The sequence below is a fragment of the Thermobia domestica genome, chromosome 12 (genome assembly GCF_964235325.1).
Source record: "Thermobia domestica chromosome 12, izTheDome1.hap1.1, whole genome shotgun sequence".
Classification (NCBI taxonomy): Eukaryota; Metazoa; Arthropoda; class Insecta; order Zygentoma; family Lepismatidae; genus Thermobia; species Thermobia domestica.
In genome coordinates this window covers 191,779,783-191,919,625 of record NC_137465.1, presented here as the reverse complement: position 1 = coordinate 191,919,625, position 139,843 = coordinate 191,779,783, and the positions used below count along the sequence as shown (strand labels likewise).

The 139,843-nt window shown below is 36.8% G+C and overlaps 1 protein-coding gene across 1 annotated transcript; it reads left to right on the top strand.

The window, feature by feature from the left end:
• The first annotated feature begins 23,789 nt into the window (after positions 1–23,789).
• On the top strand, positions 23,790–80,686 carry LOC145666214 (uncharacterized). The gene is made up of 2 exons (XM_081733279.1): positions 23,790–25,301; positions 80,486–80,686. Exons 1-2 carry the CDS (start codon positions 23,790–23,792, stop codon positions 80,684–80,686), a joined length of 1,713 nt encoding a protein of 570 aa, XP_081589405.1.
• The last annotated feature ends 59,157 nt before the right edge of the window (positions 80,687–139,843 follow it).

The window sequence follows — 139,843 nt, the reverse complement described above, 5'->3', positions numbered from 1 at the left end:
CTCAACGCGTGGGTGTATGAGGGTGTGAGCGTTAGTTCGCATTTTTGCCACGGCTCAAGTCATTTTGGCAGCACAATAGTAAAAAGTAGATGTATTGCGAAAGTTTGTGGCTAAAGTAAATGTATGTTAGGGTAATTTCATTAGTGATAGCTTATAACGGGGAGGATGTAGTGGCAAGTGAGAAGTCTTCAGCCATAAATTACCTAGGATCGTAAGATAAATAAATTTGGCACTGACTCCTCAGCCTCAGTAGAATAGTTTCTCTTTTAATGTTTTCTTCGAACTGGATCAGACATTGATTTCCTATGTCTTCTGCCATCTACATTAGTTCCTCGGCTTTTGATTAAACTTTTAAATCTGCGCTTACTAGCTCTTCATTCTAGTTGGTGCCTCCTTTCCCGATCAATTCACCTTTAAATCCCTGTTTCATTTCTTCCGTAGCCAGTATGGTAAATGGTACTTATTTACAAGGAAGATCTACAATAATATAGGCATAGTCACAACAATTATATTTTAAAAAAGTAAATGTAACAGTTAACATTTGCCACATCCCCTTTTAGATGTCGAAGCGACATACAGAAATACCTACATTATGTGGTAATTGGTTTCGGTAATTTGACTTCACTCTGAAAAAAAAACTTTGTTCGAGGCGGCCCCGCGTAACGTAGTCGCTAACGCTCTCGCTTTAGGTGCGAGCGGTCGCGGATTCGATTCCCGGTGGGGGCATTCGGTCGAAAAAGTGTAAAACGCTTTTTCAGGCCAGCCACCCTGGGTTTTTCTCATTCATACTAGGCAAATGCCTAACTTACAGGTCCCAGGCAGCTTCCTTCCTTCCCCCATCCTGTCTTCCTCCCCTTCCCCCGGATTGTGTGCTCGCCGAGGGACGTCATCCCTCAAAACGTGACGGGCTAAATGGCCTTAGATACCGACAGCCCAGAAATCTAAATCCTAAATTCCTAAAACTTTGTTCGAGATTAATTTAAAATAAGTTTTTAACGAAGTTTTGTTGCAATTCTGAACTAAATGTAAAATTGGAGCTGTCCGCTTCTTGCACCGAGGTCTTGAATTATAAATAAATAAATAAATAAATAAATAAATAAATAAATAAAATAATCCAGAATTTCTTCCACAAAATTTTGCCTGTAGGATCGAAATCTATATGAGAATGGGCTGCTCTGGAACAGAGGCGTCATTTAGGAGGGCAGAAGGAGGCAATTGCCCCCCCCCCAAGAGTTTGAGGAATCAATTGTCTATTAATATACTAGTATTAAACGTCAAAAGTCTTATGTCGGTGGTGCTCTTGCCCCCGTCAAGCGAAGTCTGAAATGACGCCCCTGCTCTGGAATAGATATTTGTTAAAGAATTTTCCTTAAACATGAGCAACATACAGTATAATATAATACTAATTTATTTATTTATTTATTTATTTATTTATTTATTTATTTTTAGCTCCGGGCAGATGATTAATCAATTCTGGGGGATAAGAGCAGGGTGATCATTACTCTTCACTCAGTTTGAGCAACACACTTTTTAATAAAATGAATACTAATAAAAGAATGTGAAACTCATGTCGGTTGATAATCTTGCCTCATCCTTTGACAAAATCTGAAAATTATACTACTGGATAAGGAGACAAAGCCAAGGGCGCCCATGTTGTGGTTTCCAAAGGTTTCCAAGTATAAGCGATATTTCAAATATAGTTTCAAATTTTGCTGTAACAAATGTAAAAATGCTATTGGGTTTTTGATATTCCTAAGTATAATTTCATCTTAGGGGGCCAGCGCCCCACCTTGCCCCCCTGATGGGCGCCCTTGGACAAAGCCCTCTTCTTCCTCGAAAGTATGCTTGGAAGAAACATTGACCGAATGTACAGTGACATTCTGTTAATGTCAACCTCCAACCAAGGTAAGATAATTGAGTTTTAGAGTCACTTGAAATTGGACCAATCACATTACAGAAATACAAAATTTTTATGTCAAGATTTAGTGCTCAAATCAATAGAATTAGTACTTGAATTGTTATAGAGATATATTCATTACTAAGGTGATTGGATCAACTTGACGCTATCTAAAAAGTGATTTCAAATACAAAATTAAACTGCATAGAAATTTAGTGCTTTATTAGTGCTCTTCATTCCACATGATCCCATAATTTCTGCTTAATAAATAATGGTATACGAGATATATTTATGTTTAAAATATGTGTGAAATTGGCCCAACCATTTTGAGAAAGAAATAAAATTTTCACGTCAGGAGTTAGCGCCTAATTAGTGCTTTCTATCCCGCGTGGTTTCATAAATATACTTCGTAAGACCCATACTTATTGAACATTAATTTTATAAATTTGAGCACTTATGAACACTAATTAAGCACTAAATCTTGACATATATATATATTGTGTTTATATATTGTCATTATATAATGTCATTATATATTGTATTTATATATTCATATATATATATATATATATATATATATATATATATATATATATATATATATATTGTATTTCTGTAATGTGGTTGGACCAACTTTACGTGACTGAGTTTTCGAGCCTGCCTTGAGTTAACGATATATATATATATATATATATATATATATATATATATATATATATATATATATATATATATTTATTTACTCTGTGATATGTAGGGGAAACTATGTTTCTGTTTTCTTTGAAATCAAGTGGTATTTTTACATGATTTTACTGGTTTCTTTTTCACGTCTGGTTAAATATCTCTTAGTTTCTCAAAATAAGCTTGCAATATGAAAGGCCTATGTTTAAGAGGCCGAATCACTATGAAATTAAAATACCGCTAATTTTACAGTAATTATGTGATATATCCAAATAGGTAAAAGATAATCGAAGTGTGGAACAAGAACACCCTAGAAAATATTGTTTTGCTTGAGGAACCGTTATCACGAGTCACCTAGTAGCTTCCAGTTTACAGACATTTAAAAATGCGAAGATAAATGCCGACTTTTGTAAATGGATGGAAATCGAAAGCAGATAAGTGAGTGGTGATAATGGTATCTCATGTAAAATAATATTGTCTAGGGCGCTCTTGTTCCACATTTTGATTATCTTTTATCTATTTGAAAATATCACATAATTACTGTAAAACTAGCGGTATTTTAATTTCGAAGTGATTGGCCCTTCTAAGATGAGTTAAATTTAATTTGATCATTCAATATTTAATCTATATTTCGTAAAATATAATTTTTAGTAAGTAAGTGACATATTTTTGTAGAAGATAAATTTGTAGAAGAAATCAGAAAAATCAAACCATCATAGTTCCAATTCATTTCCAACTAAAAATAAACACCGTTAAACCATTTAGACAAAACTTGTATATAAATTATAGTTTGCATACTTCAGTTCTTAAGAAACATATACCCCAATAAGAGTGAAAGTATAAAATAAGTTATTTTATTGGTACATATTACTGTCTCATTAATGTCCCTTTAATATAGCATGGAGGAGGATAAAAAGGAACCACGAAACGACGATGGAGGCCTAATACCATGAACATGTGGTATATTTCGTTTCTTTGAGTTTTGACAAGTGATATTTGTGTTCCTATCATTAATCATCAACCCACCAAAGCGTGTTACAAGGACGCTGAATGACGAATATGGAAACTGTCGGGAGGAAAAGTACCTGACGCTTTCCAAATATCCCGTCTAACAAGGAGGCTAGAATCGGACATGAACCCTGTATAACGAGAAAGATAGGGGCAGGTGTTCGTGAGGCGCTATTGCCAAGAATCAGACGATGATGTCAATTCGCCATGTCGCAGTGCCAGAAAAACTCTTAAAGTAGTTCTCCTACCTCTTTTTCTTTTTAATACTAGATGTGTTTTATTTCTATTTTCTTACGATTAAAAACGAAAGTAGATTTTGCCAAGGCTTTAAAAAGCTATAAGAGTCCATTTTTAAAACGACTATCTTTGTCTTATGTTCTATTTCTTACATGAAAACATCCTTTCTCGTTGTTTTATTCTTTGTTACGTCTACCTTCTTATGTATTTCGACTAAAATCAAAGCAATATTCTTCTCGCTTTATTTTATTTTATTTTATTTTATTTTATTTTTTTGCTTTTCTTCATCTAGCGTTGCACAGGAAACGAAATGAAACAATATTTTTTATAACGAAGTTTGAGACAAGCCATATATATTTTTTGAGACGAGACATCACTTTAACGTCACATTATCGAGACGAGACAGCATCATTTCTTGCCTTGTGCAAATCTCTGTTTCTTTAAATGATGTTTTGTTATTAGGGACCTGCTTTTGTACAGATACTGAGTACAAATGTCGAGCCACCTATACAGGGTGTACCAAAAGTACTTTACAAATTTCAAAACTAATATTGATTTATTCACTTATCTTACAGACATAATTTTGGTGTCAGTAGCAAAATACATCAAGTTTTGAGTCACGTAGTACACTAGTTCAGAAACAAGCCACTGCAATACTAGCGGGAGTTGGAGCAAAGATAGCTTCCTATACTGGTCCAGGTAAATGGATCAACCAAAGTGGGCCAATTGCACGGCCCCCACGTTCACCGGACCTGCCATCTCTTGATTTCTTCTTTTGGAGGTTCATCAAGGATATTGTATTAGTTCCACTCTTACCAGTTTCTCTACCAGAGCTCAAAGCTAGGATCTTCGTCGCAACTGAACAAGTCGCACCTGATATGGCAAGAAATCGACTTCAGATGGAATATGTACCGCGTCACCAATGCAAGCCACATTGAACCTCCTTTAGGTATAAGGTAAAAATAACTTAATGTATTTAGCTTCAAAATGACACCAAAACCATGCCTGTGAGCTAAGTAAATAAATCAATATGAGTTTCCAAAGTTGTAAGTTTTTTTTGATACACCCTGTATATAGAACCGATGGCCAACTGTCTCACTATGCCAGACATACGTCGAAGAAGCATTTGAATTTCCTTGTTTCCTTAAACCATCAACCAACCTGAAAATGTCCAGACTTCGGAAGTAACAGCCTCCTTGGTCCCAAAAACCACACCAAGCTCTACATAAACTCTCTTTCCAATGTTTTCGCGCTCATCAACCAATTAAAATCGTATCCATTTCATTTCTTAATAAAACGTTTTTCATCCCTCAAGTTTTAAGCTGGTTTTACGTATTAGCAAGAATGTGCTATTTAATTAGGTTTAAGGGGGCGCGGTGGCTCAGTGGTAGAGCATTTACCTCCGGTGCTTGGGATCCCTGGTTCGATCCCAGCTCGCGCCGTGTGCACTTTGTGGTGGACAAACACTATGCTCGTGGGTTTGCTCGCGGTTCTCCCACTTTCTACATTCCACCATTTCATTCATTTCTCATTATCACCGTCTCCTTTAGCCTAACCGGCATAATCGTGGGACGTTAAACTTAAAGATTTCATTTCATTTCATTAATTAGGTTTACACTGAGTTACCTGTGTATCCAACATTATTACAGCTCTGCATTATCGCTCAGCAAGGAGATTTTTTAAAAAAGAAATATACTTATAGTTAGATATAACTTTTAATCCATTATTTTTAAAATGGGGTTAAAAAAAAGATATGCAAGAAGATAATTAGTTGAAATGGTACAGTGTAAACTTGGTGCAAATTCGATTATATCATAACTGTAAACTTATTATTCTGTAAGTTAGCTGCTAAGTTTACTAACTTTGCAGAGTCCTGAAGCTCTTCAAACTTCTGAAGAACTTAAATCAAATTATAACTTATTCCAACTTAGTGATTAAGTTGGCCATACTTCTAAAGATTACTTGAACTTTGTTATTTACCTACTTAATTAAGGTGACCAGACATCCTGTTTTTGTCGGGACAGTCCCTTTCTTCAAATCTTTCCCGTTTTCTTTTCTGATTCTCAAACACGACGTCCAAATGTTCCGTTCCAGAGTAGGCGTGGAACGATGAAAACTTGACCCAGGACCCACTGACCCATCACCCATCGTGACCCACGACCCACTGACCCACCACCAACCGTGACCCACTCTGAACCACGACCCACCATGACCCACCACCCACTGTGACCAACTCTGACCCACTACCCACCGTGACCCATTCTGACCCACCGTGACCCGCCACCCACCATGAACCACTCTCATCCACTGTGACCTACTCTGACTCACCAAAATCCATCGTCATCCAACTCTGAAAATGATCCATGGCCTCTTCTGTACTGACTAAAGAGTTTACACTTGTAATAAAACAAGACTGTGAAATTGTCACTAATCGGAGTTTGAATTTCTAGTCAATCGCTCAAGCACTACTCTGTTACATTAACGGTGGATCTGACCTTTACGATATAAAACGGTAAAGCGTTTGTCAGTGAGGAAATTGAAACAGTTCGAGGTGGGGGGAAATTAGTGTGTGCCTAAAATATACTTGTACTAAGAGAGTATTCTTGCAAGTGTTAATTTCTGAGCGCATTCCAAAAGAAACTTCTGTTCGCAATATGGAAAAGGTTATGGTTTCTCAGTTCACAGTATTTTTCTCACAAAAGACTTGAAAAATCAGTTTTTCAAAATGTATAAAGGTGCTCGGGTACCCTATGTAAGAACATCTCCATAAAGTATCCTCATAATTGTAATTTGTGTAATCACTAAAACACCATGTTAAATTTAAGTTACAAATATGCATAATTGCAATTATTACGAATATTTAATCAAAGTAGTTTACCTAAATCAAAGAAAAGACACTAAAAATTAGGCACAAAGTTGAATAACACAAATAAGCCGTTAGTAATACAAGTATACATTTTCCATAGCTCGTAATTTTCCATCTTAAAACAAATCTGAAATAGGGTTTATTTCCTATTAGTAACTTTTTCGTGGAAAATCATCCACAGCGGAATGATGTCCAGCCTTCAGCCAAGAAATAACTAGCTCGTCTATTTCGAGCTTGTCTAGTGGTGGGCCATTAACATTGATGAACAACAAGTTAGACAATGTTTGAGCACAGTCTATTTCTAATATCAGTCATCTGTAAATTCAAAAGGGGAAATCCCCGTTCATACCCTGTCATGGAAATTGATAATACTTCTACCCGATTTCTGCAACACCTCATCCATAATCTGCTTGTTAGACTTAAGTCTGATAACGATTTTTTTTTGGTCAGTTTTGAAATACTCAGCAAGAAGTATCATCTCTCTATCACCTACAACATCTTTTCCATATCGACCATGTCAGTTGGCAATGTCGACTCATGGAGAACAGAAACTTCATCTACCAGGCCTTCGATAGGGAATCTTGTAAATAAATTATCAATTAAAGCCTGATAAACTGATGATTTCTTATTGTCTATAAATTTAATTTTTGAAATTACACATGAAGGTTTGATGCCATTACCAAGTTCCCTACCTCGTCTAGAAAGCGAAAGGGTACGAGGTTCCTGGAAAGTGTTCAGAGGTGAATGGGAATTTCCCTCCTTCTTTCCCTTCAATTACCACACTGCTGTTTGCCATGTGCCAAATTACGATGAATTTCAATTAAGTTATCATAGCATAATTATTTCCTTGTTGAATTATCGATACCTTTCAGTGGAAAAAGGGAGGAAATTTGAAAGTTCCAAATCAAGATAAGTAGACCAACGTAAAGGGGAAGAAAGTGTAGAATTTTCCATATAATTATGCGTACAATCCAAACTTAAAATTTCCGTGTAATTAAGCTTACAGTACAAATTTTATGCCTATTTTTTCACAACTTTATGGGTTGATTGCCCTGTGCTGTAAATGCTCCATATAATATACATAAGCTTCAGCAATTATTATAGTAGAAAGCAATGGATATATGAAGCCAAGCACTGTATTTTTTGTTTCTGATTTTTTTTCTTAAATAACATCGATCGTTTTCGATCATTTTTACAAACCAATTCACTACCAATTTTCCATATATAGAAAGTGCCCATAAAGGAGAATTTAAAAAATGCTAGGACACATTCTGTTTATTTTCAATTAAGAGTTAATACACTGAATTTCAGCTCCGTAAGTTTAACGGCGTGAGAGATACTCAGTGTTTTTTTTTTTTCAAAAATTCGGATCCTCACTACCTCTTTAGTATATTATGCATTATAATGAAAGCAATATAACATCCCAGTTTGGATTAAGGCCTAACTATATACAAAAAGTAATTTCATTTGACTTTGCAATTTGACCGTGATGATCAGGCACACATAGTTACATTCAATTTTTTATATAATAATTTATATATTACAGTGATTCAAAAACGTATTTTTTCCAGTAGTTAGCTCCTCTACAAACTCACAGGTCTCGAAAGCCAAATAATAGTATAAGTCCTATTGCTATTATTACAATTAAAAATATCAATATCCAAAAATGCCTGAAGTTCATTTTAAACTTGGTTAGATATACTCACCTCATGTAAGTACACTGAAACAAATGGAAAAGGAAGGGAAATGAAGGTCTTGAAAGTAAAACGAAGACAAATTTACCAGTTTTCAGAAGATACTGTCTACATACAATGCAGTGAGCAGAGTGCGTCCGTAGATTATACTAAGTCGGTGGGTTGCAGGTTTGATCCTACGCAGTGTGGATTCTACGCAGTGTGGATCCTACGCAGTTTCTCTCGTATACAGTTTTGATCCTACTCCGGTTTTTCCTTATATAACTTCAAAAAAATATTATTACTTAATATTCTGTGATTATAAAATAATTGTATTTTTATTATTCGATCATATGACCTTACCTGTTTTGGATCCTACGCCGGTTTTAGTTTGGATCATACGCAGTTTGGATCGTGCGCAGTTTGGATTCTACGCAGTGTGGATGCTACGCATTGTGGATCCTACGCAGTGTGGATGCTACGCAGTGTGGATCCTACGCATGTAACCCTTATAGAACACGCTTCAGACACTGTTTGTTGAAAGATATATGCAGTTGGTTTGTTGTTGCTGCTTTTTTAAGCTCCTTTTCACTGCCGACGGTATATGAAATGTAGGTGTTAAGGTAACATTCGTAGTACTGTAATGCTCTCCCATAGAGAATCGAACCGGGAACCACGCACCTGAAGTGCATGCGCTAGCCATTAGGTAAAAGGGAGCATGGAACAATCGCGTATAATTTGATAACAAATTATCTTAACAAATTATCGCGTTTAATTTTATCTAACTAAGTATTGTCAATAAAATGTCTTGAAAAACTGTCATTCTATTTTATTTCTTCATTTACTGAAATAACTAACTTAAACCTAACCTGGAACCAAACATAATATAAAGTTCTAGATATAAGCCGATAATTATGTGTGTACAAGATAACCTTGTTTTAATTTCTTTTAGCATAAATACAACATTGTTTCAGTTATTTTTCAGCATATGTTAAATATAGCCATAATAAATTAAGTTTACCTTGTAGAACTTACATATAACCGTGTTTTTTTATAATTAAAAAGATGTCTAAATTGATCATACTTCTAAAGAATTTGTATGATTACTGTTTGGCCACGGGGAAAGTAGAAGCAGATGAGGGGCCGGCTTTCATACGATCTCTTGCTCCTTCTCCCAATTTGAGTGGTTCGTCTGTTAGATGTTTATTAAACCTGTTTAGTACTTACAGTATTAGAAGAATGTTTATAATAAAATTAGGAAGAAAAATATGTTTAAATATATTTATTTTACTTATCAACAGAACAAGCAGATGTTCAATTAGAGTGTTGACATATAATTCATTTGTACAACATTTTTTTTAGTACCTTACAGGACATTGTATATATACAGGACATTATAAGATTCCAATATGGCGTCAAGCTCGAAGTCGATGCAAAGTGGTGCTCTTATTGTTTACCTTTTTTTGTGGTTGTGTGTAGTGTTTATGTGCGTGCTCTACTGTCTTCATGTAGTATCGGTTCTGTGACATTCCCAAGTGAAGCATTACCAACGAAACATGGACTGAAGTGTAGTGGAAGATCTTTCCATTTTATTGCTGCTGGCTTCATACCTAGAGGACCGCCATGTGTTCTCTCTGGTTCTGCTAACAGTGACGGAGGAACTACCAGTGAATTTGTGCCAAGGTATGAGTCAAAAGCTAAAAAACAGTGCCTCATTCTCGTCTGTTTTCTCCTCCTTTGTGGTGATATTCACGTTAACCCTGGCCCACCAGGTCCATATAACACCAGTGCTTTCAATATATACTATCAAAATGTTCGTAGTATTAAAAACAAATTACTCGAGTGCTCATTGAACCTAGGTGAGATAAGGGAACTGGATTGTTTCGCAGTGACCGAATCGTGGCTGAATGAATCAGTGAACGACAGTGAAATTAGCTTTTGTAATAATTTCACCATTTATCGTAAACACCGCATATCTCGTGCAAGTGGAGTGATGATTTGTGTAAATAATAAGTGGAAGAGCAAGAGAAGACTGGATCTAGAACGGGATTGGGAACTCATTTGGGTGGAAGTGTTTATTCCAAAGCGTCGTTCTGTGTTTATTGGGTGCTTCTATAGGCCGCACAAGAACACCCCCCAGCACATCTTAGAAGCTTGCCATGACTCACTGTTACATGCGTTGTCACACGGTGACGTCATCCTGTTGGGTGATTTCAACCTTGCCATCACGTGGCAGGACAGCAAACATGGCGTCACTAAAGATGGAAAGAACAGTTATTTCATGGACAATTTTATTCATGGACTTGGTCTAGGTCAACATAATATGCACAATACCCGCAATAATAGCAATCTTGACTATATTCTCTCTAACTTAGAACCTCGTTGTGTTGTCCCATGCAGAAATCTTTTTCCCTCGGATCACGATTCCTTGGATGTTTCTTTCGATTTCCTCCCCTCCACTACTACAAACCAGCCCCTCAAAAGTAGGTCACATCTTCTTTGGAAGAAAGCCCCCTGGGGTGACATCTGCCGTGCCATTGAATTGTTTCCTTGGTGTTTGTTAGAGGTAGGAACTGTTGACGACGCTGTGGACTTATTTACATCTGTTGTCCACTCAGCCATAAAGGACTTTGTGCCGGTGAAAGCATCAAAATCGAACAGGTTTCCGGTCTGGTACGACAATGAACTTCGTGAACTTCTTAAAAACAAAAAGCTTGCTTGGTCTCTTTGGAAATCACATCCGAGTGACTACACATACAGAAACTTTGCTAAAATTAGAAGTCTTGCCAAGAAGGTACAGCGGCGTAAGTATTTTGAATACATGGACTCAATTGGTGATTTTACTGTTAGTAACCCTAAAGTCTTTTGGTCTGTAATTAAATCTAGAACAAAATCTCCGGGGATACCGGCAACAGTTCAAGATGAAAATATTGAAGCGAGTGATGATCAAAGACCCGACCTCTTCAATAACTACTTCTGCAAAACATTTACTTCCCTTCCCTCTACAACATATCTTCCCCCCTCTCCGCCCCATCTGTTCGGAAACCTTATCCAATGTCTCTACCACCCCAGGCGAAGTTCGGACTCTCTTGCTATCGTTATCTCCACATAGATCACTTGGACCTGATAAAATTAGTCCTCTCTTTCTCAACAAAACTGCTTCAGTTATTGCGATTCCTCTATCTATCTTATTCAATAGATGCTTCAAGGAAGGGTATTATCCCACCAGTTGGAAACTAGCTCACGTGACCCCAATATATAAATCAGGACTTAAAGATCATGTATCCTCTTATAGGCCAATATCTCTTCTTTCTGTAATATCAATTATCTGCGAAAAAATAATCAAAGACAGGCTACTTAAATTCACCTCACCTTACATCCACAGTTCTCAGCACGGCTTTCTACCGAAAACCTCAAGTCTCTCAAATTTAAGTACTCTTCTCTCCTGTGCAGTCAAATGTATGAATAACAATACTCAATTAGATGTTATCTACTTTGATCTCTCGAAGGCCTTTGATTCTGTCAGTCACATTCATCTTCTTCATAAGCTCTCCAATAGATTTAATGTACATGGTAAATTTCTCTCTGTAATCACAAGCTACTTGAAGGACCGTAAACAGAGAGTTGTTCTTTCAGGGGCGACTTCTAACCCCCAACCCGTGATCTCAGGGGTGCCTCAGGGGAGTGTACTTGGGCCTCTGTTGTTTGTCCTGTATATGGATGATCTCTACACGCACTTATCAGCTCAACCAAGTGGCCTTCTGCTTTTTGCTGACGATTGTAAGTTATACAGAGAAATATCATGTCTCCATGACACAATTGCTCTACAGGAAGACATAAATTACCTTATAAGCTGGTGTGAAATGTGGCACTTGAAACTCAACAGTAAGAAATGTGACAGTATTACGATTACCTTGAAAAAGTCTCCAGTTCCCTCCACATACCATATCAACGATTCCCCTATCACACATTCTGCTAGTCACAATGATCTTGGTGTCATCTTTGATTCAAAACTCACATTCTCTGACCACATCTCCTCAATACTAAAGAATTCAATGCGCATGTTGGGACTTCTTTATCGATTTACCGAACTACGCACTGTTTCTTCATTAACAACTTTTTGTAAAACTTTAATAGCGCCCAAGATCGGATACTGCTCTCCCATATGGGCCATGGCAGCACCTACACATCTCTCCAGACTTGATTCTGTTCTCAATTTCTTCCTCGCTATAGTCCGCTTTCGTGTTCCTGCACTTCGATCATTATCTAAGAAGGAACTCTTGCAACATCTTAATATTCAGACTCCTGAAATACGCAGAATTATCTTTGACCTGAAGTATCTACATAAAATAGTTAATGGAAACTTAAGATCGGAAATATTACTTCAGGAACTATCCTTACGTGTCCCTTCCCGCATCACCCGGAATACCCACCTATTCCATCTTGCCCGTCCTAGGTTGGCTATTATACAGAGGTCTCTTTTTATAGAATACCAAACTGCTATAATCAAGTAACAACTGATGTGGACATTTTTTCGAGCTATCCAGTGTTTGAAAGAGCAATTAAACTAGTTTTGACGGAATAATTCACTTTTACACTCTTTTTTCTATGTTATTGTTATTGTTGTCTTGTTTTTTCTTTCTTTTGTTAGCATGTCCCTGTGTAAAATGGCAAAGTTATGCTGTATCTGGGATTTGTTCAATAAATAAATAAATATCAATTTCATCATGTTTATGACATAATTTGTTATAGAAAGAACATATTCTTCAGATTGGTGACTTCAGCATTATGTTAGTCCTAGCCTTTTATCAATAAAAGAGATCTGTATTATTAGTTCTAGTGCTAACTTAAGGAACATGGGAGTTTAAGAAGATATAAAATTTGAACAATCGAATTCATTTTAAATTATTTTTTGGAGGATTACAAGATCGGTTATATTACGCCTTTGTTCTAATGAGCAAATATTAAAAGTGTCTACCAGTGTACTATGGTTTTCAAGTGAGGAATAAATTCCACTTACTTTGTATACCAAAATTAAACAATGCCAACATGTTAAAGTAATTAAAATAACTTTATAAATTAAATTACGTCAACACTTGAAAGACTTAAATTAATCATATTCTTTGTATTCTTATTTGCCTAACTGGATGCACATAGTTACAGTACGAATGTATTACTATTGCATAAAATTCTCTGAGTTTGATATTTTCCCCTCTTTTTTTTTTTTTGTTTGTTTCTTGATCGTTTATAAACATAAAAAGCAAAGACAAAGAAATAACTTCCATAAACAATTACTGCTTCCATATAAAATAGTCTACCGGTAAATTTTCTATAACCTGTAATGCTAACTTCCCACACTATCGAGATCCATGTTTTAATAAGATAACATACTGAAAATATAATAATATGTACATATGTAATATGTAGCAATGCATTAATGTACCGTGAGTTATTAATGATTTCATATCCGGAAAGATTTTTGGCTCGCTTTTAATGGAAATTGCCCAAATTCCCCTGAAAAAGTCATGATTTCTACAAAAAACTTGCTGGCTACACCATTGCGCTACGGATACTCGTACGAATATTACTTAAGTATTTTTATTCCTAGTTAGCCATTACGCTAGTCATACTTCTGATGTTAGCCACTAAGTTAGTCATATTAATAATCGCTACAGTTACTATTATCTCCCAGATTAGCCATTATATTAGCTATTTCTGAAGCCATGTACAACAGCAAGCTCCCGGGTCAGTCTCGTCCCACTGAATCCAGGGGCAATCCAAATGAAATAGACCAATGATGGTTGCTGGCAAAATTTAGTTTTTTATTAATTTTTTTTTACCTAAGTTTGTACCACATTCAGGCAGTTAAAAACGGGGATTCATTTATTTTTTTAGCCGCGCACGTTTTGTCGTAGCGGCCATTTTGTATAGGCGTCTGAGCGTATTTTGAACCTCTTAGTGCATTCCGTTAAACGTAAATTTTTAGGTTTTAAAGATAATGACTTCAAAGCAAAACCACATGAAAGATAATGGAATGGACAACACTCCATAATGGAAGTTCTGAGCACATTGCGACGTACTTTAGAACGTCGGAAAAAGAAGCTCTGAACATTTAGGTTGGAAATTAGAAATGGCCGTTTTGGAATGTACATTATGAAACGAAATAAATGAGACTCTTCATTTTTTGTCTACATATATACTAGATAATAGATAACGCCCCAAACAAGTTTAAGGTTTGAGAACCATATACTTGATTTTTTTGGAAATTTTTAAACATTGAGAATTTTCGAAAATCGTGCGTTTTTACCATCAAATACCTCAGGAAGAACAAAAGTTAAAAATGCCTATGTTCCATCCATTTTAGGACAATTTGGTTTTGGAATATAGAACCTACGTAGTCTCTTCTATATTTGAGCTGAATTTCAGCCATCTCCCCCAAGGTCTGTTCACATCATTGCAATCGGATAGGCCCTTTACGAAGGAAATTTGTTTTTTCTCGATTTTTCGAAAACTATGGCAATGAGAATGTGCCATATAATATCTCATGCAATTTTTATTCTGCTTAATGAGATCTACTTACTTGTATATGGCTTATCTCAGGATTTTTTATGGTTAAATACTAATTAATGTTGGAGAATACTATATGTATGAATCAACTTAGAATATTTTTGCAATACAGATAGAGCTTTAACTGTAAACGCTGTACTTTTTAAAGATTCGATTGCTTTCCTGATCGTAACTACTCTGAAAACTATTTTAGAGATGGGGAGAGGATCCACGTGTGAGTGAATCTCTACGCAGGGCGAGCGTCTTATTTCCGGAGTGATCGAGAGAGAGAGAAAGTGATGGAAGAGGACGAAAGTATAATTACTTCCTGGTACTAATTTAAATGGAGAATCGATGAGTGTCGATGCCTGAAGAACAAAGAACAGACAGGTGCCATAGGAATGTTAATGGACCAATAAAACTTGCATCTCAGTTGGACCGATGTCTCACAATACCAGTATAGTACTACAAAATGCAAAGGATGTAATTATAATATAAAGAAAATCGTGGATAGCAAACATACAAGCACTAATTTTTTAAAGTTATAACGTTTACCGAGCGGCTTAGAAGGTTCTTTCAACTTCTTTCAAATAAAGAATTTGTTATTACTTAGTTTACATTCATCATTACGAAGTAACGTGGATATATATAAACAGAAACTTCGTACACAAACACACATAATATTAGAGAGACACGCTATGCATATATATGTAATAAATCTGTATGTATTTATTCTGAATCTTCGATCCATGTCTTCCGGCCTTGGAAAAAAATTCCATTAACACTTTAGTACAAATACACACAATTGTAATTACCTCTTAAACTATGATTATGATTAACTCTTAAACTGTGATTATGTTGTTTGGGGGCCGCGGTGGCTCAGTGGTGGAGCGTTCACCTCTGGTGCTTGGGGTCCCGGGTTCGATCCCAGCCCGCGCCAAGTGAACTTTGTGGTGGACAAACACCGTGTGTGGGTTTTCTCGGGGTTCTCCCGTTTCCTCCCACTTTCTTCATTCCACCATTTCATTCATTTCTCATAATCACCGTATCCTTTAGCCTAACCGGCATAACCGTGGTACATAAAACTCAAAGATTTCATTTCATTTTTTCATTTTGTGATTATGTTAACTCTTGAACTGTGATTGTGATTAACTCTTAAACTGTAAATATGATAAATTCTTAAATTGTAATTGTGATAAACTCTAAAACTGTGATTGTGATTAGCTCTTAAACTGTAACTGTGATTAACTCTTATACTGTAATTGAAATAAACTCTTAAACTGTGATTGTATTTAACTCTGGAACTGTGATTGTAATTAACTCTTAAATTTTAATTGTAATTAACTCTTTAATTGAGATTGTGAGTGATTACTAAACTGTGATATTGATTAACTCTTAAATTTAGGTTTTAATTAACTCTTGAATTGTAATTGTGATTAACTTTTAAACTGTAATTGTGATAAACTTTTAAACTCTGATTGTAATTAACTCTTAAACTGTGATTCTTATTAATTCTTCAATTGTAATTGCGATAAACTCTTAAACTGTGATTGTGATTAACTCAAATTATGTTTTTCATTAACTCTTAAAGTGTGATTGTGATGTGATTAACTCTTAAACTGTAATTGTGATAAACTCTTGAACTGTGATTGTAATTAATTCTTACACTGTGATTGTGATTAACTCTTAAACTGTAATTGTGATAAACACTTAAACTGTAATTGACTTAAACTATGTTTGTGATTGACTCTTCAACTGTGATTGTGATTAACTTTTAAACTGTGATTGTTATTAACTCTTGAACTATGATTGTGATTAACTCTTAAAAGGAAATTGTGATAAACTCCTAAACTATAATTGTAATTAACTCTTGAACTATGTTAGTCATTGACTCGTATACTGTAATTATGAATAACTGTTAAACTGTGATTGTGTTTAACTTCTAGATTGTGTGATTAATTCTCGAAACTGTGATTGTGATTAACTCTTAAACTGTATTTATGATTAACTCTTAAACTGTAGTTGTGATTAACTTTTAAACTGTGATTGTGATAACTCTTAAACAGTGATTGTGATTAACTTTTAAACTGTAGTTAACTTCTAGACTGTGTGATTAACTCTTAAACTGTGATTATGATTAACTCCTAAGCTGTGATTGTGATTAACTCTTAAACTTAAATGTTTGCTTAACTATAATATTATCCAAAGATAAAATATGAGGCAGTCCGTAGGTCACAGTAAGCTGAACAAAATGGAACCCTTCGCGTAACTTCTCATTCGTCGAGAAAATCCAAGAAAACTACTTTTTGGGTCGAGAAAAAAAAAATGTCATGGCAGCAATATACAGTGCGTTCCACGAATAACCCTAAGGCTCATCTCCTGAAGAAACCAAGGCAGATAGAAACATGAAACCTCTTGTAACCTTTATGGGACATAAAAGATAACATTATGCTCGAAGGGGAATCTTCTATGAGGGGGACTAAGGGGATTACGGGGGGTAACTACAACATTTTAAATAGCAACCCCCATCATTTGAAAGGTAATTACGTGTAGAGACCAGCTCTGAAAGCTGCATGTCGCTAGCGTGTCTCTAGTCAACATGACATCCTTGAAGTACGGTCGGAGTACGATCGACTAATAACACTGAGGCTCGTCTCCTGAAAAACCAAGCCAGATAGAAACACGAAACCTTTGGTAACTTTCAAGGGACATAAAAAGCAACATTTTGCTGATAAGGATAGTCCCCCATGAGGGGAGATAAGGGGGTTACGAGGTGTAACTACAGAAATTTAAATACCAACCTTCATCGTGTGGTACCTCGTATGAAAGTTAATCACGTGTTCAGAATATACCCAGAACCAACTCTAAAGTCAAACGTAAGCCTAGTTCGGAATGAACGCTCAATTCGCGTACCACAGTTTAGCACTGTAACGGTATTACAAATAGAAAACATGCAAAGTGAGCTGAAAGGGATAGAAAAGAGTACCATAATATTAATGAAGAAATAGCTCTCCGAGGCTCGAACTCCGGACCACACATGTACTGAACGCATGCATACCACTGCGCTACTGTCGAACTGCTGCTCTTGCGGGTGAGGAGATGTAGTTCATGAAGACGAGTTACCTGTGTTGGCTCTTTGGTGTTGGACACACGTACTTGAGCAAAGTCACTCTGTTTACTCGTGCACCACTATCAGATGTGGTTTTCCAACCAACAGTGCACTACATTACAATCCGGAGCAGTAGATCTGAAGGCCGTACACTTATGTTTGTGCTGGTGCGTTTGATCCTCCTACATTGCGGACATAACGTGGACTTTGAAAAGAGAATTGCAATTGTGTTACTTTTTGTTGCTACGAGTCGTTCGTATAATGCAACAGCACGGTTGTTCAATGAACAAAACTAGCACAACCCTATTAGTGTTTCTTCTCTACGCCATTTATTACTCAAATTCTTTACCATAGTGTGGCCAATGCTCCAAAGCCTCGAAACTCTAGTGTTGCTAATGGGGAACACAGATACAAGTGTTGGCGGAGCTGACTGTGCATCCTCAACAGTCAATAACAACATTGGTTGAAACGTGTGGTGTGTCACGCACAACGACACACATAATCTAATATATATACACCTTACATCTATATAAACTATGTATGGTCCAGGAGTTAAATGAACATGATCCTGATATGCGTATCGAGTTTTGTGAGCAGATGTGTGAGGCATTGACAAGTGGGACTATTGTGCTGACAAACGTGTGTTTTAACGATGAGAGTACGTTTTACTTGAATGGCAAGGTCAACAGGCATAACTGCCAATGCTGGTGTGACACAAATCATCATGTATTTCGTGAAGGCAACACGCAACACCTACAGTCGCTGAATTTCTGGGCGGCTATCTTCGGTAATTACATAATCGGGCCCCTCTTCATCGATGAAATATTAACAAGTAAGAAGTACATGGCGATGTTGCAAGACTTAATTGTACCGTTGATTGTGGAGGAAGTGGAAGAGAATCCGCAAAAATTTGGAGTCATTCCACCTGTTTTACAGCATGACGGCTGTAATGCCCATTTTCAGCGCCTTGTGCGTGACTATTTTAACGGTGTGTTTCCGAGTAAATGGATTGGTGGTCGCGGCACCATTGAATAGCCAGCACGTTCACCAGATCTTCCTCCACCCGACTTTTTTCTCTCGGGCTATTTGAAAACTATGGTGATCTGTAAACAGTCCAACAGCATTGCAGAGTTGCGCCAATGCATAGTTGATGCTTCTCGTTCCATACCGTTAATTACTTATTTGTGCTCGAGTGTAGTTCGTCCAACGTTTACATTACTGCCAGAAGATGAGCTGTGCACACTTCGAGCATCTCCTGCTCCTGCTTTAGTGTGGTATGTCTCAAACGGTACCATGTTTCTCTCTGCTTACAGCTTTGCAATGTTTCTTCGACCGTACTTTACAGACGGTCGCCATTTTAGCTAGGGGCACGTTAGCGACGTGCAGTTTCCAGAACTGATCTCTACACATGATTAAATTTCAAATGAGTACAACACGATGGAGGTTGCTGTTTAAAACTTTGTAGTTACCCCTGTAACCTTTTTGGGACCCCTCAAGGTGATTTTCCTTATCAGCATAATGTTGTCTTTTATGTCCCTTGAAAGTTGCAAAAGATTTCATGATTTTATCTGTCTTGGTATCTTCAGAAGACGGGCCTTAGTGTTATTCGTGGAACGTACTTCGACCATACATTATGAAGGCCACCATGTTGGCTTGGGACACGCTAGCGACATGCAGCTTTCAGAACTAGTCTCTACATGTGATTACCTTTCAAATGAGGTACGTACCACATGATGGGGTTGCTATTTAAAATTTTGTAGTTACCCCTCGTAACCCCCTGAGGCCCCCTCATGGGGAACTCTCCCTACGAGCATAATGTTGTCTTTTATGTCCCTTAAAGGTTACAAAACGTTTCATTTTTCTATCTGCCTTGGTTTCTTCAGGGGACGGGCCTTAGTGTTATTCGTGGACCGCATTGTGTTATTTGCACATCGAATCTGGACGCAACAGAAACAGCCATCTTTGCCGTTGTAGTTCACGAATACCTACCTCACATTGTACTGTTTTACCACTTGTTTTGACTCATAATTAACAGTAGGTTTTTATCCCCTCTACATTAGTTTCGAGTCACCCCGAGACATAAAATATAACCATAATGTGTTTAAACTAACTTGCTCATTGTGATTGGGCGTGAAAGCACAACTACATCCTATACATTATTTACAATTTCAATTGTGCTATAGTTAATTTCATGTTTTCTTTCATATCCAGCACTTTAGCACCTTGAATGTATTCATGCACTTGTGTATTTTGTATTTTTTTTTCCTGTTAATGAGAGATGACTGTGTGAATCGATCTCTCAACGTAAGAGGAGAGAATGCAACAGACATGTATTGCTCAAAATTACAGCAGATATGTATTGCTAAAAATTTGTCTTATATGTAACGTGCCGTCCAAAACCAGCGAAGGAATGTTATGGAATGCATGTGATACATGAAAAGTGCTATTCAGACGATTCAAAACCTCCGATGGAAACTTTCAAATCACCTGTCATGCATTTCTGACTTCGGGTATACAGGGTGTTAGAAAAATGTGTCACAAAATTTTTAGGGAACAGATTGCTCACATTAAAATAAGACAAAAAGTCATATGGACCTGTGCCCAAAAGTGAATAATTTCGGAGTTCTAGAGTGAAGAAAACGTGAAAAAGTGAACTTTAAAAGTTCATAGCTCCATTACTGTGGGATCTATCGTTGTCGAGTCAAGATATCACTGAGGAACACGCTATGTGAGCTATCCAAATTTCCATGTTTTAGAATGCTCCAGTACTTCCACACCAATTTTTAGAGAGGTAGGTGGAGGGTGCTCAAATACTCCCAAACAACCTCTCTTAAAAATGATTATGAAAGTACCGGAGGTTCTGAAAGATGGATATTTTTTTTTTCATAATTCACATACTATAGATAAACTACATTGACTTGACACCTAGTCTTCCGTTCCAGGCGCTGATATCGGCTAAAGGAATTCCACTCCCTTTCGCTAAGCCTCTCTCACTTAGCAAAAGCTGAACCCTTATTGGCTCAACGTGTAGGTGTGCCGAGGGTGTGAGCTTTAGTTCGCATTTTTGCCACGGCTCAAGACATTTTGGCAGCACTATAGTTCCTCAGTGAGGTCTTGATCCAACTACGATTTGCCCAATAGTAGTAGAACTATGAATCTAATTTCTTCACGATTTCAGCACCCTATAACGACGAAACTATGCACTTCCGACCAGTGGTGCCCCCCCCCTCATGTCCATGACGCACCCCCCCCTCAATTGTCTATCCATAGGTGTTCTTCCATGAAAAAAAAATCTTTTCGATTAATTTTTATATCCCCTCAAACATATTTATATAGATTTTTAACCCCCCAAATATTTCAATGACGCAGTTTGCGTCATAGCCCCCCTTTGTGGGCACCCCTCCTTCCAACTACAGGTCCATATGAACATTTTTTTTCTTATTTTGATGTGAGGGATCAATTGCCAAAATATTGTGACAAAATTTTTGGAACACCCTGTATTAATTTTTGTTTATTTGTTTGGTTCGTTCCTTAACCTGTAAAGCTGGCTTTTGCTTCGGAACTTTCAATATCAGAATAGTTCTCAAGATATCAGCCCTTGACTCGCTTAAATCTCAGGCGGCAAATCGACACAAATGGTCTATGAAAGCTGGTGCCACTCTACTAAAAATGCTCGTAGCATCATCATGAGTACGTACAAAAATAGTCAAGTTGTGTACTTGTATAAAATCAACAATAACATGTTTCTTTTTCCATTTTCTTCTTTGCAATAACCAAACGGCCTTTTCTTTTCTTTTCTTTCTTCTTCTTCTGCTTTTTTTTTTTTTTTTACATGTACCTTTTACTTATAATCTTATAATCGTTTCGACTATTTGGTTAACTTAGTTGACAAATACGTTTAAGTTCAGCCCAATATTGCCGCTACATTAAACAACGTTCAGCTTAGAAAAGAAAAAAAAAAAAGGTTCACAGAGGCTACACACCAGGCTCTTCCGTTGCTTAGAGTATAAACATGGTTTAAATCTTCTTTAACGAAAGACCACGAAACTTCAAAGTCCGGCATTGAATGTTTAGGTAACGTTCCGGTAGCCACATCCTCTGCTTTTGGTAAGTGGATCAACAAATGGTGATGAACAACTCCCACGGAGTTAAGTGTGTAAACTTTTCCTTGATTCAGTTAACGTTTGTTAGCCTTTGCTGATCGGATAAACTACGAATGGATGTGAACTTTACGACGTGAAAAAGATATTTAAAAAAAAATCAACGAATTTGTCTCTTGGGGAAAGGTTTTTAAAACTTTTTCTTTCTGCAATTTACATATTCTACGATATTTCATTACTAGTAGTATGTGCCTAACGATTAGAAATATGTATATGACCATTAGGAGCACGTGTGACACACTTAAGGGTAGACAAGCAACAATAGATAAAAATTTCCTCCAACAAGATAAAAATTATCAATCATTACTGGCAACGAATGACACGTTTTAACTACGAAAATATTACTTGGTTTTCTCGAAAACTACGCATGCGAATCGATCCTCAAGCATATAATTTTGTTCAGTTCGATATAATCTACGAGGTGTGATCTAAAAATACGGTGAATAATTTAATATACAAAGTAATAAGCTTACATGAAATTTTGTTTAATCTTCTTCAAATTACTGTTTTTAGCTAGTAATGCACTTATCCCAACGTTAAATTCATGACTGGAAGCATTTCTAAAAGGCTTCTATTGGAAAGGCGTTCAGCTGCTACGTCATGGCCCTATCAATGTCAGGAATGGTCAAAACGTTTTCTTTTAAGGATGGTTTAAAGGGACAAGTTTTGCCGATAGATGTCACCACAGTCTTTGTATCTCTCTCATGTATTTTTTACCTTCCACGAAAATTCACGATTTCTCTTACAGATTGCAATCTAGAGACCCCAAATTTTTAGAGAAGGAACTTCATAACCTATGGAAGGCAACAATCCGTGCCGATTTTTTTTATTTCGAATTTTCTTCATTCTTGAAACAGTTATGTTGTTAAAGGTTTGGATGTCCATTTCAACAATCAAGCCATTTCGGGACCAGCAATGTTTGGCGTTAACACGAAAATTCAACTCCTTAAAACTCCTCATATCAAAACACCACCTCCGCCTCGGCGTACTCCATTACTCTCTGTAGTTATCCGTGGAGTTGATCCTACTTATACCGAACAAGACATACTAGAGGAACTAAAGCAAGATGGGATTCAACCTACTAGAGCTCTCCGTATTAAAAATGCAAATGGCCCTACATATATGGTCAGACTACTAACAGATGATCCAGCACTGGTAGACGATCTTCTAAATAACGGTGTCTACATCTACCGTTGCCACCATCGGGTCGAGCCTTCACGCACACCCCCGCCTCTCTCACTACGGTGTGAAAATTGCCTAACTTATAATGCACATCCAACGAACAAGTGCACAAATCCTTCCGTCTGCTCCCACTGCAAAGGAGATCATAAAATAAAGGAGTGTCCTAAGCTCAACGAACCCTCCAGATGCAACACTTGTGACGGGGAATATCCAACTTACTCCTACAAGTGTAAGGGCAAACCTAAACCACTTCCAGATAAGCCCGAGACTGTTGTACCTTTACGCGTTCATGTCTCATCACGTCCGACTAGTACCACAGCGACCACACAAACATCTTACTTACCACCACCTACTGTAGAAAGTATTTTGAAGTTCATCACTATCGTTCTTCAAAATGCCTTTCCTTTCCAGCGTGAGGCTATACTAAATCATGCAACCAAAGCCGCCTTCGATATATTCCAGCTCCACATGGCAGCTACATATTCCGGACTCTCAACCTACTTCCATTTTCATACAGACACCCATCATGAATAGTACAGGTCAGAGAAGGACGACTATTACATTGCTATTCTGCAATATTCGTTCGTTACCTACCAACCGAGTTCTCCTAGAAACTTTAGCAACTCAGCACAATGCAGATAGCATTCTTCTTAATGAAACCTTTCTAAAACGATCTGACCGCTTCTATCTTCCACGTTATCATCTCGTACGCTCTGATCTGCCACAAAACATCGCACGTGGTGGTGCAGCAATAGCCGTTAAGCATTCTATTCCACGACGCCATATCATACCACCTTCCCCCGGGCAATATCCCGAACATGTCATACAGACGCTCTATTTTCCAGCTACTGCTATTACCATCGCCACCACCTATGTTCGATCTACACAGCCACTTCCGTATCGTTTTCTGACATACTTAGATCTCAACTTTAAAACATACATCTTCTTAGCAGACATCAACTACCATTCTCGTACAGCAGCTCAGAAACAACGCTTTCATACTACTCATAGTTCTTTACTGCAGCTGCCGCATCCTACTCGTCCGGAAAGCGACAGTAGTCCCGACGTGGCAATCATTTCCAATAATCTGTTACCACTTACTACTATAGATGTCGTTGGTTCCATAGGTAGTGATCATCTCCCAATACTTCTCTCTATAACTCCACGTCTGACATCCACTACATCTGCATCACCACGCACACCCAGATATAACTTTAGCAAAGCTCAGTGGGATCAGTACAGCACTTATATTACCGAAAATCTGCCGGCTACTGCACCTACTCTCACAACAGTTGCATCTATTGAAACACTCTCACATACTCTGACTGACATAGTGTCTCACGCTACGGATTACGCAGTTCCCAAATGTACCACCAAATCATCTAGACCTCGTTTACCAGCACGCGCCCTCGATCTTCTCCGGCGCTCACACGAGTATTTAACAGAGTTTCGTCGCACACATGACCGCCGATTTCTTCTTCTCCATCGTCAATTCCAACGAACGGTTCAGAACTACATAGTAGCCCGCAAACGACTAGACTGGCGTGCCTCCTGTAATGCTTTGCGCCAAGAAACAAATCCTACTAAATTCTGGAATACCTTTAAACGTCTAACATTTCAGAAACAGGGCCCACAATACCCTATCATATGTGCTGACCAAGTACCAACGACGGATGAAGAAAAGGCAACTGCTTTCGCTACATATCTTGAGGGAGTCTTCACTCCACACACTACACCTTTGTTCACTTGTCCTACAGATACCCATATCTCACACGCTGGTTCTCTAGTGCAGCCATCATTTCAACCTGATTTCAACTACCACCTTGATCCCACAAATCAGCTCACTGCTCCAATAACATCAGATGATATTACAGCTGTTCTTAAATGCCGTCGCAACACAGCTCCGGGGGCAGACTCAATTACGTATCGTCAACTGCTTAAGGCACCTGTGGCGTTTCTAGTCTTACTTGCTTCTTTGTATACAACTATTTTATCTACAGGCTATTTTCCAACTACATGGAAACTTGCTAAAATTGTGGTCTTTCTAAAACCTCGCAAAGATCCAACTGCTGTGTCATCTTACAGACCCATTAGCCTTACTAACGTGTTTAGCAAGACACTAGAACGCCTTCTGGTAAAACGGCTACATCACTATCTACAAATCACGAACAAACTACCAATTATTCAAGCTGGATTCCGTCCACTCTATAGCACTGCTGATCAATTACTCAAACTTTCTACACTACTTGTCAACCATTTTAATAAGCGTTTACCATCTGTTTTGATCTCCTTTGATATTGAAAGAGCGTTTGATACTGTTTGGCATGAGGGGTTAATTTACAAACTCAAACGTCTACTTCCTCACAGCTATGTCCGATTAATAGCAAATTTTCTACATCAGCGCCAGGCTTTCGTTCAGATCAACAGGGCAAAGTCACGCATCTTTCAACTCCGCACCGGTGTCCCCCAAGGATCTGTTTTATCTCCCCTATTATATATTCTTTATGTAGCCGACATGCCTCAACCTCAGCCCCCACTATATGCCTTACAATTTGCTGATGATACCGCTTATATCGCATTGGGATCTTCTGTGGATCGCATTAATCAACTCCTACAACCAGCTTTGGACAAACTAGTTACATGGTGCCTGAAATGGAAGCTCAAGCTGAATTCAACTAAGACTCAAATGACTCTCTTTGGGCTCAAACGCAATAAATACTGTAACAGTCGCAATCCGGAACGTCTACATTTAACCCTTTTTGACTCTCCAATCCCAATTCAAAACAGTCTCAAATATCTGGGAGTAATATTCGATAAACATCTTACTTGGAAGCCTCATCTAAAACAATTGGAAGCTAATATCCGGCGCCGTTTGAACCTTTTACGAAACCTTAAAGGCACCACGTGGGGTCTTAATACAAAACTTCTACTGCTAACATATAAAGTCTTCGTACGCCCAGCACTCACGTATGGACATCTTGCCTGGTTATCAGCAGCACCAACTTACTATGAACGTCTAAAAGTTCTCGAAAGACATGCCTTACGTCTGGCCTACTCTCTCGCTTTCGATACTCCCACTGCTGAAATATATCGTCGCGTGCGCAATTTCCAACTATTTTGCCACACCTCTACCATCTACGCCAACGCTACATAGCGACACGAATCCAATTGGCACATCCCATTGTCCATGAGCTGTTAGACCAAGTTCCTGCTGTACCACGCTATGCCTACCCACCACTGGATCATCTGTTAGCAATATACGAATGCACCGAAGCCATAGATCAGTATAATCCTGACCGCCGTATCTACCACCGAAATCCACATATATATTGCTCATAATCTCCGCACATGTACCCAAGAAACATTTTAACACAATAGCCACCTCTTTCACATCCTCGTCAACTTGATTTGCTATTAGTTCCTTACTTCAATCCACATTACTCTATAGCCTGAAATCATTCTCCATGTCATCAAATTCAAAAAAGTTGAAAATATCTCTGGCCACAGAGAAGGTGTTGCCTTCTACGGCCCGCCCATCCATTGGATGGGAATGAAACTCTTGTTAAAAAAAACAAAAAAAAACAAAAAAAAAACAAGCCATTTCAACAATGAAGAAAATTGTAAATAAAAAATCGGCACGGATTCTTGCCTTTGATATGTTATGAAGATCTTTCTCTAAAAATTTGGAGTTTCTAAGTTGAAATTTGTAAGAGAAATCATGAATTTTCGTGAAAGGTAAAAAATACGTGAGAGCGATACGAAGATTGTAGTGTCATCTATCGTCAAAACTTGTCCCTTTACACCAACCTTAAGCACGGTTTTAATTTTTCGGAAGAGCCAGAAGTCGCATGGTGGTAGCCTATATCTGAAGAACACAGTGAATGTGGACAGACAGGAGCAGAGGCCAAAATCTCGCGCTTCAAAAGCAAGGTGTAGCAAGGCGTGTTTTCGTGGAAGAAATAAACCATTTGCTCATTTAATCGGCGATTAAAATGCTTTTCAGGAATCCATACGAGACTGTTTCGTTCATTCGAAAGCTCTCGAATAGTCATTCGCCTGTTTGAGCAAAAGATTTGTGCCACATTTGGTACGTTTTCACCTGTTTTTGACGTCGAAGGACGTTTCGATCGTAGAATGTTTTCAAACTACTTCTTGCAGCTTTTGAATCGTTTATACTACTTGTAAAAAGCCTTCAATGCCAGCACTTCATCGCCATACACTGGTTTTGACATTTTGTGAGCTTCTTTAGCAGTTTGGTTTTTGTAACTTACAACAAAACTTAATAATGGTTGCGCGCGGCAGACACTCTTAAGAGTCTTCATCCCGGTAAAATTAAAATACCGCTAATTTTACAGTAATAATGTGATATCTTCAAATAGATAAAAGATAATCGAAATATGGAACAACAGCGCCCTAAACAATATTATTTTACATGAGAAACCCATTATCACGACTCACTTATCTGCTTTCGATTTCGAGCCATTTTGAAAATCGGCATTTATTTTCGCGTTTCTAAACAGCTGAAAACGAAGAGCCACTAGTTGACTTGTGATAACGGTACCTCACGCAAAATAATATTGTCTAGGGCGCTCTTGTTCCATATTTTAATTATCTTTTATCTATTTGAAGATATCACATAATTACTGTAAAATTAGCGGTATTTTAATTTCGCCGGGATAAAGACTCTTAACACGTCCTCACTCTTCTGCGTCTGGAAGCTGACTATCGTTCAAACTCGACATTGACTACACCAAAGCTTTAAGTTACCGGGCTTTCTAGTTGAAATGCATATTACATCAATAGATGCCACTGTGCAACTACATTTACACGCACTTTTTCATCACACTCACACCTTGTATCGATTGATATAAGTATTATCTTTGGACAATGTTGTAGTTAAATAAAACAAATAATAAACTTGGAGTTATATCTATCTAGGTTTAGAGTGTAACTCATTAACCATATTCTATACTGCCATCTTGTTAGCTTTAGCTATACTGAAATGTTTGATGATAGTATACTTCAGTATCACTTTCACCCTAATAGATTGCGTGGCTGCCACACAGGGTCAATTTTTAACATTACAAAAGAAAATACAGTTTTTCCTCGATATTTTCAAAAATTACACATGAGTTTTTACACTCACCCATATTGATCGGTGTCTTAGGCTTTAGACAATTCTTTTTTCGGTTAACGTTAATAATAAAGTAAATAGCATTCATACAAAAGTCACGAACACAATATGTATTTGAGAATGTAGTTTTGCAGTTGGCCATATTTAGAACTATTAAATTTTTATTTCCCTATTTCAATAGAAATACACAATCAAAAAGGATCGCGCCCTTGAAGTTTCAATTACGTCCGGTAGATGTCAATCGATATTTGGTGCCATCTAACGGCGATATATGTAACTTCTACTACCTTTCTTTCAATATAAATTTCTAGGGATGCGCACAAGTCGAGACGAGACAGGATTTTCCTGACAAAATTTGAGTCGAGACACAACTCTTCCAATAGAGAAATATACATTTTTCGAGTCGAGACATCACTTTTACACCACATTCCGATCGTGTAGCTACTGTTAAACTAGCCGTTACCCGTTAACGTATTAACATATTGATTCAATGAACGAACTTTTCCAAGATAATTTGTCTAGTTACCTATTGTAAACAAACAAACAAACAAAAAAGAAAGAATTTTAAAAATTGCTTTCGTTTAAGAGTTGTCGTGTGGAGTAACGGGCGGTTTAAATTTACTCTTACCCATGAAAAGGTTAATAAATTGACGCTGTAAAAAAAAAAAAAAAAAAAAAAACTTGAAAGAGATAATCGATCTATTTATCTTATTTTCATGGAAATAATTTTAAAAAACGATTTTTTCAAGAGTTAGGTCTATTGTATGAACGAACGGACCGACGGACGTAATACTAACAATACTATCTTATAAATCTTGCTTGTGTCATCTTAATATAAATACTACTGAGAGATTTGGCTCTGATATTGCAATATGATGCATGTTTGTGTAAAAACCTATTTTCCAATCAAAAAGAAAGAAAAACTTTAAAAGTGTTAGGGAGTAGTGTTTGAATAAAAATAAAACTTTGCTTTTCAGTGCAAGACAATATTGATGGACATTTCATAAATTCACACATACACTCACACCAGACACACTCACACACGTATACACAAGAAAAGATGATGAAGAAAGAGTGGTTTCCGCTTGTGGTTGCATGAGCGAGCACTGATGCAACCACATTCAGTAATATTGAATATATGAGAGGGGGTTCCTATTGCTTAACATGGAAAATACATATTTACACCATTGGCGCAAATCCCGGGGGATGAGAGGGACATGTCCCCTCAATCTTCGAACTGGGGGGACTGTCCCCCAATAATCCGATTTGAAATGTGTTTCTTGGGGAGAAATATGATGAGTTGTGTCCGACTGCCAGTTCATCTACATCGCTTGATATTTAATAGACCCTATACAACAATTTCACCTCAGAAATCAGATTCATCTACCATAATATGAGGTTCATCCCCCCCCCCCAGAATAAGCCTCAAATCCTAATGTTGAAGACAAATCTGCTCCCTTGATCCTCCACAGCATTGTTTTTGAACTTCATAAATATTTTGAATATCGTTATTTACCAAAAAGAAAAGTCTTACCAGTCCCCTCCAATGTTCAAGACAGATTTGCTCCGCTGATTTACACTTGTATAGCTCCTGTCTTCCCGTATTGTTAAAAGTGGTTGAAGTCAGTTGAAAATCTGCAGCAGTTTACTTCTATAATACCTAGGTAGTTACGAACTTATTCACTTTGTAGCACATGGCTAAATGTATTTTAATTCTTTGTGTATTACAAAAACGAAGGTGTAGGAAGAAAGAAGAGAATTGTGAATAGAATGATAGACAAAGATGTCTTCACAGAAACAAACTAATATGTGCATAATGGTGGTGTGTCTAATTGAATTCGGGTTATTTTTCAAAAGGATTATTATTTAAAATGTTCAGGGTCTATTTTTAATGTCTCTGTATAAAAGAAAAATCTTCCTATAAAAAGGTAAGTACCTTACGTAGTTATCTTGTTTTATGGCAAATGTTCGTGGAGAATATGGTAGTGCTTTTGAGTAGGTAGATAAAATAGAATATAGGCGATAATTAAAATATATTTGTTATACCTTACTGTACACGCTACATCTCCATTATCAAATGTTTAATAACATCGATATAGAAGTTTTATGCAGAAATAACTTTTAAATTTAAATAATTGTTCATTATGTTTGAAAGTGAATATTAACAGGATATTACAGCAATAATAGTTAAAGTAAACATAAATCAATAAATGCGCATGAGAGAGATATTTTTGTTCCTCCTTTTTTTCCCCACCAAATATTGAAGTAACACTGGGAGCAAGGAGGATCCAACCAGTGCACATATATTTGATTTCGACTGCTGCTTTTACAGACTACCTCTCACCACTTACAGTGGACTCTTTTTAATTCGAAGTCTAAGGGGTCACGAAAAAACTTCGAATTATCCAAAATTCGAATTATCCAACAACATTCATTTTCACATATATAACAACAAACAAACCAAAGTACTGTGCATCAAAAACATATTCATATGGTGTGTGTAGACTTTACCTTTAAAGCAGCTTATTACTTGCGTGGTCGAATACCGCAAACTAACAAACGGCATTGACTCCACATAATTCAAACTACGTGTGCAATGGAAAATATATTTACGTAAAACACTACAACATACATTGAATAGCCCAAACAATGAAACCCACTAACAATTTGAATATTCTGTTCTCACTTAAAAGTCGTAAACCTCATTTGCTTAAATTTGATTGTTTTTGTGCGGTCAATAAATCTTGAATTTCATGTATTTCGTGGAATACGATATTAATAACATTTGGTTGACTTTATCAATAATTCATCTTAAATTTTCAACCAATTCTGAAACAAGATGAGATTGGCACACGTTCTCTATCTTTACTTCTTCCCCAATCCACCTTCATCTTTATCATTACATAGATTTTCTATTTATCTTTTGTATTACTCTTCCCTATGGCTGCATCTGGATAACTGAAAACACGTTTAACCTGTATTTCTCTGTTTACATCTGTCCAACATTAAAAATTTTCAACTGTATTTACTTCGAATTATCCAAAACATAGGTTCAAAAGTTCGATTTATCCACGATTTTTTTTACTATTGTTTTCAATACAGTTTTCAAGGGGAATGGACTTCTGTTCGAATTATCTAAGTTCGAATTAACGAGACTCCACTGTATATATTAGTTCTTTCATCAAACAACATAATTTAGTAAGAACGCATACACTTCCATAAATAAGAAAATTATACAGTACAAGCAAGTAATTCTTTATTGATTAGCGGTAATGCAATATTTTAAGATAGAATTACGAAGTTGTAATAACATTATTCTTGAGGAAACATATATCAGTATTGGAATACCATATGGATGTTGAGAGTATCATATAAAAATAATAAACGAATACTGATTACTGCCTAATTACACTATTTTTAATCAAATCAAATCTTTCAGTTTAACGTAACACGTTATGTCCATTAGGCTAAAAGAGACGGATGAGTAAGGCGCATGAATGTTGATGAAGATTATTAGTTGAATGATAATGTAGGAGGAAACGGGAGAAACCTAGGAAAACCTGCTGATACGATGTTCTCCATCACAAACTTACTTACAAGGGAACATCTTATATTGATAGTAGCATTGCTCAATCAAACAATGCACAATCGATAGAGGAATGAAGAAAAGTGAGAAATCCAAAGTTTTACGGGCCGATACCCAGAAACACAGAAGATACAGAGGAAAGAAGGATCCAGAATCATGTGAAGATAGCAATGAAAAAGATACACTAACACGGAAAGAACTTCAAAATGATTAAAGTAATCAAAATGACACACAACAGTATAGTAAGCAAACATTGTATCCACAGACATGCTCAATAACATCTTATGTAATGCAATGTTGCAAACTAAGCACAAAATTATTTTTTGTTAAATGTCACGGAACACAAATTACAACATCTAGCAAATATAATTATGAATAGAACCATACCTGTAACGTCCTGATGTACAGTGTTGCCAACGTTTGACGATAGTCCGATATGAATTCCTAAATTAATCTTGGATGTAGAAGAATACATACAATACACGATTCTAACTAGTTAAAACCAACACATGAGACCACAAACAAGCATATAATCAGTGAAGTACGAAATAAGGGACGAAGCACAGTCTCAAAGAGTTTTGGAAAATCAGAATACTATCAAACACAACACACAAAACTGAAATGATGTATGCTCTTGGTTTGACAATTGATTATCACGTTCACGTTTCTGATATACGTAATACCGGTATTGTATCACCTCACACCTTATTGGTAGTAAGTTTTGCAGTGTTGCTGTTGATAAAGCGATCCGCAGTGTGTTGATCCATATGAGAAGAGGGTCGCTTGAAAATTTAATTTTGTGCTCAGTTTGCAACATTGCATTACATACGATGTTATTGAGCATGTCTATGGGTATAATATTTGCTTACTATATTGTTGTGTAAATGTCATTTTGATTACTTTAATCATTTTGAAGTTCTTTCTGTACCAGTATATCTTTTCCGTTGCTATCTTTACATGATTCTAGATCTTTCTTTCTTCTGTATCTTCTGTGTTTCTGTGTGTCGGCCCGTAAAACTTTGGATTTCTCGCTTTTCTTCATTCCTCTATCAATTGAGCATTGTTTGATTGAGCAATGCTACTACTATCAATATAAGATGTTCCCTTGTTAGACGGGGATCGCACCAGGGACCCCAAGCACCAGAGATAAGCGTTCTATCACTGTGCCCCACACTATTTTTAGAAAAAGAAAAACGAACATAGAACAAATAATTCCTTTTTATTAAAAAAAAAATCAAAATTTCTTTTCAGATTACGTACAGCATACTTTTATAAAGAAAAGCATTTCACTCCTTTCCGCCCTAATCTGTCGGTCAGCACATATTTGTTTGTTCTTTAGTCGTTCCACTACACCAGGGATGCAAAAACGTCTTTTAGAATTTGGGTTATTGAGGAAAAATCAGTTGAAACAGTAACATTACCTACTAGGCCAAGAATTGTATAAGAAATTTACGCACAATTCCCACAAGAATTGCACATCATAATAATAAACGGAAAACGCCTCAGAGCATCACGCTAATTAATAATAATAAATAGTCATGATAACAGATGTCGTTACCTGTGCTATTTGTTTTTTTCTCTGCCTAATGTTAATAACGCTCGTTACCTGTACTATCGCTTGTCTGCCTGATGCTAATTGATGTCTTACCAGGGCTATCGCTTGTCTGCTTGATATTAATAGTTGTCCTTACCTGTGCTATCGTTTATCTGTCTGACGCTGATAAATGTCGTTACCTGTACTATCACTTGTCTGTCTCATGCTAATTGATGTCGTTACCAGGGGCATCGATTGTCTGCTTGATATCAATAGTTGTCCTTACCTGTGCTATCGTTTATCTGTCTGACGCTGATAAATGTCGTTACCTGTACTATCACTTGTCTGCCTGATGTTAATTGATGTCTTACCAGGGGTATCGCTTGTCTGCTTGATACTAATAGTTGTCCTTACCTGTGCTATCGTTTATCTGTCTGACGCTGATAAATGTCGTTATCTGTACTATCACTTGTCTGTCTCATGCTAATTGATGTCGTTACCAGGGGTATCGCTTGTCTGCTTGATGTTAATAGTTGTCCTTACCTGTGCTATCGTTTATCTGTCTGACGCTGATAAATGTCGTTACCTGTACTATCACTTGTTTGCCTGATGCTAATTGATGTCGTTACCAGGGGTATCGATTGTCTGCTTGATGTTAATAGTTGTCCTTACCTGTGCTATCGTTTATCTGTCTGACGCTGATAAATGTCGTTACCTGTACTATCACTTGTATGTCTCATGCTAATTGATGTCGTTACCAGGGGTATCGATTGTCTGCTTGATATCAATAGTTGTCCTTACCTGTGCTATCGTTTATCTGTCTGACGCTGATAAATGTCGTTACCTGTACTATCACTTGTCTGCCTGATGCTAATTGATGTCTTACCAGGGGTATCGCTTGTTTGCTTGATACTAATAGTTGTCCTTACCTGTGCTATCGTTTATCTGTCTGACGCTGATAAATGTCGTTACCTGTACTATCACTTGTCTGTCTCATGCTAATTGATGTCGTTACCAGGGGTATCGCTTGTCTGCTTGATGTTAATAGTTGTCCTTACCTGTGCTATCGTTTATCTGTCTGACGCTGATAAATGTCGTTACCTGTACTATCACTTGTCTGCCTGATGCTAATTGATGTCTTACCAGGGGTATCGCTTGTCTGCTTGGTATTAATAGTTGACCTTACCTGTGCTATCGTTTATCTGTCGGACGCTGATAAATGTCGTTACCTGTACTATCACTTGTTTGCCTGATGTAAATTGATGTCGTTACCAGGGCTATCGCTTTTCTGGCCTGATGTTTACAGATGTCATTACCTGCGCTATCGCTTGCTGAATAACGAGATTCTTGAAAATTTGCATAAACATGGTACTGAGTTTGAGGTGATGATTGGTGATTAAACTCAAAACTAACTAAAGAAATAAAACAAATTGTTAAAGACAAACTATAACTTTTAATTAATGAAAATTTTTACCTATAGTGCACAGCGGATCGAAGGTTTGGGCGGAGTAGGTAATTAATCAACGCAGCACCGATGAGAGCAATATTGACAAAGTTTAAAAGTGCTATTGGGTTTTTGCAGATACATGTCAATCAATGTTTATTTTTAGGATGAGTAATGAACGGTGAAAGTGGATGGGCATCCGTGCATATACTGATACAATAAAAACAAAACAAAAATTAAAAGTTGGAAACTAGCAGAGGAGTTATTAATACCGTTCAAACATTCCAGCGGGACGACACTGTAATTTTGTTCAACAAATAGAAAACACAAGCCTTAAAATAGAACAGTGTACTAAATCAGATACATAAGAATGGCATATAATTATGTTAAAACTCACTTAATGTGCTACGTTATCAACTTTGAAAGTATGTATCCCTGCTAACAGTAGCTAAAGGCTGTAGCGTGCAAATCGAGGGCCTAAAAAGCTAATTTGAAAATGTATTACGTCAGCTCAAACATCAAGATAATGTGATTTTTTTTAAAAAAAAAAGTGCTCTATAAATGGAGTCAAATACACAAAGAGAATGTACTTAACCAGTCTGCTAGATATTATCAGAGTGCGTGATATTACGTGATCTTATCACATCATGCAGGAAATTTACAATGTCATTAACCATTTAAATTTATTGCACTGGTGATTAATATTACGTAGCAAAAGAATTAGTTTGTGAATACTGTATATATACTCTCTCTCTCTCTCTCTCTCTACATCAGTGGTTCACAACCAGTGTATTGCGACACACTAGTGTGTTAAGCAGTCTCATATGGTGTGTCGGGAAATTGTTGAATTTGAAAACCATGAAGCATTTAATATTTAGTTAAAAAAACAATTTTTGAGAAAGACTGTACTAGTCAATGCCTCCAGTTGCAGCAACAGTGCTTAGTGCTACATAGATTCACTATTTTATACCAGTATTACACTACTATCATTTGTATTATTATTATTATTTTTTAAAAAAGTCTGATGTGTCGTGATGTCATGTTCATAGTGTAACGTGTGTCATCAGTTAAAAATACGTTAGGAACCACTGCTCTACACACTGGGTAAACTTAAACGTGCTGAATAATATCTAACTAAACAGGTATCAAATGGCAGTCATAAAAGGAATGATGACCAGAACTCACAAGGAACCTTCGCAAAGTGTTGCACTCCGATTTTCATGAAATTTTGTAGGTAGAAAGTAGATCTATAATGACCGAATACACGTCGTTTCTTTTCTGAGGAAAAATGTTTTAAGGGGCAAAAACCCTCCCTCTCAATTTATTTCTATGTAGAAAAATTAAGTAGAAAAACAACAAAAAAATATAAGCTTATAATTCTGATCACTCTCTGGCAGCAACAATTGTATATAATTCTTATCAAGCTTGATCTCATAACAGCGTTTTCTTATGTGTGTACAACAGTTGCAACTATTGCATGGGGGATAAGAGATGGAGCTGTAAACGCTAAGTTTTGGGGAGCTTTGTTCTCAGTTTTTATTCAATTTTTAATATTTACAATTCATTATAATTCATAATTTTATTGTTTGTTACATTCTTAATACGCTGTTTTTCATGTTCAATATGTTGATGAGCCGTTTATCCTTTCCTTTTACATTAACAGTCCCATAAACCAATTATATTTAAAACAGGTAAATTCGGCCATTTTGGCACATACCACCTTAGTACATATTGTTATTTCAAACAATTTATTTCAGACAAATTTAGTGCATCAGTCCACGGGGCTCTAAGACCGGGACTTCCTTTATAAATTTCCGTAAGGGAGATGAATGGAACTGGAACTATTGCATCACAATCAGAAAGTTCAGTGTTCGATTCTTCCTACTGTTCCTTTACCAGTGTTAATGATAGCCTACACCAGTGGTTCTCAAACTTGTTATTACCGCGACCCACATTAAATAATAAAAAAGTATGTTTTGGCCCATCTACTTTTATTCAAATACACATTGATGTATTCTACGTAAATGGTGATATATTTCAAAGCAATTAAATTTTGAAAACGATATCTCTAATTCACTTCACTCCTCACTCCACACTCCAGTTATAGAAAATAATTCTGAAACCTAGAATTATGTCGAATTCACTAAATTTAATTGTATATACACTAGTAAACCCCTAAACATCACTTCACTCGTATATCACACTGCAGAACAATGGAAAACGTAGAAGTTGTTTCTTATTACTCTGTTTATTACCAGTATTAATTGCTATTAGAAAAAAGAAAATTCATTTTAGGAACTGTCAGTTTTTATGCAATTAAAGAATAACTTGTGAAAGACATTTTTTTTTTCGGTAAAATTATGGCATCTTTCTTTTCTATGAACCAATAATACATACAATAACTTTATACTTCCAAATGAAACTATATACATCAATGTGTCAATGTGTCCAATGTGCAATACTTCAAAAAGTGAGGGGGCAACTGCCCCCCCTTTGCCCCCCTAATCGCCGCCCATGATGTACACTAACAAACTGTTTTTGTTCAGGTAGCGAACCGCAAAGCGAATTTAGTTTAGTTAAAAAGGAAATTTTAAACTATATCTACATTGTTAAGCCTCATTTACATAAGTTGTAGGGGGTCATTAACTTGTTCCGCCACCAACAAATTTCGAGGTGATTACTTTTGCATCGTTTTGTGCGTTTTTTTTTTTTTTTTTTTTTTGCCGTTTTGTGTGCCAATTTCCACGTTTTGTGCGTAACCAGAAGTGGTCAAAATGGTCCTCCAAATATGGCGGAACAAGTTAATGCTGTCCCGCTACCAACGAATTTCGAGGTCGTTTCCTTCACATCGTTTTGTGCTGTTTTGTGTGCCTATTTCCACGTTTTGTGCGTCACCGTAAGTGGGTCGAAATGGGCCTCCAAGATGTGAAAGAAATGATCCACTGTTCCGTCACTATTAAAAATTTTGAGATGGTTTCTTTCACAACGTTTAGTGACTATTTTGTACCGTTTTCTTCGCCTATTTCGACGTTTTGTGCATCACTAGAAGTGGGTCAAACTAGGCCTTCAAGGTTGAACGAAAATGACTCACTGTTCCGCCACTATTGAACTTCCATTCTTTTTTTCCAAATCGTCGTGTGCCGTTTAGTGCACCTATTTCCAAGTTTTTTGCGTCACCGGAAGTGGATCAGGATGGGCCTACAAATATGGTGGATCAAGTTAATGCTGTCTCGCCAGTAATGAATTTCAAGGTTGTTTCCTTCACATCGTCTTATGCATGTTTTCTGCCATTTTGTGCGCCTATTTCCAAGTTTTGTGCGTCACTGGAAGTAGAGCAAAATGGCCTTCAACGTAGGACTAAAATACCTACTGATCCGCCACTATCGATATTCGAAGTCATTTATTTCGAAACGTTTAGTGCTAGTTTTGTACCGTTTTGTGCGCCTATTTGTACGTTTTCTGCGTCACTAGAAGTGCGTCAATATGGGTCTCAAAAATGGGACGAAAATGACCCATCGAAGTTTGAGGTCGTTTATTTCGCATCCTTTAGTGCCTATTTTGTACCGTTTGTAAAAAAGAGGAAATAGGGGCACAAAACGGTACAAAACTGACATTAAACGATGCGAAAGAAATGACTTCGAAATTTCATAGTAGCGGAGCAGTAGGTCATTTTAGACCCATCTTGAAGGCCATTTTGACCCACTTCCAGTGACTCACAAAACGTGGCAGTAGGTGCACAAAATAGCACAAAACATGCATAAGACAATGTGAAGGAAACGACCTCAAAATTCGTTGGTGGCAGAACAGCATTAACTTGTTTCACCATATTTGGAGGTCCATTCTGACCCACTTCGGTTGACGCAGAAAACGTGGTAATAGGTGCATTAAACAGCACAAAACATGCCCAAAACGATGTAAAGGAAACAAAATGGAAGTTCGATAGTGGTGGAACAGTGGGTCATTTTCGTCCAACCTTGAAGGCCTAGTTTGATCCACTTCTAGTGATGCACAAAACGTCGAAACAGGCGAACAAAGCGGTACAAAACAGTCACTAAACGATGTGAAAGAAACCACCTCAAGATACCATAATGACGGAACAGTGGTTCATTTCCGTCCCATCTTGGAGGCCCATTTGACCCACTTCCGGTGACGCACAAAACGTGGAAATACGCGCACAAAACAGTACGAAACAAGCACTAAACGATGTGAGATTAACGAGTTCAAATTCGATAATGGCGGAAGAGTGGGTCATTTTCGTCCTACCTTGGAGACCCATTTTGTCCCACTTTCGGTAACGTACAAAACGGCACAAAACAGGCACTAAACGATGCGAATGAGACAACCTCGAAATTCAATAGTGGCGGAACAGTGGGACATTTTCATCCCACCTTGGAGACCCATTTTGACCCTCTTCCGGTGACACACAAAACGTGGAAATAGGCCCACAAAACACGCACAAAACAATGTGAAGGAAACGACCTCGAAATTCCTTGGTGGCGGAACAGCATTAACTTGTTTTGCCATATTTGGAGGCCCATTTTGACCCACTTCTCGTGACGCACAAAAAGTGTGAATAGGCACACAAAACGATGCAAAGGAAACCATCTCGAAATTCGTTGGTGGCGGAACAAGCTAATGACGCCTAGTTGTACGTATGGTGACTTAAAATCTGTTTTCAAAACTTTATTTTTTCTGAGTATTCACTTTTCTGAGTATTTTCTTTTTAACATACACTTGGTATCATTTAAGAATTTTAAATGTCACTGTTTGAATTAACAAACTGTAAAGTGTGCGTGTGTGTGTGTGTTTTCAGTATCACGTTCCACCCCCCCCCCAAAAAAAAACTATCAAAGGTAAGAATAAAATACAAAATATTCAATTTTTTATTAGCTTTTTAAGTAAAAAAATTAAAATGCAATGTACGAAGACTACTTTTTTGATTATTTTTCGGGAGGACCTCTCGCTTTCCTGGGGTTCTTCTATACCCCAGACCCCCGGTAGACTGTTCCCCGAAGCAATGAAGCTATATGATAGAATCCGAAGCTATGTACAGCTTAACGTAGAATCCGAACCACATGGGCTACCGCTGGGAACCGTACTGGTCTCTCGCTCGGAAGAGACGCACGTTAACCATATAGTCACGAGGGAGTTTGGTTCCGAGTGGGTAAACGCATTACGGTAGTTTGAATTTAACGTTAAACTGTAGGTTCATATTTCCTACTATCTCGGTGTTGAAAAGGAACGCAATACTTTAATAACAACAAGAACAACAACAAAAAAAAGGGGGGGAGAAAAGAACAGAACGAAATTATTTCATAGTTGTTTCCGATGTTTCTTTAAATCAAGAGAAATATATTATCTGCGAAAATTCATTAGCTTTCCAACTCCAAGTATAAGATAAATGTAAACCTATCACCATCATTTTACGAGTGTTACTTGAAACATACATTTTTCTTGTAATGCGAATGATATATTTTTAACATACGCACTTTGCAACACTGCTTCCTGATTTGTTGCGTGATCAGAATGCTCCCATATTTTACTCATTGACATTTTGATGGGTCACAGCATCTTCTTGTAAGAAGTGTAGTCAATGACATTCGTAACTCCAAATGAGGTTTGTTATGCGGCAATCAAAGGAGAAATGATGCTTGGATGAAATACAAGTTAAATTTAATGGCTTTCTCACGCTTCCTGTAGTACGAGGCGACAGTTTTGCTAATTAGAAGAGTAAGGAACTACAATTACTGAACTTCATGATTTATGAGGTTACTAAATATTACAACAGAAGCATTGGAGTCATAGCAGTTTCTGCGAAAATTAAAGACAAAAACATTTCAAATTACTTAAGAATTTACTTATCTTCTTATTATTATCATTAATAGTAAAAAATGAAATAAGATTTTAAAATTAATTTAATGTTCCATGCATGTTTAATTTAACGTTCCTTTGGGCCAAAGGAGACATATGATTCATTATCGTAAGTATTCTGCCATTATTGGCCGGTTACTTGCCGCAACTGAGAAGCTTCCACGCTCTACGGACTTCTGCTAATCTCTTTGTCTTCACGTATGATTTTTCTCCTTGATATCATCCATCAATTGTAATCTCCTTCGCCATATCCCTCTTTTTCCTGCCGCCATACTCTCTAGAACGTCCGTCATAATACAGTTTTTTCTTAGCCAATCTCCCAACCAGTTTCTCTTCTTTTCTTAATAATTTTTAAAATCGTTCTTTTCTCCCCTACCATTTCTAATACCCATTCATTCTCCGCCAGCCAATTCTCTCTCTTCTTCTCCACACTCACATTTCGAAAGCTTTCAGTCGTTTTTCATCATCTGTGCGTAATGTTCATGTTTCTGGCCCATATAGCACAATACTACATACGAAGCATTTTATGAATCTTTTTCTCAACTCCTTATTTAAGATTCAACAAAATAGTAATTTCTTCCTTCTAAAGGCTTCTTTAGCCATTCTTATCCTTGCTTTTGTTTCACATTCGCACTTCATATCATCACTATCAATAAGGTAGGTACAGTTAAATATGCCATCTAAAGGGTATTGTATTTTTTATGGCCTTAATTTTCATGAATTTGGGGCGCGGTGGCTCTGTGCTAGAGCTTTCACCTCCGGTGCTTGGGGTCCCTGGTTCGATCCCAGCTCGCGCCGTGTGGACTTTGTGGTGGACAAACACCGTGCTCGTGGGTTTTCTCGGGGTTCTCCCGTTTTCTCCCACATTCTTCTTTCCGCACTGTGGGACGTAAAACTCAAAGATTTCATTTTTCATTTTTAATTTTCATGAAGAACAAGATATGTGCGTTGCAGAGTAGCCTTTTCCGCGTGTAGGAATAAAAATGTGGCAATGATGAGACTCACTTCTATTACCACCTTAGCTAAAAGAAAAAAGTGTTACAAAGTGGCGTATTTACCAACACGTGCAGGTAGTTACGCCAAGTCTAGGACACTATTAGAAATCTGTAATAAATCTTGCAACTGCTTACATCGTCTGTATTATACGAACTCAAATATTACAACACAACATGGCTGAAGCAAACAATACAATAACCAAAGTGCAAGATGAAGATAAAAAGAGAAAATGTAAAAACGATAATCACCAAAATTGAAATGAAAAGTTTTAGTACATAAGAAGATGATCAAACACTATCACTGTACTGTGACTCAAAAAAACTACAGATATTACATGGAATATGTGGGACAAATGAAAATATCTTTGTCTTCTACAGTTAGTCCTACACAAGTCCTGGTATTGATTTAGTAGCCATGAAATCACAAATACTGAAATTACACTTGCAAAGCAAAGCGTTTCTAGCGGACACGAAATAAGGAGTACATTGCTATGAACAATCGGCAATGTTCTGAGTTGGAATGGTACTAATAACGGATTCTTACCTCTATTGAAATAATAACGTCCTTCCACGGAACCTTCACGAAGCAAACAACAGTGCACAGCGTGGCGGTCTCAGCGCTGTCTCCCGGAGTATTCGTCAAATCGGACTTGTCCAAGACCATGGCACATATTTGAGGAGCATTTTAACGGATTTCGTCGGAAATATTCCAGCACTGAACGCTTGGCGTATTTAGCTGCACTGGCGTATATACCTGCAGTTACGTTACTATCCAGGTATCGAAAACTAGTCGCGTGTTCTATTTTCTCCCCTCCTATGTATATAGTTGACACCGATCGCTTCGTTCCAATCACCATGAATTTTGTCTTTCTAACAATCATTTTCTAAACGGTTAGGAAAGAATTGGTGGATGAAGATCTCAGAGAAAATAGTAGGACACTGACAGTGACGACGCCAAAGGGGGCAAGGGGGGCAAGCGCCCCCCTGGTAGCTACTTCTGCCCCCCTGACTGCCACCTAGACTGCCCCCCCCAGACTCCTACGATCTTTAAACATTCTACATGTAGCATTTTATACGAGTATCATAACCAATCTCATTGTCAAATTGTAGTCTACTTTCCATGCATTTACTATGTGGCAGATTAGTCCTCAAGCTTTCTTCTTTGAGCATCTGGGTAGAATTTCATTATTAATATGAAAATTTGTATTTGTACATACAGAGATATGTTTTTCTAAACTACGGTTTCATTTTTCTACCTAGTACCTACACTCCTTCTGGATTGGACTAGGACATTTTCAGCAGCCCCTCGTGAATTCTCTCTCTCTCTCTCTCTCTCTCTCTCTCTCACTATATATATATATATACAGTATTGTATATATATATATATATATATATATATATATATACAGAGAGAGAGAGATACCTAGCATATAGTACTAGACGAATGTGTTACTTGTAGCATACGCGAAAGTAAAAGTAATTCAATTTATGTTTAGGCTTCAAAAGTTTCATTGAAAAATATTTTATGTGCAGACGTTACTTATTTGTTAGTTACAAATTTTACTTGAAATAAGTTTAATTTATAATCATATAGGTCTAATATGAAAACAGCAACAAAATTACACAATGTAATGTAAAATAAGTCAAACGTAATAAATATGTCATTTTTGGTATGGCAAATAGCCGCCCCCCCGAAAATGTATCTGCCCCTCCTTTGCCCCACTAAGAACTTAAAGCTGGCGTCGTCACTGGACACTGACAAAAACCCTCGATGTTGTTCAGCACAATTCAACCATGGACTACTCCCACCAAAGGTGAGAGAGCTCTATCAGCTTATTTATTTATCTTAAAAAAATAACTGAACTGCCAAATATGTGTAGGTTTCGTGTTTCTTTCTTTCCTACACTTTGACTTTCTATCTGACACAAACGCAGAAAAGTCGAGTATAGTTAAAATATATTCATCTTCTTGAAAGGAACTCGAACTCCCAATGGGTTTCGCTTCATGATCAATGATCAGTGCCTCAGTCCATTCGACTACATAATACCTGGTACTTCTGAGCCATCGTGTACCTTTAGAATAAGGGATAGTAGCAGTATTGTGAGGCTAAATGATATGGAATTTGTAATTTAAACATTATTCAGGTTTATTTCCAATGAGCAGTAATACTCTCGTTATATTTTTAAGTAGAAGTTGAAATAGTCATAGTGTACACCACTTAAAAGAGTTTGGTTGAAAATAATTGTTTCACTAGAGTTGTATTCCACAGAAAGATGAATATTTTGCATCCTAACCATTATACTAACCCGCTAATCTCAACAGTACGGCGGATAATCTATCAAACAAGGAGGATATTGATAACCATAGTGAACCGATTTTTGGTTGTCCATATCTTGGTTGTCCAACCGGATGGATCATGCGCATGAATTCCCAAGTTTTAACTTTGTACATCCTGGTCAAAATTGATGGTTCCATCAACTGATTCTTCAGAATTTGTATCTCCTGGACAGAAATACGGGTAGAGTGAATATGTAAAAAATTATTGGTGAAACAATCTCTTTAATGAACCCATTATAATATAATATTTTTATAATAACGAGAGATAAGTGTTAATAAAAATTGTAATGGTCAAACAGTGCTTCTTCAAGACATATTTTCGAGGGTTTTGTTCACTCTTGCTGGAGTTAGGTGACCAATTCCCTTTCCAGAGTTAAGATAGATTAAATCGTCATTACATGTAGGGTTACCATATAACAACAGACTTTAGAAAAGCGGAAATGTTTAGATTTTACAAAATAGTCGTATTATTGGTTAAATCTGTAATTGTTATAGCGAGAAACATATAGATTACAGCAGTAAATGTTCACAATACCAATTACGGAAAAATCATATTAAATTTCTTTCCGTCATGCTTAACAGCTGGATATGTTTTATTTCTTTGAAAATTGAAAATTGCAACAATATTAACAAACAGTAATATTTATTTACAAACAGAGGTAGAGATGGTATTATGAGCCATTAATGTATTAAAGGGTCTCTCATTTTTTTTTCATACAACGTTCTCCACCTGGTGATGACTAGAACTGCTAATTTAATAATGTTTTTTGCCGCTACATCATTCATGTTCAGTTGGAGCTAATAGTTTGTGAGTGAACATTTTTTTCCGGCTTGATGATCTTTTTAAAATTAGAAGTTTACTTTTAATTACAGTGTTTGTCCATTTAATTATTAATTGTGTTTATTGTAGCGAACAAAGGATGTTTAAAAGCCGCTATGAATGTCGCTTTTGAAAACTACATACACTATGTGATCAAAAGTATCTGGACACCCGCAAAAACATAGTTTTTCATATTAGGTGCATTGTGCTGTCACCTATTGCCAGGTACTCATTATCAGTGACCTCAGTAGTCATTAGACACTGTGAGAAAGCAGAATGGGGCCCTCCGCGGAACTCACGGACTTCGAACGTGGTCAGGTGATTGGGTGTCACTTGTGTCAGAAATCTGTACGCGAGATTTCCACACTCCTAAACATCCCTAGGTCCACTGTGTCTGATGTGATAGTGAAGTGGAAACGTGAAGGAACGCGTACAGCACAAAAGCGTACAAGCCGACCTCGTCTGTTGACTGACAGAGACCGCCGACAGTTAAAGAGGATCGTAAACTATAATAGGCAGACATCTATCCAGACCATCACACAAGAATTCCAAACTACATCTGGATCTACTCGAAGTACTATGACAGTTAGGCGTGAGGTGAGAAAACTTCCATTTCATGGTCGAGCGCGGCTGCTCATAAGCCACACATCACGCAGGTAAATGCCAAACGACGCCTCGTTTGGAGTAAGGAGCGTAAACATTGGACGATTGAACATTGGAAAAACGTTGTGTGGAGTTACGAATCACGGTACACAATGTGGCGATCCGATGGCAGGGTGTGGGTATGGCGAATGCCCGGTGAACGTCATCTGTCAGCGTGTGTAGTGCCAACAGTAAAATTCGGAGGTAGTGGTGTTATGGTGTGGTCGTGTTTTTCTTGGAGGGTGCTTGCACCCCTTGTTGTTTCGCGTGGTACTCTCACAGCGCAGGCCTACATTGATGTTTTAAGCTTCCCACTGTTGAAGAGCAATTCGGGGATGGCGATTGCATCTTTCAACACGATCGGCCTGTTCATACTGTACAGCCTGTGGCGGAGTGGTTATACGACCATAACATCCCTGTAATGAATTGGCCTGCACAGAGTCCTCACCTGAATCCTATAGAACATCTGTGGGATGTTTTCGAACGCCAACTTCGTGCCAGGCCTCACTGATCTACATCGATTCCTCTCCTCAGTTCAGCACTCCGTGAAGAATGGGCTGCCATTCCTCAATAAACCTTCCAGCACCTGATTGAAAGTACGGCTGCGAGAGTGAAAGCTGTCATCAAGGCTAAGGGTTGGCCAACACAATATTGAATTTCAGCAGGACTGATGGAGGGCGCCACGAACTATTAAGTCATTAAGCCAGGTGTCTGGATACTTTTGATCACATAGTGTAGGTCGTTATGAATGTTCCAATTCCAATAAGGTGAGGATTGTAATTTGCTAAGAATATACAAACTGAAATAAAGCAGGCAGTAAAAACGAAATTTACCTGTTGAATATTCAGATAAGGAATGGTAAAATCACATATCAGTTCTTGGAAATCTGTCTTTCAAATAGTAATCGGAGAGTAAAATCCCAGTAAAGTAGCAGTTTGCCAATTCGCGAGGGTTTGATTTGTTGACAAATAACCGAGGAGAACTGTGTATCCAATGTGTTATTTCCGAGATATGGGCACACAGCAAATGCTCTGGATGCGAGAAGAATGTTCATGTTCATATCTTTTGTAAATAGACACTACAAACTTTTTAAATGCTTCCTTAGTGATTATTCAATGTATTTTAAATAGCCCTTTCGATTGGATTTATAATGTCTTTTTAAGTAGTACGGTATTTTAATAAATGAATGGTTTTCGATAATTTTTCATCCCATAATATTTTTTTTAGGTTTTGTAATGATTGTTTTTGCTAATGAATTTGCGATGCACTTTTCTAATTTAGTGAATTTATTTATTTTGATTACGGACTCATATTACCAGCATAGAATATTTTTTCTACAAAATGACTTGCTTTGATCTTAATTTTTTCATATCTTTAAAGTTGCTCAAAATAAATTATTATCTGAAATATTGTTCTTAAAGTTTTTGTAAAAATTTTGAGCAAAATCTTAAAATTTAGCTTTTAATATATAAAAAACAAAATGGGGACTAATTATACAGAGTGGCCCAAAAGTAGTTATACAGTACCGTACTGATTAGCTCATTGCATTTTAAATCATTTCTTCTTGCTATCCATCAGGTAGACTTAGTTTCTTTATTATTTCATCTTAATGTTCTTTTATTAACATTTTAAGCTCGGAACAGCCGAAGAAAATAAACCCATATACTAGAATGTTATACTAGATTAATGCAGGGGTATATACCTATTTTTGGGCTACCCTGTATTAGCTTTACCTCTGTATATTACAGATCTTGAAGTAGTTGTCTTCACCTCCAGAGAAGAGGACATTTTCACATTTTCCTGGAAACCTGCTCTGACCAATTTTAGGGCCTCAAAAAAAGGCAATATGACCGAGTAAAAGAGAACATTTAATAACATTAATTACATGCCACTCTTTCGAAGAGGAACCTCTGGTGCAAGAGTCCTTAGTTCGATCATAGCTCGTGCCAAGTGAGCTTTGTGGTGGACATACATCTTGTGGATGTTTTTCTCGGGCTTCTCCCACTTTCTTCATTCCACCAGTCCATTCATTTCTCATCATTACCGTCTCCTTTAGCCTAGCCGGCATATACGTGGGACGTAAAACTTAAAAATTTCATTTCTTGATTTTCTTCCATAGATGAGCTCCTTTAGTAGGTCTACATATTATATAAATGTATTCAAGGGGGCCAGGAGGCCAGGGGGCCATGGGCCCCCCAAAGCTCATGTGAGCCCCCTGTTTTTTTATGAATATATATTTTTATATGTATTTTTTAGAATGCCCCCCCCCCCCCCAAGTTACAGATAAATTGGCGCCCTTGAATGCATCTCCCTTACCTTTTATTGTGCTCCCCTTCCCCAAACAAATTTTCTGGAAGATAGCTTGTGGACAAAATTATGGGTGTTTGTAGTCCGCGTACTTCAACTCCTAGATGTAATGATTACGTCCATATTATACTGCAACATCTGGTTATAATTTTCCAGTTTTGAATCAAGACGTTTACTTCTTTATATTTTATTCACTTTATGAAAGACAGGTGGCGGGCGAAGCACAACCAGAAATACTATTATTAAAATCAGACGCATTCTTTATTTACTAATTACGTTCCGTGGACTTAATTTATAAGCCTCTCCATTGCGAAGAACGAAACTATCTTATTCTGTAATGGGTTACATTTTCCAGGGCAAATTCTTTTGTTCAACATTCCCTGGCCTCATAAAACAGAGATTGAACACTCGCCAGAGAGACTCAGTGCTCTCGTGTGTGCGTGCGTATAACTCGCCAAAACGACAGAACAATTCTTGGCACATCAACGACATCTTGAAGGAGTTACTCGAAATAGCAAGAGGAATGACGTCACCAAAACAGCTGAGGGAATGGCGACTGTCATCTGTCTAAATTTTGCAACGAAGTGGAAAATCTTCGCCTCTTGTTTCGTTTTTCCCTCTGCAACACAATCAATCTAGATTTCAGTATACTGTGTTTTTCAACCAGGGGATCGCGCAAACAAGAGCTTGCAACATGGTTGATAGTTTCACATCTGGTATTAGTTATATAGTCGAAAAAGTTATTAAAAAATTCATGTGATCAAAGTTAGCAATTAAGACAAAGAAACAAAACTATTGAGTAAATTTAAACCTAATGTCAGAAAAATGTAACGGTTAACGTTAATAAAATTAACTTCAAAAGTATAACGGTTAACGTTAATTTCGTTAACTTCAAAACCGTAACGTTTAAATGTCAGCTTCGCTAACTTCAAAATGTAACGGTTAACGTTAATAAAATTAACTTCAAAATGTAATGGTTAACGTTATTTCATTAACTTCAAAATGTAACGGTTAACGTTTACAAAATTAATTTCAAAACCATAACGGTTAACGTTAATGAAATTAACTTCAAAATGTAACGGTTAACGCTTAAACAATTAACTTCAAAATGTAACGGTCAACGTTAATAAAATTAACGTCAAAATTAATCGATTAAAATTACGAATACATGTTGTGGTTCTTCATTATAATCCAATGAAAACTATATTGAGTTAAGGAAGTGCAAGTAAAATTTAATGGATAAAATTATGGCATGGAGAAATTAATCGGTTATTGTGAAAATAGTTATTGTTTTCAATCAAAATTGACAAATATAAAAATTAAGTAAAAATGTAATAACACTGAATTCAAAATAATCAAAAAAATTATGTTTTTTTTCTTTTTTTGAATTTGTAAATCTGTTAGTTTTATGAGAAGAACAATTTTTTCAGGGCTCGGGGAAGACAATAGTATCTCACATTTGTTAACTTCCGAGTAAATTGGAAAATTAAGTTCAACACTCCGATTCAATGTAATATAATAACACATACCAAACAAGCTGCTCCTGCCATCTGCAGGTACATTTCCCAAATTAAGCTACCTACACACCGTTCTGCGGTCCGATCTCAACTCATTCTCTTTAATAACTCAATTTTACAGGAGGTGTATGGGGTCCCGGGTTCAAACCCTGCTCCCGCCAAGTGAACTTTGTGGTGGACAAACACCGTGTGCGTGGGTTTCCTCGTGGTTCTCCCGTTTCCTACCACTTTTTTTATTCATTTCTCGTAATTACCGTCTCCTTTAGCTTAGCCGGCATAATCGTTAGTTTCTAATTCCACTTGCCCACTATTTACCATTATTCACCTACAAATTAATCATTATGCCCCTCAAATGTACAGGGTGCGGCACGTAAAACCGGCCCGTAAAGTGAACACATAAAATGAAATGTAATGTATTGAATATGATTAATTACAACACATAAATGAAATGTAATGTATTGAATATGACTACTCACCTTCACAGCAGGTGCTGAAAGTGTCCTCCGCCCACTTCAACACACATGTGAGCACGATTGAGGAGATTCATATATACCCTTGTCAGTTCTTGTGTTGTAATGCTATTGGTGACATCCTGGATCCTGGTCTTGAGTTCTTCAATTGTGTGTGGATTTGTTTCGTATACTCTTCCCTTTAACAGTCCCCATAAGTAAAAGTCACACGTGGACAAGTCTGGTGACCGAGGAGGCCACAAGCCTTCGCTGATTGTCCTCTCTGGTGAGGACGTAAAACTCAAAAATTTCATTTTTATACAGGGTGTTTCAAAACAACACCGACAACGTTTGGGAGGTGATTCCTGACAGCAAGATAAGTCAAAAAGTATAGATCAAACTGGGTGTGCACAAATGTTTCCTTTCGGAGTTATAGGCTGCCGAAAACAAGAAAAAGTGAACTTTAAAGGCCCATAGCTCCAAAACTATGGGACCTACGGTAGTCAGGTCAAGAATCCTGTGGTATTTCCGAAAAAAAAAATTATGGAAGTAATTAGTGAGTAATTCAAACCAAATGCCTGTAGCAAAACCCCTCTATAAAAATGCTGCCTGATTACCTTAGGATTCTGAAACATGTATTTTTGGATAGTGCACATATTAGTTCCTAAGTGAACTCTTGACCTGACTACGATAAGTCCCACAGTTTTGGAGCTATGGGCCTTTAAAGTTCATTTTTTTGTATGTTTTCAGCAGCTTATAAGTCCGGAAGGAAGCATTTATGCACTCAGGTTGGTCTATACTTTTTGTCTTATCTTGGTGTCAGGAATCACCTCCCAAACGTTGTCAGTATTGTTTTGAAACACACTATATATTAAAATGTAGTATTAATGTTAACCGTATATGGTGTAGAAGTTAAACCAAATACCGCGTATATATAATGTTGAAGTTCATGAATCCATGACCAGACTTCAAAGCAAGCCCTAGAGCACTTTCGAGAGAAAAAGAACTGCCCTCCTGACTGTAGTGGCACTGCCGTGACGATTTTGAATTAAACCACAAATACAGTAGGCTTGATAACCCAGAATTCAATATTGCAACTGAACAGAGAAAAATAACGTATGTGGCGTATGTGAAAACGCAGATTAGACGTGTAAATCCTGTAGTTTTTGAACTTAATGTACGACTACAGTATAGGTAACATGCTGCAGGAAACACATAACTGAAAACGTGTTTTATAATGTGTTCCGTGTAAGTTTTACATTTATACGCACTTGCCGTATGAAACAAAGAAATGTACATTTGCGGGCAAGATTTCACATACAAATTGACGTATATAACATATAGCCGACGTATGTCATATACGGAAGACTGTTAGATGTCAGACATTATAAAGTGGCATGATGTAACATCTAAGCGGGAAAAAGGTACCGGTAGTACGTATGTAGCATACGGTTAACGTATGCTCTGTACAGATTTCCGTAGGAAACATAAGATTTCGTATATTTCTATAATATACCGACGTCCGAATAATAGATTTTTTTCAATGTAGAAATAATAGGTATTAGTTTTAATAGAGCAATGAATAGGAGATGGAATTGGCTCTTGGGACGCTGAGTAAATATCAAAACTGTCCCTCGCTATCTATTACAATTATTGCTCAATAGCAGTTATTTCAAACTTCGACACGCTTTTACAATCAGAGACAAGACAGAGAGAACAGACTGACCGAATTGGGGAGGGGGAGATGACGTAGTTGAATGAAATAAATTAAGTATTGGCGATGTAGATGTAGTCGTGAATCCATGAGCAGTGTATCTCCAAAACCACCGGCTACGCCATTCATGTTCTTGTTTGGTTGTCACCAATCACGATTGCTTCATCACTGCCAGATTTTCTCCTTGTTCTCTCCGTGTAACTTACTGAGCATAGGAGCAGAATTCTGTGAAGTCATAGAGCACTCAGTTGAAAAAAATGATTTGTTACTTTAGAATGGCCAACTTTCCAACTGTATTCGGAAATGTTCTGGTTTTGACACTTCCGGTTCCGAGTTCAGAACAATTTCTACTCTAGGACATTTAAAAATCATACATTTTGTTCGAAATGTATACTCAGGACGTAAAACACACAACTTTTACAAGCTGAACATATGATTTTATTGTTCACTCAATATGTTTCTTAAAAAATAATTCAATTAAAAGAAATATGGAATACTTGAAATCAGCGGTTGTCAAATGAGCACTGCGCTGAGAGAGAAAGAAAAACTGATTTTTAGTGTAGAAAATCCAGAGAGGTGACAATTAGCAGGGTATCAAACAAAAGATTTTCTCTACCAGTCTACGTGCATGTTCCTTGCTTAGACCAATCTATGCAGCCGCGAATAGACGGAAATCATGTGTGGTCTCTGTCGGCACCTATTGGGTACAAAAAATCATGATTATTCTTTGCTAAACATTATCTGGTTGTGTACGGACACTATGGAGTCCACATCACAGATTTTCTAGGATTGCAGTTCTCCTACCGTGGCAGAAGCACAGGCCCGTAGCCAGCCCAAAAATTTAGGGAGGGGGGGCGGTAGAAGCTAGGGGGGGTCGACCCAATCATATTATACTTCATCACCATATTATAGTTCATTTGCAAGCCTACCATGAAATTTTATGGGAGCCAGCCAAACTTTAGGGGCCCTGTGAATACGGGCCTGCAGAAGCAGCGGCAGGAAAGCCGCCTGTAGGTGAGATCTACAGATTTTCCTTCTAAATGTGCACGTTTTTTTTCTTTCCATGCGGAACGAACATACCTAAATTTAGATTTGACTTTTAACTGTCAAAAAATTTTCCTTAGGCTAAAAGTTTGGTTACCAATCCCATTCTGCAAGGTAAGGACTTTACTACCAAGCCATTTGGGGGGTGGGGGAGAGGTAAAATTCAATTTTATACAATTACTTTAAAATGTGCGTATGTTTACTTATCGCGCCATTAATAGAGTTCCAAGCACTATTATCATTACCTATTCTTTTTACGTTTTAACATGAACATCGGTTTACTTAATAGTGTGTAAGTAATAGAAATGTTAGAAAAATAAGTATTCTACTGTTTCCGGAAGTTTCAGAAGCTCTTTTGTAAGTCATAAAGTTATTAGTCTTCCCTAGTTAAATATTTGCTTACTAAGGCCTATCATAAAATATATATATAGTATTTAATTATGCCTGAACTTCCGTTAGTCGAACGCTTGTAACTCTAATTTGAGATTTCCTGAAGAAATATAGCATTCATTGCGGTTCTTTAATATTGGTATTTATTTTCTTTAACTCATGTTTTTATTAACATTGAAAAAGATTTTTGTTTTACTCTGCACGTTAAACTACGCCTACACAATTAATATTTCTCAGAAACACTGCACTGGAAAGTAGTATGTAGATATACTACAACGCTGGTATTAACAGGTTTGTAAAAGTTTCCAGGAATCTACATTTACCAGTGAAATCCGAGAATTTGGAAGAGTAAATATGTTACAAACTGTATGAGGGAATAATAGGCAAAATGTACTTTTTAAAAAGATTTCTCAAATGTGTTCTTGTACAAGAAAACATTTGATAGAGTGTACAGCTCTGGTGAAAGGGGTCTCTGATTCGATTCCAGCTCCTTCCAAGGGGCTTTGTGGTAGACAAACACCATGTGGGTGGGTTTTCTCGGAGTTCTCTTGTTACTCCCCACTTTCTTTATTCCACTACTACGTTCACTGTAATAATCATAGTTTCTCTTAACCTTTGAGCCTAATCGGAGATATTAAACTCATTAAAAAAAGAAGTTTGGTTTGTTCTTGTTACAGAATTGGGTAAGAATTTTTATTTTCTAAAACTGGAAACAATTTGAATTTCCGAAAGTATTTCCAGATTATCATTATTAAGTATTCTTCTTTTCGGCAGGTCCTGGGACTAATGAGGTTTCTTCTTCTTCTTCTTCTTCTTAATTTTCAGTTTGACACTGGAAATGTTTCCTCCATGCTTGACGAAATCATCGAGCACTGAGGAAAAAAAAAAAAGGACTAGGATTTCCGTGTGGATACATCGTATTTACGAGGGTGCGCTCCTTAAGTAATGTGATTGCATGTATAAAAGTACAGCAGGTGGGAACACCATGCCAAGTCTGGAGTTCGGCGTCATGTTAGAAACATCTTTTCTTCTCACAGAATGATATAGCGTCTTATTACTCTCGTAAGGTAGCGAGTCACAGATTCAGAAAGAACCAAGAGGGAACAGTCGTGGGAAGGTGGTAACAATATTATATACGTAAGTTACCACCGTCGGAATGGGTATGGCGTTAATTCTAGATTTGAAATGGTGGTCCCACAATACAAAATTTTCACTGGACGGTGGTGTAGATCGTACTACGGATGAAACAAAATTGCTTAATGTGGTGACGCACGTAACCTGGTAAAAACAGCATTTACATGCCGACTGGATTATGCATTTTTCTCCGTGTGTGTTCTTCTTCTTCCTATTCGTTGCTTTCCTTCTATGGTGGTATGAAAAAGACAATTTCTTGGTAAGATGTGTCCAATCTAATTAGCCTTTCTACGAAGAATGGTAGCTAGAAGCGTTCTCTTCTCTCCTATCCATTTTTAACCATCTTCGTATGTTGCTTTCTCTGTCCATTTTATCTTCTCCATCTTCCTCCAACACCACATTTCGAAGCTCTCTAAGTATTTCTTCTCTAAATTCCGTAATGTCTAAGTCTCTGAACCATAAAGTCCAACACTTCATATATAGCACCTGATCAACTTCTTCCTAAGTCCAATATTAAGTCTGCTAGTTAAGAGTGATCTTTCCTTGTTGAATACTTCTTTGGTTATAGCAATTCTCGATTTGATCTCTTTCGTCAAAATACTTTCCAGATCTTTGAAATGATCGACCTCTTCAAGTACTCCTTGTTGTAGCTACTCTGGCCCGTAAGAGCGCGTTTCCACGGGATATTCTCATGACTTTCGATTTTTCGATGTTGATTTCCATTCCGTATTTCGAGATACCGGTATCGAAAGTCTATTGTATGTTCTTAGTTTTCTTTTTAAATGAAACTTATTCTTGAGATGTAGAATTAATATTTGAAAAAAGTTTGTATCTATCTCTTTCCGTTTTAGCTTTGATGCCTGCCAACAGATAAACGAACAAACGAGTGTAGTTATTTTCTCAAAAAAAAAAAAAAAATCATACTTTTACATAACATGCTTTAGAAGTTCAAATGGGATATAAAAATCAATTTACTGTAAGAAGTAAATTATTTCTGTAGCGGCACAAACGCAGGATGTATTTTACCTATAATAAAGTCGCACTATTGCGCAGAAAGAGTTTCTATTTTTCCATATGTATATATACATATTTGTATATTTATAAAAACGACCTTTTCAGAATCAAAAAAATAAATAATTCCATGAAATGTACAAAAACAAAAGAAGGTCTACTGAATAATTCTAAAAAAAAAAAAGTAAAGTGGTTTTGTTCCATTTTGTTATATTTCATATTTTGTTTTCTAAATTTATTTATAATTCTATTTTACTTTCATATTTTTGTTTTCGTTCTGTTTTCTAGTATGTTCGTGTTGTCAGTTCCATTATGCGAAAAAAAAAAAAACTTTAGTTACTTAACATTGGTTACAACACATTAAAAATTCATGAAGGTTGGTATTTCTCTAAGAAACAGAGAGAAAAAATATTTTTTTTTTTTAAAAAAAAAGTGTGCATTTTTAAATGGCTTAACGCTTTTAACTATTCAGAGCTTATTTTTATTTTACTTGCACAACCTGATATACATATGTATTTTTACTTTTTGTGGTTATTTGCTATTCTCTTTGAGCTTTGTGTTTTTTCATTTATATTCCTGCACTAAAGTTTTTTTATCTACCAAAAACATACTCAAGAATATACATGCAGCTCATATAGCTTTAGGAATTGGTATCATGAAAAACAAAGCTGACGAGGTGACATCTAGACATGTAATTAACAAGTACAAGTTAGATTACGCACACTGGAGCTGGCAAAATAAACTTGGAATTTTTATGTGAAAAGAGCTTTGGTGTTACAGTATGTTGACGTTCTATTTTGTAAACAAAAAAAAAAAATCCATGAAAGCACCTGTTCTATATTCTCGAACTTTCTCTTGTAAGCTGAATTATTAACGTGTATTATCATAGCTATGTTACAATCATAAAAAATTCACTTCGTTTATAACCAATAGGAATATACTTGCTGGTAACAATGTGGTATTAAAACCTTTAATCTTGGAGAAAATGCTTGATAATCCTCCAAACGATTCAGGTGTGTTTTTGATGTCATAAGGTATATACTGTGACATACACAATTTACAGAGACTGATCCGAAACAAATTAAAATTGTTTCTTAGCTAAGAGATCCCATTTCGCCACCGTCAATAATGCTTACTGATATAGACTGTTGAAGGACTTTGTAGTTTCTATAAGAGCAGACTTCTTACAGGGTTATATTGCCCCATTCGTAATCCAGGCTTCCCAGATCATGTCGCCTTTTGAGAAGATCTTAACCATAATTAATCCATGGGATTCCATTTAGACTTCTAACGGAAAAAATCTTCTAACGGAATAGCAAGATATCAGTTGCAGCTTTCAAGCGTTGACAGAAATTCAGATGTTTTAGCAGTGTGACTTGAAGCTCTGTTCTGGTGCAGTTAGTTCCATACCACGTGCAAAGGCGCCCATGTTGTGGTTTCCAATGGGGGGGGGGCAAATATAGTTTCAAATTTTGCTGTAATTAATGTAAAACTTCTATTGGGTTTTCGATATTCCCAAGTACAATTTTCTCTTAGGGGGGGGGGGGCGAGCGCCCCACCTTGCCCCCTGATAGGCGCCCTTGACCACGTGGTTTGCTATATTACATATACATGGCACACTGAATGTCCTTTTGTGGGGATTCTATTTGTCCCCTAACACCGTGTGCGTGGGTTTTCTCGGGGTTCTCCCGTTTCCTCCCACTTTCTTCATTCCACCATTTCATTCATCTCTCATCATCACCGTCTTCTTTAGCCTGACCGGCATAATCGTGGGACGTAAAACTTAAAAATTTCATTTCATTTCATTTTTCTATTTGTCCCCTGAGGTCCTCCGTGGCTAAGCGGTTAGCATACGCGCCTTTGGCGTTGGAGACCCGGGTTCGATTCCCGGCGGGAGCTTATGTGGTTCGGATTCCACGTTAATCAGTAGGTCTACGTCTCATATAGCCTTGCTTCTGAAAGGGGCGTTAAATTCAAAATCAATTCAACAACTCAACTCTATTTGTTTCCCTTTTTAGTCAACAGAACGTGTGTATTAAGTTTAATAAGTTAATTTCGATTTAGTTTCTTTTAAACAACTTCAGGGGTACACAATTGGATGGCGAACTGTGTCTAGGGGTACGCGAGGAAAAAAGGTTGAATAGCACTGGTCTACGAGTATACCAACGAGATTTCTCTCAAAAGCAACCATCGATTGAACTGTAGTTTTAACACGTGCAGTATGGCACTTTTTTAAAATTCTTTTTCAATCGAAGAACCAAAAGAAAGTCTTAAATTTATGCATGGAAGTAGGTATCTAGATGAATTGAGATGTTACTGGAAGTTAAATCTTGAGTGCATATGAACAAACTTAGCGGAAATTAGTTGGAACAGAGCGAAGAGGGTGGCCTTTCATAAGCCCTTTATTCCTCTTATAGTAGAATCCGGTTAACCGTCTCGTCTTGATATAATTCCTCCCAAGAACTTCCTATCAGAACTCTTTTAATCTTAGGTTCAGCCAGATTGTCACGCTACGAGAGAGGATTGAGCTGACAAGGCTTACGTCATAAGACACACCAGCACCATCTACCCTCGAATTTCTCTCATATCATTTTTCCCCTTTCTTTTCTCTCTTCCAGGCTACCTATCTCAGTCTGTCTTGCGAACATGATGAAAAGGATCAGAGGAGAAGACAGACAGACTGACACACACAGAGCAGAGCGAGAGAGAGATACAAAATCTGACAGTTGAATGCCGACACAAATTGGTTATCTACTTCAGAAATGATTCACTACCTCAGGAAGCGCAGTCGTCTACCGAGAAACTATTGTATAGAAAGCTTACACAGTTTTGATTCTTGTGTTTACTACAGATATAACAGTTCAGGAGAAAAGTATATAATGGTTAATCCAAATAAAAGAGTTTCGATATTGCGATCAATCTAAAATATTTTTGATCCCCTCATCCTCCTTGTACGCTAAATGGATATTTTTCTTTCTTATTGCTACTGGCATCGATGCTGGGTGGGGGCCGAGGAGCTCCTTAACATCTGGATACAACTGTTTGTATTTTTGTATGGTTATATAACATCGAAACATGAACGCCCTGAGCGCCCCAACCCTGGAAGTTGTACAGAAACCGATGCCACACGAGTTCAATTTCAAATTTGGAAGTATATACGGTCGTCAGGAAAAGGTCTTGGCCATCCACCTTGCTTCAGAAAGCCAGTCCTGCAAGTGTTAGTAGAAATTCTAATACTTTGTCTCTAAGTAAAAATCTCAATTTGCCTTCTATTAACGCACTACTTCATGATGATATTAGGGTGGGTTTGTACCTATAGCTTACTTAATTTAGTTAATTATGTTATCGTCGTATGGCATCCCTCCACTTCCTAAAAAGTGCAATGGCCAAAGATAGTAACAGTAGACGGTATGACGTCATTCGTCCCCCTACCTTTTCAGATCCACTTTTACCAGTGCATAGTAAGAATCTATGTTTCAACGTATCACTAAATCAGCACCGTAGATTTTATAATAAATATACTGGTGCTCATAGATCTGAAACTCAGCGCCTACAAATTTGGAACAAAACAGAAATAAATAAATAAATAATATAACAGGGGTGCCCACAAAGGGGGGATATGACGCAAACTGCGTCATTGAAATATTTGGGGGGTTAAAAAACTATATAAATATGTTTGAGGGGTGTAAAAATTAATCGAATTTTTTTCATGGAAGAACACCTACGGATAGACAATTGAGGGGGGGTGCGTCATGGACATGAGGGGAGACACCACTGAATATAATAGGTTTTTTAAAAAATATGTATAATAAGACGATTTTGAGAATGTCTTAGTTATTGATTTAAAAGAGTCAAATAAGATGAAAATCAATAATTAACACATTCTGAAAATCATCTTATTTGACCTGAATCCCGCGATTCAGAGGAAACCTGGACTATTTAAACACTACAAAGAAGAAACTGTAAAACATACTTAAATTTTATTTAGGTACAATAAGTTAAAGTTTGATTTTACGATGGTCCAAATGGTAGTAAATAATAATAATATACATCTGCAGAAAGATAACTTTCATGTGCTCCTGGAGCATAATTTCTTCTGGTATTCGGACAAATATGTGAATCACTAATCCTATTTGATTTATTCTAAAATCTTGTAACCAGTGAATCGACAGTGGCACATCTAGCCCAGGGCCAATGGTCTTAGGCTCACCCAGGTTTTTGAGTGACAAAAATATTTGAACCTATTATTTATATACTTTTGAAAGTTTATAGTAAGTTTTGCTGTTAATTCTTTATTGGAAATTTTTTTGAAACAATTGATACAATTTCGGTTGCAATTTTTCTGTTATGCAGTGTGTCAAACAATGCTTGAGGTCCACAATGTCAACGTTCAACCTAGCCATAATATAAATTGCAAGAGAAATAAGTTGGAAACTTCTGCAGGACCCATGAAAAATTGTAAACACATGATATACTTCTCATTGTCTGGGTTCTAGCTGCCTTCCTCCCAGTTTTTATCTTCCAAGATCCTCCACTGCGAATCGAGCTATAACGCATCCTCGTAGTATACATCTGAATCTTTTATATATTGGGCTTATGAGCACCAAAAATTATAACGATTCTCAGCGCTACTTCGTCCTTCTTATGCCTTGACATATTACTTGTGTGTCACATATTAGGGCTCAGATATAAACATGTTCCTACCCCAAATTTATTGAAGAAGTTGGAATCTAGTGTAGCAAGATGTTCGGATCTCTAAATAATGGTCAATTGGAAGGAATTATTTATTAGGGGAAACCGGGGTAATCGCGATCACTGGGGTAATGTCGAATACCAAAGTTTACGCCCAAGGAAGTTTGTTAGAAAAAAGACGATTTTGCTGCATGCTAGCGGAGAGACCTGGAAAAGTGTAGCATAAATTTTGGTAGGAGTCAATTGAGTTGATTGCCAGAAAGAAGACGTTTTGTTGTTTTTGTCGATTCACTTATAACGTTGATTCAACAATCTGGGCAAGGTAAGTTGGCTCTTATCTTATCTATATTTTTACAGATAAGGTTATATATTCCCCTATATTTGAGCATAAGTTCTTTGTAATCTTACTAGCCTGTATACAGTCAACAATTAGTTTCAACTTTAACAATAAAATGGCATCTCCTGGAGAAATGCCGGACAGAATGTTCACTATTACCACGGAATGTTCGGGATTGCCCCATGATATGAAATAAATCATTAAAAAAATAACTAAATAAAGAGGTTTTTTAATTGAAAAGTAAGTAATAAGTTAATGAAATTGGTTTGGAAAATAGATCATGTCTTAGCAATAAGCACTATTAGCTTTATTAATTAGAATAGTTTAGTATATTTATTATTTTAGGCCATTAGTAGCCTACTTTATTCTCCCATAGTCAGTAACCCTATTTTAGATATATGATCCTTCATCATAGGCTGAAATTTTTCTCTATGTGTGATTCACAGAGTGTTTTACAAATTTATTTAGCCTAGTAGCGTCCATTAGCAGTTAGCCAATTTTGTTAAACCTATTAACCGCATTTGAACATTCAACTAATAAAGCACACTGTCCTTGGAAGCAAAACATTAATGCGTATATCTGTGATTTCTACAATTCCAAATAATGTTTTTATTTTAATGGATATTTTATTTAATTCACCGTTAACTCTGGATTTGTTTCATAAGAGTACATTTTTTTGTTTAGCCTATCATCTAATAGCTTTCATTTGTAATACTTTCAAAGATGATTAGGTCTGATCATGTTTTGTCATTAACTTGAGTTATGTTTGTATTTACAATTCTTATTAAATATTTAAATACTAAATTACGGTATAATTTTAATTGCATTTTGATGCATTTCGCTTCTTTCTGAAGGGAAAGTTTAAAGTAAACAGATTTTTAAAACATTTCACCGATTTGTTGAAAAATGTTATTTTTGACTTTCCTCTGCACTTCAGTAAACAGGAAAAACTCCAAGCTTTTCATACACAAGAAATCTTAATTTTATCTCTAAAAACAGAGTTATTTATAATCAAACCTTAAGTGTTCGCGAATACCCCAGTCTCCCCTATATATACTCAAGGTTTAAAATAGAATAAATGTAAATGAATGAAGGTGATCTTTAATAATAATAATGACAATGAATGAAGGTGATCAACAGCTGGTCCCTCGTTAGCCCTCGATAGCTCCAGATATCCCTCTATATGTTCAGATAACCCAAAATTTAATAGCAGTGAAGCAAACTCTTGCCAGATCAACACAACGTTCTGCTTCTAAGAATGTTCTCGCCTTGGCGATATCAGTGTATGTGCAGAATCTGTTTGCCGATTTGAATTTCCACACATATAAAATCATGATAATCATCGAACTCCAGTACGTCACTGGTTCAACCGGTGGACTGCTTGCAAAAATATTAGCAAATGTTTCAATTAGTGTTTCGCTCACTAGTAACAAAAGATCAATTTTATTTTTCTAGGTTTCTGAACAAAGAGAATTTTCGACGTTGGACTCAACAAAATCCTCGACAACACTATGAATAACTTCTGCACAATCATTGTATAATTATTTGGTGAACTATTGCAGAATTCGAGTCATAGGGCCTTGTTTCTTTATAAAAGGAAGACGGATGCATTGTGACTGTTATGTCCAATCTTTATGTGCCGATGTTACACTACTTAGTGAAGCACAGACTCAGCAACGTAAAGGAGCAACAACGAAGTCCACTTTTCTGGTTTCAGCTAGATGGCAAAGTCACTAATACGGCCACAGTTTTTCAGGCAGTGCTTCTCGTCAGATTGTGATATCTAATAGTGGAGTCGGTTATCAGAACCGTCCGCACGCAACTTCATTCTTTGGGGACAACTGACGGATGAAGTCTTTTGGCATAGGTTACAGACGATTGAGGAACTGAAGAATGATATCCGCAATGTGATCGCTACAATAACATCGGAAATGACAGACCGAGCAATGTTGAGCTTAAAGGTGTGTCTACAGGAGTGCTGCGCTCATGAAGCCTGACTCGTTCAACATAATGGCGGTATTTTGTGTGTGGAGAAGCTAAACATCTAGACAATATAATCTTGAAAAATCGTTGAAGATTGAGTAAGTGAGATGGTCATCATCATCATCATCATCATCATAGGTATTCTGCCTTTATTGGCAGGTCACTTGCCGCAGCTGAGAACTTTCCATGCTCCACGGTCCTCCGCTAACCTCTTCGTCTTCGCGTATGATCTTCCTGTTTTAATATCATCCATCAATTGTAGTCTCCTTCGTCCCCTCCCTCTCTTTCCCGCCACCATACCCTCTAGGACGTCCCTCATGATACAACCTTTCTTAGGCAATGTCCCAACCAGTTTCTCTTCCTCTTCCTAATACCATCTAAAAGTGTTCTTTTCTCACCCACGATTTGTAACACTCTCTCATTCGTTTTCCGGTCTACCCAACTAATTCTTTCCATTCTTCTCCACACCCACATTTCGAAGGCTTCCAGTCGATTTTCATCACCTTGACGTAATGTCCACGTTTCCGCCCCATACAGTACAACACTCCACACGAAGCATTTTATGAGTCTTTCTCAACTCTATATTGAAGGTCCCACAAAACAGACTTTTCTTCCTCCTAAAGGCTTCTTTCGCCATCCCTATCCTTGTTTTTATTTCACGTTCGCACTTCATATTATTACTAAGAATACTACTCAGACATCGAAAACTAGTCACTTGTTCTATTTTTTCCCCACCTACTTTTATATTTGACATAGACCCCTTCGTTGCAATCACTATGGCTTTTGTCTTTCTAACATTTATTTTCATCCCATATTCTTCAAAGCCCTTTCTCATTTTTTCTAACATTTTATTGATTTTCTTTTCAGATTCTGCAAGAAGCGCCATATCATCTGCAAATCTTATGCATCTAATCATTCTACCAGTGGGATGGTAATAAACGGTAAATAATGCTCAGTATGATTATAAATTGAACTATTGACTAGGACTTACTTTAGAGATTACTGATTGAATCTAATTATGCCAGACCAATAAAGCATAAGCTTTTTTTTTAATGATTTCTTTCATAATTAAAACAAAATGAAATTTAATTTCTAGTTTAAGAATTAAGTGAAATGAAATCTTTTAGTTTAACATGCCACGATCATGCCCGTTAGTTTAAGGGAGGCGAATGATTAAGGCAAATGAATGGTAGTGGAAGAATTAATGGAGTGGGAATGTGAGAGGAAACATAATTACCCCTGAAAAAAACTCACGGACACAATGTTGTCCATACGAACTTACTTGCCGAAAATAGAACCAGGCACACCATGCACAAGAGGTAAGCGCTTTACCACTGATCGACCTCCCCCCTTCTAGTTCAACGTCCCACGATTATGCACCGAGGTTGGTGGTGATAATCAGTGGCGTATTTAGGGGGGTGGCTTCCGGGCTTAAGCTTCCCCCCCCGAAATCTTACTTAGTAGAGTAAAGTAAATGAAATATCTTGCAGAATTTTCACATTTCCAGGCAAAGCCCCTCCCCCGAAAGTTAGCAAAGCCCCTCCCGAAACAAAATCGTAAATACGCCACTGGTGATAATGAATGAAACTGGGAAAAGAATAAATGGGAGGAAACGGGAGAACTCCGAGAGAACACAAACACAGCACAAAGTCCACTTGGCGTAAGGTGCGACTAAACCAAATACTCAACACACCAGAGGTGAGTACATTACCACTGAGCCATCGCAGCCACACTTCCTTCATAATTGTTGAAAATTTATAAGATATAGTGTGAAAAAAATGAAATCTTTCAGCTTTACGTCCCACGATTATGCCGGTTAGGCTAAACGAGACGGTGATGATGAGAGATGAATGGTGGAATGAAGAAAGTGGGAGGAAACGGGAGCACCCCGAGAAAACCCACGAGCACGGTGTTTGTCCACCACAAAGTTCACTTGGCGGGGGCTGGGATCGAACCCCAAGCACCAGATGTGAACGCTCTACCACTGAGCCACCGCGCCCCCAAGGTATAGTGTGAGTATATACCCTATAGCTATAATTAGCCTCTGAAGATACAGAATCCATGACATTTTGCAGAGAGATACGAGTAAATTTCCTGAAGCAGTACATATAAATTCATTTCGTTTCTTTTCTTTTTGCTACATGTAGTGTGGCTGAAATGATACAATTGAATGTTACAATGTTACGTGATAACGTACAGCGTAAATCAAAATCATGTTTATCTCTTCAGTTCACGCTTTTAAGTCTTTATACACAATTGCGAAATACAATTTCATCACACACACACACACACACACACACACATATATATATATATATATATATATATATATATATATATATATATATATATATATATATATATATATATATATATATACAGACATACATATAGTATGTGTGTAAGTGATTTTTCCATACTTTTCGTCACATGGTTAGTATAGCTGGGAAAAGAATCCAATTTCCTTCCTGTTTACAACATAAAGAAAATATATAAAAAGAAACTCTAACAGACTCCCCCAATCTTTCCGTCCCGCCATGTCGCTGCTGAATTCAATCTCTCTCAAACCCATTTCAACGTTACGAAATGGAAAAGCGAAGTGTTGGCGGATAGAAATGTCTACTACGTGTGTAAAGATGATAGTCTGATTGAAGAAGGCAGGTGAGACGACGAAAAATATATTTTAAAAAAAATGTTTTGACAAATTTTCTTCTTGGAACTGTCAAAACGGTTACTTTTAACTTCATACAAACGTACGCATAGAAAATAAACCCTCTCTCTGTACACGTTAAAAGCTATCCAACCCTTGTCATATCACTCAGCACCTTTTTTCCTTATTTCAACATGTAATCTTGCAACTAAAGAAAATCTAAATATTTTTTTAAAAAAGGGTTTGGTTTACCAAAACACATTTATATATTTACTCTTTCCACGTGTCCGTCCGTCTGTCCATGAGACAAAAATCTCGAGAACTACTTCACAGGCCCGTATCCAGGAGGGTCTAGGGGGGCCGGCACTCCTAAAATTTTCACGGAGGCTTGCAAATAAACTGTAATACGGTGATGAACTATAATATGGTTGGATCGCCCCCCTCCCCCAACAACAGCCTGTCTCACCCTACAATTTTGGGCTGGCTACCGGCCTGTTACTGATGAATTCGGTTGAATTTCGGCCAGGATAGAAAGAGTCAAACTTTAAGAACCGAATTTGTTGATGAATATGGTAAATAGGGTAACCATAAAGCATAAAAAGCAATAAAAACATAGTGGAATTTTCTACCTACGATTGGTACCATATCTGTGATTTTGACCACTTTACCATATCCAAATTTGCTAATTTTATAGGCATAATTTACAGAAATAAAGCATAAAGCATAATGCTTAATGCTTTTCCTTCCATAACCCTGTGTATGTGTACAACAAAGAAAAATACAGTAGAGCGTCGATTATCCGAAGTAATTGGGGGATATGGGTGTTCGGAAAACTGGTTTGTTCGGATAATCGAACTGTACTGTACTGTACTGTACTTCTACAGCCAGTGCCAAACCGACAGAAATGTGCTGATTGTTGAAACACAGCGACTTTTGGCTTGGCCGGTCAGCAGAGCCTTATGAAGGCCCCATTAGAAGCAATGTTCCGCCAGCGGTGGCTCAGTGCGGCGACTACTGTGGGAAACTTGGTTTGGGAGTGAGGGGGATGATGGACGGTAGGGTGGGAGAGTAACAGGTGCGAGCGAGTACACAGTTCGGTTAAGCGGTCGTTCGGTTGACCGACGTTCGGATAATCGACGCTCTACTGTATGTTAATATATTTTGTAGCAAAGAAAAAATCATCAACAAAGGTTGTTATCAATGCCACAAACAATGGAAATGAACTGCCAATTGCCTTTACGCTTAACAGTGGAGAGTTCGAATTTCTCCTCGCTCCGCACCTTGTTGCAATATTGGATCACCGTACCTTGATGCACTATATTGACGTAATTTTAGTAGGGAAAATAAATAGTTTCCAAGGGCGCCCATGTTGTGGTTTCCAAGGGGGGGAAAGTATAAGCGACGTTTGAAATATAGTTTCAAATTTTGCTGTAACTAATGTAAAAATTCTATTGGCTTTTCAATATTCCCAAATACAATTTTCTCTTAGGAGGGGGGGGGAGAGCGCCCTACCTTCCCCCCTGATGGGCGCCCTTGATAGTTTCATATATATTTATAATGTTTGTGTAATGAAAACGAGTAAAATAAAACAAATATGTGATAGAAATGGGTAAAAACGATTTATATTTCAAGGAACAGCATTTTAAGGCATAATTTAGAAAAAAAAAGCATAATAAGGTATAATGCAAGGAAAAATAAAGCATAATACAATTGTATAAAGCATAAAGTCAGTTGCCCTAATGGTAAATGAAATGAACTGAAATCTTTCAGTTTTACGTCCCACGATTATGCTGGCTAGGCTATAGGGGACGGAATGAATACGATATTCAAACCGGAAGTGGAGAAAATAACTATTTTCGGTTTCAATCTTGATCACTACAGAGTAAAAACGGCACTCGATAGTGAGAAGTGCTTTTCTGCAATCAATTAAGCGTCCCAAGAGCACATTTCATCTTCATTGTTAACACTCTACTAAAACCGGAAGTGATAGAAACTCAGTACAACTTCGGACTCCTATAGACGCCATCTTATCTCTTAATCCTCTACTCAAGCCGGAAGTGGCAGAAAAGCAACCACTTCCGGTTTTATCATTGACAAGAATATAGTAAAGACAGTAATAGATGAAGCGCGTTTTTTGGATTTGATTTATCGTTCTGAAAATTGTTACACCTCTAAAACTTGTTTGTGGTGGGTGCTGCTTTATACACTTTAACAGTATCGTTCATTATTAACGTTAGGCTTACTAGTTAGGTCTAACGAATTATAAATTTTCCCATATAGCCTATATAATCTCTTACCAAAGCCAATTAGTACCAAAATCTAAATACGAATATGCACTTTAATAAATCTACAATTTCTAGTAAAATATGATAGCTATAAACAAAAACATATTTATAAAATATAGAACCATGCACAAATGCTTAATACATCTCAGCAAAAACTATATCATCTGAATCTAAACAATCCACATAATACAGTATTATTTTTTATCATGTTTATTTTCACTTTGATGTGTGTACTTATAGCAGCACTTATTTCCCAAATTCAGTTAATTCCTAACACTTTCCTCGGGTCTTCGTAAATACGTTTTCAGAACTTTTCGTCCAATCTTTGTGACCGGCAACCTCTTTACTGACATACTTTTCCTGTTCTGAAACACATCGACATTCTCATGCTTCTGAGCACTAAGCTCCTTGTGAGCACATAGCTCCTTTAATCTGAGTACATGCCCTAACTTAGCATACACTTTCTACTGAGCACTTAGCTCCTGTAAAAGCTCCTCCTGAGCCTCAACTGAGCACACAGCTTCTACTGAGCACTTAGCTCCTCTGAAAGCCCCTCCTGAGCCTCAACTGAGCACATAGCTGCTACCGTACTGAGCATTAGCTCCTCCTGAGCTTCCACACAGCTCACTTTAATCTGAGCACAAAGTTCAAACTGAACACACAGCCACGTCAACTGCATAGAATTTTTGATATCTTAAATACCACCTTTGGCTTCACTTGGTTGGATTAAACTTTACTTATGCACCTTCCTCGCCTGATCTTATATAGGAGTCGTCGGTCTCATCCAAAACTGCGCCATTGTTACTACTATAAAAATTGTTTGTGATGAGTGCTGCTTTATACACTTTAGCCGTATCGTTCACTATTAACGTTAGGCTTACTAGTTACGCCTAACGAATTATAAATTTTCCCATATATGTAATCTCTTACCAAAGCCAATTAATACTAAAATGTAAATACGAATATGTACTTTAAATAATCTATAATTTATATATTTATAAAATGTAGAACCATGCACAAATGCTTAATACATCTCTGCAAAAACTATATCATCTGAATCTGAACAATCCACATAATACAGTATCATTTTTTTACCATCTTAAAAACATATTTTCACTTTGACATGTGTACTTATTGCAGCACTTATTTCCCAACAAAAATAAGAGTCAACTTATCTCTTACTCATCTATTCAAACCAGAAGTATCATAAATAAACCACTTCCAGTTTTAACGTTGATCGCTATACCGTAAACACGGTAGAGGTTTGCACAGGACAGAATTTTTAGCCCGGACCCGGCCCGTGAATTTATAGTATAAGACCCGACCCCAGTCCGTAATATGTTTTAGCATTTATTTCACAGCCCGGCCCAAGCTTGTGTGATAATCCAATTATTAAAACCCAAAGTTAAGTATACACAAAATACACTTAAATTCTTCCTTGAACCTTTATTCTTTACCTGTACCTTTCAGTACTCTGTACTCTATACAATATTTCTCTACAACTATATCAATGCTTTCGTATTTCCTCAAACCATATCTTAAATTAATATCTTCATAACCTAAATCTTCATAATCTCGTCTTAATCTATATCTTGTTTCTCTTCACATGCTATAAACTACTCTCTCAAATAAACATATCAGTATGTACCTCATTAACAAGCACTTTGTGCTTTGTTCAAATGTCTAACAATTCTCCCCTTGAACTTTTATTCTTTACCTGTACCTTTCAGTACTCTGTACTCTATACAATATTTCTCTACAACTATATCAATGCTTTCGTATTTCCTCAAACCATATCTTAAATTAATATCTTCATAACCTAAATCTTCATAATCTCGTCTTAATCTATATTTTGTTTCTCTTCACATGCTACAAACTACTCTCTCAAATAAACATATCAGTATGTGCCTCATTAACAAGCACTTTGTGCTTTGTTCAAATGTCTAACAATTCTCCCCTTGAACCTTTATTCTTTACCTGTACCTTTCAGTACTCTGTACTCTATACAATATTTCTCTACAACTATATCAATGCTTTCGTATTTCCTCAAACCATATCTTAAATTAATATTTTCATAACCTAAATCTTCATAATCTATATCTTGTTTCTCTTCACATGCTATAAACTACTCTCTCAAATAAACATATCAGTATGTGCCTCATTAACAAGCACTTTGTGCTTTGTTCAAATGTCTAACAATTCTCCCCTTGAACCTTTATTCTTTACCTGTACCTTTCAGTACTCTGTACTCTATACAATATTTCTCTACAACTATATCAATGCTTTCGTATTTCCTCAAACCATATCTTAAATTAATATCTTCATAACCTAAATCTTCATAATCTATATCTTGTTTCTCTTCACATGCTATAAACTACTCTCTCAAATAAACATATCAGTATGTGCCTCATTAACAAGCACTTTGTGCTTTGTTCAAATGTCTAACAATTCTCCCCTTGAACCTTTATTCTTTACCTGTACCTTTCAGTACTCTGTACTCTATACAATATTTCTCTACAACTATATCAATGCTTTCGTATTTCCTCAAACCATATCTTAAATTAATATCTTCATAACCTAAATCTTCATAATCTCGTCTTAATCTATATCTTGTTTCTCTTCACATGCTATAAACTACTCTCTCAAATAAACATATCAGTATGTGCCTCATTAACAAGCACTTTGTGCTTTGTTCAAATGTCTAACAATTCTCCCCTTGAACTTTTATTCTTTACCTGTACCTTTCAGTACTCTGTACTCTATACAATATTTCTCTACAACTATATCAATGCTTTCGTATTTCCTCAAACCATATCTTAAATCAATATCTTCATAACCTAAATCTTCATAATCTCGTCTTAATCTATATCTTGTTTCTCTTCACATGCTATAAACTACTCTCTCAAATAAACATATCAGTATGTGCCTCATTAACAAGCACTTTGTGCTTTGTTCAAATGTCTAACACCAATGAGCCCGAAATAAGCCCGATTTACAGAAACTTAATAAGTAACTCAAAATTTTTTATTTACAGCAACTAGAGGTTTAATCTTGCAGTTGTGCTTTAAAAGTTTTCCAGAAAGAACGGTCCAATTTATATAGTTGTACAGGATATTTAGAATGTTAGGCCCGAAAAGACCCGAGAAATATGGTTGTATACTTAAAAGTTTACAGCCCGAGCCCGGTCCGGACCCGAGGTGATACATGCTTTGTAGACCCGAGTCAGGTTTGCAGGCTCGGTCCGAGCTCGTGCAGACCTTTAGAAAACGGTAGTAGATAACAAGAAGTAGATTTCTTCATTTAATTAAGTGTCCCAAGTATATATTCCATTTCTACTCTAATCTTTGTACTACTATCACCACTTCCGGTTTGAATATTAATTTAGAAAATATCACGTCATACAAACCAAAATCTTCTATGTTGCTCGTCTGACACTGTTACTTGTATTAAATTTTTAAAAATAGTATATATGAGTAACTGTTATGGACAGGTGTGTCACTGTTGAGACAATACAAAGCAATATATTCAATCTGTTAATTTCACTGTGAATTGTTACGTAAACAGTACATAAAAGAATAAAGAATCTGTTCCAGCCTAATAAAAGCTTTCGTTTATTATTCGTGAACAATAGTTTACATTTTAGCGTCACAAACATTAGTTTCTTTAGATTATTTCGAAAACTAATGGGGAAGGGGAAGATATATATATATATATATATATATATATATATATATATATATATATATATATATATAAACAATTGAAAATGACTGATATTAGTGTCGAATTCATAGTTTTTAGGGTCCCTAAGTTGATTATTGACAGTTTGATGCCCTTTTCGTCCAAAATGAAATGTATTCTCCCCGTGCGAAGAACGGACATTCTGCTAGTAAAGGTTAAAAACCGGAAATGGTTAGTTTGAATCATTTCCAGTTTGCATTGAGGATTAACGGTGGGAATGGAACCTATTCTTGGGAAGCTGAATCGATTGAAAAAAAAAAATCGCATTTTGATATTTTCTACCGATTGTTGTTCTATGGAAATCCTTATTAAAATCGGAAGTACTATTCAATTTCAACACCTTCCGGTTTCACACAGAGTAGCTACTGCGGGTTGTGATGACACATTCTCTTTAAAAGCACTGAATAGATTGCAGAAAATTTGTCGTAAAATTATAATTTTATAACACAGTTTATGGTATTATAACTCTGGACAAAATAATCAGAAAAAAGAAAACTCAATAGATCAAAGGACTTTTTTCCCACTAAATGAATCACATAATAACATCCATTTCATACTTAGAGATTAAATAGTATATTGTTCTATGATTTAATCTGCGGATTTATTAAGTGCAACCTAAATATAGTATGTGGTTTGTTTATTAGCTTTTAACAGGATCATGAAGAACGAAATTTCAATTTCACCCCCCCCCTCCCAAACTTCCTGAAAATTAAATTCAACTACGCTTAAAATTAATTAGCTATATATTGTTTTCAGCGAACACAATAATAACATCACGAGGAAATTCAAAAAAAAAAAAAAAAAAAAAAAACATTGTATTTTCATCATATATTTCAATCAATTAATTGCTTATTCATTTATTAGTTCAAGTGAAATAAACTTACATTTTCCTCCAAACTGTTTAATTAACTGTGGTAACTAAAACACGTGGGGCAGAAGTTTGCTTGTTTGTTTATTATTTTATTAAAGATTTTTTTTTTTTAAAAAAAGAAAATAAACCAAACTCTCAAATCAAAACATGTTAAAGCAAGGAGAGATGTGATTGTAATCAATTCTTTCACAATTTTTGAAATTATGATTAATTATGGTAAACATTAACTTTATTAGCATCAGTTTTACCTCCCCCAAAAAATCGCAAATTAAATGGTACTATTATTGGTAAATTGATACCTAATAATAATAAAAAATGAAATAAAATGTTTCAGTTTAAAGTCGCACGATTATACCCTTTTGTAAGGAAAATGTGCATTAGTATGTACCGACTCATGGCAATATGAAAATTTAGATTAAAAGAAGAAATAATTGTATTTCACTGTGCTTTATTATGTTCGTTGGAGAAGGCGTCTAGATATAGAGGTTAGCTGCGAATATACTGAATCAGCAGTCGCGGACAGCCCACTAGGAGTGGTCCTCCAGCTTGGGGGTTTGGGTAGGGCTAACAACCTCATCCTGTAAAAAAAAAAAAAAAAAAAAAAAGAACTTGTTCCGAAATATTCACAAAAGCCTCGGACAAGGACTGATAACTTGGCACGACCTCAGCAAAAGAAAATGGACATGAGATTTGGAACATGGAATATAAGGAGTCTTTATAGGGCAGGCGCGTTAAAATCCGTAACGAGTGAGTTAGAGAAATATAGGATGGACCTAGTAGGAGTTCAGGAAGTTAGGTGGGAAGGAAATGCATCTGAGAATTCCGGAAATTTCACGTTCTTTTACGGGGAAGGAAATAAAAATCACCAGCTAGGAACAGGGTTTTTCGTTCATAAACGTATATTACCAGCAATTAAACTGACAGACTTTCTTTTACTACTCTTAAGGGACGGTGGTGTGAAATTATTGTTTTAAATGTACATGCCCCAACTGAAGATAAGGATGATGATATAAAAGACAGTTTTTACGAAGAAGTGGAACGGATATTTGACCAACTCCCGCGATACCATATGAAAATTCTATTAGGGGATTTCAATGCGAAGGTAGGACGAGAGGATATTTTCAAACCGATTATAGGGAACGAAAGTCTGCATAAGGAAAGTAATGACAACGGTGTTAGACTCGTGAACTTTGCAACATCCAAAAACCTAATCGTGAAGAGTACAAAATTCCCACATCGCGACGTTCATAAATACACTTGGACATCACCAGACGGGAAAACTCATAATCAAATTGATTATGTTTTAGTAGATAGAAGAAGGCAATCTAGCATAATTGATGTCCGGTCGTTTAGAGGGGTTGATTGTGACACTGATCACTACCTGGTAGCAGCGATAATACGAGAGAGATTATCGTTGAATAAAGATAATATTCATTGTCCGAAAACGGAGAGATTCAATTTAAAGAAATTAGAAGAGAGCCAGGTAAGAGAGAAATACCAGATTGAAGTTTCGAATAGATTCTCGACTTTAGAAGATTCGGAGTGCACTAGTGTTGAGGATACCTGGATTGAAATTAGAGATAGCATTAAAATTTCAGCAAAAGAAAAATTGGGACACGCGGAAATACGAAGGAACAAACCATGGTTCGACCGAGAATGCATAAAACTAGCAGAGAAGAGAAAACAGGCAAAATTACTCTGGCTACAAAATCCGAATGAAATAACTACACAAAATTTCGCAGATTTCAGGCGGGAAACTTCCAAAACCTTTAGAACAAAGAAACGCGATTTCCTGAAAGCTAAAATTAAGGAACTTGAAGATAATTGTAAAAATAAAAACATCCGGGACATGTATAAGGGAATCAACGAATTTAAGAAAGGCTATCAACCTCGTGCTTATATATTAAAGAAATCTGACGGTACAGTTCTCACTGACACGGATAGCATCTTAAATAGATGGAAATATTTCTTTGACGATTTGCTTAACACGCAACTAAAAACTAGAGTGCGTGGAGAAAAGGAGATACACCCCGCAGAACTGTATATTCCAGAACCCAACCGAATAGAAGTAGAAACAGCTACAAAGAAATTAAAGAAACACAAATCTCCCGGTGTAGATGAAATTCCGGCTGAGTTAATTTTAGCTGGAGGCGAAAAATTGTGGAACAAGATACACAAACTCATTCTCCTTATCTGGAACAAGAAAAAATTGCCACAAGAGTGGAAAGAATCAATCATTGTTCCAATTCACAAGAAAGGCGACAAAACTGACTGTAATAATTATCGAGGCATTTCTCTTCTGTCAACATCCTATAAAATCCTTTCAAATATTCTATTAGCAAGACTGACCCCATACACAGATGAAATTATTGGAGATTATCAGTGCGGATTTAGACGAAATCGATCAACTATCGACCAAATATTTACCATTCGCCAAATACTCGAAAAAAAGTGGGAATACAATACCCCGGTGCATCAACTATTTATTGACTTTAGAAAGGCATACGACTCGGTTAGGAGAGAAGCATTATACAACGTTCTTACAGAACTTGGAATACCGAGAAAGCTAATTAGATTAATTAAGATATGTTTAAATGAATCCCAAAGTAAAGTCCGGGTAGGAAAATTTTTGTCCACGAGCTTTCACGTCGAAAATGGCCTGAAACAAGGAGATGCGTTGTCGCCATTATTATTTAACCTCGTTCTGGAATACGCTATAAGGAAAATCAAAGATAGCAACCAGGGCCTAGAATTGAACGGTATTCACCAAGTTATGGCATATGCTGATGATGTAAATATAATAGGGGATGATAGAAGAACAATAGAAAGAAATGCAGAGATCTTATTAAACGCTTGCAGGGACATGGGTTTAGAAGTAAATGCAGAGAAAACTAAATACATGGAAGTGCGCCGGGACCGGAATACAGCAAATTATGGATGCGTTAAAATATTAAATAGTACTTTTGATAAAGTGGATAATTTCAAATATCTAGGATAGGATAATCATATTCACGGTGAAATTAAATGTCGATTAAAAGCAGGGAATTCGTGTTACTATTCGGTTCAAAATCTCTTGTCGTCGCGAATTCTGTCGAGGAATTTGAAGCTTAAAATATACAAAACTATAATCATGCCTGTTGTTCTGTATGGCTGCGAAACATGGTCACTTACTCTGAGGGAAGAACATAGACTGAAAGTATTTGAGAACAAGAATATTCGGACCCAAGAGGAACGGGAATGGGGAATGGCGGAAACTTCATAACGAGGAACTACATAATTTATATGGTTTACCCAACATTGTTAGGGTCGTCAAGTCTAGGAGGCTTAGGTGGGCGGGTCATGTAGCTAGAATGGAAGAAAGTAGAAACGCTTTCAAAGTCTTGACTGGAAGACCAATCGGAAAACGACCATTAGGAAGACCTAGGCGCAGATGGGAGGACAATATTAAGATGGATTTGGCAGAGATTGGAATACAAAGTAGAAACTGGATGCAGTTAGCTAAGGATAGAAGTCAGTGGAGAGCTTTTGTAAACGCGGCATTGAACCTCCGGGTTCCATAGGCCATAGAGTTAGTTAGTTAGTTATTATGTTCGTTTATACCAAGGATGTTATAAATAGAGGATCTGCCCATATGTATCTTCATCCTATTAAATCGGTGAAGCCAAAAAGCAACCGAGCATCGGCACGTCTGATTGGCTACTCTCGTTTCTGCCATCGTCTGATTGGCTACTTTCGTTTCCGCCATGATTTTTGGCTCAAAACATTGCGATCCTAGTGGGCGGAGTGGGCAGATTAGGGGTGGCGAAACTGTGACGTATGGCTTCAAGATTTTGTTGTAAGGGCAGATCCTCTATTTTATAAGATCCTTGGTTTATATGGCTTGTACAGGAGTATATTAAGTATCCGGTTATATTTTATATATCAGTTTATATTGATGTCATTTTAAGTGAAAAACGTATCTGGTATTAAAGTACATGTCCAGTGGTATATTTTGATAATGAATTGTTTGCAATATGGATTTATAACTGATTTATATATGAGAATGTTTATGTGTAGTTAGACCTACCTAGTGAGCATAACGATATACAGTATGCAAAGTTCTTGTTGAATTATCTACTGCAGCACGTATAAGAAATTTATTATGTATAACAATGGCGCAGTCTTACTTCAAACGGACCAGTTACGCTTTATAAAGTTTTATGATTAGGCTCATGACAATTGCTATGATGGTGCAAGTTTTTGAGGTACACAAACTTAGATTCGATCAAGGCGAAGGCGCAAATCTGTCTTCAACATTGGGGGGGACGGGTAAGACGTTCCCATATATATATATATATATATATATATATATATATATATATATATATATATATATATAAGCGATGTTCAAAATATTTATGAAGTTGAAAAACAATGCTGTGAAGGATCAGGGGAGCAGAATTGTCTTCAGTGACGTATTTAGGAGACTATCGGGCTCATTCTCCCCTCGAAATAATTTGTTAGTTTTACGCATTCCACGTACAACAATAATCCTTCTTACCATTTCTAAGAATGTCATTGACTTTCCATTTTCTTATGCTTTTTGTTCAGAAATAATACTGTATTTGTCAAATTTCATTCCATGTAAGAACTGCGTCCTTAATTGTTCTTTCTGTCATCCTTTCTATTTTTCTGTTTCTTTTTCTTGCGTTACTACTTTCATTTCTCCTATCATACTTTATCGACCGTTGTCAGTTGTGATTCAAGTTGGCCGTCATCAGTAACACCAAAACTAAGAGTAGCTGATAAGCGAAACTAGTGCGCGGATTTCCACACCAACATGCGCGGATATCAACATGACAGGACTTTAGTTATTATAACAAAGAAACAATTATATCGTTTAGTTATTTTTAAAAGAAGGAAATGTTTGAATTAAAGAAAATCAAAACGGGGGAATAATTAGCACGGGAAATTAGGACGGCCAAGAGGATGCTTTCTTTTTCTTGTATGAATAGAATAAAGGGTTAGATTCACTTCTAAATTTTTGTATCATATCACATAGGATTTATCGATCTGTAATTCTTGCCATTATAACTTCAATTTATGCATAAATTAAAATATATTTAATTCTCAAACTCAGGTGGGCAATTGCCCACTTCCTTCCATGTGTTGGGCATAGAAAGAAAATCCTAAATACGCCATTGGTTGTCTTCAACATTGGAAGGTGGGCACATTTGAGGCTTATTCTAGATAAGGGAGATGAAACTCATATTACGGTAGATGAATCTGATCAACTGTTGCAGAGTATATTAGGTGATGTAGATGAAGTAGTAGTACATATCAGTATTACAAATCACTGCCGTGAAAACATTCTGAAATCTGAATACATGCATATTTATAATTGGTATGTTTCTAATTAGGCATCCACAAAGATCCACGTTAAAATTGTTTTATAGTAATATAATAATATAAATGACGACTTCCCCAAAACTATGAACAAAGAATATCAATTATGTATGACGCAACAATACTCTTTGAGCAAAATTATTATAATCTTAATAACATTACAGGAATCGTTTCAGAAATCTGACGCATAACATACTTTTTACTTAACAGATGTAACCTTAAGATTATAGAGAAAAATATTCCAGCAATTGAATTCTTTTCTTTGCTTACGAAACATCCTCTCTCAAAAGAAAAAATGGGACACGCGGAAATACGTAGGAACAAACCATGGTTCGAACTAGCAGAGACGAGAAAACAGGCAAAATTACGTTGGCTACAAAATCCGAATGAAATAACTACACAAAATTTCGTAGACATCAGACGAGGAACTTCCAAAACTTTTAGAACAAAGAAACGCGATATTTTGAAAGCTAAAATTTAGGAACTTGAAGATAATAGTAAAAATAAAAACATTCGGGACATGTATAAAGGGATCAACGAATTTAAGAAAGGCTATCAACCTCGTTCTTATATATGAAAGAAAGCTGATGGAACAGTTCTCACTGATACAGATAGCATTTTAAATAGATAGAAAGATTTCTTTGACGATTTGCTTAACACGCAACCAAAAACTAATGTGCGTGGAGAAAGGAAGATACACACCGCAGAACCATATATTCCAGAACCCAATCGAATAGAAGTAAAAATCGCTATAAAGAAATTAAAGAAACACAAATCTCGGGTGTAAACGAAATTCCAGCTGAGTTAGTTTTAGCTGGAGGCAAAAAATTGTGGAACAAGATACACAAACTCATTCTCCTTATCTACAACAAGGAAGAATTGCCACAAGAGTGGGAAGAATCAATCATTGTTCCAATCCACAAGAAAGGCGACAAAACTAACTGTAATAATTATCGAAGCATCTCTCTTCTGTTAACATCCTATAAAATCCTTTCAAACATTCTATTAGCAAGATTGACCCCATACGCAGATGAAATTTTTGGAGATTATCAGTGTAGATTTAGACGAAATCGATCAACTATCGACCAAATATTTACCATTCGCCAAATACTCGAAAACAAGCGGAAATACAGTAGTCCGGCACATCAACTATTTATTGATTTTAGAAAGGCTTATAACTCGGTTAGGAGAGAAACATTGTACAACGTTCTTACAGAATTTGGAATACCGAAAAAGCTAATTAGATCAATTAAGGCATGTTTAAATGAATCCCAAGGTAAAGTCCGGGCAGGAAAATTTTTGGCCACGAGCTTTCACGTTAAGAATGGCCTGAAACAAGAAGATGCGTTGTCGCCATTATTATTCAACTTTGTCCTGGAATACGCTATAAGGAAAATCAAAGATAGCAACCAGGGCCTAGAGCTGAACGGTGTTCACCAGGTTATGCGTACGCTGATTATGTAAATTTAGTAGGGGATGATAGGAGAAAACTAGAAAGAAATGCAGAGGTCTTATTAGATGCGCTTGCATGGACATGGGTTTAGAAGTAAATGCAGAGAAAACTAAATACATGGAAATGCTTCGGGACCGTAATACGGCAAATTATGTATGTGTTAAAATATTAAATAATACTTTTGATAAAGTGGATACTTTCAAATATCTATAATCAATATTAACAGACGAAAATCATATTCACGAAGAAATTAAATGTCGACTAAAAACAGGGAATTCGTGTTATTATTCAGTTCAAAACCTCTTGTCGTCGCGAATTCTGTCGAGGGATTTGAAGCTTAAAATGTATAAAACGATAATCATACCTGTTGTTCTGTATGGTTTAGAAGCATGGTCGCTTACTGAGTGCAGAGCATAGACTGAAAGTATTTGAGAACAAGATCCCGAGATAAATATTCGGACCAAGAGGAACGGGAATGGAGAATGGTGGAAACTTCATAACGACGAACTACGTAAATTATACGGCTTACCAAACATTGTTAAGGTCATCAAGTCTAGGAGGCTTAGGTGGGCAGGACATGTAGCCAGGATGGAAGAAAGTAGGAACGCTTTCAAAGTGTTAGGGGTAAGACCAATCGGAAAACGACTATTAAGAAGACTTAGGCGCAGATGAGAAGACAATATTAAGATGGATCTCGCAGAGATAGGAATACAAAGTAGAAACTGGATCCAGTTGGCCAAGAATAGAAGTCAGTAGAGAGCTTTTGTGAACGCAGCATTGAACCTCCGGGTTCCATAGGCTATAGAGTTAGTTAGCTTACGAAGCATGAGTAGATGCCTAGGCTGATACTACAAATAGATTAAATGCGCATTTACTGAAAAGATGGGTTCTATTGACATTGGATATTCTATATACTCTTCGTGTGCTAGGGCCTAGGGGAGAGGAGGAGATAAGATTTCATATCAGGTTACGTCACGCACAGTCGCACGCCTTCATTTTCATTAAAAATGGAAAAGCCAAGAGAAACAAATTTCATCTCACTTTCCTATGTGGCAGTCGGACACAACTCATCACAGTTATCTGCAAAAAGCACTTTTCAAGCACTATTGGGAGAGCCTCCAGTTCCAATGTTGGGGGGGACATGTCTCCCCTTTTCCCCGGAATTCGTGCCCGTACCTACAGCTGAGACAACTTTCCAGCATGAGGAGAGGGGCATATCCTCCTCTGGCATTTATTACAATTTGTGCCCAAATAGCGGAAGTGGAATTAATACATATTGATGAGACTACTAAACTCACTACAGCACGAAGTTCAGTTTGAAATACTACAGAATACGATTCTTTTTTTAAAAAAATGGAAAAGCCAAGAGAAATCAATTTCATGTTACATTCCTTTCAGGCAGTCGGACACAAATCATGACACTTATCCGAAAAAGCACTTTTTAAATCAGATTATTGGGGGGGGACAGTCCCCCCAGGCCCAAGATTGGGGGGGACATGTCCCCCTCGTCCCCCCCGGGATTTGCGCCAGTGGCGAAAAGGCAATGGTAAAAGGCATAAGTAAAGTTAGATATGGACATAGACTGTGGTAGAGGAAATCTTGTGATGATCGGAGCTTTGGGTAAAGATGGAAAAAGTGAGCTCAGTGACCAAAAGGGAGCTTTGTGCTCATTTGAAAGAGGAACTATGTGCACAACAGAGCTGTATGCTTAAATGTTTAAAGAGAGCTGTGTGCTCAGGGAGCTAAGTGCTCAACAGGAACTGTGTGCTCAATTGCTTAAAATGAGCTGTGTGTTCACAGAGCTTAATGCTCAGAATTTTATATAGAGCTGTGTACTCAGGGAGCTTAGTGCTCAGGAAGCTTAGTGCTCAACAGGAGCTGTTTGCTCAAAAGCTTAAAGGGAGATGTGTGCTCAGGGACCTTAGTGCTCAGAATTTTATATGGAGCTGTGTACTCATGGAGCTTAGTGCTCAACAGAAGCTATGTGCTCAGGAAGCTTAGTGCTCAACAGGAGCTGTTTGCTCAGAATCTTAAAGAGAGATGTATGCTCAGGAGTTTAGTGCTCAGAATTTCATATTTAGCTTTTGTGCTCAGGGAGCTTAGTGCTCAACAGGAGCTATGTGCTCAGGAAGCTTAGTGCTCAACAGGAGCTGTTTGCTCAGAAGCTTAAAGGGAGATGTGTGTTCAGGAAGCTTAGTGCTCAGAATTTTATATGGAGCTGTGTGCTCAGGGAGCTTAGTGCTCGATGCAAAGTTCTTGTTGAATTATCTACTGCAGCACGTATAAGAAATTTAGTATATATAACACCTTTTACGCTATAAGAGAAGTGATGATTAAGACAAGTGAATGATGATACAAGAATTGGTGGAATGAGAAAGTGGAGGGAAACGGAAGTTTCCTGAGAAAACACATGGACTTAATGTTGTCCACTAAAAATATACTTATCCGGCGATCGAACCAGGGACTCCACGCACCAGAGGTAAGCTCTCTACCATTGATCCACCGTGGCTCCTAATAATAATAATTTAAAAATATTATAATATTGTTAGCATTTAATAAAAATGAAATTTTCGAAAATGCGACATTTATAGCAAGCGACAGACAGTGGAGATCCAGCCCGAGAAGGGGGTGGCCTAGACCCCCAGTCTTTTGAGTGACAAGAATAATTTAAGCTATTATTTATTTATTTTTGGAAGTTTAGAATAAACTAATAATATACTTAACGTAGTCTTTAGTTGTTCTGACTGCCACCCCTCGTTTTTACCTTCTAGATCCGCCCCTGGCGGCAGATCTCATTAAGCCAAACAAGTTAATATGGGGGGAGAATTACATTCTCATGCTTAGTTTTCGAGAAAATCGATCTTTTTTTCTAAACCTAAACAAAATAGTGCTATACGAGAACCATGCCATTTATTAAGGTGAAACTGCCATTAAAGTAAATAATCTCACTAAGCTCTTAAATACACTGAGAAAGAAATGTATGTGGGGTACGGAAAATCGTATGTTACATTTTCGTAAATCCTGTAGTTTTTGAACTTAACGCACAGCAAACGTATAACTGAAAACGCATGTTTTATAATACTGTCTGCATAAATGTTCCATCTATACGTACTTTCCGTATGAAACAATATAGGCAGTCAGGATCTCACATACAAATGGACGTATATAACATATAGCTGACGAAGGTAACATAAGTATATGCATGTGATATACGGAAAACTGTTAGATGTCAGACATCCTGCAACGGCATGATGTAGAATATAACATCTAAGGGCAGTGCCTATGTAGCATACGGATTACGTATGCTTCGTACTGATTTCTGTAGTAAGCAAGAGGACAATATACAATATACCGCTGTCCAGAAAACGTATTTTTCTCATTTTATGACACTATCAAGATGACATGAACTGTTTATTTAATGAGTGATAGACCAATAAAATTTATTTAAAAAAAAACTATAAACTTGCCCAGAATGGTAGAATATGACTTACGTATATCAATCGATAAGTAACATCAGTCTGAATAAAATGGCATACATGTTGATAAATGTTCGATAAAATGAACATAAACCAATTTTTATTACGTTAAAATGTATATCGTTCTTGATTGATCCGATACAGTTCATACTTTTTGTTCTGTTGGAATCATTTATTTATTTATTTATTTACTAGCTGAAATAAACATTCTATGGATGTAGGGAAAATAAAGTTTATACAATACATTATATTTGAATGTAAAGAAATGACTCAATTAAATAGATAATGAATAGCAGGGCCGAAGGTTGTTACTCCTGTCAATTCCCGAGTCACCGACAGGTCCCTTCTTGCCTAACCTTCGACTTAAATGTCACCGGGAATAATCACCAAACAGTTTATCGATACCAAAAGCTATGGATTGGACACTAATATTGGTCACTTTGGACAATTTGGCTAAAGTTGGACTTAAACGATGTGCGAAGTGTCTCTATTCATCTCACCAACCTCGAATACTATGGATTTGGCATCAATATCCATCAAAAGCTTATATAGTTATATGGTTAGCGTACACGCCTTTGACGTGGGAGACTCGAGTTGGTTTCCTGTGCTTGGGGTCCCTGGTTCGATCCCAGCTCGCGCCGTGTGGACTTTGTGGTGGACAAACACCGTGCTTGTGGGTTTTCTCGGGGTTCTCCCGTTTCCTCCCACTTTCTTCATTCCACCATTTCACTCATCTCTCATCATCACCGTCTCCTTTAGCCTAACCGGCAAAACTGTGGGACGTAAAACTTAAAGATTCCATTTCATTTTTTTTTTTCGAGTTGGTTTCCAGGGAGGAGCTCGTATGCTTTGAACTTCGCGTTAAGTACTAGATCTACGTCTTATGCACACTCATGTCCAAAATTACTGTCGCGAATCTATAACTGTCTCCTTGTAAGAATATAATTTGATAATGATTTTGCAGGGTACTTTTAATACTGATACTATGTGTATAATCGGGAAATGTATATTTGTGGTAAATTTCATAGGAAAAGAATTATAAATACGAAAATTAGAATGAGTAAAACAAAATGTTGCTAAATAGACAAGAAAGTTTTATTTTTATTTTATTGTTCTTATTTACTGCTCTTTTGACATAAAATTTACCACATAAATGTCTTTGCCGATTATACACATACTAACATTATAAGAAATACCGGGCGAATTCGTTATCAAATATTCCTACAACAATATATTTATAGACATGCGACAATAATTTTGGACATGAATGTATCTATCTATCTATTAAAATGCTACAATAGCAATTAAAAGCGCCTGAGCTCCAACATATAACTTTAGCTTTCAAATCTTTCATTTACGGTTATGTGTGATTTCATGTTTAACAGGGACAAACATTTTAAGTATTTGTACTTTAAAAAGTCTAAATTAGTTAACCATATCTTTTTCATAAAGTTTACTAGCTGAACCTGCGCTCTTTGCACAGCGCATCATTCATATATGAGCATAAAACTCTCTGTTATTCCTTACATCTGTACATGTCCCTTTGCAGACGCAAGTGAAATTAGTCTTGGTAAACATTGGCAAGATATACCGTAAAGGAGAGATTTTTTCGATTACTTTTTGAATATCTCGTACCGTTTGCAAGATTTGAGCCTACTTCCGGTTGGAGTTTTTAATTCATGTATGATCTGTGTTTTCTTTCTTCTCGCATGTAGCATGTAATAAGCAAATACATAACTAAGTAACTCTGTGGCCTATGGAACCCAGAGGTTCAATGCCGCGTTCACAAAAGCTTTCTACTGACTTCTATCCTTAGCCAATTGGATCCAGTTTCTACTTTGTATTCCTATCTCTGCAAGATCCATTTTAATATTGTCCTCCCATCTGGGCCTACGTCTTCCTAATGGTCATTTTCCAGCTGGTTTCCCAGTTAAGATTTTGAAAGCTTTCCTACTTTCTTCCATCCTAGCTACATGACCTGCCAACCTGAGTTTCCTAGATTTGATGACCCTAACAATGTTGGATAAACAATATAAATTACGTAGTTCCTCGTTATGAAGATTCCGCCATTTTCTATTCCCGTTTCTCTTGGGTCCGAATATTCGTCTCAGAATCTTGTTCTCAAATACTTTCAATCTATGTTCTTCGTTCCGAGTAAGAGACCATATTTCGCAACCATACACAAGAACAGGCATGATTATCGTTTTATACATTTTGAAATAAGCTAATACATTATACATATAATCAATTATAATGTCAGTGATATATGGTGTTCGTTCGGCAAAACACTCCAAACAATAAAGATTCAACTTAGACCGGAGAAATGGTTATCCTTCTTTTTTCATTATAATTTGGCCATGAAAATACCTGACAGATATGCAACCCCTATATACAAATATATGGTGTTGGAATGTATAATGGGTAGGATATGATGCTTTAGCTTTTTTTTTTTTTAAACACTTCCAATGTACCCGTAAAAATGTAATAAAGAAATAATGGCCATGTTTTTTTTAAATATTCAATTAGAACTGGACAATCTACGCAAAATTTGCAATCGATCAGTGAAAACGTCATCTTTCTAGACCTGTAGTTTCCGAGATCTCGCTGTCGAAAGAAGTGGTCACAAACATATAAATGCCCACAACAGTATAGTTTTAAAAAACTCCAAAGATGGGAACACAATTCACTTGCATTTATTTTGGAGAAGTTTTATTAAAATGGAAAGGCTTTGAACAATAATTTAAAAGGATAATTTAAAAGAATACCTCTTTAAGTAATTTATTTAAAGTATACCTCTTTAAAAATATTTTTCTGTGTTATAAACGTGAAATCACAAATAACCGTTGATCAAAGGTTTGAACGCTATAGTTATAGGTTGGAGCTCAGTCGCTCTTAATTCATATATGTGATAAATGATAAAAAATGTCTATCTGAATCACTCCCGAAGAGACGACGTTATCGTCTGCTGTAAAACAAACTTAAAATCGCTCTTAATTGCTATTGTAGCATTTTAATAGATAGATGTTCAGGACGTTTAAATGTTTGTGGTCAATCCTTTCGACAATGAGATCTCGGAAACTACAGGCTCTAGGAAGATGACGTTTTCACTGATCAATAGGAAATTTTGCGTAGATTGTCCAGTTCTAATTGAATATTTAAAAAAAAACGGCCATTATTTCTTTATTACATTTTTTAAGGTACACTGGAAGAGTTGAAATTAAAAAAAAACTACATCATATCCTATGCGTTATACATTCCAACACCACACTATTGTATATTGGGGTTGAATATGTCTCAGGCGTTTGTTTTATGGCAAAATAATAATGAAGAAGGGAGGATAACCATTTCTTGAGTCTAAGATAAATCTTTATTTTTTTGAGTGTTTTGCCAATGAGCACCATATATAACTGGCATTATAATTAATTGTATATGTAATGTATTTGCTTATTACATACTGCATGCAAGAAGAAAGAAAACACTGGTCATACATGAATAAGAAACTCCAACCGGAAGTAGGTTGAAATCTTACAAACGGTATGGGATATTGAGAAAAAATAATTGAAAAAATTTCCCCTTTATGATATCCCTTGCCGTTTTTTTTTTAAAATCAAGACGTCTTTGACTTGTGTCTGTAAAGGGACATTACATATGCAGTGAGGAATGAGAAAGATATTTATTCTCATATGCGAATGATGCCCTGTGTAGAGAGCGCAGGTACAGCTAGTGTACACGAAAAGGACGCTAAACTTTAATACGCCACCACTAATATCTGTCATCCTGGATGTTTATTCTCGCCTTTATGCATATATTTTCACCTCCCTCCTCCCCCTAAATTCGACACCCACGAGCGGAAAATCTTAAAAATTACTTCGTAGGAGATTAGATTCAATGAAGGCAGACAGACACACTTTTTTATTAATCTATCTATCTATATAAATAAAAATGAAAGCAATTGTGTTTGCGATTTAATAACTCTTGAACTACCAGACCAATCTCACTCAAATTTTCAACATAGATGAGGTTCGGACCTGGGATAGGTTCACGGGTGAAACTTGTGGGAACGGGAGGGGAAGATATTTATAAAAATGATGGAAAATGACCGATATTCGTGTCGAATCCATAGTTTTTGGGATCACTGAGATGAACAGTGACACTTCCGATGCCGTTTAAATGTAAATTCAACCCCGTAACTTGGGGAGGGAAGGGGGATATATGGTACTTGTACCGATTATGGCCCGGGTCCCTAATATGGCCCACAGACAATATCTGTGCAGATTTACGTTGGTGCTACTAGATGACAATATAAACTATGTCCTCATGACAAGCGTAAACATATTTGATCGGCTCAGAGAACATAGTGGGCTCTGCAGAGATATGGTGGGTGGGCCATATTAGGGACCCGGATCATAATCGGTACAAGCACCATATATAAAAATGATTGAAAATGACCGATATTAGTGAGCGCTTCAGTAACAGCAAAAAGTGACTGACTAGCGGAACATATTACTAATTTTTCTTATTTTAACCCAGCGATGTGAGTAATTGACGCTAGTGTACATGGACGCTCCCAAAGCGGGACAAAAGAGGGGAGAGTTTTCCCCTGGATTTTGTAAAGGTGTTCAGTTCTTAGAAATACATGTCAAAACATACTAATTCGCTTTCACCTACGTTAGTACTTAATATATCCTTATTAGAATATACAGAGTGTCCGGAATAGGACTGACGGCTTTTAAAAGTGTATAGTTTTAATATGGTCAGAGACACACACACACAAAAAAAGACATTCATATTGAAGGAAAACTCAAAAATTTTGTTCAGCAAATTTTCATACTTGAATAACTACTACTTGAATAATAGTATCGCCGATAAACAGAAATGGCGTCGGCAGTCGAAAAGGCGCAATGCATGTGGTGGTTTGCAGAGACAAAATGTGTTGTTCAAGTTCAACGAAACTTTCAACGTGTTTACCACAAGGATCCTCCATCACGTAACAGTGTCCAGGCGTGGAAGTATCAATTTTTATCAACGGGGAGTGTAGTGAAACTACACAGCGGTGGTAAATGGCGTGTGTCAGAAGAAAATATGGAAGCAATAAGAGTGTGTTTCTCATGTAGCCCGAGGAAATCAATTTGCGCAACAAGGAACCAATTGGCAATTCCATAGTCAACAGTGCACGATGTGGTACACAAACGATTACGTTTGTGCGCATATAAGGTGCAATTCTTCCCAGAAATTAAGCCCAACGATAAGCCACAGAGAACAGCATTTGCTACTGAAATTCTGGACAGGATTGATTATGACCATCATTTCCTATTGAACGTTGTTTTCCCTGATGAGGTAACTTTTCACTTGTCTGGCTGTGTTAACAGACACAATGTTAGGATATGGGGATCTGAGAATCTGCATGCGTACATAAGAACATTCTAGAGACAATCCCAAATTTAATGCTTTGTGTACTTTAACACATAATGCAGTTATAGGCCCCTTCTTTTTCATAGAGGAAACCATAAGAGGAAATGTGTTCTTAGACATGCTTCAACATTTTGCTGTTCCCTAGTTACAGCATTTACAACCTCAACTGATATTCCAATTGGATGGTGCTTCGCCACATTGAGCCTACAAGTGAGGGAGTACCTTGATGCTGAATTTCCTGGCCGTTGGATAGGCCGTGATGGGCCAATTAGGTGACCTCCACGCTCTCCTGATCTTACCCCCTGGACTTCTTCTTGTGGAGGTATGTGAAAAACCTTGTGTATTCTGGTGAAAAGGTGCATAACCTTCATGAACTGAAGAACCGTATTAGGAATGCGATTGCTTCATTAACACCTCAGATGTTACAGAAGACGTGGAGAGAGATTGAGTTCAGGCTAGGTATTGTAAGATTACAAATGGAGCTCACGTGAAGTTACACTGAGTTAGAATGTTTTGTAAGTAAGGCTAAATAAACTATTTGAGTTCTCCTTTAAAATGCATGAATCTAGAAAAGAAAAATTTACAAATACATAAGTTTCATGTTTTAAGAAGAAAACTAAGTGCCGGTAATTACATTGTACCGTACATTGCACTTTGTTTTGTATATTTAAAAACCTTGCCACACAAATCAAAAACATTCTCATATTTATAACAGCCATCATGTAACCAGAGTGCACACATAATACACTGTATCCAGTCATCTTCGTTTCATTATAATTCTTGCCGCATCCGACACATTTGTCCATATCATCACTGTTCTCCTCCATATCATCACTGTCAGCAAACATTATCGATTGATCATCATCGTTGAATGAAGATGAAGATATGATCATAATTCTCTTTCTCTTGTCTTTTGTGGTCGATTTCGTGCACTTCACCCTAATCTTCCTGTTTCTCTGTAAGCTGACGTGGTCAATCTCTCCCATGATGGCAGTGGTTTATTTATCCCAAGAAAGAAAGGTAAGAAGGGTAGTTTACTTGTTGTACGAACTGTCGTAGTTTCTGAACGCGGGAAACTTCAGTGTTTCCATTGACAGATTCCTTTATGATGAAATGGTCTAGTAGAAAATAAAAACGAAGAAATCTACATCAAGAACGTTGAATATTGCTTTCAATGAAATATATAAAAAAAAAAAAAAAAAAATTACCTACCTGAATTAAAATTTCTCATTTACTGAAGAAATATGTGGACTTTCGCTTCAGGAGAATACACAGTAGTCTAGCATATATCCGCCATGACACTACACCAATATTCACGCTGCACCCTGATGGATAATTTACGAATTATGGCCGTGGTTCGTCTCACCCAGGGTTCCATCTCTACCGGACTTACCCTATGTAGTAATCAACGGGTATTATTCTGTATCAGAAAAGACTATAAGTAATTGTGAAATATTTCCACCTATATTTTCAAAAAAGAATTATAGAACTAGACCGTTTTGTGAGGAAACTAAGCGTACAAATGAAGTGTCAGATCCAAATATTTAGCCTACATAAATAATTTCTCTGCCGAACAAGTATAGTTTTATTAAGAAAGTATACAAATATACTGTATTTCAGGCTACCAAGCTTTGGGGGGATCGAGACCCGGTGGCCCCCCACGTGGGTGCGACTCTAGCTTACACTACTACAATTTATATCCGTATTATTAGTAAAACTAACAAACAAACAAGTGCGTTACGATGCCGGGGTCGTTCGGTAAAGTGCTCTGGCAGTTTTTTTAAAAAATAAAGTTGGCAACCAGTGAGCTGAGGAAACAAACCGTATTAATTCTTTCCAATGTGTATTAGGTAAGTTTTTTTTCACCTTAGCTTGTAGCGATAAAACGGTAATGTTTACCGATGTGACTTCCCTCAAGTTGCCGCCGCCACTGGCAGAGAAAGACAGAGAATGTGTTAATATGAAATTCTAGTCTAATCTCAATTAACCCATTCTCATCTTCCCTCTCTCCCTCTTTTCTCCGTTTCTCAATTTTGAACTTCGTCCCTTGATAGCGCATGTAATAACAGTCTGGAAATGAGGGCAATGAATTATAACGTTTCCTTAGAATTCTTAATTATAGACACCATCGCACAGTTAGTGACTGTTTAATTGCTCCTGCGATGATGGCAATCATCAATACAATCTAAAATATTAATCGTTTTTTAGCTCTAGGATAAATGTAATGTAATTTCTTTACACAGAATTCTAATCGTTTACTGGTTGTGTTATTTTCGTGGAACCAATTAAATGTTGAAAACTAATTCCCATTTGTCTAATTAGACCAAGAAGTGAAAATGATATATTTCATTTTTTATATTCAAAATTGAATAATGAGAAATTCTAAAATCACACTCAAACTCTCTCTCCCTCTCCGTCTCCCTCTCCCTCTCCCTCTCTCTCTCTCTCTCTCTCTCTCACACACACACACACATATGCACACATACATAGTTCCCCACATCCTAGTGTACCACATACGCTTGTTTATAATCATCACTTTTTTAGAAAATAAAGCAAAAAAAAAAAAAAAAAAATAGATGGAAGTTATCTGTGAGATGAGAAGTACTAAAATTCCTTTTTTTTATACAGGGTGATGGAAAAATTTCGCACATCAAAGCAATCATGTAATAAATTTTGTTGGTTTGTAGCACAAACTACAAGACATCGTGTAATACGTCTTAATATTTTTTAGTATTTTCATAGCAAATAAAAATATAACCATGTCTTCATAATATATATATATATCTTCAAATGGCTGCTATGTTCAGTAATGCGCAAACTCTTTCTACTATGTACAAATTAGCTTTCTGGAGCAACTATATACTGACGTTTACCGCCATCGTAATGTAATTCTTCAGGTCCTCCAGTATATAAGAATTGTTTGTATAGATCTTTCCTTTCAGAACTCCCTCAATCCCCCCCAAAAAATCTACATGCAACAGACCTAGTGAACGCAGGGGCCATACTTGTTTCGAAATGATGCGATTATCAAAAACTTCGTGCAAGAACTGCATGGTATCATTGAATGTGTGACATGTGGTAGCGTCATGCTGAAACCAAGATGCGAAATAAACTCTCTTGGTACCCCCTTTTTTCTCTTTCTTTAGATATTTTCAAGGAAAATGGAGCCCTCTATTTCACTACGTAGGTACACGAGTTCAATTATCTGACAATGCAAGAGTAATTCCTGTAATAAAATGTGGGTTTTCAGAAGAGCAAATCCTACTGTTTGCGATTCTTAATGTAACCAATAATGTGAGACCACGCTTCGTTAGGTAAAAAAACTGATGAGCGTCTTCAATGCGACAAATGACCACGGGGCAGGAGGGGCTCAGTGGTAGAGCGCCTATCTCTGATTGATGGAGATCCTGCTTCTCTCAGTGTACTTCCGTTTCCCCCTCATTTTCATTCCACCAATTCTGCCAACGTTATTCACTTGCCTTAATCATCGTGTCCCTTAGCTTTAAGGTCATAAACGTGGGACATCCAGCAGAAAAATTTCATTTCGTTTCGTTTTCCAACAAATAATCACATCCGTGTAGCGTAGCGCTTTTCTTTATCCGATTCCTTCATACAGCAAACATGATATACATGAAGGCATAACTTTTGTCGTCGCTTTCTAAATACTTGCGTATGATATCGCCGATTGTGCTTGTATAGTATCCAGGTCAAAATTAACTTCGCAGCGAAATAAATAAATAAGGTCTCGTTTACTAATTGCCACACTCTGTATAATCTGCATTCAAGTTTTTTTTTGAGCAAATCTTGAACAAAAATAATAATGGATTGCTAGCTGACACATGAACACTGAGAAAAATCCGCTATCCGAACAGCGGTATTGTACAGCGGGGGGACACTTCTAAATGGTACAGCCATATGGAGATTTACGACTAAGGTGTACCATTTAGAAGTGTCCCCCGCTGTACAAATATACGGAATCCTTATATTTACAATGAAAATGTGTAGGAACCATACATTATCCTATGCTACATTCGTACTGCCTTTTACCCCGTTATATATGATGTCATGCTGCTGCTGAAATCTAAGTCTTCCATATATTAAATATGTCAGCTATATGTTACATACGGCCATCTGTATATGAGATTCTCACAGCCTATACAGTATACAGTTCTTTCTTTCGTACAGAAACTACGTTTATTCGGAACATTTATACGGAAAGTATATGTAAATCATACATTTTCAGTTATACCTTTTTCGCAGGATGTTACGTAGGGTTGATGTGAAGTCCAAAAACTACAAGATTTACGCATATAACCTACGTTTTTACGTACGTTGCACAGTTTTTTTCTGAGTGATTATTAGAGAAGAAACATCCCACTACTCATGCCATAGTAATAAAATATGGTATTTTAGAGAGTACTATAATTTGGATTTGAATTTTCCTATTTTATATCCTCGTATAACACCAAGATTATGAAGCCCAGTTTCTACTATTAACATGGGCTCCAAATAATGAGAGGCAGGCCTGTATTCACGGGGGAAGGAGGGCTAGGGTGGGTCGGGCTCCCCCTAAATTTCCACTGCCCCCCCTAAAATGTTCACGGTAGGCTTGCAAATAAATCATAATATGGTGATGAACTATAATATGATTGGATCGGGCCCCCCTATATTTTTGGGCTGTCTACCGGCCTGATGAGAGGGGTTTGAGTCTAGTGCAATACATTATTCAAGATCAATCATTCCCCACCATATATATATCACCTTTGTATATATATATCGGGAGCCAGATTTCAAGAGAGCACTTATTCTAAATAGAGTATCACGGTATTTTCGTGTAAGTATGTTGTTATTGTTGAAAACATTTGTGTTCTGAATATAATATAGCATGCGTACGCGTTCTGTAACAATAATTCAGAATTTGGTCGATTGGTTCACTTCCCTTGAGGAATATGTAGAAATTGGCGTCACCTAACATCAGAAAATTACGCAGGAATTTATTTTGGAGTGGGTCCAAAAATTTTCAGAGAGGGTTAAAATTCAATATGATGATAAATTTATATTAAAATTTCTAAAAGTACCCCTAAAATTAGGCTAAATTACAGAAAATTTGGATTTAGGGGAGGGGTTTAGACCCCTAGGAACCCTCTAACTCAATAACTTGATCGAACCAAGCCTAACATAACCCAAAGTAAACTAAAAGATACGAATAATCACCCAATCTAAGCTAACTTACGTAAGAGAGACGAAATATTGTCGTAGGAGGTGAACCAATGCTAATTTGCGATATTATTTATTTATCTATTTATATGTTCATTGTGTACATCCTTGTCTCTCCCTTCAAAAATTTAAGCAAAATTGGGCATTACGTGTAGCATATCCATCATAGATAGGAGTATATGTGTTTACTCTCAGGGGCGTAACGTCACTGTTAGAAATGCGTGTCACTGCTAGGGGAAAATAGACAACAATGGATAGAATCTGCTACGTAACAATATATTTCTTTCCATAAATAAGTAAATAATCTATTTCACCGGAATAAAAACTAAATTATTGACAACGGGCGACTTTCGTTTAGAATCATCCAAAAAAATGTTTTTTCTCCATTTTTTTCGAAAACTACGCATCAGAGTTTATCCTTAAGTATGTCATGTTACTCAGTTCTACATCGCTCATCAATTGATATATATATGCCTTTGGGCAATATTACAGCCTTTGGACAGTATATGCCTTTGGACAGCATTACAGCCTTTGGATAGTATATGCCTTTGTACAGTATTATAGATTTTGGACATTATATGTCTTAGGACAGTATTGCAGATTTTGGACATTATATGCCTTTGGACAGTATTACAGCCTTTGGACAATATATTCCTTGGACAGCATTATAGCCTTTGGACAGTATATGCCTTTGTACAGAATTACAGATTTTGGACATTATATGACTTTGGTCACTATTATAGCCTTTTGACAGTATATAACTTGGGACAGTATTATATCCTTTGGACAGTATTATACCCTTTGGATAGTATTGTAGCCTTTGGACAGTATTACAGCATTTGGACAGTATTACAGCATTTGGACAGTATGAGTGGTATTCAGAGAGAATTCGTTAATCGAGGTTTAGTCACAGACTAGTTATTGACATACTAGCTCTTTACTAAGGAATTAGCACTGTTTGGTATTCAGAGTCTACTTTGGTACAACTAAAAAGTTGATTTGGGTATTATTAACTTATATAACCCCGATGCACCGGGTGAGAAAAATACATGTGGCAACTACGGAAAAGTAGATGAGTGCATGCGTAGTCTGTAAAAATGAAAATACATGAAATACAAAATACGAAATGTTGTGTCGCACGCTAAACCATGGGTAAAAGCTTAGCCTCTGCTCTAGATTAATTAGTCATATGTGATTAACTTTGTGCTAATCAGAGACTCTGAATACAATTTTGATAACCATCCGTTAGTCAACCTCGTAGTATTGCCTTAATCAGACGTCAAAACGACTCTGCATAAAGCCCTATATGTCTTTGGACAGTATTATAGCCTTTGCATAGTATTATAGCCTTTGGATAGTATTATAAGCATTGAACAGTACGCCTTTGGATAAAAGTTTATTGTAATCTTTGGGTTATAGTATATCTCATTCACCATTCTACACTGGGCACGGTCATCTTACTAGTGTAATAATGAAAAACCTTGATGAGGATATATTTTGATCAGTATTAGTTTCATCTTAGTAGATGGCGTTGGTTATCGTACAGGGTCATTCTTTTAAGCTTATAAAAATTAGGTTTTCTCCACTTTCTCAGAAAATACGCTTAAGAATTTATATTCATCTATATCACTTTGTTCAGTTCGGTGTACAAGGGAACCAAGTCCACTTCTTTGGTCATTTTGAACATAAATCATCTTTTAAGATCTCTATCTGAAACTCCTTTCACAACATAAAATACTCATGTGCAGACATTATACAGTAAATAAGACTTATAAATGTACAAAAATGCACTTAAGCATACTGCACAAACTAAAGGGATCAGGATTAGCAATTAGACTTCTGTGTTTTCAGCTGCTATGGCCATGTTACCCAGTCACGTATAAGGAATGATGTTTCTCGGCGATCACACTATGCGAAGAAAGGGAAGGAAGAAAGAGGCCTGTAACCTGTATATTAGGTAACCACCTCGGCAGTTGCCTGGTGTGAATGAGGAAAACCCACAAAATCCTCGCTCAGGATGACTGATCTGATTTAGGGGATTTAGGATTTGGATTTCTGGGCTTTCGGCATCTAAGGCCATTTAGCCCTTCACGATTTGAGGGATGACGTCCCTCGGCGAGCACACAATCCGGGGAAAGGGAAGGAATAAAGGATTGGGAAAGGAAGGAAGCGGCCTGGGACCTATAAGTGTGGTACCACCCCGGCATTTGCCTGGTGTGAATGAGGAAAACCCAGGAAAACCTCATTCAGGGTAGCTGGCCTGAAAAAGCTGTTACACTTTTCCGACCGAGTGACCCCACCGGGAATCGAACCCGGGACCGCTCGCACCGAAAGCGAGAGCGTTAGCGACTACGCTACGCGGGGCCACGATGACTGATCTGAAAAAGCTTTTACACTTTACGACCGAAATGAAATGCAATTTTTGAGTTTTACGTCCCACGGTTATACCGGCTAGGTTAAAGGAGACGGTGATGATGAGAAATGAATGAAATGGTGGAATGAAGGAAGTGGGAGGAAACGGGAGAACCCCGAGGAAACCCACGCACACGGTGTTTGTCCACCACAAAGTTCATTTGGCGGGAGCAGAGTTTGATCTCGAGACCCCACGCACCAGAGGTGAACGCTCTACCACTGAGCAGGGTTGCCACATTCGAGATTCGCGACGATGCCAAACACGGGTCTGAATTATGCTAGATTTTTGTAAATTATGCCAGATTTTCAAACTATTTTTCCCAACTAATTTTAAAGACCCACCTCTGCTTATCTTCATTATTTTAATGAAGTGTTTTAACTGTATTCATGTATATACAAAGCTAATATGACGTTGTCAGGAGTAATTATGAAATAAATTGGTAAATGGCACATTCTAGGATTTAGATTTCTGGGCTTTCGGCATCTAAGGCCATTTAGCATTTCACGTTTTGAGGGATGCCGTCCGGAGAGGAAGGTCGAATTTATATTTTGTGAATGGATAACATTTTAAGAAATATAGGCTACACAAAATATGCCGCTTCCGACACAGCCCTCTGACGCTCATATCCCTGCCCTCTCAAGCAGTAAATTGAAAGGGACAGAAACATCTCAGATAACCACACATTCAGGTTTTAGTTGACAGTAATAAAACTATGGGTAAGTAAACATGTTTCGCAGAGTCACGTTTTGTTATTTTTGAACATTTCTCTGAATTCAACAATAAATTACAACAGCGGAAATACTAACTGGTTTCATTGCTCCAACCATCGCTTTAACTAAAAAGAATAATTCCCGATGGTCCTTGAACCATCTAAATTTTCGCTCTTTTTTTGTTCTCCAGAAGTAAGAGTGAAATTATGCTAGATTCGGCCAAGATGCTAAAGTCAAGATGCTAGATGCTAAATGCATGTGAATTATGCTAGATCTAGCATCAAGATGCTAGATATGGCTTCACTGCCACTGAGCCACCGCGGCCCCCACTTTTACGACCGAGTGTCGAACCTGGAACCGCTCGCACCAAAGACGAGAGCTGCTGTTCTAAACTAGCAACGTCATTTCAAATATTGCTTTGGGGGGGGGGGGGGCTAGATGTCAGTAAATCTGGGGCTGAGAGGTAAACAATGCCAAGTCACATTTTTGGCCGAAATTGAGTCATCATACTTTTTCTCACTTACATTAATATGAGGGACACTAAGAAAGTTTTGAGGTGTGGACAACTGCAACTTAGAAAGTGAACAAGTTTTCCGTCAATAAACAATCGTCACAATTCAACAAAATATTGTCTTGAAAACACTTTTTCGCTCCTCTTGTGAAATTAATATTTTATGACGTATAGTTTACTTAGCCCTAGAAATTTCCAGAGTTTTCACTGGTCTATTATTATATTATGGATTATACAAATATCAAACTCATGGGAGAACTGGAGCCCCGCAATACGTCCCTGTAACGCCCCATGTGTCTCGTCTTCGGACATTTTGTTTCACTATACGCTAGTAACTAAGGCTCGAAAGTTGAAGACCTAAAAATTGCCTAAAAAGGACCTATAAAAACAGTGGTACCCACCCCCCTTATGTCCATGACGCACCCCCCCCCTATTGTCTATCCGTAGGTGTTCTTCCATAAAAAAATCTTTTCGATTAATTTTTACACCCCCTCAAACATATTTATATAGATTTTAACCCCCTCAAATATTTCAATGACGCACTTTGCGTCATAGCCCCCCTCTGTGGGCACTCCTGATAAAAAGACCTAAAAAATCTAAAAAACAGGACCTAAAACTGGAAAGAAGGACGTAAAAATAAGACCCAATTTAATTAGAATTACACATTTAATGAATATAATGCTCAAGAAATACAAGCTTCCAGTAGGCTAATGGTTTGTCCCTCCACAAACTGAAGTAGAAACTAAAATAACAAAACTTCCCCACCTTCACTCTCCCTTGTTGGAGGACATTGTTATGCCTCCTTCTCTGACTTGTGATCGTTGCAGATCTGGTCTTATCAGTCCAGTCGTTGAAGAATTTCTTATCTTTTGAATTTTCTTTACTAAAGAAAAAAATGTTTAAGAGGTGGTGGTGATTCGAGTTAATGCCTAGTAAATTTATTGTCGAAAGATCGTAGAAAGTACAAAAAAGACGTTAAAACTTATGAAAAGTTAAGAAAAAGACCAATAAAGAAGAAAACAAGCCGGAAAAGGCAAAAAAAAAAAGGGGGGAAATAAAATACATCATTTTCTGGCCTATAATGACCCAAAATGAACATATATTATGTTAAGCCTCGTCTTCGGGCACTCGTGAAAAAAGAGGATTTTTCCTCAACTTTCGGGCCCTACTAATAACATTATAACATATAGAGTACAATACAGTATATTATTTTTCTATGTCAAAAAATCAAATTATTCAAATTTTATGATGTATTTTAAAAAAAAAACACTCTATTCAATGTGTAGAGACGCACCACGAACTTATTTTCTTTCTTTCTTTCTTGTTTTGTTCCCCAACCTGTTACCGTCGGCAACACTACAACGAAACTTAATAAAGACACAACAAATAGTTTTAAAAGAAAAAAGTTACTATATCAAGTTCCATAGTATTTGCTTCAGGCGAACGTCGAAGTTAGAAGGAGTAGCATAAAAGGAGACCAACGACCAAGATATTTTTTGTCATCTTTCTTCCTTTCATATATATATATATATATAGTCTATCCCTGAAGGAGAATTTCTGAGGAAAATGGATAGCCAGGAGTCGTTCTGCATTTAAATCACCCAGCTAGCTTCTCCCCAGATCAATAGCTCCCGGCGAATAGTCGACTCCTGGTTCCAAGTGTTCCCTGAATGTAACCACACACACACACACACACAGTAAACGAATAAAAGAAGAAGAGATAGGGAGACGAAAAGTAGAAAGGAAAAAAAAAGAAATAGTGACATCGTCAGGTATCAATCTTAGTAAACAGCTAAAGAAGTGACGTAAAGAGCCCACGCAGATAGAATGCAAAACATCTCTTGCTGAGAACTTCGCAATAGGCTGTGTTGTATGCAAATATTCGAGTTTGGGAATTTGGTTTCCTAGTCTTCAACAGAGGTACCCACACATTTTTTTTTCTAACCTTGCTCACTCTCAAGCTCACGCCATTAATTTGTCATCACCCTCACTCGACCCTACACTCATGATAACATTCTTTCGATATCATGCTCACATCACCAGTCTAGCATCACGCTCACTCAACTGTACACTTACACTATTTCTACATCACGTTTACTCTTTAAAGTTGAGGTTCTCTTAGTATGAGCTTCGAACTTATGAGCATCTATCTCATGAATTTGAGCACCCTTGCTAGACGTTCTCATTTTGATCAAAGTATTCAACTTCATGCTAATGCCATCCAGTGGCGTATTTAGGATTTTGTTACGAGGTGGGCTATGCACAACACGAGAAATCAAGGGCCAATTGCACACCTGAGTTTGAGAAAAAATATATATATTTTAATCGATTGTCTACTAATGTACTAGGGTAAAAGTGAAACTCGTATGTCGGTGTAGGATCTTACTCTACTCCTCCAGGCAAATCTGAAATGACGCTCCTGCAAACACAGTTGAATATTTGTAATCTCATTTTAACTTAACTGATTTCATTTTAAGAAAAAAAAATGAAATTATTCAGTTTTATCTTTGTACGTGTTTACCTGAAAGAAAATGTTAAGACAAGTTGAAGCTGAAATATACTGACTGAAGTTTTAATTACAAGAATTTCAGACTGGTGAATCTTATGTGACATGATACACACAAAAATTTAGCAGTGATTCCAACTTTTTATTCTATTCGTAGAAGAAAAATGTAGTATCCTCTTGACCCACCTAATTTTCCGGGTTACGTATTCCCCATCTTGATTTTCTTTAATTCAAACATTTACCTTCCTTTACAACTGAACGATGTAAATATTTCTTTGCTAAAATAACTAAAGTCGTATTATGAATGATATCCGTACAAGTTGGTGTTATAACAAAATACTTTGGTTTGTGTAATATTTACTTGTACCTTGGGCAGAAAGTACTCATACATATGCACTATACTTAGTAGAATGTTCATTTCTTATTAACAAAAGAAGAATGTTTTTAATATATGTAAGTGATTATTATGGGATAGTTGTTGATATGGACATGTTTTATGGTTACCTAGTCAGTGAATTTGTGTACTTAACAGTTTTAAGAAAAGGATACTATAAATTATATCAAATAATAAACCAGTTTAACATCGTTTATAGACGTTGTCAGTTTTATTAAAAAGGTGAGATTAATGGTGTTTAAAGATCGAAGTTAATATTTTTAATGTCAAAGAATTACTACCACTTCGGATTTTTATCTCAGCAAACGAACCAGGTTTACAACTATCTTTTTGATAAGTCGTTATAAAAATTTGGTTTGCCGAAACCCGGGACTTTGTAAATTCAGTTCCCGAAGAAGAGTAAGATTGAATTTACTTTTATACTACATTTAATGAATACGAACTTAACCATATTGCGAAGTGGTAAAGTAATCATAAGAAAAATGGTCAACGAAACAATGCAGCAGGAATCAAATACTAGTGACAGCGATGAGACTAGTGTAACACCAGGATTGACATCGGAAGATATCTTGTTAGCTTTACAGCGACAATTAATGCAGATGTCTACCGAGATAAACAAACAAAATGAAGAATTAAAGCAGACCATGGAACAGAAGTTCAACGAAGCTAACAAACAAAATGAAGAATTAAAGCAGACCATGGAACAGAAATTCAACGAATCTAACCAGACCATGGAACAGAAATTCAACGAATCTAACCAGATCATGGAACAGAAGTTCAACGAATCTAACAAGACCATGGAACAGAAGATAGAACTGAAGTTTGACGAAGCTAACAAGCAATATGAAGAATTAAGTAGACGGATAGAACGGATAGAACAGAAATCAGATGAAACGAAACAAACAATTGTCCAGGTGGTGAACGACATATCCTCACAGTTCGAGGAAAAGTTAAAAAAGATATCCGATGATTGTCAGGAAAAGCATGATCACCAAAATCAAGAAATCTGTGCTGTAAAAAAAGATTTAGAAGTAATAGAATCTTCCATTAAACAGCAAAAGATCCAGGTCAGCAACAACTCTAATAACATACGTGTAAATACTCAGTTGTTAGCTACTATTCAGGAAGAGATTAGAACGTTACAGGCTAAAGACAACCTTTACCGTAATAACTTGGGTAGTGATCGCTTTGAGTTGCCCCACTCACCAGAGATGAACTCGCCTTCGCCGGGGTCTGATGAAGATATTATAGTAGAAGAAAGTTGTCCGAAAAGCACTGATGAGCGAAACATAGATGGTGTCACGACACAGCACGTCACGGATAGGAACTATCACTCAACAAGAACAAGGAATGAGAAAAAGAAGGTAAAATTAAGTGTTAAGATGAGTGAAATCCGAGCTATGAGCAAATTCAGTGGTAAGTGTAATGAGAATGCTACTTCTTTCTTAGAGAAATTCCAAGACGAATGCAATATAATGTGTATCGAACGATCACAATATATGAAATTAATACCCCATGTATTACTCCCACCTTGTTCCTTATGGTTTAAAGCAATACGTGATCACATTAGTACATATGAGGAATTCAAAGCGGCATTGATCGCAAATTATGAAAATGACTTTTTGCTGGCAAATAGAGATGCCACCCTTAGAAATCAACACTTCAATCCTCGATTGCACAAATCTCTTGTAGAATTTGTTGTAAATGTCTACAACGAATTAAAGGTCGTTAATCCTTTGCAATCGGAATCGAGAATAATAGCATCGATTCGAAATTTGCTTCCATTTAAATTGCAACAGATCTTATTTTCCATACAGTGTATGAGTTTCAGCCATTTATTGATGCTTGTCCAATGCTACGAAACTCAATACCATACTATGAATCCACAATCCATGAATCCACGATCAGGAATGGGTAAAAATAAGAATAATTCAGATCATTTGGTGCCTGTTCGGAATTTAAATATCCGAAGTGTGAATGATATGAAACCTAACCTAAGCCGAGTATACTCTAGCAATCAAAATGACCCAAATAGACAAGGTTATGTAGAGAATCCGCCTAACCTAATTAATCGTAGCAATTCATATATTAGACCATATAGTCAAAATAGATTTAAAAATCGACGTAATGTATGGCGAAATTCCAGAAATACAGCGAACTACGTGGATAGACGTAATTGGAGATCAAGAGATGGGACTTCATACCAAAATCAGAATCACGATGAAAGAAATGTACAACATAATGTAGAACCTAATCATGATTGTGCGGTACAATGCACTTTATTAGATTCATATGCAAGTACGAATGTAACATGATTACCGTCAATGAAATTAGGTTAAACCCATATTAGTTATAGATTCTTGTGAATTTTCATTTTAAAGTTTATGTGTTAATATCAATAATGAAAACGATTCTTAAAAATACTTAAAATGCTTAAATAGAGTTTTAAGTAGACTGGAAAATTGATTTTCAAATGATTTTTATTCTTTCTTGTTAATATGAGGAATTATAATTCGATTTATAATTAATTAAAAGCAAAGATTATTTATATTAGATTGATTTGTGTTGAAAACTTAATTGTCAAAGATTACGTTAAAAAGAAGCTCTATTCTATAAAACTAATTATTCAACGACTAACTTGAACGAGATTCTTCTTTATTATAACATCTTAGTGCTACTATGTATATCTTTAAATGCAACATCTAACTTGTTTGTTATTTAATGCGCCCGCAAAGATTAATATTATTTGTAACCCACGTTTGTCCTTTACATTTTTTGAAATCGCACCCTGCGGCGACTAATTAAATAAGCGACGATATTTTAATAAGAAAATATATTAATAATATAATGGATAATAATGAAATAAATATAATTAATGTAATTAAAGATAAATAATGATGAAATGAAAGAATTGTTATGAATGTATTTATATATATATGTATATGTGAAATATAATGAATAGATATACAAGGTGTGATTAAAATATGATGGGCATATGTAATGTAAACAACACTAATGTAAACGGACCAGTGGTTCTTGAAGATAAAAGCCAAGCCTACTCATGACTTTTATATTCAGTCCCTTTGTCGAGCGACATTTTTATATAACAAAATACTTTGGTTTGTGTAATATTTACTTGTACCTTGGGCAGAAAGTACTCATACATATGCACTATACTTAGTAGAATGTTCATTTCTTATTAACAAAAGAAGAATGTTTTTAATATATGTAAGTGATTATTATGGGATAGTTGTTGATATGGACATGTTTTATGGTTACCTAGTCAGTGAATTTGTGTACTTAACAGTTTTAAGAAAAGGATACTATAAATTATATCAAATAATAAACCAGTTTAACATCGTTTATAGACGTTGTCAGTTTTATTAAAAAGGTGAGATTAATGGTATTTAAAGATCGAAGTTAATATTTTTAATGTCAAAGAATTACTACCACTTCGGATTTTTATCTCAGCAAACGAACCAGGTTTACGACTATCTTTTTGATAAGTCGTTATAGTGTGGAACACTAGTTTCGCTTATCAGCTCATCTTAGTTATTTTGAAAAAAAAAACAAAACACGTTGCAACATTCTATCATCTACTGACATTTTCTCGCTGCCATTTGTTATTCCTATAAGCACAATCTGAATACAACACATGACCATATATTCACATCAAAACATTTGACCTGCTGAAATAAAAAAATAAAATAAAGAGCGCAGGCTGTGCTATATGTCGGTTACAGTCTATACTACAACGAGGAAACGAAACGGGACTGCGACGAAAGCGGAGCGGGCAAACTCACAAATAATGGTCGGATGTCTTCGATATCGGAGGAGAACAGGAAAGTTGTGACGTCAGATAAAGCACGATGTAGGATCTAAAAGGGTTAAAAGTGACATAAAAAAGTTAAAACCTTTTTCATGATTAACTTGTCAACACTTCATTGATCAGATTGTATCAACACGTTAAGCTATACGCAGAATTTTTCGTTTCTGTAACATGTTTACGGTGTTAATTATTGTTCATGGATAATGTTGCTTACGAAAAGAGGCGAGACATACGACATTTATCGTGTCGTTTTCGTCTCTAATCGTACAGAATTATAATGTTTTGATGTATTCTTACGCATTGAATTTCTGTACTGTTTTTAAACACGAAACCATTATCTATAATGCTTCTAGCGTGCTTAGAAAACTTCTTACTGAGTTAACAGCTCCAATCTTACATTTCAAATATGGTTCAAATAATAATATTAATAATAATAATAATAATATTATTAATAATAATAATAATAATAATAATAATAACTTAAATTAAAAATGACGGAGACAGGAGAAAAATGTTGAGAATCTTCAATATATTTTCCATCAGCCCTTTTTGTAATTAACTTAATAACGCCAAACAATATTATCACGATAACATCGAGTTTGATCGAAATTTTTATAATTTCAAAGATCATACATTTTATTATTAAAAGTGAATGTCACCCGGAAAAATACCAAAGTGGAAAATAAGTTATTATTGGTTTGGTCAAAACAGGTAAAAGGACACCAGGAAACTGAATAATACCCATACGACAAAACAATTTCGTCAGTGAAAGTGTAAAAGCTGTGTTTTCCATGCATACGTCACAAAACTATTATTTCATAGTCTAGAATGTACTGGCCCGGAAGGACATGAGAAAGAAAAATAACAAATAAGGCAAATATAAAAACTACTGGTTTCTAAACCAGGGTGTTCAGTTTGGTTCAGTCCTGGATCGAGTCTCGGTCGGTCTTGGCTCGCATCTATAAACGCGGTTTAGTCTCGTCTCGAGTATACGCGAGAGTCTCGTCTTAACGCTTCTAGGTTAAGTCAGCAGTATTGATGGATCTGAACATGTAAGTTGTATATTTTATGGTTTTTCTTAATTTCACACATCAGTATGGTCAGGCAATGCAATTCTCACAGTCCTCGTAACCGAAGGTTATGATAAACCCGAGTAGTAGTATAATAACAGTAACAATAATTATAATAATAGCAGTATTATATTGCAATGCTATGCATTCTTTGATTTGTATATCAATCTATGTATCGCTGATGGATAATTACGTCTGTTATTTAGAACATTGAGATAATGCTAATGACCTATTCACAAGTGGGTGACTCACATATTAATCCGTAGTCATTATCGGGTCTAGAATAGCCCTGTAAGAGTCACACCCACATCTTGTGTAGATAAAATCACACAATAAAATGAGATAGCAAAAGGTAGATTATTGAGTAGTCATTGTTTCTCATAAATAACTATAACCCCATTCTCCCACGTAAGGTTGAGTGAGTATTAGTATTCACATAGTAAGTAAATACTGTATTACCGAGGTAAGCACAGATATGGATAAATAGATACTATCTAACCTGATACTATTAATGGGGTATACTCCTAGAGTATCTCTTAATCTATGAATAAGAGTACCTTTTTACTGTGATATGGCTCCCCGAAATGAATAAGAGGACTTATGATTGTACTGCCTGAACATAATTATGTGTAATGCATAAACCTTATTTTTATGTGTAGTGTTGGTTACTTAAACTTGTGATTCGCTCTCAGTGCAATTTTATATTTCATTTTGCTACTTTCACTAGTTAACTATGGCTAATACTCGATCACAAAGTAGGTCTAATAGTGCAACACCGGTTTCTATGATCCTTCCCCCTGTCTCCTTAGATGTATTTTCCGATGGACCGTCTGAAAGTGTTGACAGATTTTTGGCAAATTTTGAACGTTTGGCCGAGATCAACGCGTGGACACCCGATCGGATTAAAGCTATCTTTCCCACATGTTTAAGTGGACCGCCTTTGTATTGGTACAAGACACAGGAAGAGTCTTTACGTAACAAAGACTGGGCGGGTTTGAAAGCAGCGTTTGAGGAGCAATTTGGGTCTTGTCAGATACCATTAACAGCACTTAATGCCTACAGATCGCGAGTTCAAGCCCCGGGCGAACCACTAACGCACTACTTATTTGAGAAAAAGTTCTTGGCAGATAAGTATAATCCCACCCTTCCCTTTAAAGATTTTATGGCAGATGCTGTTATTGCTATGCTTCCCCAACACATGCATTATTTTTCTCAAAAGACGTTCGCGAATTTTGATGCCTTAATTAAGGAAGCATTTACCAGGCAAAAAGCCGACCTGTTATTACACCAGCGCATCGCGGAACAACAACGGGTCGTGTCATGTGACCCTCAGCTTCCCCCAGTGGCCCCGCAAGCTACTGCCAACCCCACCGTATATTCTACTCCCCAGGTTAGGCAAGCAGACCCATACGCCGAAATAATGGACAAGCTGGACAAGTTACCGCTCCAGTTCAATTCCCATAAGGCTCATGTACACTTTGCGGAAACTTCATCCAGACCCCCCACCCCCCGCGCAACTTCTCCTGCTCCATCCTATCAGCAGGATTACCGCAGAAGCCAGGAAGCGTGTACCAATTGTGCTAAGTGTAATCATCGGCACGATAAGCCTCCTACGCCAAAAACCAAACAGGGTAACAAGAACAAGGAATCGAACTCGGCCCAGCAGGCCAAAGCAAAGAACCAGAAGAAGAAAAAGAAGCATAATAATACATTTCCAAAAGGCAATGATAGTTACCACGCCTATTATGGGCAATTTCCTCCGGCATACCCTCCGTATGCCCCGCCTTATCCGTATTACGGATACCCCCCACCGACTCCTTACGCTTTCCCACCCCATCCCCCTCCCCCGGCAGCCCAACCACCTAAACCGTTCGAACCTGTTCCCGAACCAAAAAACTGAATTTGCCTCAGGAGCCTTCAGCTCCTGAGCCAGCCTCTTCATGTCCATCTCAACCGCCAGTCCCTAACTATGATAACTTATCTCCTACCATTCTCACCCTGCCACTACAATCCGAAGGCCAATTATTTTACGTTCAGGGTTCGATAGGGAACGTAAAACGCCGTTTTCTGATTGATACAGGAGCAGAGAGCTCCCTGTTACCGTGGACAGCCTTACCACGTAATGTGACTGTATTTAAGATGGAAACAAATCTGTATGGTGTAAGCGAGAATTCGTTATCGCTTAAGTATGCAGCATACATTAAGATTAATTTGGCCGGAAAATCATTTACGGTTTTATTTAGGCTTATTCCAATTCCTAAATTTCCTATTATTTTCGCTAATAATTTTTTGAAAACTCATCAAGCCGTAATTGAATATCAGAACAATACACTCACATTACGTCATTTTGGCTGTCGTCCAAATTCAGATCAGAATATACCCGTAGGCTCTACTCAATTGCCTCCTGCAGTTGCTTCGAAAGTGCAGACGAATCAACACTTTACGTTGGTTTGTAAACAAACCACAACCGTCCCTCCACGCTCAGTTGTTTTCATTCCACTCGATATACCGTTAGGTGTCAATTTCAGTGCTGTTCACATACACACACCCATTAACAGCAACCTAAAACGTTGCTTTATTGCTCACACAGTAGCTAGTACGGACAACATAGCGGTTCCCGTTGTAAATCTGGCCTCCAAACCCAAACACTTTCACAAGGGAACGCCTTTGGCTATTGCGTCTGTTCTACCAGACATTCCTGAGTCGCTACATGTAAACACAGTACGTAAGTTGTTTACACCGACTGCTGAGCATGCACAACAGAAAACAAAAGAACGGCTTGCGAAAATTGGTCACCTTATTGATTCACAACAATTCAAAATTAACAAAGAGTTGAGTAATGAACAACAACAAAAATTAAGGGATGTGCTTACTAAGTATGCCAGTGTTTTCAAATGGTCTGACACTGATTTTTCCCATATAGATGCATATGAAGCCACTCTTGACTTAAAATCTAGAGAACCCTTTCGATCCCCGATGTTTACGGTGCCACACCGATTACGGCCTAGGGCAAAACAACAAGTATTGAAATTATTAGAGATGGGCATTATTGAATTAAGCAATTCAGCAACTCGGAATAATATTCTAGTAGTTCCAAAACCTAATTCTGACGATCTGCGTATTTGTTTGGATTTACGTAGACTCAATCTTGCCTGCCATCCAATCCGGGATTCCCCAGCCAATATGGCGGACGTTATTGAGAACCTAGCAGACGCTACGTATTACTGCTGCTTCGATTTATCGCAGTCTTTTTTTCAGGTCCCCTTAGACCCTGAGGACCGTCCTTTTACTGCATTTTCCGTACCGTCCCTAAATCTTAAGCATTCCATGTACCAACTGACAGCCATGCCCATGGGGCATGTTAACAGCACGATTATGCTCCAACGCATATTGCGTGACATTTTTGAAAACGTGGATCCCAATCACCTTACTATGTATGTGGATGACCTTTATTTAGGGGCGCGCACGTTTGACGAACTGTTGGTAAGTCTAGAGAAAGTACTAGCGACTGCACAACGTTACTCGGTTTTGTTCAATCTCAAAAAATCAATGTTTGGTGTGACAACACTAAAATGTCTTGGCTTTATAATCCGAGCAGGTCATATACAACCAGACCCAGCTAAGATTGAGGCTATTTTGAGCATCCCTAAGCCCCAAACTGTCAAGCAATTACGGTCTTGGTTGGCCTCGGTGAATTTCTTTCGAACTTTCTTTGCCAATATCTCACTGAACCTAGCACCGCTTTATCAAGTTCTAAAAGGATCTCCGAAGAAATTGGTGTGGACAGATGAATGCGAGAGTGCATTTCAACATATGCGCCAGGCTCTAACTAACCCACCCCTTCTTCAGATATATTCAACCCAAGATACGGAGCATGCCCTGGTGGTGGACTCCAGTTTAATTGACGTCGGGGCATGTTTATTACAGAAACGCGCCTCTGATGCCGACTGGCACCCGGTGCAGTTTGCATCATCCCGTCATCCGCCAAGGAAGACGCCCCCACCCATCTATGAGCTTGAATTATATGCGGTCTATTTTGGGCTAAAAAAATTCTATAAATATTTAATTGGACAGGAATTCACCATTTACACCGACTCACTAGCGGTAACGGCCATGAAAACCTCGAATCACCTTAGTCCCAAATTACTGAGGTGGCGAGATTTCTTTAGCACATTCTCTTTTAATATCAAACATTTGACCGGAAGCAAGAACGGATTGGCAGATATGATGAGTAGGAACCCACTCCCGGTTACGCAAGAAACGATAGCGGAAGCGGAAGAAACCCCGCATGAGTACCAAATGCTGGCTCTCGACAAACGAGTTGATGTAGGTGAACTACAGCGCCAGGACTCATTTCTAGGGAAGATTATACGCGCCTTACAGACTGAAGATACTTCTCAGCGCCAATATAACTAATGGAAAAAGCAATTCACGATTTCAAATGGTATCCTGTATAGGAAGATCAAGGCCATACCTAACGACAGACTAGTACCCTGCGTTCCTAACAGATTACGGGATTCGATCTTTGATGAACTACACACGCATTCATTAACTCACCCGGGATTTACCAAATTACATCTGCTAGTTAAATCAAAGTATTACTTCCCGCAGATGAAACAATGGCTATATAGAAAATTAGCCAGGTGTCACGAATGCTCTCTATTTAAAAGATCGTATAAACCGTCTGTCGAAACAGTGCAACAACTACCCCACGACACCATCTTCAAGTGCTTTTCAATTGACTTGGCCGGGAAGTTAATCGCTTCCGAACCAGATCAATATCAGTACTTCTGTTTGGCGACAGACCATGCCAGTGGGTTTGTTATTACTGCGCCTGTGAGATCCCCAACGTCAGAAGCTTTCATTAGTTTCTTTATGGACCATATAGTGACGCCCTACTCCTGTCCATCTCTCCTTTTTATGGACAAACAAACATCCCATACGTCCACAAAAACGCGGCAATTCTTAGCAAGTATGGGTGTAGAAGTTCGTTACGCCCTCCCCCACCATCATCAAACTTTGGGGCACGCTGAGAATCGAATCGGAGCCATCCAGAATGCATTGCGTTTCCTTACCAAGGAACAACACGCACGATGGCCGGACTTTCTACAGACCGCCACTGCTAGTGTAAATAAGACACCACTCACGGAACTTCGCGTCAGTCCCTTCTCGATCCTGTTTGGTATCGAACCTGCGTTCATTATTGATCGTGTGCTTAATTCACCCGACCAAGAACTAAGCAATCACGAGAGGCTAACTCTTGCACGGGAAACGCGGGACTACGTGTTATACCGAAGGAATCAAATATTTGAACGGCAACGCGAAAAATTGCATTCTAAGAAGCAACCGACAGAGTTTCTTCCTGGATCTAAAGTCGTTGTGCAACGCATATATGCCAAACCCGGTGATTGCAAGAGTATTCAACAACTATTTGATGGCCCCTTTGAAATTCACAGCCGCCTAGATGGTAATTCATATATGGTCTTAATGAACGGTCAACAGGTCCCAATAGCAAAATCACGTCGGAAACTGTATATACCGGATGAAAATCCGAGTCCCGAATTTCAGACGAAGTACAGACAATATCTGTAACTACATTCATTGGTAGCAGAGTAATCGTGTAGCATTCCATGTATAAATGCACCATATATATACATATATATGCTCAAACGCCCGACTTTGTCTCTTGTTTTCACATATATCATACCCTGCCTTAGCATCCTGAGGTTCCGCAAACCCCACCTACCCGTGTCTACCCCTCTATCTCCGCCACTATCTAGTGCCGGAGTTTCCCCCCCAGCCCCTCCCATGTGGGTTATTCGTAGACGAAAACGGAGCAAATGACTATTTACAGCCATTGCACGCACATTTCTACACTTATACATAATGACTGCTTGGTCCACGCCAGCGTGCATACGCGTGGCAGCCATATTGGTTTTCTAAACCATGTATAATTGATTTCATTTTCGTCACTAATTCATGAACCAGCTTGTGATTGAGTGTTACTTGCCTACTTAGGTTCTTATACCTAATGCGGACACGCCTCACTGTATATGCAGCTTGTGCAGCTATTCGTTCTACGAGTAATCCTACACGCTTCGTCGACTACCGTATGTTACCCTCCTCTTTTCCTTTCAGAGACAAATGATCTTACGTACACATATATGATGCATTTATTCATACAAGGAATAGCTTATTTAGAATTCCATACGTTATATTATTTACTTTTGTTCTTAATTGTAAAAAAAAACTTAAGCATACACCCACGGGTTTCAGTAAGTTTATCACGGTACTTCACAAATGAACCACGCTTCATGTCATCCCATGATGCATTTTCCTACATAACTGTTTACAGAACGAGTTTGTTCACTCTTAAAGGTTTGATTGTGTAAAAACAATAGATAATTCAAGGGAGACATGCGCCCCCTTAAATTCTAAGGGCTTTGGTTCCCCCCGAATTGTACGAGTGCACCAATTACATTGATCCCCCTAAAATTATAAGGGCTCTGGCCCCCCTGGACTCTCGAGTGAATACCCACCACATTGACACCCAAAATTGTCAACATAATAGTAACAGTATCTAATATACTTCATCCTTCCCACACTTCCCTCGCTCCAATCAATATTTGAGCAATTCCTATGCGAAAGTAACTACAAACAAATACAAAATTCTCTAACCAATATTTTGGATCTTTTCTCGGCAAACAACACGTAATCGCATAAAGTACTATACGGTTACACGGGACATTCATTCATTTGATTAACATGAGCCCCCCCAAAAAATATATATACTACACTGTTACGCATAACAACGATATATATTCCATTAGGTTTCATACACATAATTTCTGTGTAGTTTAAAAAAACCACTTTGGCAACAAATGTATTTCTTTCGGAAGAAGGAGAAAGATTTAGATAGACTTCAGCATAGGCTGAGGTTCTGAGTTTACAAAAAAAAAAAAAAAAAAAAAAAAAGAAAAAAGAAATTTTAAAATATCCCCAGGAAAATACAACATAGGTTGTATGTAGCCCTATTCCCAGACCCACCCATTTCTTCTTTCTCTCTATGCAACAAAAAAAATGGGAACGTCTCATAAATAGATACGGCAATAAGTAAGCTCATTCCCGTGGCAATAAACTAACATTCCTTGCCTTTCACCCCACTGAATGCATTTGTTCCCACGTTTTCCCGAGACACATTATCGTGTGTACAAACACAACACACGAATTCATATACAATCACATAACAGAATATCTTTCGCGTCGCGCCCAACCGAAGTGTAAGTTAATAGTATCTTGGTACTTACCAAGCCATCCTCTTCGAGCATCGTCCCCACAACGTGCACAGCACACACTCAATTAATTACATTAATAAACGACCCCGTTCGATTTGCATAACTTGGGAAATACTTTCACTCAGGGTTTCCCCCTCCTTCCTGATCTTTTACGGTCGTAGTCAGGAGCCTCACAATGCAAGTGCATTCGCACGCATCAGTGAATCCTGCGCCAGTCAGGTGGCCATCCTGCCAAGAAGGAATTCCCACCTTGACCTTCACCAGGTCAACGAATTCTTCTGTACTAAAATTAACTGTGTTATTTCCTCCAACTCGTACAGCTACCTCTTGGGAAGTAAATTATTGCAAGCCATAAGGCACGACATACAAAAAAAAACATAGAATTAGAATTTGCATTTCGTTTTAATAGCTCAATTGTAGACTACCTGTAAGACGAGTTCGTTTTCTCCCTTTCAGGTGGCTCGTTTCTGTTTTTGGCCTTATTGCAGTTCATCCCGTGAGGGCCCAAACCCCCTTCGATATGGTAACTCTGGTTACAATTATCAGTGCCGTGGGTACTGTAGGATGTGTGATCTCCATTATCTTTTGCCTCTGTTGGTGTCGATATGGCAGACCCAAACCACGTTCCAGATTCTATAATTCGAATATTACGTCACAGTTCACGCATCCTCGCCTACATGCTTCTTCCACTCACAACAATGGGGAAGAGCGCCTTCTGTTAACACGTTTGGAAGGACACCGTGTATCAACACCTTCGCCACACGATCCTGCACCTGATTCATGTACCACTCCATCCAGACCTGCGTCTCCTCCTATGGATTCATTGCTTAGCCCGAGATATTTCTCACATACACCATTGTAAATATTCTCTCATATTAGTTGTTGGTGGTATTCTCTATTCGTCTGATCCTTCAAAAAAAAACTAAAAACCGTATGCTATCTCAATTTTCCTGGTCACATTCTCTTATGCCTACTAACCTTTCATTTCCCTTCCTTTAACTCTTTCTGCCTTCATTAACGTTTACATTCATGGCAGATTGTACTGAAAGGGAATTACAGGTGCATCTTGGATGCACATTTTTTTCCAAAGTCTAAGGTTTGTGCATATAGGAAAAACCAGTGGAATATACAACATTCCCCTGATATTTATGTATCTATGTATTTACTTTATTTAGTTGATTTATTTTAAGTTATATATGTATATATATATTTTGTGTTTATATTGTTCATATCTGTAACATGAATATAATGATTAACGGGTGTGATAATCCATTGCCTGCCATACCAGTCAGACAATCTTTTTTCTACAATGTATAAATGTAAATTGATATGCAACTTTTAACGCTTTACTCTTCTGGATCCCATCGATACATTTAATTACAGGTTGTTCGTCCTTCTTGGACATACTCTTTAGATGTATTAGTCACTGTACTAAAGAGATTAACGCTGTATGTACACCGCTATTACAACATTATGCCTTATTAGCCACCCTTGGTAACAATGGCTACTTAATGTTATTCTTCTTCCCTATGTCCCTGCACCAAGCATTCTAGGCATGAAACTGACGTTGCGTCTAGTATATAGGAAGTGTGCTTCACGAGTTTCACGACACATAGTGTTTTCCAGTGCCTTGCTGAACTCCTTATACAGGGTGACCATCGAACTATGATCGAAATTCACAATTTTGGGCATCCATTACAGGATTGCTCAGTATTATTTTTTTTAAGTGGGGGAATATCACGATAACATCGAGTTTGATCGAAATTTTTATAATTTCAAAGATCATACATTTTATTATTAAAAGTGAATGTCACCCGGAAAAATACCAAAGTGGAAAATAAGTTATTATTGGTTTGGTCAAAACAGGTAAAAGGACACCAGGAAACTGAATAATACCCATACGACAAAACAATTTCGTCAGTGAAAGTGTAAAAGCTGTGTTTTCCATGCATACGTCACAAAACTATTATTTCATAGTCTAGAATGTACTGGCCCGGAAGGACATGAGAAAGAAAAATAACAAATAAGGCAAATATAAAAACTACTGGTTTCTAAACCAGGGTGTTCAGTTTGGTTCAGTCCTGGATCGAGTCTCGGTCGGTCTTGGCTCGCATCTATAAACGCGGTTTAGTCTCGTCTCGAGTATACGCGAGAGTCTCGTCTTAACGCTTCTAGGTTAAGTCAGCAGTATTGATGGATCTGAACATGTAAGTTGTATATTTTATGGTTTTTCTTAATTTCACACATCAGTATGGTCAGGCAATGCAATTCTCACAGTCCTCGTAACCGAAGGTTATGATAAACCCGAGTAGTAGTATAATAACAGTAACAATAATTATAATAATAGCAGTATTATATTGCAATGCTATGCATTCTTTGATTTGTATATCAATCTATGTATCGCTGATGGATAATTACGTCTGTTATTTAGAACATTGAGATAATGCTAATGACCTATTCACAAGTGGGTGACTCACATATTAATCCGTAGTCATTATCGGGTCTAGAATAGCCCTGTAAGAGTCACACCCACATCTTGTGTAGATAAAATCACACAATAAAATGAGATAGCAAAAGGTAGATTATTGAGTAGTCATTGTTTCTCATAAATAACTATAACCCCATTCTCCCACGTAAGGTTGAGTGAGTATTAGTATTCACATAGTAAGTAAATACTGTATTACCGAGGTAAGCACAGATATGGATAAATAGATACTATCTAACCTGATACTATTAATGGGGTATACTCCTAGAGTATCTCTTAATCTATGAATAAGAGTACCTTTTTACTGTGATAATATGATAATTTCATTAACCTAATTTAGAATTCTGATGAATAAAGTGTTGATAGATTCATCTTCAAAAAGGTTTTAACCCATTTAGATCTTATATCGGACCTCGTCCGATATAAGAAAATCCGACCCTTATTTATGACTTTGTTTTACCGCTGCGTTGTCGGAGCCTACAAGTCTCGTTTTCTCATTGTAGTATGGACTATAACCGACACCTAGTGCAACCTGCATTCTTTCTGCAGTGTCATGAGTTCTAATATGAACTAGATATATACAAGATCACCTATACTGAAGTAAAACGAAAACTGTATCGGGACACCATCTTCCAAGAGTTACGACGACATTTTGAGCGGTTATGAAGGTTTTGTTTCCATCGAAGTCCATGACGGTATTCAAACTTATTCGCCGATTAGGATCTTATATAGCGTCTACAAAGTTTTGGCCACAAACTGTGTGGAAGCGTGTACTTTTTTGCCTAACCGCTACTGCGAAACACATGCTAGCATATTCCCCAAGTAGCAAGAAAGCTTTCGGCTAGTTGGCGCGTGCTTGGCTTTTGGCTTTCTACGCTTGCATTTTCAACGCTTTCTTTCATACAATTTGCCCTTTGTTGTATTTGCAAGCGATGCTTTAGATCCTTAGGACAACGTCATATCATCACTGGACGTTCATTGGCTATTGACTTGCTGCCAGCGTAAAACGCTTGCGTTAAGTTTGAATGGAACACTGAATGTAAGGTTGCCCCCATGTAACTTCGTTACTGGAATCCAGCTTGTGGCATGCTTGCACGCTTTCCAATCAAGCTGGATGCAAGCTTGACAGACTTGCAATTCAAGCTTACAGCAAGCGGTTTGCAAGCTGTCTCTGCTACTAGGATCCACTTCTATATACTAATTACTTTCGAAATAAGAACAACTTCGTTCAAACCAAGGTCGCTGAAGATGATTATTTTTGAAATTTTGTAATTGTTATTTTTGTTGCTATTTAATATCAACAAAGTTCCGTATTCTTATTTAAAGAGCTAGATGAGTTGGAAAACTTAAATTACTTTTCAGAACAGTTCATTAAAAATTTCGTATTACGGTTACGTTAGAATTGAATGCATAATAGAACTGCAAGATTTCTTGTTTTGGAATCATTCAAGTGCTTTTTTTTTTTTAAAAAAAAACAGAATTTGTGATTACTGAAGCAAGGTGCCGTGAGGCACAGAAGCTCATTTCTTTGTATACGTAGTTACTGATGCTAGTCTAGTAGGGTACGCAAAATTTAATTAAGAGAACGTACAAGTACTCAACTTCATTTCTTTAGAACAAGCATAATTTTTGTGTATATATATATATAATGTTATATCACCTTCACCAACGAACTCAATTTCTGACTTACCCTCTATATTCTGGCCAAAATTGATTATGATTTATTAAGTAGTTAAGTAGTTCTTAAGAATTTTTTTGTCCCTCGGACGGACAGACGGACAGAATAAATATGTAAAACAGTAACGATAAACCAGTCCCTTAAAAATTAAATGAAAGTTGATTATAGATTTTCTTTAACCCTCGGATGCATGTGTGGGGTCATTTTGACCCCAACATGCTTTTATTTCCTAGTATTACAAGGAAATCTCACTGAAAAATCCTGATGTTCTGTGACATCTAAGCAGGATGCTTCAACTACAAAAGAATGTAAACACATTTGTTTTGCAAGTTATTATTATTTATTTTTTTACCATTTTTTATCATTACCCATCTATTACATATGTGGGGTCAATTTGACCCCAGTTTCAAAATAGTTTAGAAACGTTCAAAATAAAAAGTTTGGCCTGGATATAATGTTCAGCTATACCCAAAGTAGAGAAAATCTTTTAAAATCAGTATTCCCCGGTGGATAAGTGGTTACTCTCACCGCCTTGTAATCAAGGGGTCCCGGGTTCGATTCCCGGTGGGGACACATGTGATTCGGATCCCACGTTAAACTGTAGGTCCCGTCCTTAGGACGTCATCATCATCCCATGGAAGGCAATGAAAAACCACCATGGGCTCATCTTGCCCAGGGACCTTCGGGTCAAAGACCTGCCTTAGGGCAGAACAACAATCATCATCATTCGAACTATCGAGGGATGATGATGAATCTTTTTGTAAAACTGGATATTTTTTATAAGTTTTGATTTCGAGATCTTATTTTCTCTGGGAATAAACTTATGCTCTTGTAAAATTTCCATAAATTCGCATATTGCTGCAAGTATAGTAAAAATTTGTCGCGAATAAAAGGTTGTTTTATCTTATTTGAAAATATTTTTTTCCACTGTAACCTGACAACACTGCAATCAGTTGTTGTTGACAGACCGCGTGTATAGTCGGACGACATTTCTACAGTGCTCCGCTCTCATGTTTGTTTGTGTTGCAGAAACAATTGCACACCGTGTGTGAAAGAACGCCGCATTTTAGGTTTGAACAAGTGCATGCTTATTGCTTTTACGTGATTTTATAAAATCCTGTTTATTAGACTGAAAGTGCCATAGACAGTAATGACAAAAAGAGGATTGTCTCTAAATGAAATAAACGAACTGCTTACGGAGGAGGATGATAATGGTGTTGCCAGCAACTTGGACAGTTTTGACGAAGATGATGTAGTTTCAGAGGAGGAAAACATTCCGAGGGAAGACAGTGATTTTGAAATGGATAATGGTGGTGATGATGATGAAGAAGAAGAAGAAGATGCAAGGGATGAGCAAGCGTCTTTCGGTATGATTTCGAAGAATGGAATTGAGTGGAAAAGCAAACCACCCGGTGTTCACCAGACTGCTAGGCACAACATCGTAAGGAATGTACAAGGTCTCCCGCGGGGCTTTGTCTTGACGTCACCCAAAGATGCCTTTGATTTGTTCATTTCCCGTAACATTTTGGAGGAAATTGTGCAGTGCACGAATTTAGAAGGAAGAAGAGTGGCAGTGAAATCAGTGAAAAAGTGGACTGACCTAACATTAGAAGAGCTTCAGGCTTTTATTGGCATCCTTCTTATCGCAGGTACTGAGAGAAGTTGGGATGTTCCTATTCGCGAACATTTTTCTCAACAAATTCGCTAATCCGAAATACAAAGCAACTTTTGGCGTGAATCGTTTCGAAGATATCAGAAGACTGCTCCGGTTCGATGACAAGCGAACCCGCGCTTTGCGTCTGGAAACTGATCACATGGCTGCATTTCGATATATCTGGACACTTTTCATAGAAAATTGTCGAAAAGTTATGGTTCCCGGAGTTTTCCTCACGATTGATGAACAGTTAGTGCCTTTCCGTGGGAGATGCAAGTTTGTGCAGTATATGCCAAGTAAACCAGGTAAATACGGCATTAAGATCTTCTGGTTGTGTGATGCTGAGAACTTTTACGCAAAAGACGGTTTAGTGTACTTGGGACGACAGCCAGGGGAACCAGTTCAAACTAACCTCGCCAGCAACGTCGTGAAGACATTGTGCTACACGCTGCGGAACTCCGGCAGTAATATCACAACTGATCAGTTTTTCACAAGTTATGATTTAGCTAAGGAACTGTTGGTACAAAATGTAACTATTGTTGGTACAATAAAGAAAAACAGACGTGAAATTCCACCTGCGCTGGTCAATGTTAAGTCAAGACAGCCTAGCACATCACAATTCGTCTTCAATAAAGATGTTACCCTAGTAAGCTACGTACCGAAAAAGAATAAGAACGTCATTCTACTCAGCACCATGCATCATGACACAGGCGTGGATGAGGAAGATTCCAAGAAGAAGCCAGAAATCATAAAATTTTACAACCAAACAAAGAGTGGAGTTGACGCCATGGACAAATTGGTTCAAACATACACCTGTAGGAGACAGACGCGTCGCTGGCCAATGGCCCTCTTTTATAATGTAATCAACGTAGGCGCTCTCAATGCATACACATGCTACTTATCACAACATCCGGATTATCATTCAGGGATCAGTCACAAGCGCCGTGTCTTTCTAACTGAGTTGGCGAACGAACTGATTCTTCCTCACATCAGGCTGAGGTGCCACAGTTTGAACCTAAAGAAACCAGTGATTGATGCGATGAAACTCTGCGGTGTAGAGAGGGAAACAAAGGCATTGGCTCCTACATCTTCGAACAAGAGAGTAAGATGTCAGATCTGTACAAGGGAAGAGGACAGGAAGACATCACAGCGTTGCAGCAGATGTGAGAAGTATGTGTGCAAATTTCACAGTAGTGTGTTAGTAGTGTGTTCTGAATGTCAGTGATGTGTATTGATGGGACAAAGCCAAAACATGGGTACTTTCTTCATATTTAGTGTTGTTTTCCTTGCTCAAGAAATCTTTTGTTTCAAGTAAGATTATGGTGCTGAATTGCAGCTCGGATAAGTGTAAGTGAACTGTTACTCATATTAATATGAAGAAGAGTGAACTATTTTTAACTATTCGGAAAGCGAGGAAGAGGAAAACAGTTAAAATATCTGAACAATATTTGTAATTGGTTTATTCCTTATATTAATGAATAAAACGCGATAACCTGAACTATATACCTTGCCTAATGTAACCTAATCTAAACAAACTTAACATACCTCCGCATTACCTAACTTAACCAAACCTAACGTAATCTAATTAACCTAACATGCATACTATGTTATATTATTATCAACCAAATATTGCGTGGGGTCAAATTGACCCCACATATGTAAAAGTGTAGAAAAAAAGCGACATGCATCCGAGGGTTAAAAAGAAAGAAGAAGACAAATGAAGACGAGAAAAATAGAAATAATACAAGCAGTGTCGGCTCTTGAGGAAAGTCCATCGGTACAAGTTAAACTGTTATCGCTAACAGCTTAGGGATGAAAATATATATACAGTAGACTACCGATTATCCGGCGTAACAAAAAAGCCGGATAGGTCTATCAAATCATTTCTTTGCGTAATTTCTCCTCCATAGTCACTACAACTTTTTTTTTTGTTTATCACCCATTTTCAAATCTTCACTGCTGTACACTTAAAAAGACATTAAGCATACTTCAAGAACAATTTACGAATACAGTACTTTACAGTTATAATCAGGAACAGCGGCAAGCGTATTGTATTGACGAAACATTGAACAATAATCAGTGTTGCCAACAAATTGACACAAAAAGTCGCTAAATAGGAGATTAAATCATTCCCATTTTGGGTGAAAACTTGATAGGAAAATTCTCGCGGATTGTGTGTATAAGATGTGTGATCAATTCAAGCCATCGTATTATCTACGCTATAATAACGTAAATGAAAGAATCATATGTAAACTAACAAAAATACAATATATATTTTTAACTTTATGATCAATTTCACTTCAATAAAATCAAGAAATGAGTTTAGAAAAACTATCAAAAGTAAGTCTACAAAAAGAAAATCTTAGTTCACTTCTACTCACGCTTTTACAGATAATCAGCTTTTTGTCGGTAATGTATTATTTGTGCTCCTGAACGGAAGCTCTGCTAACTAAAGAACGTTAAATTTTGGAGTTGGTCCCCATTAGAGAACAAGAGATAACAACAATTAATGGAGATAAATGCTATGTATTTTATCAGCTCGAAAACACCTGAACTGATTCAAATGAGCAAAAGGAAAATAAGCATATATTTATTCACGTTAATAATAGGCCTATTTGATTACAGTACAAGTTGTTCGCAACATAAAAGTCGCTAGATTTGTAAGTAAGTCCCAAATTGTAATTCAAATATCACCAAAAAAGTCGCTAATCGGAAAAATTATTTTTTTTGCCGCTATCGTGGTACTTGAATCCCCTAGAGTTAGCGACTTTTCCCCCAAATTAGCAACACTGACAAGGAGCATAACGCTGCTCTTTTCCTGTCACAACTTGTATTTTTTTGCACACGTCACGTAGGAGGATCAGAGCAGACGCCTGCTTCCAATACCTTGGCTATTTTTCCAATGCAACGTCTTGCCTTCCACATTTAATCACGATAAGAGAAAACTAGGTCGGAGGCCGGATAGTCGTGAGCCGGATACTCAGTAGTCTACTGTAATGCACTAATTCTCGTGTATCTAGGTACAAAAATTAATGCATCAGAAAAGTTTTCTTTCTTTAGTTAACTTTCTTATCAAGTTACAATTCTTGTTGATGTGACTTCTCTCATCCGCCACTGAAAATGAAGTAATACAATGTCTCAACTACAGTATCTTTCTTAAGGTTAGTGTAAAGGGACAAGTTTTGCCAATAGATGTCACTACAGTTTTCGTATCTCTCTCATGTATTTTTTTTTACCTTTCACGAAAATTCACAATTTCTCTTACAAATTTCAACCTAGAGACCTCAAATTTTTGGAGAAGGAACTTCATAACCTATCGAAGGCAACAATCCCTGTCGATTTCTGATTTAGAATTTTCTTCATTGTTGAAACAGTTATATTGTTAAAGGGTTGGATATCCCTGGCAACAAACAAACCATTTCAACAATGAAGAAAATTCTAAATAAGAAATCGGCACGGATTGTTGTCTTCGATAGGTTATGAAGTTCCTTTTCTAAAAATTTGAAACCTCTAGGTTGAAATTTGTAAGAGAAACCGTGAATTTTCGTGAAAGGTAAAAAAATACATGAGAGAGATACGAAGACTGTAGTGACATCTATCGGTAAAACTTGTCCCTTTAAACTAACCTTTAGTTTTTTTTTTAAAAAAAAACGTATTAAAGTACTGTCTTCTAGACGTATACATAAGAAAAAAAATAGTTATTATCCGACAAAGATTTTGATTGAATGAACTATATCTGAACATATAATATATAATGATATCCTTTACAGAGTACTTATTTTTTAATATTGAGTTATAATTACTTCGATAATTAATTTTCATTGTGCTCTAGTCTCTTTTTTATATTCAATTATCTTTGAGACGTTTACAACAGTCTTATGTTCGATATAATGAGAAGCCAGTTAATGTTAATTGGTCTGGAACTCTTTGCTCCTATGGATTTTCATTATTTGTCTCTTTGTCTTAATTTCTGACAATTTTAAGTACATTAAAGAATGTTAAAAGACTTAGAGATAATAAGAAAAAAAATCCAGTTTCTAGAGATAGTGAGAAAGGGAGTTAAGAGAAAAGAGAATCTAGGACAAAGAATTTGAAAAGGAAGAACAGACGGAATTAGCCAAGCATAACTTACAATTATAACAAGAACAAAGTGAACAGGACCTGCAATTTAATTAGGAGCAATTTTTGTTTGTGATGATAAATGAATGCAAAAAGAACATATCATCATATTAACTACTGCGACTTGTCATGCAGTGATTGAACACGAATAGTATAAAGTAATGTGCAAATTAATGTCAAGATAGATTCAAAAACATGCTTTTTGTTTATTATATCACTAGCAGAATGCTCGTTCTTCGCACGGAAAGAATACGTTTCATTTCGGAGTACCAATGGGGGCGGAATTTGGATTTAAACGGCATCTGAAATGTCACTGTTCATTTCAGCGACTCCAAAAACAATGGATTCAACACTAATATGGGTCATTTTCGATCATTTTTTTTTTATCTATCTCCACCTCTCCCTTCCCCAAGTTGTGGGGTTGAATTTGGATTTAAATGGCATCGGAAGTATCGCTGTTTATGTTAGCAACCCGAAAAACTATGGATTCGACAGTAACATTGGTCATTTTTGATCACTAAAGGGCGGGCGAAAAATGATAATATTGCACATGGGGTGGCAAATTAGCTGAGACCGACCCTGACTACACTTAGCTTTGTAAGTTAGTAACAAATACAATATATATGTATACTATGGAAGTGACTATGTTTGTAACTTAATAACTCTTGAACTACCCGACCAATTTCGATCAAATTTTCAACATAGATGAGGTTCGGGGTTGGGATGGTTTTTATCATTTCACTTTGATTCTCCAACTTGGGGCACTGGGAGGGCGAGGAGGATATATATGTATATATATATATATATATATATATATATATATATATATAAGAACAGAACTTTCCCTGGAAATAAGAAATGTTAAAGCAACGTTAGTTCGTTACCAACATGAAGTAGTGTTAATGAAACATAAAATTCATCAAATAATAGTAGTAATAAATAAATAAGAATTGTTGTACATCGGAAGAACGTACAAAGTTGCACTATGTCTTTCAAAAATTACGTTACTTTGAACTTGTCGTATGCATTTTAAGTAATAGGCTACATTCTTCAGATATCTCTGTTTTGTAGATGTTACGCCAGTTTTTTGACGCTCCCCGAAAACTTTGATAAATTCATTCATTCTGTTCGACATAGAATACACTAGTATCTGACAAACACCTTCCACATTAGATTATATTTTTAATAACCAGATTTTTTTTTTAGCAAACAACAAATTTTGCTGTTTTTCTTATTCTAGTCTTCAACATTGCCAGAAATTCAGAATGAGAATGACGTCAGGTGAGTTTCCTGGGCAAGTGAGATATTTCACGTCGTGTTTCTTGAACATTAGTGTAAACTTTATTTGATGTATGATAGGATGCCAGGTCATGCTGAAAGATACCAGTTTCTATGTATGTCATATGCACGTGAATATATATGTGTTCCTGTTTTTACAATCGTTGTTTGAGTCAGGGCTATGGTGTATTTTGGATACAGACTTCACATTAATAACACGACTACACAAATATTTTGAAGAACGAGATAAATAACATTCACGTTTGCATTTTAAGGATGAATTTAATGCTACGGCGATTCTTAAATAAGTAATTGAAAAAGTATGTATATGCATAAATGTATGAAGGAAGTAGTGAAATGTTGATGGCGTTTCTTGTAATCCTGTGGACAGAACGTTGGTTGTACGAAACTATGATGTGTCATTACACGGTGAAGGTTCATGACACGCAAATACTGTGTTCTTTGATCTGCGAACATAAGTAGATACGAATAAAACCGCTTCGTAATGAATTACATAATAATTAGGTTATATCTTCCAGCCAGCTTCCTTCTTCCAGAGCTATTTAGGTATTAATAGAATTAACTTCTGGTGACCTCATTCTTCAAGGTCACATTCCTGCGATGGAACAAAACCCGAATTTTCCTATACCTCAATGAGTTCACAAGACCCGGATTTGCAACACGCCGATTGAAATTCAAGAATTGTATTGCTCATATGGAGAAATTTGAACTAATCTTTCCCAACAAAAACGTCCATTAGGAATGAATGATGGCCGTTAACCCCCCCAAAAAACATTTCAATATTTCGGTATAACTGATAATTCTAGGTATATTTTAATACAATTTTCCGGAAAATGAATTATTATTTCTAGAGAATGGTGAATCTTGAGAAAAAAAATGTTAAATGTCTTTTCGATGGGAACGTTTCTGCCCTTTCAAATTGGTGCAGTTCATTTTCTTTCTAAAGTTAACAATTTTTGAGAAATTAGCCAAAAACCAAATGAAGATGGCAGTCTTAGATTAAGTCTCATCAATGGGAAATTTTTACGTTGATGCAGAAAATAACTACAACAAATTCTACGAAAAACTAAGCAATTAATTGTTAAATCCAAGTGCACCATACGAGCAAAATCTAATAGCCTATTACTCTTCACACACGTATTATTTTACTTACATACGTGGTAAGGCGATGACCACAATTAACTAAATACTGTCAAGGGATCTTAATAATTCGCTTTAGTAATTTAAAACATTGTTACTTATGATCTTAAATTATAATAATTCTCAAAGATTATGTGTTTTGGTTATGGTATGTGTAATGCACTGTTGCCACACTTGGTACAATTGTACCAAATTCAGCCCTTTTTGTCATTCTTCGGCCCGTTGGTACCACGCTGGCATTTTCAGCCCCTTTTGTGAAAAAGTTGGTACAATTCTACCCAATTCAGCACCATTTAATAAATACATATAACATTTTCAAAAGTGTCAGTAAGACTTTCTCTAAGGGGCCGCGGTGGGTCAGTGGTAGAGCGTTCACCTCTGGTGCTAGGGGTTTCGGGTTCAAACCCTGCTCCCGCCAAGTGAACTTTGTGGTGGACAAACACCGTGTGCGTGGGTTTTCTCGGGGTTCTCCCGTTTCCTCCCACTTTCTTCATTCCACCATTTCATTCATTACTCATTATCACCGTCTCCTTTAGCCTAACCGGCATAACCGTGGGACGTAAAACTCAAAATTTCATTTCATTTCATTTCATTTCAAGACTTTCTCTACATTTCCTTCTTTTGATGTCTTTCATGGAAGGTTCTAGGACCCTGGACCGGTTTTACATTTTTTACAAATGTCAGTTAACTTACCTTATATTCTTCTTACAGTCTATTATCCTTCTTTGGTCGTGAAATAAGCGAAAAGAAGGTGCAATAATTTATATTTTAATATTTTATTATAACGTACTGTTTACACACGTATTCGGAGATGATTGATTTGTCCTAGTTTTATAGTTTTTTCATATATGGCCATAATACTTTTTTGGTTTATTGGTCAGTTTGAAATAGAGGAGCGTTTGGTTTCGCCACAATACGCACCGAAGATGATAACTCTTCCTCTGTTATACTTCCTACGTGCGAGAAAAGTTTCATCTACTTCCAAGGTTGTTCGGGTTCCTCCTATTTGGATGTTTTTAGAAAGTAATTTTTGAAAAGAGCACTTTCTTGATTTGCACTCTAGGAAGAGGGGGTGGGAGTGTTCTAGAACTTCGCCTCTTTTAGTTTCGTGTTATAGGACCATGTATTACACTGGTATAAAATAATAAATTCAGCCCTTTTTGTTTCAATTTGGTACTATTTTTCAGCCCACTCCAGAGATAGGACTGTGGCAACAGTGGTGTAATGTCTGAAATAGTCTGCGAATGTAAATGATGTAAATTGTCTATGTGATTTTAAGTATTTTTGTAATTTTATGTTTCACAGCAACACATTGCATCGGACAGCGTTATGTATGTTATGTAAATGCAGAGTGCTGACATGACGCTCCATTTTAAGAGGAATTGGTTAACGCAAATTTCTTCAGAAAAATCTCATATACACTTGTATGATTTTTGAACCGAATTTTGAGAGCCATCTGCTATAATGCACGCATCTTTGGTTGTATAAATAATCCAGCCTTTTTGGTCAAGAGTCAGTGAAGGAGTGAAACGTGAGGACTTCGTTGACAGTCAACATTCAGGATACTGAACAACGATAACAGTTATTGTCGAACAATTAGCAAGATATTGGAACTCCAAGAATAACTTAACAATCGTGTCGCTGACCGTTAGTAAGCTGGATTTGGTGCCGAAATACTCCAAAGACTGCAGCATTACGCAGAGAGGATCTTTCATAAATTGGAGGTCAGAAGTCATCAAGTTGCAGGTATGAACCAGTTAACCTTTCCTACTTATACATTGAGCATTGATCACCCACCTAAATTTACATAACTTATATTTCGCTACACAAACACACACGTCACACACTAAATTCTAAACAGATTTAACTCTACGGTTCTGTTTTGCCGTCTGAAAACAGTGGTGGAGAAAACCCCAAGCTCTATGCTGAAAGCATATTATAGGTGTGTCCTTTAAAAACATTAGCAAGATAAGGTAATTTAGGATGTACCTTAGGCTAATGTCACCAATCTGGGTTCGCTCAAATTCGCTCTACCTAAATTAAGGCAACATTCCACTCAAGTTTTAAAGGAGTAACAACCCAGGTTGACATGGTGGAAGATGTTTAACGATCCTAAATCTGTAAATATTTTACATTAGCTCACCATTGACATGGCGGAGATGCTTCAAGGTTTACGCAAGACAAAAAAAAAAAAAAAAAAACTCATGTCTTTACGGCATGTAATGTAAACATAAGGATAAGACACTGAAGGTTACATCAACTTTCAAGCGAATGCGATACGTAGGTTATAAAAGATAAGGTATAACAACATTACATGTCTTCAGGGCATGAAGAAATGAGACGAAATAAGTTATATAAATGGAACGAAAACAAGACTAATAACTAGAATGGAAAATGTCTAAAATATAAATATTAAGAGTTGGAATGGATTTATTATTAACACTTAGATAGTATACAACTAAGTGTTTAAAACTAAGCTATTTAGGGTTTATGACCGTAGTTTTGCTAGTCGATTTAACCGCAGCGAGTCGAGCCGCTCAGTTTCTCAACCAAAGCTCCATCTGGACCGGACTAAAACCAGACGTTTTCTTTTGAAAATCGTATCGCAAAATTCCGGAATTTAGTGAGTTATTAAAAGTAAAGTTAATTGTCGATTTAAGTTAAAATTTGGAAATATTAGTATATTTAACAATTAAGTTTAGAACAAATTTTCCTAAGATAAGTTCCCTAGGTAGGCAGGAAGTCAAATTCTCGGGAAGTAAAAAGAGCATAGGGTCTGACTTCATTGAGAATTAATTAAAAAAATCACATTAGTCTTCAGCGACAACGTTAGAAGAGGCCGCCAAAGGCATCCGAGGGATTGATAGGGTAATAGCCTCGTTTGTTCGCTTGTAAAGCAGTGATATATATTTTTTTAATTGTTGAATCCTATTTACCTAGAAAAACGTGTGTGGAATACAAAAGGTCAAAATTATACAAAAGGTCAAAATTAAATTTTAATAATTTCTTAGAAAATCGTTAGGAAAATAGTAAACATTTGAAATGTAAACATTAAGTTGAATAGTTAGAAGGAAGTCGAACTAGGTTTAAATAGAGTGATATATTTTTATATTAATATAACAAAATGTATAACAAACTCTTCGTTATGTAACGTTGTGTAATATATATAACGTTAATGCTCAGTTATGTACGAAGAATATTTAAAATTTTCGACAATTTAACTTACTATTATTACCATAGATATTAAGAATATGCAGAGAAATGGATAACAACATATAGAAATATAGGCATTAGACGAAACAATTACTAGATTGAGACAATTTTGATAATATGATAGACAAATATATACATAGATAAAATAATTTCTTATAATAATACAATGAAAGTAGTAAAGCTACAAATGTATTTAAAAGTAGAGAAAGGACAAGAAAATGAAAGTAAATAAGTTATAATAGTTGTTATATATTTAAAGGGTGAAATGAACAGTGCAAAGCACAAGTCAAAGAATTCCCTAATTGATTAATAGGTGTTTAAATAAATACTGTTACGATTTATAGTTAACACTAAGTATAGACTCTGCAGAGTCTATACTTAGTGTTAACTATAAATCGTAACAGTATTTATTTAAACACCTATTAATCAATTAGGGAATTCTTTGACTTGTGCTTTGCACTGTTCATTTCACCCTTTAAATATATAACAACTATTATAACTTATTTACTTTCATTTTCTTGTCCTTTCTCTACTTTTAAATACATTTGTAGCTTTACTACTTTCATTGGATATCGTACAAAAGTTGGGTTAAAAATATATACATAGGTGGATTATAAAAGTCTTTTCAAAGATCAGACTCTGACGTCCACATTAAGGGTTTATAATAATTAACTAGAAGTAAATACTTCTCTAAGGCTGAGACAGTACTTTTCTCGGATAGATATAAGAAGTCAATAATATACTGTTTTGACTTACTTACTATTTTAGACTAGATCTAAGTTCTCTGTTGTTTGACGGCCAACATACACGAAGGATTTATGCTAATAATTTTGATTATGACATATTTATATTTAATGATAAAGACTTTAGTTAAAATTCCTATAGCATAGTGCACAAATAGCAATCAGGATTTTAATATTTTATTCTGATTTAGACATTAGTTTTAGTTAATAGACGTATTAACTAAACATATTTTACTGAGACAAATATTAACTTTTAAGACTGAACATCATTATGTTCGGTTGAATAAACTCACCATTTTGTATATTCATATATGAGCCGCAGGTTGGCGTATGTCAGCGGAAATAGAAATTATCACGATATTTAATTGTACATAATTGTGGTAGTTATATATTATTTTAAGTATTACATTTTTGTTTTTATAGATTTAAAAAATATAATAGGTTTATACTTGGACAAGAGCCGCAATTCAATTTTATATTTTATAAATGTAGGATTATTTTAGTGCACTTTATTAGTGGAAGTATGTATTATTTTAGTACCTACGTTAACGATGTTCAATATAGTAGTAATCGCGTCACTTTGCCTCACTTTGGACTTTGACCCCGACCTTTGTGACGTCATAGGTCAAAGGTCAATGACCTTGGCCCGGGGTCAATGACCTAGGGGTACCTAGGACCACCCCCTCTAAATTTTGGCAGGGGTACCTTGGCCCACCCCCTAAATTTTGGCAGGGGTACATAGGACCACCCCCCTTAAATTTTGGAAATTGCCAAATCTAAAAATTTGGTATGGTAGCCTAGGACCATAGTATGTACCTCTATCAGTATTGGGTGTCTATGTCGTTCCCTTTCATGGGTAAAAAATTGCCAAAAATTCAAATTTCGGGGGTTTTTGACCTAATTTATCCCCTTTGATGAGGTGTTATTACCCTATATAGTTATATGGGCGTATACAGGGGTCCATTACCTTTCATAAGACATGGGTATATTAATGCACCCCTTTAAATTTTTGGGAGGGGTACCTTGGCCCACCCTTCAATTTTGGAAATTGACCAATATCAACATTGGGTATTATAGTATAGGACCCTAATATGTATTATGATAAATTTGGGTGGTCCACCTCATTCCCTTCTAGGGGTACAAAATTGCCAAAACTATAAACGTAAGCAATACGTTGTACCACGTGTTTGGTTTTCGACCTAATTTATCTCCTTGGATGAGGTCCTATTACCTTATATGATTATATGGTCATGTATAGGGGTCCATTACCTATCATAAGACATAGGTACATTTGTGCACCCCTTTAAATTTTTGGGAGGGGTACCTTGGCCCACCCCTTTAATTTTGGAAATTGCCCAATTTAAACATTTGGTATTATAGTATAGGACACTAATATAGATCACTATAAATTTGGGTGGTCCACCTCGTTCCCTTTTAGGGGTACAAAATTGCCAAATTTTAGTACAACCACATGTTTGGTTTTTTGGCTCATTTTATTCCCTTGGATGAGGTCCTATTACCTTATATGGTTATATGGTCATGTATAGGGGTCCATTATCTATTATAAGACATGGGTATATCCATTTTATCCATTTTATCCCCTTTGGTCCATTTTATCCCCTTTGATGAGATTCTATGATTACAGGGGTTCATTTCTTATCATAAGACATGGGCACCCTTCTTAAATTTTGGCAATGGGGGTCCACTGAAATTGTCCAATTGAAGCATAGTACAGGACCTCAATATGTTTCGGTGGTCCTATTACCAAATTTCTTTAGTACAACCACGTGTTCGGTTACTGACTCAATTAAGGTTATAAGGTATGGATGGGTATCCCCTTTCAATTAGGTAGGACACTTCGGGTGTAGTACAGTCACGTGATCGATGATTTGGTTTTAATGCGCGACGAGGTCCCTGGTCAATGTTCTCTAGGAATTAGGTGGAAACTTTGCACAGGGTTCTCGTCTTATATCGCACAGTTCTTTAGGAGAATCTGATAACGTTGTATATGGAATGGACAATAAAAACACATAAATAAGCATAAATTGTATTTTATTCAATTTTCTGGTTTCTTCTTTTTCTTTCTTATTGACAATGTTTGTATATTGAGCTGGGTTTCTTCATTAGACTGCCTCCTCTTCTTGATTGCGATGATTTGTTTCCATGTTTTGCAGCATAGCACCCGTTTGCAAAGCTTCGTATTGTGAATTCTGTAAAAAAGAACGAGGAAAAAGATGATTAGTATAGAAATAGATGATGATAAAACAAATACACTTACAATGATAAATATGATAAAATTACCTGGAAGGTATATTGCAGCAGTCTACGATCATTAACCGTGGGTACTGTTGTGAACAAGTATTGAATTTCACGCAGAGATTTTCCTTGGGCTTTACAGCACAAATAAAAATAAGCATAATAGCCACATACGGATGAACCAAGACTTTGCATTTGGCTATTATTATATTTATAGTACACACAATGAAGTTTTAAGAATGCAACATGTTGTGGTACATAAGGAGGAAGGCCATAGCTGTCAAAATATTCTCCAACACCGCGATGATCAATATAAATTGCAATCCAATGACTTCCTAGTTTTGTGGATGGATCTGTATTTACAATGATTGCCAGAGGAAGAGAAATCCGTGAGGGCAACTCATCGCTTGCAAATACCCCGGTAAAATGATTTCTGAATAATGGACTACCGTTTAAAGCACTAGCTAATTGTAATGTATTCAACATCGTGAATGGAAATGATACATAACGTATACGTACCTTGTAATTTAAAAGTCCAGGATAATGTTGCGCTGGTGGTCTATCTCTAGGAGTGAGGAAAACTCTCCATACACAATACAGTTTGCAGGTGCTGCTAATTTCTCTTGGAAATGAACTTCCAATCGGATGGCTCCATGTCGTTGTAAATTCCAATAGTGACAATCTCCAGCAGAAGAATCGGGAGTTAGGTCAAATACAAACAGTGTATATCCATTCTTGTAGTCGGCTCTTGAAATTGTATTTCCAGTATTGGTAAAATGTATGCCAGAGCCTGAGAACAATGTGTGGTACGATGAAATGTAGAGATTTTCTTCAAAGTTGGGTTGCAATGGTTTTGAAGGTACAGCTTTTCCATCCACGTACAATGTAAAGAAATTAATGTTTAGATGTTGAAATTCAAATGGATTGGTGGTAATAGTTCCACTGGATGCTTCATTCGATGTAAATCCTACAATAATACGATTTGGCAATGTTCCCATAAACAGGTTATCAATAGTTTTGGATTGTATATCCTTCGGGATGGTAAATGATTTCATTTGAACCCTTGTCAGAGGATACTTTGCCGGTGTAGATTGTAAAATTTTATTGTGTGCCAATTTGACACTAGGGCTAATGTTGACTTTTTTCACCTGCAACGATGCATCTAGAATATTGATTTTTGCACTGACACCACTTTCACCGGCCATGAGACAAAAGTTTGGTTTTGCAGGAATAAGTTTCACACGTAATTCCACTCCATGAATTAAAAATTTATCTTGATTAAAAATGTCACAATGAAGATGTCCAATCATATCGAATTTCATACTTTGTTTTGTCAGTTCATAGCGTTGTTGAAATCCTTTGTTCTTACTTGTGGTTGCGTTCATATGACCAGCCGTATCTTGAAACCACATTGCTGTTTGCAAATGTGTATTTTTAGCTCCATCACTATAATTGAGCAGTTTTTCCATGTACGAACGATATGGATGATTATGTGACGGAAATGAAATCAGTTTATTGTTCAAGTAGATTTGTACTTCACTAAACATAGCATTTAGAAAATCATTGACAGGTGCAATTGCTTTATCCGTATTGATGAAGGAGGAACCATCTGGTTTCACAATTTGTGCTTGGATGTATAATAAGGTTTGTGGCAAATCAATGTATTCATCACTGCTACCACTCACTACAAATTCTATTGGTGAATTTTCACCTATTGAACTAATTGGTTTGTAGCCTATAATACGATTGTCTAGAACACTGGTTTGCGTGGGCAACGTTGAAAAAATGTCCAATTCACTTTTTACACATTCACAGGATTGATGATGTAAGAAAGCCATCGTTGAATTAATCAAAAATATCTGGTGACGATGCCAATGATTTCTTCTTCTTCTTATGTGATAATTTACGTCTCTTTGTAGGATTGATGGTGTTGTTGATCGTTGGAAGGTCAACCTCAAACTGAGAGCAGTCATCCCATTTTCGTTTATGATATCCACTTCCCAGCATAGTTTTCAACTTGTTTTTAGCTTTTTCTTGTAAATTCGATTTTGCCTCTTGCATACGTTGATGAAACGATTCTTCCAGCGGTTGATTCGAGATCACAACATCATTAATCATATTGGCACCTGATTTTAATAATTCTTTTCCCACAGTTTTAGCGCCTTGCTTCACAAGTGGTAACACTGAACGAAATAAGCCACCAAGGAAACTTCCAATGCCATGTCCTGCTTGATAGGGACTTCCCACATAGACGTTGCCGATACCGGATAACGCTTGTTTTTGGTAGTATTGCAAATACGGATCAGTCATGACGACGACGACGGAAATGTAGTTTTGTACACACCGTTCCAAAGGTGAATGGCATCCGATGACCTGTGCTATCCCTTATATCGATTTGTATTTGCTCAAAATTCATTTTTTCCACCGGAACATAATGTGCAGGATTAAAGATTTGTACTGCATGACTTCCAAAAGTATGATTCACAGGATCCATGTTGACAATTCGTAGCAAGGGTACCATTGTATCTCCAACAATGACAGATTCAATAATGTCACAATAGACGTACATTTGTGATGGTAAGCCTAATCGTACATCCGGTGTATATTGTCCCTTTTCCATATCTTTTAAAGCACTTTTTGGTTCAAATCCAAGCATTAAACTAACACTTGGTGAAATTTGTACAGAAGTATGGATTTCCTTTTTGGGATGTCTTATGAGGCATATATTATTAGTTGCGTCATGAGATATAAATAAATTGGTTTCTTTATGATGTATATTAATTGCATGAATAAGATCCCGTATATTGTTATAATAGCGTACAGGGATCGTTACAACCTTCCACGGTTCCTGATCATTACTACTTGATGATTTGTAATATATTTTATTGTTTTCACTGTTAATGTTCAGCAAAGAATGTGGATAATGAATCTCTACAATTGCCACATCCCATTTCTGGCGAAACTCTACACGTCGTTGTAATTTCGTAATATATGAAGTCAATGTATTTTCTGGAAAATAATCCATGGAACTATTACTGGGAAGTGTAACGTAAAAATCTTGATCAGGTTCCATTCTTCTTCTTCTTCTTCAATGAAGTTGCAGGGATCCACGAATTGAATGAGGAAGGATATCCTTTCCACTGGACGAGATACTCCTTTCTGCGACCTTTTGTTCTTGTACGTAATATTTTATCGATGAGGAACGTCGAAGGGAGCGGCACTGGTTGTAATTCTTCTCTGTAGAAAACACCATCGATAAGTTGATGATTTAAATCCTCTAGTCGATACACTGGTGGGTTTCTTGGTACAATGGCTTTTACTCTGAATATTTCCCAAGTCCAGTTCTCGAGGTAACCCTTGTCAAAGATACGTTTTGTTTTACTTATACGAACAGTATCACCAACAGATAAATCCGTATCTTGTTTTGAACGTTGTAGCTTTTTGTCGTATAAGTTATGCCACACCTCCAGTAAATTGTCCTGAGAAACGTTTGCAGGTGCCATTTTAATACTGGAATGCCGACTTTCATTGTATGCTTTTACAAGTAAAGGCAATACTTTGATGTAATTGTATGTTTGATATTTGGTAAAGTATTTCCACATACGATGTTTCAATGTCTGATTAAATCTTTCTGCGATGCTGGCTTTAATATCTGGATCCTTTGTTGTAACATGTTGCACGTTGTGTTTCCTGAAAAACTTTTGTACTGTCTTGTTGGTAAATTCAGTTCCTTGATCACTACGTAGCACAATTGGTTTCCTGTCCTGGAAAATCATTTCAAATGCATTCACTATATCCTCGGCACTTTTTGATTTTATTGGTACAGCCCACCCGTACCGACTAAACACATCAATCACTGTAAGAATATAGCGGTAATTGTCATTATAGTTTTGAAGTGATTGTAAATCATTTAAATCACATTCCCATTGATCATCAATATTGTTGACAAGATAAAAATCTCTACGGAAACGACGACGTACAGGACGATGTAACGTGTAGGTAGGTTGTTTGTTTAACCAAAGTTTTATTTTGGCTAGAGGTAAAGATTTTCCTGTGGCTTGCCATAATTTCTTTGCATTAGAAAACGATGCAGGATGTGCTGGATTGTAATAAATGGATTTCAACTTTTTGTTCATGGTTTGTACGTTGACCATTGTGGAATGATACGTTTTCTTTTTGGTCGGACTTCTAAAACATCATCATCATCTTCTTCTTCTTCTTCTTCTTCTCCGGAAGAAAATAATTCAGGTGCCGGTTTTGGTGGTGCAGATCCTTCAGATGCTGTTGTACTATTATGCTTGACAATATAGTTTAATCTTCGTGGATTACCAATCAATTCTTGAGGTGTGTTTGACGATGCAAGGTAGTTGCAAAACAATTCCCAGCCTTGAGGATTAGAATGTTTCCTCGGTCGAGTCACATCGCACATTAAATTTACAATATTGGATCCTTGTAGTTTATTATCGTTGATGTACACTGTTCCTTTATGATCCCACGTAATTGCGTCATCTTGTTTTAAACGACGGAATAGTAGTTCGGCTTTCTTACGATACATTTGTGGTATTGCGGCTAAAATTTCTTGTTTCGTGCTATCGTCAACATTCGGGACGTCACCATCAGGTTTCATTGATGTAATTGTAAGTGGTATTGGTTCTTCTTGTTTACGTATCACATAAAGATATTTCTGTAATATTCTATTGTACTGATTCCATTTTTCTTCATCACTTGGATACGATGTATTCAATATGGATTGCATTTCACGATCAAGATTAGATTCTCGATTTTCACTCGCACGGGATGATGATGCATGCATTCGTTGAAGCATTTCTGGTGGCACTAAAACCATCTTCTTGCTATGTTCAATGATGTTTATTGTTTAAACAAAATACTGGATAACACACTTCCTACAATAGGTGCAAGTAATGCAGGTAAGAATCCTCCTTGTTGTACGGCTAAATGTTTCTTCTTTTTATCCAATGATTTTGTATTGTCTACGAGATAGCGGAGCGTGTTCTTGTAACGCTTTAATCTTGACTTCTGCGCACTTGTCAGTGGAACATTGCCTTTTAAGACATTATAACAACATTCACAAATACTATGAATTAATGAAGCGTCTGCATTGGCAATAATAGCTTTACGCAATCTTGGTTTAGCTTTGTGCAGAGCACGTAGCAGATCAGCGTGTTTCACTGTAGGAGACATCGTGACAGACTAAGTCATTCTTTTCGCATGCACAATAATTTAAACATGTTTTGTTGGTACGTAAACATAATGATGCAAATCGTCGGGAAAAATATTTGTACGAAATCGCATTTCATCGGGTGTATCTTGTTTAAGATCCATCAGTAAATAACCATGTGGATTTCTTGTTGCGTCTGCATAACTTTCTTGTAGAAACAGTGGATGCTCAGGCATGATTTGATAACTCATATGCTTGATTTGTGACTTGTCACGTGGATTTTTAAACAACACCAAATACGAACAATTTAAACTCATATTTCTATTTGCTTTACTTTGATGAAATACATTTTGTGTTATAAAAATCACACTAATATTTCGATGATGTGATCCTTTTGTGAACATATCAACAATATCACTATTCACTTCTCGCATATGGTCATCAATAATAATCAAATGTGGTCCATCGTGAGGCTGAAAATCTTTCATTCGTGGAAGTCCTTCGTGAAATTCTACTGGAACTGGCATTGTTGCATACACGTCTTGCCATTCTGCATAATACCAGTATATCTTACGAAATTTTGCATTGATCATGGTTGGGAGATGTGACAGTAATCGCTTCACAAAATACGTTTTTCCACACCCACTAGGCCCTGCGAGAATACAGGTAAATGGATGTTTCCACTGTGTATCCATGATGAACACTAACACCTTGTTTCAAAAATGATGCGTATTTAAAGCGAGTACAAATTTTTTTTGTTTTAGTTTGTAAATTCTTGCACTCACTGGTGTGAAAAGGTTAAAACCGTTCATCTGTTTATCGAGTAGTTGAAAACCGTTTATTTGTTAATCGAATAGTTGAAAACCGTTTATTTGTTATTCGAATAGTTAAAAACCGGATAAAGTTTAACGGTTAACCGTGAAAGCTGATCACTGTTTGATTTAAATTCTATTTGAAAATTTTTCGTTTCAAATTTCTTTTGAAATTTTTGTTTCAAAAATTTTGTTGAAAATTTTTTGTTTCAAATTTTTTTCAAATTTTTGTTTGAAATGTTTTTGTTTGTAAATTTATTCTTTCAAAATTTTTTGTTTGAAAATGTTTCGTTTCAATTTTGGAACTGGCATTGTTGCATACACGTCTTGCCATTCTGCATAATACCAGTATATCTTACGAAATTTTGCATTGATCATGGTTGGGAGATGTGACAGTAATCGCTTCACAAAATACGTTTTTCCACTCGCGCATTAAAACCAAATCATCGATCACGTGACTGTACTACACCCGAAGGGTCCTACCAAATTGAAAGGGGATACCCATCCATACCTTATAACCTTAATTGAGTCAGTAACCGAACACGTGGTTGTACTAAACAAATTTGGTAATAGGACCACCGAAACATATTGAGGTCCTGTACTATGCTTCAATTGGACAATTTCAGTGGACCCCCATTGCCAAAATTTAAGAAGGGTGCCCATGTCTTATGATAAGAAATGAACCCCTGTAATCATAGAATCTCATCAAAGGGGATAAAATGGACCAAAAAAAACAAGCACGTGGTACAACGTTTATATTTTGGCAATTTTTGTACCCCTAAAAGGGAACGATGTGGACCATCCAAATTTATCATGATACATATTGAGGTCCTGTACTATAATACCAAATGTTGAAATTGGGCAATTTCCAAAATTTAAGGGGTGGACCAAGGTACCCCTCCCGGGGTGCACCAATGTACCCATGTCTTATAATAGATAATGGACCCCTATACATGACCATATAACCATATAAGGTAATAGGACCTCATCCAAGGGAATAAAATGAGCCAAAAAACCAAACATGTGGTTGTACTAAAATTTGGCAATTTTGTACCCCTAAAAGGGAACGAGGTGGACCACCCAAATTTATAGTGATCTATATTAGTGTCCTATACTATAATACCAAATGTTTAAATTGGGCAATTTCCAAAATTAAAGGGGTGGGCCAAGGTACCCCTCCCAAAAATTTAAAGGGGTGCACAAATGTACCTATGTCTTATGATAGGTAATGGACCCCTATACATGACCATATAATCATATAAGGTAATAGGACCTCATCCAAGGAGATAAATTAGGTCGAAAACCAAACACGTGGTACAACGTATTGCTTACGTTTATAGTTTTGGCAATTTTGTACCCCTAGAAGGGAATGAGGTGGACCACCCAAATTTATCATAATACATATTAGGGTCCTATACTATAATACCCAATGTTGATATTGGTCAATTTCCAAAATTGAAGGGTGGGCCAAGGTACCCCTCCCAAAAATTTAAAGGGGTGCATTAATATACCCATGTCTTATGAAAGGTAATGGACCCCTGTATACGCCCATATAACTATATAGGGTAATAACACCTCATCAAAGGGGATAAATTAGGTCAAAAACCCCCGAAATTTGAATTTTTGGCAATTTTTTACCCATGAAAGGGAACGACATAGACACCCAATACTGATAGAGGTACATACTATGGTCCTAGGCTACCATACCAAATTTTTAGATTTGGCAATTTCCAAAATTTAAGGGGGGTGGTCCTATGTACCCCTGCCAAAATTTAGGGGGTGGGCCAAGGTACCCCTGCCAAAATTTAGAGGGGGTGGTCCTAGGTACCCCTAGGTCATTGACCCCGGGCCAAGGTCATTGACCTTTGACCTATGACGTCACAAAGGTCGGGGTCAAAGTCCAAAGTGAGGCAAAGTGACGCGATTACTACTAATATATTACTGTACAACACTTAACTTCTGTTCACACGAAGTTATGATACGAAACACTGAAACACTAACACTAATCCAATTCAGAACACTTTATACTCATATACACAAAAGTTTAACATCACTATTACGAACGAAATTTACACGGACACTCAAAACACACACTTGCAAAGAACAACACGACTGTTCTCAATGTTTTTCCTTTCCAATGTACCATTTTATTCATTCACCGGAAGCGAAAATATGACTCCAGAGACTTTACAAATGAAGAAGTATTACCATCCATAGCGATAGGTGAACCCCAGATTTCTCTTGAAATATTGGAACATTATCACCAAACAGTGCCTGAAATATCGTCAAGATGGAGAACTTCAGTTCGAGTCCTGCCTGGTGCCTAACCACATCCATCTAGACTTGTTACTAAAAGGAAAATCTGGTTGGATTTAGATCATTAGTTCGATCCTAGATCGTTGACTTATTGTCATGATTCCGACAATAGTAGTCAATTCTGGTTTCGCTACCAGAACTTAATCATCATCTTATGGTTCAATACTAGTTATTTCACTATTATCATACTACAGTCATTATACAAGTGCTTTAGTGTAGTGATTTAAGTGTGTAGTGATTTAAGTGTGTCAAATTTAATATATTTCAGTGAAAAGTGATTAGTGATTGACGTGAAAATTGATTAGTACAAAACAATGGAAAATCAAACCGTAAGTACATTAATATTGTATTTCAATTTTTAACAAGTTACGATTAATACGTATATAGGAAACATTCTACTTAAGACGGTAACTTTTTAAGAGAGTTAGCAACATTGGAACTTCGTAACAACAACTTTTCTCCAATTTGCTGTTTCAAGTGTTAAAAGTGAGGAGATAAAATGTTAAACTTTGCTGAGAGTTTTGCTTCCAAGAAACTTAAAATTCATATGTCAGCATTTTGATGAACAGTATGTAGTTCAAGGTCCACGTTCATCGTAATTTCACTCATTAAGACAGTAAACAAACTTCTTGATGACAACTGAAGAATTAACATTGATGCAGTACATATATATACATTTTTAAATGTTCTTTACGAATGATAAGAACATTCAACTTAATATATTTTTTTTAATGAATAAATACTACAATATAATGTAACCCATTTTTCGTGAAACATTTTGAACATTTGTAAACAGTAATTTTCCAAGTTATTGACATATTGGGTTAATTTATGTTTATTAATAATCATTTTATACCAGATTCATTATTATAATATTTATACTATACGGTTAGGGAAAGTTAATGTTCAAGATTTTGTGTTTAATTTTATACATAATTTCAGTAATTTTATTCAATTTTGGCGAAATTAAATATTATATATATATATATATATATATATATATCATATATAGGGTGTCCCATAAGTCAGGTTCGTTGAATATGGTAAGCAACGAATTCTTCGCTGGGGACATGTCTAGGGATCTTAATAATTCATTGTATTAATTGAAAACATTGTTCATTTTGATCTTAAATTGTAATAATTCTCGAAGATTATTTGTTTTGGTTATGGTATGTGTAATGTATGGAAACATAGTCTTTGAACGTAAATGATGTAAATTGTTTATGTGATTGTAAGCATTTTTGTAATATTATGTTTCACATCAGAACAGTGCATCGGACAGCGTTATGTAAGTTATGTAAATTCAGAGTGCTGACATGACGCTCCATTTTAAGAGGAATTGGTTAACGCAAATTTCTTCAGAAAAATCTCATATACACTTGTATGATTTTTGAACCGAATTTTGAGAGCCATCTACTGTAATGCACGCAT

Excerpts from the sequence above, each read along its gene's own strand:
- LOC145666214 (XM_081733279.1), top strand. The coding sequence starts at position 23,790 with ATGCAACCAAAGCCGCCTTCGATATATTCCAGCTCCACATGGCAGCTA. Across the intron at positions 25,302-80,485 it reads CGTATCGTCAACTGCTTAAG|AGCTTAATGCTCAGAATTTT; the intron begins GCACCTGTGGCG and ends GTGTGTTCACAG.